Source organism: Oncorhynchus tshawytscha, linkage group LG19, assembly GCF_018296145.1.
Source record: "Oncorhynchus tshawytscha isolate Ot180627B linkage group LG19, Otsh_v2.0, whole genome shotgun sequence".
Taxonomy (NCBI): Eukaryota; Metazoa; Chordata; class Actinopteri; order Salmoniformes; family Salmonidae; genus Oncorhynchus; species Oncorhynchus tshawytscha.
This window is the reverse complement of record NC_056447.1, coordinates 57,142,028-57,286,206: the sequence shown is the minus strand read 5'-3', so window position 1 is coordinate 57,286,206 and position 144,179 is coordinate 57,142,028. Positions and strand designations below refer to the sequence as shown.

The 144,179-nt window shown below is 45.3% G+C and overlaps 3 protein-coding genes across 3 annotated transcripts in view; 2 read left to right on the top strand and 1 right to left on the bottom strand.

Annotated features, from left to right (window-relative positions):
- slc25a22a (solute carrier family 25 member 22a) overlaps positions 1-1,046 on the bottom strand; it is an 87,576-nt gene extending 86,530 nt beyond the window's left edge. The window contains exon 1 of the mRNA XM_042301980.1: positions 853-1,046. The gene's annotated coding sequence lies outside the window, so the exon portion shown is untranslated. The remainder of the gene's footprint in view (positions 1-852) is intronic.
- Positions 1,047-23,552: 22,506 nt separating this feature from the next.
- Positions 23,553-57,457, top strand: pnpla2 (patatin-like phospholipase domain containing 2). The gene is made up of 9 exons (XM_042301979.1): positions 23,553-24,154; positions 24,455-24,687; positions 29,147-29,212; positions 38,252-38,461; positions 39,360-39,420; positions 42,650-42,871; positions 46,541-46,673; positions 49,097-49,219; positions 56,577-57,457. The coding sequence occupies exons 1-9, from the start codon at positions 23,968-23,970 to the stop codon at positions 56,956-56,958; spliced, it is 1,617 nt and encodes a 538-aa protein (XP_042157913.1). The 5' UTR covers positions 23,553-23,967; the 3' UTR covers positions 56,959-57,457.
- An 8,230-nt stretch (positions 57,458-65,687) lies between these two features.
- On the top strand, positions 65,688-139,574 carry zmp:0000001167 (protein phosphatase 1 regulatory subunit 12A). Its single transcript, XM_042301201.1, has 23 exons — positions 65,688-66,122; positions 88,311-88,441; positions 89,006-89,124; positions 92,610-92,766; positions 97,624-97,768; positions 98,732-98,806; positions 99,017-99,102; positions 99,811-100,019; positions 102,545-102,552; positions 102,754-102,975; positions 104,997-105,079; positions 106,145-106,231; positions 110,480-110,587; positions 115,762-115,866; positions 117,678-117,768; positions 122,771-122,896; positions 123,386-123,568; positions 126,189-126,250; positions 127,613-127,679; positions 131,574-131,678; positions 132,771-132,821; positions 133,928-133,978; positions 135,523-139,574. The coding sequence occupies exons 1-23, from the start codon at positions 65,847-65,849 to the stop codon at positions 135,607-135,609; spliced, it is 2,634 nt and encodes an 877-aa protein (XP_042157135.1). The 5' UTR covers positions 65,688-65,846; the 3' UTR covers positions 135,610-139,574.
- The last annotated feature ends 4,605 nt before the right edge of the window (positions 139,575-144,179 follow it).

The following is a 144,179-nucleotide window of genomic DNA, read 5'->3' as shown; positions in this document are numbered from 1 at the left end:
AAATCGTGCTACAAGTCTTGAATGTAGCATAATGGATAATAAGCCAAAGGTCACAATACACACACACACACACACACACACACACACACACACACACACACACACACACACGCAATTACGGATGATCACAACTGCCGCAATTTGAGTTGCAATATCCTCTACTCACGCACTCTCCTTCTCTCCCATTCGCTGTCGCGCACACACCGGCATCTGACGTTGACTTCAGGCGGTCACGACAATCATCACGCCCGCCCTCTAACCAGACACAGCCTGCCTGCTACAGGTCTACATGGCCTGGGAGGGAAACATGAACCGCTAACCCGGGGATAAAAACACATCTGGACCCGGTCAGAGCTACCAAATCAGCATTTCCCGAGCAAATCCGTGTCCTCACGGCTAACAGCAGAGGCGTTGGATGTCAGATCGGTCGGCCCATTGTAGCCTACGTTATTTACAACCCCCAGCTATAGCATGTGGAGAAGCGGCAAAGAGTCGCAATAACCACACCGCTATTTAATTGATAGGCTACCGGTATACTGTTACTTCAACCATCCTCCATACGTCAAATCAAAGGCTATTCACGTCACATCACAATCATATCTTGGCACATAACGGGAAATGATGTGCTGTGTACTGAGAGGAAGAGATTGCCACAAAATAACAGAAATGTTACTCACTACATTTTGTAATGCAACTTTTTTGTTGTTGTGATTCTTCAAAAGTCAATATGCATCCATATTTCACAGGTAGGGTCAATTAGAGCAGGCTACTATCATTTCTCCGTTATCCATATAAAGACAATGCTGTGTCAGAAATACTTCCATTCTAATAGTTAACCCACTATTCACGTACCGTGTTGTGCAGTTTCCGTTATTTCAGATGGATAATATCTGGGGTTAAAAATAGCTTTTCCCTCTCGTGTCCTTGTAGCTTGACAGTCTGCTTCGCCAAACTGCTGGTGTGTTACTAGCGTTGGTGTCCCTTTGAGGTGAAGAGTAAGGAGAGAGAGGGGGAGCAAACGAGCAACGGAGGGAGAAGAGAAGGGCTGGTTGGTGATTATGGAAACGACTCGTAAAAAAAGGGAATAACAAGGATCTATGTCCTCTAGTGGTAGGTCCAGGGATTTGCATGTACAACCTAACGGTACATTTCCAGTGACCGCAACAGTGTGCGTGTAGCCGAGGAGAAGAGTTGGGAAAAGGGAGGACGTGAAGGCACACCGCATCATCGTGACGATTATTTTAAACCCAGTGACCTTGAGAATAAAGGATCAATCGAGAGACTTGATAGGGACGCCATGGATTACCGTTGACTGGATAGAATAGAATTGGATAGAATAGAATAGAATAGTATAGTATATAATGGGATAGGGTTGAATAGAATGGGATAGAATAGAATAGAATAGTATAGTATATAATGGGATAGGGTTGAATAGAATGGGATAGAATAGAATAGAATGGGATAGAATAGAATAGAATGGATAGGGTTGAATACAATGGGATAGGGTTGAATAGAATGGGATAGGGTTGAATAGAATGGGATAGAATAGAATAGAATGGAATAGAATAGAATGGGATAGGGTTGAATAGAATGGGATAGAATAGAATGGGATAGAATAGAATGGGATAGGGTTGAATAGAATGGGATAGGGTTGAATAGAATGGGATAGAATAGAATGGGATAGGGTTGAATAGAATGGGATAGAATAGAATGGGATCCATGGCGTCCCTATCAAGAGTCTCTCGATTGATCATTTATTCTCAAGGTCACTGGGTTTAAAATAATCGTCACGATGATGCGGTGTGCCTTCACGTCCTCCCTTTTCCCAACTCTTCTCCTCGGCTACACGCACACTGTTGCAGTCACTGGAAATGTTTAATTGCTATATTGTAATTACTTCGCCACCATGGCCTATTTATTTCCTTACTTCCCTTGTCTTACCTCATTTGCACTCACTGTATATAGACTTTTGTTTTCTTTTGTTCTACTGTATTATTGACTGTACGTTTGTTTTACTCCATGTGTAACTCTGTGTTGTTGTATGTGTCAAACTGCTTTGCTTTATCTTGGCCAGGTCACAGTTGTAAATGAGAACATGTTCTCAACTAGCCTACCTGGTTAAATAAATAAAGGTGAAATTAAATAAATATCTATTAGGCACATTATATTATCATTTAACGAGGCAAGTCAGTTAAGAACGAATTCTTATTTACAATGACAGCCTACACCGGCCAAACCCGGATAACGCTGTGCGCCGCCCTATGGGACCCCGAATCACGGCGGGTTGTGATACAGCCCAGATTCGAACCAGGGTGTCTGTAGTGACACCTCTAGAACGGAGATGCAGTGCCTTAGACCGCTGCACCACTCGGGAGCTCCACACCATTGTAGCTTACCGTCACAAATGAAGCATTTCACCCTTCATCATAGAAACAACAGAAAAGGCTTTCCCTGGTGATTTCAACATGTGCATATTGTATATCAGACAGGAATGATAACAGGACCTGACTGTAACACAAGGGTGACCAGTCCGTTAGTGGAATGATAACAGGACCTGACTGGAACACAAGGGTGACCAGTCCGTTAGTGGAATGATAACAGGACCTGACTGTAACACAAGGGTGACCAGTCCGTTAATGGAATGATAACAGGACCTGACTGGAACACAAGGGTGACCAGTCCGTTAGTGGAATGATAACAGGATCTGACTGGAACACAAGGGTGATCAGGCCGTTAATGGAATGATAACAGGACCTGACTGGAACACAAGGGTGACCAGTCCGTTAGTGTCATGATAACAGAACAAGACTGGAACACAAGGGTGACCAGGCCGTTAATGGAATGATAACAGGACCTGACTGGAACACAAGGGTGACCAGTCCGTTAGTGTCATGATAACAGAACAAGACTGGAACACAAGGGTGATCAGTCCGTTAGTGGAATGATAACAGGACCTGACTGGAACACAAGGGTGACCAGTCCGTTAATGGAATGATAACAGGACTGGAACACAAGGGTGACCAGTCCGTTAATGGAATGATAACAGGACAAGACTGGAACGCAAGGGTGGTCAGTCCGTTAATGGAATGATAACAGGACAAGACTGGACACAAGGTTGATCAGTCCGTTAATGGAATGATAACAGGACAAGACTGGAACACAAGGGTGATCAGTCTGTTAAGTATGATAACAAGACTGGAACACAAGGGTGGTCAGTCTGTTAATGGAATGATAACAGGACAAGACTGGAACACAAGGGTGATCAGCCCGTTAATGGAATCTGTCTGTTCATCAGCAAGGCAAGCACAGATTGTGCACTAGAGGTTCCCGGGAGACAGGAGCTGACAGTAACCATGAAACACCAGTCCAGGAACATATTTAGTTTTCCTTCTTCTCTGTGCTACAGCCACCATTTGAACAGCGGAAGGAGATGATAGTGGCTGGTGGGTTATAGTGGTATCCAGACCGTACTACACTTGGCGGGTGTCCAAGTTAGTCAAGTGTAAGGCAGCCATCTGTGCCTAGTGTGGGGCCACCATCTCTGCAGCTGAGCAGGGCTGGAACTACAACTGAAAGAACTGGCGGCGTCCCGAGTGGCACAGAGGTCTAAAACACTGCATCACAGTGCTAGAGGCGTCACTACAGACCCGGGTTCGATCCCTGGGCTGTGTTGCAGCCGGCAGCGACCAGAAGACCCATGAGGTGGTGCACAATTGGCCCAACGTCTTCCGGGTTAGGGGAGGGTTTGGCCCAGCGTCAAACCTACCTCATCCCCATACTGGTATTTATTTATTTATTTTGCTCCTTTGCACCCCAGTATCTCTACCTGCACATTCATCTTCTGCCGATCTACCATTCCAGTGTTTAATTGCTATATTGTAATAACTTCACCACCACGGCCTATTTATTTCCTTAACTTACCTCATTTGCACTCACTGTATATAGACTTTTGTTTTCTTTTGTTCTACTGTATTATTGACTGTATGTTTGTTTTACTCCATGTGTAACTCTGTGTTGTTGTATGTGTCGAACTGCTTTGCTTTATCTTGGCCAGGTCGCAGTTGTAAATGAGAACTTGTTCTCAACTAGCCTACCTGGTTAAATAAAGGTGTTCTCAACTAGCCTACCTGGTTAAATAAAGGTGAAATAAGTAAAGGTGAAATAAAAAATTACAAAATTAAACTGACCTGTACTAATGACCTGTACTACTGACCAGTACTACCACTACTGACCTGTACTACTGACCTGTACTACTGACCTGTACTACCACTACTGACCTGTACTACTGACCTGTACTACTGACCTGTACTACTGACCTGTACTACTGACCTGTACTACTGACCTGTACTAATGACCTGTACTAATGACCTGCACTACTGACCTGTACTACTGACCTGTACTAATGACCTGCACTACTGACCTGTACTACTGACCTGTACTAATGACCTGCACCACTACTACTGACCTGTACTACTGACCTGTACTACTGACCTGTACTACCACTACTGACCTGTACTACTGACCAGTACTACCACTACTGACCTGTACTACTGACCTGCACTACTGACCTGTACTACTGACCTGCACTACTGACCTGTACTACTGACCTGTACTAATGACCTGTACTACTGACCAGTACTACCACTACTGACCTGCACTACTGACCTGTACTACTGACCTGTACTAATGACCTGTACTACTGACCAGTACTACCACTACTGACCTGTACTACTGACCTGTACTAATGACCTGTACTACTGACCAGTACTACCACTACTGACCTGTACTACTGACCTGCACTACTGACCTGTACTACTGACCTGCACCACTACTACTGACCTGTACTACTGACCTGTACTACTGACCTGTACTACCACTACTGACCTGTACTACTGACCTGTACTACTGACCTGTACTACTGACCTGTACTTCTGACATGTACTACCACTACTGACCTGTACTACTGACCTGTACCACTGACCTGTACTACTGACCTGTACTACTACTACTGACCTGTACTACTGACCTGTTCTACTGACCTGTACTACTACTACTGACCTGTACTACTGACCTGTACTACTGACCTGTACTACTGACCTGTACTTCTGACCTGCACTACTGACCTGTACTACTGACCTGCACTACTGACCTGTACTACTGACATGTACTACCACTACTGACCTGTACTACTGACCTGTACTTCTGACATGTACTACCACTACTGACCTGTACTTCTGACATGTACTACCACTACTGACCTGCACTACTGACCTGTACTTCTGACATGTACTACCACTACTGACCTGTACTACTGACCTGTACCACTGACCTGTACTACTGACCTGTACTACTACTACTGACCTGTACTACTGACCTGTTCTACTGACCTGTACTACTACTACTGACCTGTACTACTGACCTGTACTACTGACCTGTACTACTGACCTGTACTACTGACCTGCACTACTGACCTGTACTACTGACCTGCACTACTGACCTGTACTACTGACCTGTACTAATGACCTGTACTACTGACCAGTACTACCACTACTGACCTGCACTACTGACCTGTACTACTGACCTGTACTAATGACCTGTACTACTGACCAGTACTACCACTACTGACCTGTACTACTGACCTGTACTAATGACCTGTACTACTGACCAGTACTACCACTACTGACCTGTACTACTGACCTGCACTACTGACCTGTACTACTGACCTGCACCACTACTACTGACCTGTACTACTGACCTGTACTACTGACCTGTACTACCACTACTGACCTGTACTACTGACCTGTACTACTGACCTGTACTACTGACCTGTACTTCTGACATGTACTACCACTACTGACCTGTACTACTGACCTGTACCACTGACCTGTACTACTGACCTGTACTACTACTACTGACCTGTACTACTGACCTGTTCTACTGACCTGTACTACTACTACTGACCTGTACTACTGACCTGTACTACTGACCTGTACTACTGACCTGTACTACTGACCTGTACTTCTGACATGTACTACCACTACTGACCTGTACTACTGACCTGTACCACTGACCTGTACTACTGACCTGTACTACTACTACTGACCTGTACTACTGACCTGTGCTACTGACCTGTACTACTACTACTGACCTGTACTACTGACCTGTTCTACTGACCTGTACTACTGACCTGTACCACTGACCTGCACTACTACTACTGACCTGTACTACTGACCTGTACTACCACTACTGACCTGTACTACTGACCTGTTCTGCTGACCTGTACTACTGACCTGTACTACTGACCTGCACTAATGACCTGTACTACTGACCTGCACTACTACTACTGACCTGTACTACTGACCAGTACTACCACTACTGACCTGTACTACTGACCTGTACTACCACTACTGACCTGTACTACTGACCTGTACTACTGACCTGTACTACTGACCTGTACTTCTGACATGTACTTCCACTACTGACCTGTACTACTGACCTGTACTACTGACCTGTACTACCACTACTGACCTGTACTACTGACCTGTACTACTGACCTGTACTACCACTACTGACCTGTACAACTGACCTGTACTTCTGACATGTACTTCCACTACTGACCTGTACTACTGACCTGTACTACTGACCTGTACTACCACTACTGACCTGTACTACTGACCTGTACTACTGACCTGTACTACCACTACTGACCTGTACTACTGACCTGTACTACTGACCTGTACTACCACTACTAACCTGTACTACTGACCTGTACTACTGACCTGTACTACCACTACTGACCTGTACTACTGACCTGTACTACTGACCTGTACTACTGACCAGTACTACCACTACTGACCTGTACTACTGACCTGTACTACTGACCAGTACTACCACTACTGACCTGTACTACTGACCTGTACTACTGACCTGTACTACCACTACTGACCTGTACTACTGACCTGAACTGCTAACCTGTACTACTGACCTGTACTACTACTACTGACCTGTACTACTGACCTGTTCTACTGACCTGTACTACTACTACTGACCTGTACTACTGACCTGTTCTACTGACCTGTACTACTGACCTGTACTACTGACCTGTTCTACTGACCTGTTCTACTGACCTGTACTACTGACCTGTACTTCTGACCTGTTCTACTGACCTGTTCTACTGACCTGTACTACTGACCAGTACTACCACTACTGACCTGTACTACTGACCTGCACTACTGACCTGTACTACTGACCTGCACCACTACTACTGACCTGTACTACTGACCTGTACTACTGACCTGTACTACCACTACTGACCTGTACTACTGACCTGTACTACTGACCTGTACTACCACTACTGACCTGTACTACTGACCTGTACTACTGACCTGTACTACCACTACTGACCTGTACTACTGACCTGTACTACTGACCTGTACTACCACTACTGACCTGTACTACTGACCTGTACTACTGACCTGTACTACTGACCTGTACTACCACTACTGACCTGTACTACTGACCTGTACTACTGACCTGTACTACTGACCTGTACTACCACTACTGACCTGTACTACTGACCTGTACTACTGACCTGTACTACCACTACTGACCTGTACTACTGACCTGTACTACTGACCAGTACTACCACTACTGACCTGTACTACTGACCTGTACTACTGACCTGTACTACCACTACTGACCTGTACTACTGACCTGTACTACTGACCTGCACTACTACTACTGACCTGTACTACTGACCAGTACTACCACTACTGACCTGTTCTACTGACCTGTACTACTACTACTGACCTGTACTACTGACCTGTTCTACTGACCTGTACTACTGACCTGTACTACTGACCTGTTCTACTGACCTGTTCTACTGACCTGTACTACTGACCTGTACTTCTGGCCTGTTCTCCTGACCTGTTCTACTGACCTGTACTACTGACCTGTGCTACTGACCTGTTCTACTGACCTGTTCTACTGACCTGTACTACTGACCTGCACTCCTACTACTGACCTGTATTACTGACCAGTACTACCACTACTGACCTGTACTACCACTACTGACCTGTACTACTGACCTGTACTACTGACCTGTACTACTGACCTGTACTTCTGACATGTACTACCACTACTGACCTGTACTACTGACCTGTACTACTGACCTGTACTACTGACCTGTACTACTACTACTGACCTGTACTACTGACCTGTTCTACTGACCTGTACTACTACTACTGACCTGTACTACTGACCTGTACTACTGACCTGTACTACTGACCTGTACTTCTGACCTGTTCTACTGACCTGTACTACTGACCTGTACTACTGACCTGTTCTACTGACCTGTACTACTGACCTGTACCACTGACCTGCACTACTACTACTGACCTGTACTACTGACCTGTACTACTGACCTGTACTACCACTACTGACCTGTACTACTGACCTGTACTACTGACCTGTACTACCACTACTGGCCTGTACTACTGACCTGTTCTACCACTACTGACCTGTACTACTGACCTGTACTACTGACCTGTACTACCACTACTGACCTGTACTACCACTACTGACCTGTACAACTGACCTGTACTACTGACCTGTACTACTGACCTGTACTACTGACCTGTACTAATGACCTGTACTACCACTACGGACCTGTACTACTGACCTGTACTGCTGACCTGTACTAATGACCTGTACTACCACTACTGACCTGTACTACTGACCTGTACTACTGACCTGTACTACTGACCTGCACTACTGACCTGTACTACCACTACTGACCTGTACTACTGACCTGTACTACCACTACTGACCTGCACTACTGACCTGTACTACCACTACTGACCTGTACTACCACTACTGACCTGTACTACCACTACTGACCTGCACTACTACTACTGACCTGTACTACCACTACTGACCTGCACTACTGACCTGTACTACCACTACTGACCTGCACTACTACTACTGACCTGTACTACCACTACTGACCTGTACTACTGACCTGTACTACCACTACTGACCTGTACTACTGACCTGTACTACCACTACTGACCTGTACTACTGACCTGTACTACTACTACTGACCTGTACTACCACTACTGACCTGTACTACTACTACTGACCTGTACTACCACTACTGACCTGCACTACTGACCTGTACTACCACTACTGACCTGATTCCTTTCCACGCTCACATGTGTCATAGCGAGCAATGGGCGGAGAGAGAGGGGCACAGTATAGACAGGTCAGCCACCAGTCAGAACCGTGCACTTAGCCAATCAGAAGACGTATTTCTCTATTTGTTGGTTTGCAGTATCTGGTAATGTCAGTAAAGCAGGGTTTGGAAATGATGCAGACAATTACATTGATGGAAGTAACAATCTCCCTGCAATATTAAAGCTGCTACCCCCCTGTTTTAAACACATGATGTTGGTGTTTCCATTATTTTGGCAGTTACCTGCATGTAATGTGCAGCTGTGACATATGACCGTCACATATGTTCGTATCCCTCCCCGTTTCACTTTGTTTTCTTCCGTTTGGTGCCTAATGAACACGCCCCCTGTTTCATCATTAAAGAAGACTTGATAAAGAGTAACTGTTGGGTTCTAGAGGATAGAACATTGTCACGGTGCCCATCTAGAGTTAGAGCGTTGGACTAGTAACCGGAAGGTTGCAAGTTCAAACCCCGAGCTGACAAGGTACGAATCTGTCGTTCTGCCCCTGAACAGGCAGTTAACCCACTGTTCCTAGGCCGTCATTGAAAATAAGAATTTGTTCTTAACTGACTTGCCTAGTTAAATAAAGGTAAAATAAAATAAAATAAAATCTCTATGGGTTATGAATGTGTTATGAGGTTCTTATGTAGGTGCCCATCTCTATGGGTTATGAATGTGTTATGAGGTTCTTATGTAGGTACCCACCTCTATGGGTTATGAATGTGTTATGAGGTTCTTATGTAGGTGCCCATCTCTATGGGTTATGAATGTGTTATGAGGTTCTTATGTAGGTGCCCATCTCTATGGGTTATGAATGTGTTATGAGGTTCTTATGTAGGTGCCCATCTCTATGGGTTATGAATGTGTGGTTGTCTATAGTGGGGTTGTCTATCGTTTCTATAGTGGTGTTGTCTATAGTGGTGTTGTCTATAGTGTGGTTGTCTATAGTGGTGTTGTCTATAGTGTGGTTGTCTATAGTGGGGTTGTCTATAATGTGGTTGTCTATAGTGCCGACTCTCCTTCACTGTAGCCGACGTGAGTAAAACATTTAAACGTGTTAACCCTCGCAAGGCTGCAGGCCCAGACGGCATCCCCAGCCACGCCCTCAGAACATGCGCAGACCAGCTGGCTGGTGTGTTTACAGACATATTCAATCAACCCTTATCCCAGTCTGATATTCCTACATGCTTCAAGAGGGCCACCTTTGTTCCTGTTCCCAAGAAAGCTAAGGTAACTGAGCTAAACTTCCGTCATCATGAAGTGCTTTGAGAGACTCGTCAAGGACCATATCACCTCCACCCTACCTGACACCCTAGACCCACTCCAATTTGCTTACCGCCCAAATAGGTCCACAGACGACGCAATCGCAACCACACTGCACACTGCCCTATCCCATCTGGGCAAGGGGAATACCTATGCGAGAATGCTGTTCATCGACTACAGCTCAGCATTTAACACCATAGTACCCTCCAAACTCATCATCAAGCTCGAGACCCTGGGTCTTGACCCCGCCCTGTGCAACTGGGTACTGGACTTCCCGACGGGCCGCCCCCAGGTGGTGAGGGTAGGTAACAACATCTCCACCCCGCTGATCCTCAACACTGGGGCCCCACAAGGGGTGCGTTCTGAGCCCTCTCCTGTACTCCCTGTTCACCCACGACTGCGTGGCCACGCACGCCTCCAACTCAATCATCAAGTTTGCAGACGACACTACAGTAGTAGACTTGATTACCAATAACGACGAGACGGCCTACAGGGAGGAGGTGAGGGCCCTCGGAGTGTGGTGTTAGGAAAATAACCTCACACTCAACGTCAACAAAACAAATGAGATGATCGTGGACTTCAGGAAACAGCAGAGGGAGCAGCCCCCCCATCCACGTTGACGGGACAGCAGTGGAGAAGGTGGTAAGTTTTAAGTTCCTCGGCGTACACATCACGGACAAACTGAATTGGTCCACCCACACAGACAGCGTTGTGAAGAAGCGGCTTGTCACCAAAAGCACTCACAAACGTCTACAGATGCACAATCGAGAGCATCCTGTCGGGCTGTATCACCGCCTGGTACGACAACTGCTCCGCCCACAACCGTAAGGCGCTCCAGAGGGTAGTGAGGTCTGCACAACGCATCACCGGGGGCACACTACATGCCCTCCAGGACACCTACACCACCCGATGTCACAGGAAGGCCATAAAGATCATCAAGGACAACAACCACCCGAGCCAGTGCCTGTTCACCCCCCTATAATCCAGAAAGCGAGGTCAGTACAGGTGCATCAAAACAGGGATGCAGGTTTTGCTCGCCTGAGGTAGAGTATCTCATGATAAGCTGAAGACCACACTATTTATCAAGAGAGTTTTCATCTATATTTTTCATAGCTGTCTACATACCACCACAGTGAGCCTGGCACTAAGAACACCGCTATAAGCAAACAGGAAAATGCTTACTCCTACCCTGGGACTAAACACCTCCCTCTGCAACTGGATCCTTGACTTCCTGACGGGCCGCTCCCAGGTGGTAAGGGTAGGCAACAACATCTGCCACGCTGATCCTCAACACGGGGGACCCTCAGGGGTGCATGCTCAGTCCCCTCCTGTACTCCCTGTTCACTCATGACTGCATGGCCAGGCACGACTCCAACACCATCATTAAGTTTGCCGATGACACAACAATGGAAGGCCTGTTCCCCAACAACGATGAGACAGCCTTTAGGGAGGAGGTCACAGACCTGGCAGTGTGGTGCCAGAATAACAACTCCCTCAACGTGATCAAGACAAAGAAGATGATTGTGGACTACAGGAAAAAGAGGACCAGCACGCCCCCATTCTCATCAACGGGGATATAGTAGATGCTTGTTCTAGGTCCCAAGAAACAAAGAGACATTCTGTTGAATCTGACAATTAATCTTAATGGTTGTACAGTCGTCTCAAATAAAACTGTGAAGGACCTCGGCGTTACTCTGGACCCTGATCTCTCTTTTGAAGAACATATCAAGACCATTTCAAGGACATCTTTTTTCCATCTACGTAACATTGCAAAAATCAGAAACTTTCTGTCCAAAAATGATGCAGAAAAATTAATCCATGCTTTTGTCACTTCTAGGTTAGACTACTGCAATGCTCTATTTTCCGGCTACCCGGATAAAGCACTAAATAAACTTCAGTTAGTGCTAAATACGGCTGCTAGAATCCTGACTAGAACCAAAAAATTTGATCATATTACTCCAGTGCTAGCCTCTCTACACTGGCTTCCTGTCAAAGCAAGGGCTGATTTCAAGGTTTTACTGCTAACCTACAAAGCATTACATGGGCTTGCTCCTACCTATCTCTCTGATTTGGTCCTGCCGTACATACCTACACATACGCTACGGTCACAAGACGCAGGCCTCCTAATTGTCCCTAGAATTTCTAAGCAAACAGCTGGAGGCAGGGCTTTCTCCTATAGAGCTCCATTTTTATGGAACGGTCTGCCTACCCATGTCAGAGACGCAAACTCGGTCTCAACCTTTAAGTCTTTACTGAAGACTCATCTCTTCAGTGGGTCATATGATTGAGTGTAGTCTGGCCCAGGAGTGTGAAGGTGAACGGAAAGGCTCTGGAGCAACGAACCGCCCTTGCTGTCTCTGCCTGGCCGGTTCCCCTCTTTCCACTGGGATTCTCTGCCTCTAACCCTATTACAGGGGCTGGGTCACTGGCTTACTGGGGCTCTCTCATGCCGTCCCTGGAGGGGGTGCGTCACCTGAGTGGGTTGATTCACTGTTGTGGTCATCCTGTCTGGGTTGGCGCCCCCCTTGGGTTGTGCCGTGGCGGAGATCTTTGTGGGCTATACTCAGCCTTGTCTCAGGATGGTAAGTTGGTGGTTGAAGATATCCCTCTAGTGGTGTGGGGGCTGTGCTTTGGCAAAGTGGGTGGGGTTATATCCTTCCTGTTTGGCCCTGTCCGGGGTGACCTCGGATGGGGCCACAGTGTCTCCTGACCCCTCCTGTCTCAGCCTCCAGTATTTATGCTGCAGTAGTTTATGTGTCGGGGGCTGGGGTCAGTTTGTTATATCTGGAGTACTTCTCCTGTCCTATTCGGTGTCCTGTGTGAATCTAAGTGTGCGTTCTCTAATTCTCTCCTTCTCTCTTTCTTTCTCTCTCTCGGAGGACCTGAGCCCTAGGACCTGAGCTCCAGGACTACCTGACATGATGACTCCTTGCTGTCCCCAGTCCACCTGGCCATGCTGCTGTTCCAGTTTCAACTGACCTGAGCCCTAGGACCATGCCCCAGGACTACCTGACATGATGACTCCTTGCTGTCCCCAGTCCACCTGGCCATGCTGCTGCTCCAGTTTCAACTTCCACCTGACTGTGCTGCTGCTCCAGTTTCAACTGTTCTGCCTTATTATTATTCGACCATGCTGGTCATTTATGAACATTTGAACATCTTGGCCATGTTCTGTTATAATCTCCACCCGGCACAGCCAGAAGAGGACTGGCCACCCCACACAGCCTGGTTCCTCTCTAGGTTTCTTCCTAGGTTTTGGCCTTTCTAGGGAGTTTTTCCTAGCCACCGTGCTTCTACACCTGCATTGCTTGCTGTTTGGGGTTTTAGGCTGGGTTTCTGCACAGCACTTTGAGATATCAGCTGATGTACGAAGGGCTATATAAATAAATTTGATTTGATTTGATTTGATAGTGGAGCAGGTTGAGAACTTCAAGTTCCTTGGTGTCCACATCACCAACAAACAAACATGGTCCACGTCGAAACCTATTCCCCCTTAGGAGACTGAAAAGATTTGTCCTCAGGGTCCTCAGATCCTCAAAAAGTTCTACAGCTGCACCATCGAGAGCATCCTGACTGGTTGCATCACTGCCTGGTACGGCAACTGCTCGGCCTCTGACCGTAAGGCACTACAGATGGTAGTGCGAAAGGCCCAGTACATCACCGGGGCAAAGCTTCCTGCCATCCAGGACCTCTATACCAGGCGGTGTCAGAGGAAGGCACTACAAATTACCAAAGACTCCAGCCACCTTAGTCATAGACTGTTCTCTACTACCACATGGCAAGCGGTACCGGAGCGCCATTGACTCTGTACCGTTACCCTCCTGCAAATAGTCTCACTATTGTTATTTTACTGCTGCTCTTTAATTACTTGTTACTTTAATTTCTTATTCTTATGTGTACTGCATCGTTGGTTAGGGGCTCGTAAGTAAGCATTTCACTGTTGTATTCAGCATTCCACTGTAAGGTCTACTACACCTGATGTATTCGGCACATGTGACTAATACAATTTGATTTGACATTACCAACCCTAACAGATAGGCATCCTTCTTTCCATTCATCAAAGGCGGCCGGTAATTGGGGAGGACAGGCTCATAGTAGTGGCTGGAACGGCATCCAGCACTTCTAACATATGGTTCCTATGTGTCTGACACCATTCTATTCACTCGGTTCCAGCCAATTATAATGAGCCGTTCTCCCCTCAGCTACCTCCTGTGTTCAAAGGCATGGATATCATAGGTTATCAGTCCGAGGACAGGACTCAAGTCATTTCACAGCTGCAATAGAATGGTCGACCACTTGACTGGTACTGTCTCGCACCATCCTACAGTCCTGCAGTGTCTGACATGCTAGAACTGACCTGTACAACTGACATGTACTACCACTACTGACCTGTACTACTGACCTGTACTACCACTACTGACCTGTACTACTGACCTGTACTACTGACCTGTACTACTGACCTGTACTACCACTACTGACCTGTACTACTGACCTGTACTACTGACCTGTACTACTGACCTGTACTACCACTACTGACCTGTACTACTGACCTGTACTACCACTACTGACCTGTACTACTGACCTGTACTACTGACCTGTACTACAACTACTGACCTGTACTACTGACCTGTACTACCACTACTGACCTGTACTACTGACCTGTACTACTGACCTGTACTACTGACCTGTACTTCTGACCTGCACTACTGACCTGTACTACTGACCTGTACTACCACTACTGACCTGTACTACTGACCTGTACTACCACTACTGACCTGTACTACTGACCTGTACTACTGACCTGTACTACCACTACTGACCTGTACTACTGACCTGTACTACTGACCTGTACTTCCACTACTGACCTGTACTACTGACCTGTACTACTGACCTGTACTACAACTACTGACCTGCACTACTGACCTGCACTACTGACCTGTACTACTGACCTGCACAACTACTACTGACCTGTACTACTGACCTGTACTACCACTACTGACCTGCACTACTGACCTGCACTACTGACCTGTACTACTGACCTGCACAACTACTGCTGACCTGTACTACTGACCTGTACTACCACTACTGACCTGTACTACTGACCTGTACTACTGACCTGTACTACCACTACTGACCTGTACTACTGACCTGTACTACTGACCTGTACTACTGACCTGTACTGCCACTACTGACCTGTACTACTGACCTGTACTACTGACCTGTACTACCACTACTGACCTGCACTACTGACCTGCACTACTGACCTGTACTACTGACCTGCACAACTACTACTGACCTGTACTACTGACCTGTACTACCACTACTGACCTGCACTACTGACCTGCACTACTGACCTGTACTACTGACCTGCACAACTACTACTGACCTGTACTACTGACCTGTACTACCACTACTGACCTGCACTACTGACCTGCACTACTGACCTGTACTACTGACCTGTACTACCACTACTGACCTGTACTACTGACCTGTACTACCACTACTGACCTGTACTACTACTACTGACCTGTACTACCACTACTGACCTGCACTACTACTACTGACCTGTACTACCACTACTGACCTGCACTACTGACCTGTACTACCACTACTGACCTGATTCCTTTCCACGCTCACATGTGTCATAGCGAGCAATGGGCGGAGAGAGAGGGGCACAGTATAGACAGGTCAGCCACCAGTCAGAACCGTGCACTTGGCCAATCAGAAGACGTATTTCTCTATTTGTTGGTTTGCAGTATCTGGTAATGTCAGTAAAGCAGGGTTTGGAAATGATGCAGACAATTACATTGATGGAAGTAACAATCTCCCCGCAATATTAAAGCTGCTACCCCCCTGTTTTAAACACATGATGTTGGTGTTTCCTTTATTTTGGCAGTTACCTGCATGTAATGTGCAGCTGTGACATATGACCGTCACATATGTTCGTATCCCTCCCTGTTTCACTTTGTTTTCTTCCGTTTGGTGCCTAATGAACACGCCCCCTGTTTCATCATTAAAGAAGACTTGATAAAGAGTAACTGTTGGGTTCTAGAGGATAGAACATTGTCACGGTGCCCATCTCTATGGGTTATGAATGTGTTATGAGGTTCTTATGTAGGTACCCACCTCTATGGGTTATGAATGTGTTATGAGGTTCTTATCTAGGTGCCCACCTGTATTTGTACTGTATGTTGTCCAGCTCCTGGTAGCTGATTCCCAGGTTGATACCGATGGATCTACACGGAGATGGCCAGCGGGTTCGCCTCTGACAGGTACCCGCTCTCTGTGTCGCACAGGTTCCGCGGAGGGTACTGGGGCTGCTCCCAGTCCATACCAACGTTCTCTGAGTTCCTGGATAGGAGGAGAAAGAAAAGAGTGATGAGGAGAGGAGGAGGAGGAGGAGGATGAGGAGGAGGAGGAGGAGAGGAGGTTGAGGAGGAGGAGGAGCAGGAGGAGGAGGAGGAGGAGGAGGGGAGGGGAGGGGAGGAGAAGGAGAGTAGAGGAGAGGAGAAGGAGAGGAGGAAGGTGAGGAGAGGAGGAGAAGGAGAGGAGGAGAGGAGAGGAGGGGGAGGGAGAGGAGGAGGAGGAGGAGCGGAGGAGAGGAGGAAGAGGAGAGGACAAGGAGAGTTTTAGGAGAGGAGAAGGAGAGGAGGATTAGAGGAGAAGGAGAAGGAGAGGAGTAGGAGAGGAGGAGGAGGAGGAGGAGGAGGAGAGGACAAGGAGAGTTTTAGGAGAGGAGGAGAAGGAGAGGAGGATAGGAGTAGGAGAGGAGGAGAGGCGAAGGAGAGTTTTATGAGAGGAGGGGAGATTACCAGTTCTGACCACTAGGTGGTGCTACAGACGTTGATTGCCTCAGACAGTACTGGGTACGCCATTCCTGTTGCTTATCCTCCTTAAATAACTTTAATATTACTATGGGAACATCAGATTTCGGACTACAGTATTGTGTGAACAATATGTTGATACGAATTAGTAATCCCTGTGATTTCATGGTAAGGATTTAAACATGTTACTATCAGAGGCAAAAAAACAACTGACAGGAAGTTTGAGGTGTTCAGCCATTAGCTGTTGTCAATCAAATTAAATCAAATGTATTTATAAAGCCCTTCTTACATCAGCTGATATCTCAAAGTGCTGTACAGAAACCCAGCCTAAAACCCCAAACAGTAAGCAATGCAGGTGTAGAAGCACGGTGGCTAGGAAAAACTCCCTAGAAAGGCCAGAACCTAGGAAGAAACCTAGAGAGGAACCAGGCTATGTGGGGTGGCCAGTCCTCTTCTGGCTGTGCCGGGTGGAGATTATAACAGAACATGGCCGAGATGTTCAAATGTTCATAAATGACCAGCATGGTCAAATAATAATAATCACAGTGGTTGTTGAGGGTGCAGCAAGTCAGCACCTCAGGTATAAATGTCAGTTGGCTTTTCATAGCCGATCATTGAGAGTATCACTACCTCTCCTGCTGTCTCTAGAGAGTTGGAAACAGCAGGTCTGGGACAGGTAGCACGTCTGGTGAACTGTTCAGGGTTCCATAGCTGCAGGCAGAACAGTTGAAACTAGAGCAGCAGCACGGCCAGGTGGACTGGGGACAGCAAAGTCATCATGTCAGGTAGTCCTGAGGCATGGTCCTACAGCTCAGGTCCTCCGAGAGAGAGAAAGAAAGAGAGAAAGAGAATTAGAGAGAGCACACTTAAATTCACACAGGACACCGGATAAGACAGGAGAAATACTCGGATAAGACCAGAGAAAGACTGACCCTAGCCCCGCGACAAATAAACTACTGCAGCAGAGGGGAACCTCCCCTCTGGTAGGTCAATGGGAACCTCCCCTCTGGTAGGTCAGTGGGAACCTCCCCTCTGGTAGGTCAATGGGAACCTCCCCTCTGGTAGGTCAATGGGAACCTCCCCTCTGGTAGGTCAGTGGGAACCTCCCCTCTGGTAGGTCAGTGGGAATCTCCCCTCTGGTAGGTCAATGGGAACCTCCCCTCTGGTAGGTCAATGGGAACCTCCCCTCTGGTAGGTCAATGGGAACCTCCCCTCTGGTAGGTAAATGGGAACCTCCCCTCTGGTAGGTAAATGGGAACCTCCCCTCTGGAGAAGAGCGATAAGAGTTCTCCTCTGACCCGAAGACTCTTTAGATTTAGAATAGTATTTTTTTCTAACGTTATGTATTTTAAATCCCTACTTCCTATATCGTCACATTTCCAGCATTTCTAAACATTTCTAAGTATTATAAGCATTCAAAACTATCAGCATTAGAAACCTTTATGATAATATATAAAGCACTTATAACCATTTATGATAATATATAAAGCACTTATAACCATTTATGATCATATATAAAGCACTTAGAACAATTTATGATAATATATAAAGCACTTATAACCATTTATGAAAGCTTATTCCAAACATTACAATATCTTCTGCGCTCTCTGTCAGTTGTCCCGACCCTCTAGTCTCTCATCTGCCCCCGGGAAGGGCCCCTGCTGTCTCTGCGTAAGACATACGTAGTCTCTCCCCTGCTTTCTTGGATATGTTATGAGTGGTGTGGTCGGTAGGGTGTGTGAGTGGGGTGGTCTGTCGACCATGAAATATGCCAGGGATATATGTATACTGTAGCTAAGAAAGTAATACTAAGTGTATGTTGTGTAGTAAGATGTTAGTAGCCCATGTGCCTCACCCTAATAATTTGGTCTATTTTCACCTCTTAATTTCACCGACTGTTCTGACTTGGTGGTGCACAAATAGCCTATAACCTGTTTTAGAGAAATGTAATCATTGAATATTGTAAGAGCTTTCATTATCTGCTTATATGCCCCTTTATTTATCATACGGTTTTGACTTGGTGTACAGGGAGAATACTGTAAGAACGGCCCATGTTATGAATTCTGTCGCTATACATTTCAAAACTGCTTAACAAATAGTTATATTGACTACGTCCGTCCTAGCTTGTTCATAAATGTCTTAATCGAAATTACGGATTGTCTCTTATCCGCTTGTCCTCCCCTCATGCCATAGTTTGTACGTCTCAATTGTCAGTAGAAACCACATTTGTTTAAGCAAGTCAGCCATATCAGCTATGTCTTTTTAAAAGGCAGTAAATGAGGCTGAATGAACTGTTTTACTGCCAGACAAGGCTCTGCTGATAGTCAGGTGTAGCAGTGGTAAGGATTCACTTGGTGCTGAAAACAAAGCTCTGTTGTTGGGACAGCTTTATGTAGGACCCAACAGTTTGTGGGCACCGTTTGTCACCGTTATAGTGCAATGAATGTATTGTTAAGGGTTGTATAGGGTAGTGGCTTTGCTGGCCCCATCAAGATTTACATGCTAAAATTGGCACTGATCTCTTCAGTGTTTTAATTTCCTGAATGTATATCGAGGTCAATATTTACACGAAAGTGGTTATCAGCTTCTCACATCAGTTATATGGATGTGGTCAACGGCTTACTGTAGATCAGGTCTTTCTAGAGACCATAAAACAGGGCTATTCAAATCCTACCCTGGAGGTCCAGAATTTTCCATTCTACCTGAAAATTAATTGCACCCACCTGGTGTCCCAGGTCTAAATCAGTCCCTGATTATAGGGAAATCATACACCTGGTGTCCCTGGTCTAAATCAGTCCCTGATTAGAGGGGAATCACCCACCTGGTGTCCCTGGTCTAAATCAGTCCCTGATTAGAGGGGAATCACCCACCTGGTGTCCCAGGTCTAAATCAGGCCCTGATTAGAGGGGAATCACCCACCTGGTGTCCCAGGTCTAAATCAGTCCCTGATTAGAGGGCAACAATGAAAATAAGGAGTAGAGCTGGCTTCCAGGTCCAGAGTTGAATTTGAGGACCATAGAAAAAAAGTATCTCTCTCCTTTGCGTAATCACTGTCTCGGATGAACCTTTGACAGAGTTAAAAACCAACAACAGAGAGATATTTATTATGAGTCTCTCGTGAAAGACGAAAACATTTATATGTGTGTGCCAAACGTAAGATTTGGTTCTAGTTTTTCAAGATTAGGATTATGGACACTCAAATTTCTATTTCTATACTGAACAAAAATATAAATGCAACATGCAATTTCTAAGATTTTACTGAGTTACAGTTCATATAAGGAAATCAGTCAATTGAAATCAATGCATTAGGCCCTAATCTATAGATTTCACATGACTGGGAGTACAGATATGCATCTGTTGGTCACACATATCTTAACAAAAAGGGTAGGGGTGTGGATCAGAAAACCAGCCAGTATCTGGTGTGACCACCATTTACCTCATGCAGTGTGACACATCTCCTTCACATAGAGCTGATCACGCTGTTGATTGTGGGATGCTGTTCCTCTTCAATGGCTGTGTGAAGTTGCTGGATATTGGCGGGAACTGCAACACGTACACATCGATCCAGAGCACCCCAAACATGCTCAATGGGTGACATGTCTGGTGAGTATGCAGGCCATGGAAGAACTGGGACATTTTCAGCTTCCAGGAATTGTGTACAGATCCTTGCGACATGGGGCCGTGCATTATGATGCTGAAACATGAGATGATGGCAGAGGATGAATGGCATGACAATGGGCCTCAGGATTAAGCAAACCCACAGTTTCATCAGCTGTCTGGGTGGCTGGTCTGAGACGATCCCTCAGGTGAAGAAGCCGGATGTGGAGGTCCTGGGCTGGCCTGGTTACACGTGGTCTGCAATTGTGAGGCTGGTTGGACGTACTGCCAAATTCTCTATAACAATGTTGGAAGTGGCTTATGGTAGAGAAATAAACCTTAAATTCTCTGGCAACAGCTCTGGAGGATATTCCTACAGTCAGCATATCAATTGCACACTCCCTCAAAACTTGAGACATCTGTGGCATTGTGTTGTGTGACAAAACTGCACATTTTAAAGTGGCCTTTTATTGACCCCAGCACAAGGTGCACCTGTGTAATGATCACGCTGTTTAATCAGCTTCTTGATATGCCACACTGTTAACTAGGGATGTAAACAGACTTCAGAGGAATAAGCTTTTTTAGTCCATATAGAACATTTCTGGGGTCTTTAATTTCAGCTCATGAAACATGGGACCAACACTTAACATGTTTCGTTTTATATTTTGGTTCTGTGCATTTACATGTACAGGGACATAAAATAAGAAACATTTTAAAGCAACTCAAATGACTTTGTCTGACGGTATTCCTATTGATGATTATGATGATTGACAATCCCTAACAGCAACATTAGTCATTGGCTATTTAAGGATTCAGATTAGAACTGTTTATGGTAATTGGGAAATACTGTATGTGTGTGTGTCACGCCCTGACCTTAGAGATCCTTATTATTCTCTATGTTTGTTTAGGTCAGGGTGTGACTCGGGAGGGAATGTTTTCCATTTCCATTTCTTTGTTTTGCTGAGTTCCTAATCAGAGGCAGCTGTCTATTGTTGTCTCTGATTGGGGATCATATATAAGTTGTCCTTTTCCTTTTGGGTCTTGTTCTCTGTTTAGTGTCTGTATCTGACAGAACTGTGCGCTTTCCTTTTCACGTTTGTTATTTTGTTTGAGTGTTTTTTGAATGTTAAAATCATGAACACTTTCCACGCTGCGCCTTGGTCCACTATTCATTCTACAAACGAGAGCCGTTACAGAGTGTGTGTGTGTGTGTGTGTGTGTGTGTGTGTGTGTGTGTGTGTGTGTGTGTGTGTGTGTGTGTGTGTGTGTGTGTGTGTGTGTGTGTGTGTGTGTCACAGAAGTTTGGTTTCATAATATGATATATTCATAGTGTATACATATGATATCATTATAGAACATATTGATATTCTACTACTACACACACACTCACACGCACGCACACACGCACACACACACACACACACACACACACACACACACACACACACACACACACTTAAACAAATACATATGCCAGTCTGGGAGATGGTTAATAAGGAGAAACAAACAGATGTTATGATATAATATGTTGTTATTCTTGGCAGCAATGTATTCTGTGAATGTCCTAAAATTATCCATTGGAGAATTGCAGCCACGTTACTTCATGATGTGGTAATGTTTTTCCAGGGTTTTTGACAGTTGTTCACAATTGTTTCACAAGATACAAATATCTTCCCTACACTCTGTTCTTTCCATGCTGTAAACAACACTTAAAATATGGAGAGAAAAAGGGATATGTACTGATAAATAAATCATGCAAATTGAGTTACCTAGACCCATATATAACAGATGTTATCGCACTGTAAGTGAAAGTGAAGTGAAACGTAAGTGAAACACAATGCCATTGTGGATTCTGGCGCAGGTGTCGTAGAGGAACGTTGAAATCAAACAGTCTTTCTGGTCTGTTGTTTATTTCATGTTTTGCTAGTGCCATGTGGTAGCAGACACTCTACACTGTATTGTTCATTGTTGTTTGGAAGTAATAGAAAAAAACGAAATGTAAACCAAAGGAAGCACAAAATAAGTGTATTATTTGCTTGATAAACACACAGTCCCATCAAAAGAACACTTGTTTTTATGTGGGCCAATGGCTATAAACAACAATATTATTGTCAATTGGGTCTTTAAACTATGTAAACACATTCCTACTGAGGTGGAATATTTTTTTTTTGTCCCCAGAGGTCTTTGTTGACAATGTTTTTAAAAAAAAGTTTTTTAATAAATAATTTAACCTTTATTTATCTAGGCAAGTCAGTTAAAGAACACATTGTTATTTACAATGACGGTCTAGTCTATAACAGACAGTTTATTAGCTACACAGCAATTAGATTCCTGAGTATGACGAGAGTATGAACTTATTATTGTCTCAAGTTAAAATAAAATTATGTAAGTAATCTGTTGACCAATTTCATTCAAGAGTAAGAGAAGATATAGTCAAAATGCGACAGGGACAGGTGACAAACGGGGACACTGAAAAGCCCCTCTCAGAAAATCCAAGATATTCTGAGTGACGGCAGATAGGGGGTCAGGAGACCGTCACATGGAACTCAGCCACTGATAGGACGGGTGTTTCAGGGATACAGATTCTGATTGGACATTGCGATAAAACATCACGCCCTTCCTCCTCGCTGTGTACACAAATGCGACAGAGAAGAACGAAAGTGCCAGAGAGGGGACACAACTTTCAATGACAGATGTTGAACAGTTTTCACCTGGATAAAGTGATTGTTTTTTGGACAAATACGTTACTATCGAACAACAGGCAATTGTCTTACAAAAAGAATAAACGTGTGAGGAAGGGAATGGTGAAGATGTCTTCAAGAACAGAAAGACAATCAACTTGTTGACAGTCAGTCAAGTGTTGAACTATATGAAAACAGACAGATCGCTCAGGGAACGACAAGGGGACAACAACTACCAATAGCTGAAATTTTACACACATTGTGAACATTCAAAGACTGTGGTATTACCAGCACTTTAGATAACTAGTTGTGAACTTTTGCAGAGCTTTCTGTCTTTTCAGTCGACTGTCTCTCAGATAGTGGCTAGCTATGTTTCCTCTAGATTCTACGTGGAACATTTCCTTTGCAGGTTGTGGTTTCTTGGGGATCTATCATATTGGTGTAGCGAGTTGTCTACTGGAACAGTGTCCTTTTCTAGTCCACAACGCCCGCCACATATACGGGGCATCGGCAGGGGCGCTCACCGCATCTGCGCTGGTCACCGGAGCGTGTTTAGGTAGGCAGTGCTGAACTTTACTCTAATTATTACATCACAATTTGACTGTGAGTCAGTTTCGTGCTTGTCTTTGCTGTCCGCCCCGTCTTTGCATGTTGATTGGCTACTGTTACCCACCCTGTTTTGCTTGATGGCAACCTTGTGAAAATGAAAACACATTCAGGTTTTTCCAGTTGTGCCAACAATAGAAACGCCCATTATGACGTCACGACATAACGTTACCATACACACGCAGGTCTAATGATTTGTGACATACTGTATAATAACAATATTCTGTCATCTTCCTGAATTCCTCATCAGGTGAGGCAGGTGCCAACATCATTGATGTGGCTAAGGATGCCCGGAAACGTTTCCTGGGTCCTATGCATCCGTCCTTCAACCTGGTAAAGATCATGCGTAACATGCTGTATAAAACCCTGCCACCCGATTCCCACCACAGAGCCACAGGGAGGCTGGGCATATCACTGACCAGGGTGACCGACGGAGAGAATGTCTTGGTGTCCCACTTCAACAGCAAGGAGGAGCTGGTGCAGGTGAGGGTCCAAAAAACATGTTCTGATCGGAATAAATTACCATTGAGACACATAGGACTGGTTTCCCAGACACAGATTAAGCCTGATCCTGGACTAAAAAAAAACCATTCTCCATGGAGATTCTATTCTATTGAAATAATCTCAGGTTAACCCAGAACAAACATTTTGCGTAATTTGTCAGGTGGTTGATTAAGTTCTGGGTCCAGAAGAGATTGGAACCGGAACAAGGGAGCTCCACCCTCTCTCTTTGCAAGTCTAAATGTCCCCTCCCCTTCCAAAAATCTAAAGAAGCTAACAGTTGCAAAATCGTGATTTTTCCAAAGCACCTGAACTAATGCTGCTTGTTATCTGACACATCCCGTTGTATCATGACTAGGGCTGTTGTGGTGACCGTATTACCGCCACACTGGCGGTCACGAATCATGAAGGCAGTCAAGTTCCACGTTCACCTGTTTAGTCACTTTAATTAGGCTTCTTCAAGCTCTGATGCTGCTGCTGGTCATTAGTATCCTGCCAAACTGGCTAACTGCCTGGTACTCAGCACTCTGTTGTCCCTCTAATCACTCTGACATCACTGCAAATGTAATCGTAAATCTAATCGAACATTTCATGAGAACTCATGAGCTCATGTTGCACAACATTTCTATAGGCTATGCAATTGCATGAGAAAACATGAGAAAAAGAGTGATGGCCTCTAATAAAAAGAGGAGGATCCCAACAGATACATGTTCTATATTTATTTCTCAACATTACTAATATGAAGCACATTGCTTCTCTTTACAACAGGAATATAGCCTACCTGGCTGGCATAAAAATGAACAATGGGAAAGCGTCCTCCATTCTCTATGTACAGTGGGGCAAAAAAGTATTTAGTCAGCCACCAATTGTGCAAGTTTTCCCACTTAAAAAGCTGAGAGAGGCCTGTAATTTTCATCATAGGTACACTTCAACTATGACAGACAAAATTGGAAAAAAATCCAGAAAATCACATTGTAGGATTTTTAATGAATTTATTTGCAAATTATGGTGGAAAATAAGTATTTGGTCAATAACAATCTCAGAACAACAGCAAAGGACCTTGTGAAGATGAGGGAGGCCACAGGTACAAAAGTATCGATATCCACAGTAAAACGAGTCCTATATCTACATAACCTGAAAGGCCGCTCAGCAAGGAAGAAGCCACTGCTGTTTGGCCATATTGACCATCGTTATGTTTGGAGGAAAAAGGGGGAGGCTTGCAAGCCGAAGGACACCATCCCAACCGTGAAGCACAGGGGTGGCAGCATCATGTTGTGGGGGTGTTTTGCTGCAGGAGGGACTGGTGCACTTCACAAAATAGATGGCATCATGAGGTAGGAAAATGATGTGGATATATTGAAGCAACATCTCAAGACATCAGTCAGGAATGCTACCAAATACTATTTGAGTGTATGTAAACTTCTGACCCACTGGGCATGAGATGAAAGAAATAAAAGCTGAAATAAATAATTCTCTCTACTATTATTCTGACATTTAACATGATTAAAATAAATAAAGGGAATCCTAACTGACCTATGAGAGACAGGGAATTTTTACTAGGATTAAATGTCAGGAATTGTGGAAAAAATTAGTTGAAATATATTTTGCTTAAACTGTATACTATTTAGTATATGTAAAGACAAGATTAAATCAAGAATAGTCTGATGGGTGACAATATTAGCCTATCACTTGTGAATGATATATTATCACTTGTGAAGGATGCCCAGCAAAAGAAACAATGCCTTTTTTTGTTGCTACTTGTTCAAATCATAGTCGCACACCTCATGAAGCCTAACCCATAGGCCTATACGTTTTAATAAGGTTAGTATCACACCTCATGAAGCCTAACCCATAGGCCTATACGTTTTAATAAGGTTAGTATCACACCTCATGAAGCCTAACCCACAGACCTATATGTTTTAATAAGGTTAGTATCACACCTAAAGTAGCCAAATAACTTATTACATTTAAGAACAATAATCTGCTTTACAACGGAGTGTAGAGCCTAATTTGGCAAACATTTTATTTATTTTAATTTTTAATTTAAACTTTTTAAATATTGTTTCACGTTTAGGGGAAGATAATGTGGGGTCAATCGCATCCCACCACTGTCCCAGAATATGTTTGGAATATTTATTTCTCGCACAGAATTGAATAGGTCGACTTTTGTCCCATGGGTGATAGTAGATTGACATAGACTAGTGCTTTTGCTGTTCGTTAGGACTTACTCATCTTGTTGGCTGACACATCTTCCATATGTGCTACGGAATCGGATAAGGACGCGCGCAGTTGTAGCCTGTCAGAAAGACCCAATCACATGATGGAGAGCCGCGTTACTGACGCTTCGGATTGCAAAACACTCAAATGGAGAAGGCCACAACACAGCTCTCCAGGCCACAAAAGGCATGGTTTTTTAGGGGGCATTGCGGCCACAAAGGGGATGGTTTTTTAAGGGGCATTGCGGCACAAAGGGGATGGTTTTTAGGGGCATTGCGGCCACAAAGGGGATGGTTTTTATGGGGGCATTGCGGCCACAAAGGGGATGGTTTTTTAGGGGGCATTGCGGCCACAAAGGCATGGTTTTTTAGGGGGCATTGCGGCCACAAAGGGGATGCCACCGTGATATTCGACACATTATCAAGGGTTTGTCAAATTGTGAATGAGTGACTATTGGAGTGTGTACAGCCTGTGTAAAAAAAAAAACTAAGCAGAGCTCATGCCTTTCAAGTGACTTTTTTTTCTAACTCTCATTAGAGTCTCATCGTGCAGCCTTACAATGTATTAAACATCAAAACATATAGGCCAACGTTTGTAGAACAACTAAAGTTACATTAATAACTTTAAATGAAGCATAGGACCTATTTCTCTCCTAACCGCTCCAACACAGAATAGCCCCAGCTGCACAATCCCTCAAATCGTTTGGAGAAAATATTAAGATTTTATTCAGCTTTGTTCAATTGTATTCTTCATAATATAAAATAATGTTCAAAATAATGCCATGGAATTCTAAGCAAATCTTGTCTGCTAAATGAACTGGTGCCCACAGCCATGTGGCATAGCCAGATCAGGACCTAACAAACAGACAACTCAGAGTATGTTATTATGTTCTGTTAGACGACATTTTCTATTATCATGCTTCTTTAGACCGGTCTAAAATAAATAATGGGTTTATTGTGAAGGTTTAGGCTATATTACATGGATTTATTAGACTTTTTAAAGTGGCTTTTAGTCTATGTCTGTCTGTGGAGTCCAGGAGATGCTAAATGTGTTTATGTTAATTAACTACCGTGACACTGACCAGTTATTTGCTTGACAATCACCGGCTGATGAAATTTCGTGACCGCCACTAGTCAGGACAGTTCTATGGTAACTTCTTTGTCAGTCTGTCTGAGAGATTACTATTGGAAGGGATTTTTTTTAGTCCAGACTAGCTTTAACTTCTGTTTGGGAAAGCGGCCAATAGAGAGCTCGTTTTGAGACTGACACGAAACATCTCATATTCATAATGCTAAGTGCAGGTGAGAGTTTTAAAACATTGACTTGCTGTATAAAATGATCTTGTGAATTGAAGCTGATTTGCATTAAATACTGAGAAATGTAGGTATAGGCTAACTGTTATTGAGACAGACACAGATCATTAAACATCTCATAGCCATATAACCCAGATATCGATACTCCCACTGACTCATTGACCTAATGCATGTGAGTGTCCCAAGGACTCACCTAGAGCCAAAGTATCTTCTGAACTGAAACCAGCAGGCAGTAAATACTGAGACGTTCCATTACGATGTCACCGATCGAGACATTGACACGCAAGACCAGGAAATTGTGCCACAAGTACACAAACAACACACACACACACACACACACACACACACACACAGTACACACAAACACACACACACACACACACACACACACACACACACACATGTTCTCATTTGTGTTGTGATGTTGTCTAACAATAATAATGTGTGTGTGTGTGTGTGTGTGTGCGTGCCTGCGTGTGTGTGTCCTAGACTCATAATAACATGTTGTGTTCTGACCTAGGCCTGTGTCTGTGTCCTAGACTCATAATAATGTGTTGTGTTCTGATCTAGGCCTGTGTCTGTTCTGCTCTAGGCCTGTGTCTGTGTCCTAGACTCATAATAACATGTTGTGTTCTGATCTAGGCCTGTGTCTGTGTCCTAGACTCATAATAATGTGTCTGTTCTGCTCTAGGCCTGTGTCTGTTCTGCTCTAAGCCTGTGTCTGTGTCCTAGACTCATAATAATGTGTTGTGTTCTGATCCAGGCCTGTGTCTGTTCTGATCTGATCAGGCCTGTGTCTGTGTCCTAGACTCATAATAATGTGTTGTGTTCTGCTCTAGGCCTGTGTCTGTTCTGATCCAGGCCTGTGTCTGTGTCCTAGACTCATAATAACATGTTGTGTTCTGATCTAGGCCTGTGTCTGCAGTGCCTACATCCCTGTGTACTGTGGACTGATCCCCCCGACACTGCAGGGTGTGGTGAGTACAACTCCCTTCTTATTGGTTGTCACTATCTGGCCAATGTGCAAGCCCGAAGTTTTACAATTTCTCTTCATAGAATCTGATGTTTAAACCCTAACCACACTGCGAACCTTATGCCTACATTTTAACCTTTAAATTAAGACCAGAAAAGTGTATTGAATTTTTTGATGTTTATAATATAGCCCATTCTGGTTTTCCATCTTGGCCATATAGTGGGAACTCTTGTTATCATTTATCAAGTGGATTCTACACAACACAAACATACGGAGCACCATTTCAAAAGAGATATTTTTCTGTCTCCAAACAAACGTATGGTGCAAAACATGAGTTTTGAGAAAGACCAGCTGATGTCAGTAGTGACCGTTTTAGAACAGATGTGATCGTTTTCAAAATTAATTGTTGGCTCTCCCCTCTCCTTGACTCTTATTGGTCAAGCTCTCCCTTTTCCTCACTGTGATTGGTCAAGCTCAAAGTTCGTCCAGCCTATTGACCTTTAATCCCGTTCCCTGACTATGGTTTCCTTGTATTGTTGTTGTCCTTCTTCCTTGGCTCAGGGAGAGACAGTTCTCTACTCCTGCTCTCGCTGAACCCTCCCTGTCTGTCTCTTCTCCTCCTCTACCCTCCCTCTCCTGTCTGTCTCTACCCTCCTGCTCTCGCTGAACCCTCCCTGTCTGTCTCTTCTCCTCCTCTATCCTCTCCTGTCTGTCTCTTCTCCTCCTCTACCCTCTCCTGTCTGTCTCTTCTCCTCCTCTACCCTCCCTCTCCTGTCTGTCTCTTCTCCTCCTCTATCCTCTCCTGTCTGTCTCTTCTCCTCCTCTACCCTCTCCTGTCTGTCTCTTCTCCTCCTCTACCCTCTCCTGTCTGTCTCTTCTCCTCCTCTAACCCTCCCTGTCTGTCTCTTCTCCTCCTCTACCCTCCCTCTCCTGTCTGTCTCTTCTCCTCCTCTACCCCTCCTGTCTGTCTCTTCTCCTCCTCTACCCTCCCTCTCCTGTCTGTCTCTTCTCCTCCTCTACCCTCTCCTGTCTGTCTCTTCTTCTCCTCTACCCTCTCCTGTCTGTCTCTTCTCTCCTCTACCCTCTCCTGTCTGTCTCTACCCTCCTCTACCCTCTCCTGTCTGTCTCTTCTCCTCCTCTACCCTCTCCTGTCTGTCTCTTCTCTTCCTCTACCCTCTCCTGTCTGTCTCTTCTCCTCCTCTACCCTCTCCTGTCTGTCTCTTCTCTTCCTCTACCCTCTCCTGTCTGTCTCTTCTCCTCCTCTACCCTCCCTCTCCTGTCTGTCTCTTCTCCTCCTCTATCCTCTCCTGTCTGTCTCTTCTCCTCCTCTATCCTCTCCTGTCTGTCTCTTCTCCTCCTCTACCCTCTCCTGTCTGTCTCTTCTCCTCCTCTACCCTCTCCTGTCTGTCTCTTCTCCTCCTCTATCCTCTCCTGTCTGTCTCTTCTCCTCCTCTACCCTCTCCTGTCTGTCTCTTCTCCTCCTCTACCCTCCCTCTCCTGTCTGTCTCTTCTCCTCCTCTACCCTCCCTCTCCTGTCTGTCTCTTCTCTTCCTCTACCCTCTCCTGTCTGTCTCTTCTCCTCCTCTATCCTCTCCTGTCTGTCTCTTCTCCTCCTCTATCCTCTCCTGTCTGTCTCTTCTCCTCCTCTACCCTCCCTCTCCTGTCTGTCTCTTCTCCTCCTCTATCCTCTCCTGTCTGTCTCTTCTCCTCCTCTACTCTCTCCTGTCTGTCTCTTCTCCTCCTCTACCCTCCCTCTCCTGTCTGTCTCTTCTCCTCCTCTATCCTCTCCTGTCTGTCTCTTCTCCTCCTCTACCCTCTCCTGTCTGTCTCTTCTCCTCCTCTACCCTCCCTCTCCTGTCTGTCTCTTCTCCTCCTCTATCCTCTCCTGTCTGTCTCTTCTCCTCCTCTATCCTCTCCTGTCTGTCTCTTCTCCTCCTCTACCCTCTCCTGTCTGTCTCTTCTCCTCCTCTACCCTCTCCTGTCTGTCTCTTCTCCTCCTCTACCCTCCCTCTCCTGTCTGTCTCTTCTCCTCCTCTACCCTCCCTCTCCTGTCTGTCTCTTCTCCTCCTCTACCCTCTCCTGTCTGTCTCTTCTCCTCCTCTACCCTCCCTCTCCTGTCTGTCTCTTCTCTCCTCTACCCCTCCTGTCTCTATTCTTCTCCTCTACCCTCTCCTGTCTGTCTCTTCTCCTCCTCTACCCTCTCCTGTCTGTCTCTACCCTCCTCTACCCTCTCCTGTCTGTCTCTTCTCCTCCTCTACCCTCTCCTGTCTGTCTCTTCTCTTCCTCTACCCTCTCCTGTCTGTCTCTTCTCCTCCTCTACCCTCTCCTGTCTGTCTCTTCTCCTCCTCTACCCTCTCCTGTCTGTCTCTTCTCCTCCTCTACCCTCCCTCTCCTGTCTGTCTCTTCTCCTCCTCTACCCTCTCCTGTCTGTCTCTTCTCCTCCTCTATCCCTCTCCTGTCTGTCTCTTCTCCTCCTCTACCCTCTCCTGTCTGTCTCTTCTCCTCCTCTACCCTCTCCTGTCTGTCTCTTCTCCTCCTCTACCCTCTCCTGTCTGTCTCTTCTCCTCCTCTACCCTCTCCTGTCTGTCTCTTCTCCTCCTCTACCCTCCCTCTCCTGTCTGTCTCTTCTCCTCCTCTACCCTCCCTCTCCTGTCTGTCTCTTCTCTTCCTCTACCCTCTCCTGTCTGTCTCTTCTCCTCCTCTATCCTCTCCTGTCTGTCTCTTCTCCTCCTCTACCCTCTCCTGTCTGTCTCTTCTCCTCCTCTACCCTCCCTCTCCTGTCTGTCTCTTCTCCTCCTCTATCCTCTCCTGTCTGTCTCTTCTCCTCCTCTACCCTCTCCTGTCTGTCTCTTCTCCTCCCTACCCTCCCTCTCCTGTCTGTCTCTTCTCTTCCTCTACCCTCTCCTGTCTGTCTCCTCCTCTATCCTCTCTTGTCTCTTCTCCTCCTCTACCCTCTCCTGTCTGTCTCTTCTCCTCCTCTACCCTCCCTCTCCTGTCTGTCTCTTCTCCTCCTCTACCCTCTCCTGTCTGTCTCTTCTCCTCCTCTATCCTCTCCTGTCTGTCTGTCTCTTCTCCTCCTCTACCCTCCCTCTCCTGTCTGTCTCTTCTCCTCCTCTACCCTCTCCTGTCTGTCTCTTCTCCTCCTCTACCCTCTCCTGTCTGTCTCTTCTCCTCCTCTACCCTCCCTCTCCTGTCTGTCTCTTCTCCTCCTCTACCCTCTCCTGTCTGTCTCTTCTCCTCCTCTACCCTCTCCTGTCTGTCTCTTCTCCTCCTCTATCCTCTCCTGTCTGTCTCTTCTCCTCCTCTACCCTCCCTCTCCTGTCTGTCTCTTCTCCTCCTCTACCCTCTCCTGTCTGTTTCTTCTCCTCCTCTACCCTCCCTCTCCTGTCTGTCTCTTCTCCTCCTCTATCCTCTCCTGTCTGTCTCTTCTCCTCCTCTACCCTCTCCTGTCTGTCTCTTCTCCTCCTCTATCCTCTCCTGTCTGTCTCTTCTCCTCCTCTATCCTCTCCTGTCTGTCTCTTCTCCTCCTCTATCCTCTCCTGTCTGTCTCTTCTCCTCCTCTATCCTCTCCTGTCTGTCTCCTGTCTGTCTCTTCTCCTCCTCTATCCTCTCCTGTCTGTCTCTTCTCCTCCTCTATCCTCTCCTGTCTGTCTCTTCTCCTCCTCTATCCTCTCCTGTCTGTCTCTTCTTCTCCTCTACCCTCTCCTGTCTGTCTCTTCTCCTCCTCTACCCTCCCTCTCCTGTCTGTCTCTTCTCCTCCTCTACCCTCTCCTGTCTGTCTCTTCTCCTCCTCTACCCTCCCTCTCCTGTCTGTCTCTTCTCCTCCTCTACCCTCTCCTGTCTGTCTCTTCTCCTCCTCTATCCTCTCCTGTCTGTCTCTTCTCCTCCTCTACCCTCCCTCTCCTGTCTGTCTCTTCTCCTCCTCTACCCTCCCTCTCCTGTCTGTCTCTTCTCCTCCTCTACCCTCTCCTGTCTGTCTCTTCTCCTCCTTTATCCTCTCCTGTCTGTCTCTTCTCTCCTCTACCCTCTCCTGTCTGTCTCTTCTCCTCCTCTACCCTCCCTCTCCTGTCTGTCTCTTCTCCTCCTCTACCCTCCCTCTCCTGTCTGTCTCTTCTCCTCCTCTACCCCTCTCCTGTCTGTCTCTTCTCCTCCTCTACCCTCCCTCCTGTCTGTCTCTTCTCCTCCTCTACCCTCCCTCTCCTGTCTGTCTCTTCTCCTCCTCTACCCTCTCCTGTCTGTCTCTTCTCCTCCTCTATCCTCTCCTGTCTGTCTCTTCTCCTCCTCTACCCTCTCCTGTCTGTCTCTTCTCCTCCTCTACCCTCTCCTGTCTGTCTCTTCTCCTCCTCTACCCTCCCTCTCCTGTCTGTCTCTTCTCCTCCTCTACCCTCCCTCTCCTGTCTCTTCTCCTCCTCATCCTCTCCTGTCTGTCTCTTCTCCTCCTCCCTCTCCTGTCTGTCTCTTCTCCTCCTCTATCCTCTCCTGTCTGTCTCTTCTCCTCCTCTACCCTCTCCTGTCTGTCTCTTCTCCTCCTCTATCCTCTCCTGTCTCTTCTCCTCCCTACCCTCTCCTGTCTGTCTCTTCTCCTCCTCTACCCTCTCCTGTCTGTCTCTTCTCCTCCTCTACCCTCTCCTGTCTGTCTCTTCTCCTCCTCTACCCTCTCCTGTCTGTCTCTTCTCCTCCTCTACCCTCTCCTGTCTGTCTCTTCTCATCCTCTCTCTCCTGTCTGTCTCTTCTCCTCCTCTACCCTCCCTCTCCTGTCTGTCTCTTCTCCTCCTCTACCCTCTCCTGTCTCTTCTCCTCCTCTATCCTCTCCTGTCTCTTCTCCTCCTCTATCCTCTCCTGTCTCTTCTCCTCCTCTACCCTCTCCTGTCTGTCTCTTCTCCTCCTCTACCCTCCCTCTCCTGTCTGTCTCTTCTCCTCCTCTATCCTCTCCTGTCTGTCTCTTCTTCTCCTCTATCCTCTCCTGTCTGTCTCTTCTCCTCCTCTACCCTCTCCTGTCTGTCTCTTCTCTCCTTACCCTCTCCTGTCTGTCTCTTCTCCTCCTCTACCCTCTCCTGTCTGTCTCTTCTCCTCCTCTACCCTCCCTCTCCTGTCTGTCTCTTCTCCTCCTCTACCCTCCCTCTCCTGTCTGTCTCTTCTCCTCCCTACCCTCCCTCTCCTGTCTGTCTCTTTTACCTCCCTCTCCTGTCTGTCTCTTCTCCTCCTCTGGCAGAGGTCCTGTCTGTCTCTTCTCCTCCTCTACCCTCCCTCTCCTGTCTGTCTCTTCTCCTCCTCTACCCTCCCTCTCCTGTCTGTCTCTTCTCCTCCTCTACCCTCCCTCTCCTGTCTGTCTCTTGGTGCCTCTTGCTCTATTTCTGTAATGTTAGGTTTCTTTCCATCTGTTCTGACTCTTGAATGACGTGACATGTGATTTGGCTTTGACTATACAGCTCAATCATTGTCAATTTAGACTAAAGTCATAAAGGCACAGTTCCACACAGTAATGTTTTGGCCAGAAACCTAGCTAACTTTCTAACAAGGATTAGATTACATTTGACATCAGTGTTTCTCTTTGGCCTTTGGGAAGTGCTAGTGTGTTGTGTGTGTGTGTGTGTGTGTGTGTGTGTGTGTGTGTGTGTGTGTGTGTGTGTGTGTGTGTGTATGAACTCCGGGCCTGAGCACCAATGTGACAGTGCCAGATTTATGACTGTGTTGGCAGAGGTCTCAAGGTTGTCCTCTGCTGGCCTCGTGCTGGCGGGACACTGGGCCCGACGTCACTATAGACACTATCAATTGACATCACATCACATGCCTCCCACAAGCACTTTTACCATATACACTCTAGTGTGTTGTTACCATATACACTCTAGTGTGTTGTTACCATATACAGTGCCTTGCGAAAGTATTCGGCCCCCTTGAACTTTGCGACCTTTTGCCACATTTCAGGTTTCAAACATAAAGATATAAAACTGTATTTTTTTGTGAAGAATCAACAACAAGTGGGACACAATCATGAAGTGGAACGACATTTATTGGATATTTCAAACTTTTTTAACAAATCAAAAACTGAAAAATTGGGCGTACAAAATTATTCAGCCCCCTTAAGTTAATACTTTGTAGCGCCACCTTTTGCTGCGATTACAGCTGTAAGTCGCTTGGGGTATGTCTCTATCAGTTTTGCACATCGAGAGACTGACATTTTTTCCCATTCCTCCTTGCAAAACAGCTCGAGCTCAGTGAGGTTGGATGGAGAGCATTTGTGAACAGCAGTTTTCAGTTCTTTCCACAGATTCTCGATTGGATTCAGGTCTGGACTTTGACTTGGCCATTCTAACACCTGGATATGTTTATTTTTGAACCATTCCATTGTAGATTTTGCTTTATGTTTTGGATCATTGTCTTGTTGGAAGACAAATCTCCGTCCCAGTCTCAGGTCTTTTGCAGACTCCATCAGGTTTTCTTCCAGAATGGTCCTTTATTTGGCTCCATCCATCTTCCCATCAATTTTAACCATCTTCCCTGTCCCTGCTGAAGAAAAGCAGGCCCAAACCATGATGCTGCCACCACCATGTTTGACAGTGGGGATAGTGTGTTCAGGGTGATGAGCTGTGTTGCTTTTACGCCAAACATAACGTTTTGCATTGTTGCCAAAAAGTTCAATTTTGGTTTCATCTGACCAGAGCACCTTCTTCCACATGTTTGATGTGTCTCCCAGGTGGCTTGTGGCAAACTTTAAACAACACTTTTTATGGATATCTTTAAGAAATGGCTTTCTTCTTGCCACTCTTCCATAAAGGCCAGATTTGTGCAATATACGACTGATTGTTGTCCTATGGACAGAGTCTCCCACCTCAGCTGTAGATCTCTGCAGTTCATCCAGAGTGATCATGGGCCTCTTGGCTGCATCTCTGATCAGTCTTCTCCTTGTATGAGCTGAAAGTTTAGAGGGACGGCCAGGTCTTGGTAGATTTGCAGTGGTCTGATACTCCTTCCATTTCAATATTATCGCTTGCACAGTGCTCCTTGGGATGTTTAACGCTTGGGAAATCTTTTTGTATCCAAATCCGGCTTTAAACTTCTTCACAACAGTATCTCGGACCTGCCTGGTGTGTTCCTTGTTCTTCATGATGCTCTCTGCGCTTTTAACGGACCTCTGAGACTATCACAGTGCAGGTGCATTTATACGGAGACTTGATTACACACAGGTGGATTGTATTTATCATCATTAGTCATTTAGGTCAACATTTGATCATTCAGAGATCCTCACTGAACTTCTGGAGAGAGTTTGCTGCACTGAAAGTAAAGGGGCTGAATAATTCTGCACGCCCAATTTTTCAGTTTTTGATTTGTTAAAAAAGTTTGAAATATCCAATAAATGTTGTTCCACTTCATGATTGTGTCCCACTTGTTGTTGATTCTTCACAAAAAAATACAGTTTTATATCTTTATGTTTGAAGCCTGAAATGTGGCAAAAGGTCGCAAAGTTCAAGGGGGCCGAATACTTTCGCAAGGCACTGTACACTCTAGTGTGTTGTTACCATATACACTCTAGTGTGTTGTTACCATATACACTCTAGTGTGTTGTTACCATATACACTCTAGTGTGTTGTTACCATGTACACCCAAGAATGTGAAATGTCAGAATAATAGTAGAGAGAAGGATTTATTTCAGCTTTTATTTCTTTAATCACATTCCCAGGGGGTCAGAAGTCTACATACACTCAATTAGTATTTGGTAGCATTGCCTTTAAATTGTTTAACTTGGGTCAATTGTTTCGGGTAGCCTTCCACAAGCTTCCCACAATAAGTTGGTTGAATTTTGGCCCATTCCTCCAGATAGAGCTGGTGTAACAGAGTCAGGTTTGTAGGCCTCCTTGCTCGCACACGCTTTTTCAGTTCTGCCCACAAATTTTCATTAGGATTGAGGTCAAGGCTTTGTGATGGCCACTCCAATACATTGACTTTGTTGTCCTTAAGCCATTTTGCCACAACTTTGGAAGTATGTTTGGGGTCATTGTCCATTTGGAAGACCCAATTGCGACCAAGCTTTAACTTCCTGACTGATGTCTTGAGATGTTGCTTCAAAATGTCCAGATCATTTCCCTCCCTCATGATGCCATCTATTTTAAGTGCACCAGTCCCTCCTGCAGCAAATCACCCCCACAACATCATGCTGCCACCCCCGTGCTTCACGGTTGGGATGGTGTTCTTCGGCTTGCAAGCCGCTATGTTTTCCTCCAAACATAACGATGGTCATTATGGCCAAACAGTTCTATTTTTGTTTCATCAGACCAGAGGACATTTCTCCAAAAAGTATGATCTTTGTCCCCATGTGCAAACCATAGTCTGGCTTTTTTATGGTGGTTTTGGAGCAGTTGCTTCTTCCTTGCTGAGTGGCCTTTCAGGTTATGTCGATATAGGACTTGTTTTACTGTGGATATAGATACTTTTGTACCTGTTTCCTCCAGCATCTTCACAAGGTCCTTTGCTGTTGTTCTGGGATTGATTTGCACTTTTCTCACCAAAGTACGTTCATATCTAGGAGACAGAACTCGTCTCCTTCCTGAGCGGTATGACGGCTGCTTGGTCCCATGGTGTTTATACTTGCGTACTATTGTTTGTACAGATGAACGTGGTACCTTCAGGTGTTTGGAAATTGCTCCCAAAGATGAACCAGACTTGTGGAGGTCTACAATTTTTTTCCTGAGTTCTTGGCTGATTTCTTTTGATTTTCCCATGATGTCAAGCAAAGAGGCACTGAGTTTGAAGGTAGGCCTTGAAATACATCCACAGGTACACCTCCAATTGACTCAAATGATGTCAATTAGCCTATAAGAAGCTTCTAAAGCCATTACATCATTTTCTGGAATTTTCTGAGCTGTTTAAAGGCACAGTCAACTTAGTGTATGTAAACCTCTGACCCACTGGAATTACAGAGTGTCCCTCCATGTAGCAATGTTTTAACTGACTCAAAATGGTTTCTACTTTAGTTTAGTATCTCTTTTCCTGACTCTCTCTCTCTCTCTCTCTCTCTCTCTCTCTCTCCCTCCCTCCCTCCCTCCAGCGTTACGTGGACGGTGGTATCAGTGATAATCTGCCTCAGTATGAGCTGAAGAATACCATCACTGTGTCTCCGTTCTCTGGAGAGAGTGACATCTGCCCTAGAGACCGATCCACCAACATGCATGAACTACGATTCACCAACACCTCCATCCAGTTTACACTCACCAACCTCTACAGAGTGTCCAGAGCTCTGTTTCCCCCTGAGCCACAGGTACACACACACACACACACACACATAGACACACACACCTCTACAGAGTGTCCAGAGCTCTGTTTCCCCCTGAGCCACAGGTACACACACACACACACACACACACACACACACACACACACACACACACACACACACACACACACACACACACACACACACACACACTCTACAGAGTGTCCAGAGCTCTGTTTCCCCCTGAGCCACAGGTACACACACACACACACACACACACACACACACACACACACACATACACACACACACACACACCTCTACAGAGTGTCCAGAACTCTGTTTCTCCCTGAGCCACAGGTACTGTTGTAACTTACATTTATTCATATATACATGCATTTACATAATGTACTAATACTATGATAATACATTAATTTACATAATGTGCTAATGGTATGATAATATATGTATTCACATAATGTACTAATGATACGATAATATATGTATTCACATAATGTACTAATGATATGATAATATATGTATTTACATAATGTAATAGTAATAATATAATATGCTAATTTACATAATGTAATACTACTACTACTAATAATATGATACTATTTTCATTTACATAATGTGCTAATGGTATGATAATATATGTATTTACATAATGTAATAATATGCTAATTTACATAATGTAAATATGATAATATATGCCATTCATCGGCCATTTTTATCCGAAGCGACAGTACATTGTGTGTTTGTTTTAGTATGTGTGGTGTGATCCGAGCGAATTGAAACCACGAGCTTGGCATTGCTACCACCACACATTCTTACCAACCCGAGCCACACAGGACATTACGTACTGTTATTTACAAGGTGTCCTACGGAGACAGACTCTCTGAATGAGGATATTTACTGTGTCTGTGTTTCTTTGTTTCAGGTTATGAAGACCATGTGTAAACAGGGATATAAAGATGCCCTTCACTTCCTGAAGAAGAACGGTAAGAGACCTTTCTTAGGCTTTGTATTTAATGCTTTAGTATAGACTGATGACCAACCAGACAGACTGATGACCAACCAGACGGACTGATGACCAACCAGACAGACTGATGACCAACCAGACGGACTGATGACCAACCAGACAGACTGATGACCAACCAGACAGACTGATGACCAACCAGACGGACTGATGACCAACCAGACAGACTGATGACCAACCAGACGGACTGACCAACCAGACAGACTGACCAACCAGACGGACTGATGACCAACCAGACAGACTGATGACCAACCAGACAGACTGATGACCAACCAGACAGACTGATGACCAACCAGACAGACTGATGACCAACCAGACAGACTGATGACCAACCAGACAGACTGATGACCAACCAGACAGACTGATGACCAACCAGACAGACTGATGACCAACCAGACTGATGACCAACCAGACAGACTGATGACCCACCAGACAGACTGATGACCAACCAGACAGACCGATGACCAACCAGACAGACTGATGACCAACCAGATGGACTGATGACCAACCAGACAGACTGATGACCAACCAGACGGACTGAGACCAGACAGACCGATGACCAACCAGACAGACTGATGACCAACCAGACGGACTGATGACCAACCAGACAGACTGGACCAACCAGACAGACTGATGACCAACCAGACAGACTGATGACCAACCAGACAGACTGATGACCAACCAGACAGACTGATGACCAACCAGACAGACTGATGACCAACGGACTGATGACCAACCAGACTGATGACCAACCAGACGGACTGATGACCAACCAGACGGACTGATGACCAACCAGACAGACTGATGAACCACCAGACAGACCGATGACCCACCAGACAGACTGATGACCAGACGGACTGATGACCAACCAGACGGACTGATGACCAACCAGACGGACTGATGACCAACCAGACAGACTGATGACCAACCAGACGGACTGATGACCAACCAGACGGACTGATGACCAACCAGACAGACTGATGACCAACCAGACAGACTGATGACCAGACAGACCGATGACCCACCAGACAGACTGATGACCAACGGACAGACGGACTGATGACCAACCAGACGGACTGATGACCAACCAGACAGACTAAAAACCAACCAGACAGACTGATGACCAACCAGACAGACTGATGACCAACCAGACAGACTGATGACCAACCAGACAGACTGATGACCAACCAGACAGACTGATGACCAACCAGACAGACTGATGACCAACCAGACGGACTGATGACCAACCAGACGGACTGATGACCTAAAAACCAGACAGACTGATGACCAACCAGACAGACTGATGACCAACCAGACAGACGGATGACCAACCAGACAGACTGATGACCAACCAGACAGACCAGACCAACCAGACAGATGACCAACCAGACAGATGACCAACCAGACAGACTGATGACCAACCAGACAGACTGATGACCAACCAGACAGACTGATGACCAACCAGACAGACTGATGACCAACCAGACAGACTGATGACCAACCAGATGACCAACCAGACAGACCGATGACCAACCAGACAGACTGACTGACGACCAAACAGACAGACTGATGACCAACCAGACAGACTGATGACCAACCAGACAGACCGATGACCAACCAGACGATTGATGACCAACCAGACAGACCGATGACCCACCAGACAGACTGATGACCAACCAGACAGACCGATGACCAACCAGACAGACCGACGACCAACCAGACAGACCCACGACCAACCAGACAGACCGACGACCAACCAGACAGATGACCAACCAGACAGACTGATGACCAGACCAGACCAACCAGACAGACTGATGACCAACCAGACAGACTGATGACCAACAGACAGACCGATGACTGATGACCAACCCAGACCAGACAGACTGATGACCAACCAGACAGACTGATGACCAACCAGACAGACTGATGACCAACCAGACAGACTGATGACCAACCAGACAGACTGATGACCAACCAGAGAGACCGATGACCAACCAGAGACCGATGACCAACCAGACACACTGATGACCAACCAGACAGACTGATGACCAACCAGACAGACTGATGACCAACCAGACAGACTGATGACCAACCAGACAGACTGATGACCAACCAGACAGACTGATGACCAACCAGACAGACTGATGACCAACCAGACAGACTGATGACCAACCAGAGTGGCTGATGACCAACCAGACAGACTGATGACCAACCATGACAGACAGACTGATGACCAACCAGACAGACCGATGACCAACCAGAGAGACTGATGACCAACCAGACAGACCGATGACCAACCAGACAGACTGATGACCAGACAGACAGACAGACAGACTGATGACCAACCAGACAGACTGATGACCAACCAGACAGACCGAGACCAACCAGACAGACTGACGACCAACCAGACAGACTGATGACCAACCAGACAGACTGATGACCAACCAGACAGACTGATGACCAACCAGACAGACCGACGACCAACCAGACAGACCGAGACCAACCAGACAGACCGACGACAACCAGACAGACTGATGACCAACCAGACAGACTGATGACCAACCAGACAGACTGATGACCAACCAGACAGACCGATGACCAACCAGAGAACCGATGACCAGACAGATGACCAACCAGACAGACCGACGACCAACCAACCAGACAGACAGACTGATGACCAACCAGACAGACTGATGACCAACCAGACAGACTGATGACCAACCAGACAGACTGACGACCAACCAGACAGACTGATGACCAACCAGACAGACCGATGACCAACCAGACAGACTGATGACCAACCAGACAGACCGATTGATGACCAACCAGACAGACCGATGACCAACCAGACAGACTGATGACCAACCAGACAGAACCAACCAGACAGACCAACCAGACAGAGACAAACCAGACAGACTGATGACCAACCAGACAGACTGATGACCAACCAGACAGACTGATGACCAACCAGACAGACCGACGACCAACCAGACAGACCGACGACCCAGACAGACCGACGACCAACCAGACAGACCGACGACCAACCAGACAGACCGACGACCAACCAGACAGACCGACGACCAACCAGACAGACCGACGACCAACCAGACAGACTGATGACCAACCAGACAGACCGATGACCAACCAGAGAGACTGCAGGTTCTTAACTGTGTTGTTTGTTGATGTTTCAGGACTACTGAATCAACCAGGACCCCACAGACCTCTGATAGCTGACGGTGAGGATGACGAAGATGACATCATGAATGAGGATGATGATGAGGAAGAGCATGAGGAGCATCATGTAGAGAACGAGATCAGACCCAGCGAGGATGGGGTCGTGGTAAACCCCTCCCAATCCAAATCCACCATTGAGGATCACATCTTTGAACATCTGCCACCCAGACTACACAAAGGTAAGACTAAAGGACAGCAAGTTCATCCCAGTGAGCAGAATTGGTTGAAAAGATGTCTTTTCAAATAAAAATACATATTTTCAACATCTATTAAATGTATTTTAAACATCTTTTACTTGCTAAATAAGGGGTATGCATCGTTGCCCACACATTTAGAAGCATTTTAGAGGCCTACCTCAAGACCCATCTCCAGAACATAGTCTCAGAAAGGCACGAGACAACTGACATGTATCCAATCAACGAGACTGGACTTGAGAAAGGCCTTGTAAGTAAGCCTCGTCTGAGCCAGAACGGCCCATAGGACACTAGTCTATCTCCTGGTTCTGTAGTGGGACAGCTTGATGTACCAGTACACCCCCTGGACAGGACACTAGTCTATCTCCTGGTTCTGTAGTGAGACAGCTTGATGTACCAGGACTCTAGTCTATCTCCTGTTACTCTAGTGAGACAGCTTGATGTACCAGGACACCCCCTGGACAGGACACTAGTCTATCTCCTGGTTCTGTAGTGAGACAGCTTGATGTACCAGGACACCCCCTGGACAGGACACTAGTCTATCTCCTGGTTCTGTAGTGAGACAGCTTGATGTACCAGGACACCCCCTGGTCAGGACACTAGTCTATCTCCTGTTTCTGTAGTGAGACAGCTTGATGTACCAGGACAGGACACTAGTCTATCTCCTGGTTCTGTAGTGAGACAGCTTGATGTACCAGGACACCCCCTGGGCAGGACACTAGTCTGTCGCCTGTTTCTGTAGTGAGACAGCTTGATGTACCAGGACACCCCCTGGGCAGGACACTAGTCTGTCGCCTGTTTCTGTAGTGAGACAGCTTGATGTACCAGGACAGGACACTAGTCTATCGCCTGTTTCTGTAGTGAGACAGCTTGATGTACCAGGACACCCCCTGGACAAGACTGTAGTGAGACAGCTTGATGTACCAGGACACCCCTGGACAGGACACTAGTCTATCGCCTGTTTCTGTAGTGAGACAGCTTGATGTACCAGGACACCCCCTGGACAGGACACTAGTCTATCTCCTGTTTCTGTAGTGAGACAGCTTGATGTACCAGGACACCCCCTGGACAGGACACTAGTCTATCTCCTGGTTCTGTAGTGAGACAGCTTGATGTACCAGGACACCCCCTGGTCAGGACACTAGTCTATCTCCTGTTTCTGTAGTGAGACAGCTTGATGTACCAGGACACCCCTGGTCAGGACACTAGTTTCTATCTTGATGTACCAGGACCTGTTTCTGTAGTGAGACAGCTTGATGTACCAGGACACCCCCTGGGCAGGACACTAGTCTGTCGCCTGTTTCTGTAGTGAGACAGCTTGATGTACCAGGACACCCCCTGGGCAGGACACTAGTCTGTCTCCTGTTTCTGTAGTGAGACAGCAGATGTTTCAGTAGAAAGGCCTTGTGCTGAACAACTATATCCCCATGTAGCTCCAACGGATCCAGTGTGTAGTGCTGCTGACCTTTGGTACAGTGTGTTCTGCCCTGTATTCAGGAAATGTTTGAGTGAGGGAGTGTCTCTCTTCTCTCTGCTGCTCTCTGTAGGCAGAGTAAAGAACAGCATCTGCTAAATAAAAGCTATGTATTGTTCCCCATGCCTCCCACTGTATCTCTCTCAGTATCTCCCCCTGTCACTCTCTCTTCTTCTCAGTATCTCTCTCTGTCACTCTCTATTCTTCTCTCAGTATCTCTCTCTGTCACTCTCTATTCTTCTCTCAGTATCTCTCTCTGTCACTCTCTATTCTTCTCAGTATCTCCCTCTGTCACTCTCTCTTCTTCTCTTGTAGCTCTCTCTGTCACTCTCTCTTCTTCTCTCAGTATCTCTCTCTGTCACTCTCTATTCTTCTCTCAGTATCTCTCTCTGTCACTCTCTATTCTTCTCAGTATCTCTCTCTGTCACTCTCTCTTCTTCTCAGTATCTCCCTCTGTCACTCTCTCTTCTTCTCTCTGTATCTCTCTCTGTCACTCTCTCTTCTTCTCTCAGTATCTCCTCTGTCACTCTCTCTTCTTCTTCTCTTGTCAGCTCTCTCTGTCTCTCTCTCTTCTTCTCTCAGTATCTCTCTCTGTCACTCTCTTCTTCTCAGTATCTCTCTCTGTCACTCTCTATTCTTCTCTCAGTATCTCTCTCTGTCACTCTCTCTTCTTCTCAGTATCTCCTCTGTCACTCTCTCTTCTTCTCAGTATCTCCCTCTGTCACTCTTTCTTCTTCTCAGTATCTCCTCTGTCACTCTCTCTTCTTCTCAGTATCTCCCTCTGTCACTCTCTCTTCTTCTCAGTATCTCCCTCTGTCACTCTCTATTCTTTTCAGTTCTCTCTGTCATCTATTCTCTCTGTCTCTGTCTCTATTCTTCTCTCAGTATCTCTCTCTGTCACTCTCTATTCTTCTCTCAGTATCTCTCTCTGTCACTCTCTCTTCTTCTCAGTATCTCCCTCTGTCACTCTCTCTTCTTCTCAGTATCTCCCTCTGTCACTCTCTATTCTTCTCTCAGTATCTCTCTCTGTCACTCTCTCTTCTTCTCAGTATCTCCCTCTGTCACTCTCTCTTCTTCTCAGTATCTCCCTCTGTCACTCTCTATTCTTCTCTCAGTATCTCTCTCTGTAGCTCTCTCTTCTTCTCAGTATCTCTCTCTGTCACTCTCTATTCTTCTCAGTATCTCCCTCTGTCACTCTCTCTTCTTCTCAGTATCTCCCTCTGTCACTCTCTATTCTGTCTCAGTCTCTCTTCTTCTCTCTGTAGTTCTCTCAGTTCTCTCTCTGTCAGTCTCTCTTCTCTCAGTATCTCTCTGTCACTCTCTCTTCTTCTCTCAGTATCTCTCTCTGTCTTCTATTCTCTGTCAGTTCTCTCTCTTCTCTCTATTCTTCTCTCAGTATCTCTCTCTGTCTCTGTATTCTTCTCAGTTCTTCTCTCTGTAGTTCTCTCTTCTTGTCTCTGTAGTTCTCTCTTCTTCTCTCTGTAGTTCTCTCTTCTTCTCTCTGTAGTTCTCTCTTCTCTCTGTAGTTCTCTCTTCTTCTCTCTGTAGTCTTCTCTCTGTAGTTCTCTCTTCTTCTCTCTGTAGTTCTCTTCTTCTCTCTGTAGTTCTCTTCTTGTCTCTGTAGTTCTCTCTTCTTCTCTCTGTAGTTCTCTCTTCTTCTCTCTGTAGTTCTCTCTTCTTGTCTCTGTAGTTCTCTCTTCTTCTCTCTGTAGTTCTCTCTTCTTCTCTCTGTAGTTCTCTCTTCTTGTCTCTGTAGTTCTCTCTTCTTGTCTCTGTAGTTCTCTCTTCTTCTCTCTGTTCTTGTCTCTGTAGCTCTCTCTTCTTCTCTCTGTAGCTCTCTCTTCTTGTCTCTGTAGCTCTCTCTTCTCTCTGTAGCTCTCTCTTCTTCTCTCTGTAGTTCTCTCTTCTCTCTGTAGTTCTCTCTTCTTCTCTCTGTAGTTCTCTCTTCTTCTCTCTGTAGCTCTCTCTTCTTGTCTCTGTAGTTCTCTCTTCTTCTCTCTGTAACTCTCTCTTCTCTCTGTAGCTCTCTCTTCTTCTCTCTGTAGTTCTCTAATCTTCTCTCTGTAACTCTCATATATTTAGGTCATGTATTTAGTCAGTGATGTGTTCTCTCTGTCACTCTCTCTCTGTCACTCTCTCTGTCACTCTCTCGCTCTCACTCTCTCTGTCTCTCTCTGTAGCTCTGGTTGAAGCCTGCAAGGAGAGATACAGTCTGGTCCAGTCGCTAAGCAACCTGCTGCCAGTCAGGATGGTGACGGCTATGATGCTTCCCTATACCCTTCCCCTGGAGTCTGCTCTGTCCATGACTGTTAGGTAGGACTAGACCCTATACCCTGGAGTCTGCTCTGTCTATGACTGTTAGGTAGGACTAGACCCTATACCCTGGAGCCTGCTCTGTCTATGACTGTTAGGTAGGACTAGACCCTATACCCTGGAGTCTGCTCTGTCTATGACTGTTAGGTAGGACTAGACCCTATACCCTGGAGTCTGCTCTGTCTATGACTGTTAGGTAGGACTAGACCCTATACCCTCCCCTGGAGTCTGCTCTGTCCATGACTGTTAGGTAGGACTAGACCCTATACCCTGGAGTCTGCTCTGTCCATGACTGTTAGGTAGGACTAGACCCTATACCCTGGAGTCTGCTCTGTCCATGACTGTTAGGTAGGACTAGACCCTATACCCTGGAGTCTGCTCTGTCCATGACTGTTAGGTAGGACTAGACCCTATACCCTGGAGTCTGCTCTGTCTATGACTGTTAGGTAGGACTAGACCCTATACCCTGGAGTCTGCTCTGTCTATGACTGTTAGGTAGGACTAGACCCTATACCCTGGAGTCTGCTCTGTCTATGACTGTTAGGTAGGACTAGACCCTATACCCTGGAGTCTGCTCTGTCCATGACTGTTAGGTAGGACTAGACCCTATACCCTGGAGTCTGCTCTGTCTATGACTGTTAGGTAGGACTAGACCCTATACCCTCCCCTGGAGTCTGCTCTGTCCATGACTGTTAGGTAGGACTAGACCCTATACCCTTCCCCTGGAGTCTGCTCTGTCCATGACTGTTAGGTAGGACTAGACCCTATACCCTCCCCATGGAGTCTGCTCTGTCCATGACTGTTAGGTACCCTGGACTAGACCCTATACCCTCCCCTGGAGTCTGCTCTGTCCATGACTGTTAGGTAGGACTAGACCCTATACCCTTCCCCTGGAGTCTGCTCTGTCCATGACTGTTAGGTAGGACTAGATCCTATACCCTTCCCCTGGAGTCTGCTCTGTCCATGACTGTTAGGTAGGACTAGACCCTATACCCTCCCCTTGGAGTCTGCTCTGTCCATGACTGTTAGGTAGGACTAGACCCTATACCCTCCCCTTGGAGTCTGTTCTGTCTATGACTGTTAGGTAGGACTAGACCCTATACCCTCCCCTGGAGTCTGCTCTGTCCATGACTGTTAGATAGGACTAGATCCTATACCCTTCCCCTGGAGTCTGCTCTGTCCATGACTGTTAGGTAGGACTAGACCCTATACCCTCCCCTTGGAGTCTGCTCTGTCCATGACTGTTAGGTAGGACTAGACCCTATACCCTCCCCTTGGAGTCTGTTCTGTCTATGACTGTTAGGTAGGACTAGACCCTATACCCTCCCCTGGAGTCTGTTCTGTCTATGACTGTTAGGTAGGACTAGACCCTATACCCTCCCCTGGAGTCTGCTCTGTCCATGACTGTTAGGTAGGACTAGACCCTATACCTTCCCCTGGAGTCTGCTCTGTCCATGACTGTTAGGTAAGACAAAGCTCTCTGCTCGTGTCGTTACAAACACACATGACTACAAACACACTGGACTACAAACACACTGGACTACAAACACACTGGACTACAAACACACTGGACTACAAACACACTGGACTACAAACACACTGGACTACAAACACACTGGACTACAAACACACTGGACTACAAACACACTGGACTACAAACACACTGGACTACAAACACACTGGACTCTATCTAGGCCTGTGTAGCAAGATAACTCTGTTTCAAATCTTCTGGACTTCCCCCTTTCCCCTCAAAGATAAATATTCCATTGACTGGGTCAGGTTTATCATGTGACCAGTGACTGGGTCAAGTTCATCATGTGACCAGTGACTGGGTCAAGTTCATCATGTGACCTGTGACTGGGTCAGGTTCATCATGTGACCTGTGACTGGGTCAGGTTCATCATGTGACCAGTGACTGGGTCAGGTTCATCATGTGACCAGTGACTGGGTCAGGTTCATCATGTGACCAGTGACTGGGTCAGGTTCATCATGTGACCAGTGACTGGGTCAGGTTCATCATGTGACCAGTGAATGGGTCAGGTTCATCATGTGACCAGTGAATGGGTCAGGTTCATCATGTGACCAGTGAATGGGTCAGGTTCATCATGTGACCAGTGAATGGGTCAGGTTCATCATGTGACCAGTGACTGGGTCAGGTTCATCATGTGACCAGTGACTGGGTCAGGTTCATCATGTGACCTGTGACTGGATCAGGTTCATCATGTGACCAGTGTTAGGACAGCCAATATCAAACCATTGCAAAAAGTGTTGCTATATGTTTTTCTACAGTGTGCAGTAATGAATACCACCCTGACCATGCAGTGTTATTGACTATCATGACTATTGACATGTTGTTCTGTCTTCCTCTCCTAAACTGTTAGAGTAACAATAATATATTACTAATGTCCCGTCTCTCCTCCCAGACTGTTAGAATGGCTGCCTGATGTGCAGGAGGACGTGGGATGGATCGGAGAACAAACGATTAAGATGCTACAGTGTGCTGTGACACGGGCCACCAAGACTGTGTCCAACAGGGTCTCTGCAAAGTGAGATGCCAACCGCACGCACGCACACACACCACACACACACACACACTCTGACAGACCGACAGACCGACTCACAGTTTGTTCAAGTTAGTTTATTAGTCATATACACCTAATGTAGGTGGCGTACACAGTGCAGTGAAATGCTTCCTTGTAGGTTAACCTCGCGACAACATAGCAACAATAGAACAAGTCAGTAGCTAAGTGAACGTAGCAACAATAGATCAAGTCAGTAGCTAAGTGAATGTAGCAACAATAGATCAAGTCAGTAGCTAAGTGAATGTAGCAACAATAGATCAAGTCAGTAGCTAAGTGAATGTAGCAACAATAGATCAAGTCAGTAGCTAAGTGAATGTAGCAACAATAGATCAAGTCAGTAGCTAAGTGAATGCAGCAACAATAGGAAAGTAATTAAGTGGATGAAATGGTACAAAGAAAATAAAAGCTCAATTAATAAAATGTGACATTTTGAGCAAACAAATTAACAGCTAAAACTATAATACACCAAAACAAGCGAAGAGGAGTGGAGTGGAGTGGGATGAGGTGGGGTGGAGTGGGGTGGGGTGGGGTGGGGTGGGTGGGGTGGGGTGGGTGGGGTGGGGTGGGGTGAGGTGGGGTGGGATGGAGTGGGGTGGGGTGGGTGGGGTGGAGTGGGTGGGGTGGGGTGGGTGGGGTGGGGTGAGGTGGAGGTGGGGTGGAGTGGGTGGGGTGGGGTGGGTGGGGTGGGGTGGAGTGGGGTGGGGTGGGGTGGGTGGGGTGGGGTGGGTGGGGTGGGGTGGGGTGGGGTGGGATGGGTGGGGTGGGTGGAGTGGGGTGGGGTGGGTGGGGTGGGTGGAGTGGGGTGGGGTGGAGTGGGGTGGAGTGGGGTGAGGTGGGGTGGGTGGAGTGGGGTGGGGTGGGGTGGGATGGAGTGGGGTGGGTGGGGTGGGGTGGAGTGGGGTGGGGTGGAGTGGGGGGGTGGAGTGGGGTGGGGTGGGGTGGGATGGAGTGGGGTGGGGTGGGGTGGGGTGGGGTGGGTGGGGTGGGTGGGGTGGGGTGGAGTGGGTGGGGTGGGGTGGGTGGGGTGGGTGGGGTGGAGGTGGGGTGGGTGGAGTGGGGTGAGTGGGGTGGGGTGGGGTGAGGTGGGGTGGGATGGGGTGGGGTGGGGTGGGTGGGGGGGTGGGGTGGGTGGAGTGGGGTGGGTGGGGTGGGTGGGGTGGGTGGGGTGGGGGGGAGGTGGGGTGAGGTGGGGTGGGGTGGGGTGGAGTGGGGTGGGTGGGGTGGGGTGGGTGGGGTGGGGTGGGTGGGGTGGGTGGGGTGGAGTGGGGTGGGGTGGGGTGGGGGGGTGGGGTGGGGTGGGTGGGGTGGGTGGGGTGGGGTGGAGTGGGTGGGTGGGGTGGAGTGGGGTGGGATGGGTGGGATGGAGTGGGGTGGGATGGAGTGGGATGGGGTGGGGTGGGATGGAGTGGAGTGGGGTGGGGTGGGATGGAGTGGAGTGGGGTGGGAAAAACTAACTTTCTGTATGTCCTCAAAATACTCTTCCGTGTCCCTCGTATCTCTCTAGGTTTTCCTACAGACACTTTATAATCCTCCATCAATCTAATGTATTTACATCACCTGATGTCACAAAGTGCTGTACAGAAACCCAGCCTAAACCCCCAAACAGCAAGCAATGCAGGTGTAGAAGCACGGTGGCTAGGAAAAGCTCCCTAGAAAGGCCAGAACCTAGGAAGAAACCTAGAGAGGAACCAGGCTATGAGGGGTGGCCAGTCCTCTTCTAGCTGTGCCGGGTGGAGATTATAACAGAACATGGACAAGATGTTCAAATGTTCATAAATGACTAGCAAGGTCAGATAATAATAATCACGGTAGTTGACGAGGGTGCAACAGGTTGGCTTTTCATAGCCGATCATTCGGAGTATCTCTACCACTCCTGCTGTCTCTAGAGAGTTGAAAACAGCAGGTCTGGGACAGGTAGCACGTCCGGTGAACAGGTCAGGGTTCCATAGCCGCAGGCAGAACAGTTGAAGCTGGAGCAGCAGCACGACCAGGTGGACTGGGGACAGCAAGGAGTCATCAGGCCAGGTAGTCTTGAGGCATGGTCCTAGGGCTCAGGTCCTCCGAGAGAGAGAAAGAAAGAGAGAGAGAATTAGAGAGAGCATACTTAAAAATTCACACAGGACACTGGATAAGACAGGAGAAATACGCCAGATATAACAGACTGACTCTAGCCCCCCGACACATAAACTACTGCAGCATAAATACAGGAGGGGTCGGGAGACACTGTGGCCCCGTCCGACGATACCCCCGGACAGGGCCAAACAGGCAGGATATAACCCCACCCACTTTACCAAAGCACAGCCCCCACACCACTCGAGGGATATCTTCAACCACCAACTTACCATCCTGAGAGCGGGGCCGAGTATAGCCCACGAAGAGCTCCCCCACGGCACAAACCCGGGGGGGGGTGCCAAACCGGACAGGAAGATCAAGTCAGTGACTCAACCGCTCAAGTGATGTACCCCTCCTAGGGACAGTATGAAAGAGCCCTAGTAAGCCAATGACTCAGCCCCTGTAATAGGGTTAGAAGCAGAGAATCCCAGTGGAAAGAGGGGAACCGGCCAGGCAAAGACAGCAAGGGCGGTTCGTTGCTCCAGTGACTTTCCGTTCACCTTCACACTCCTGGGCCAGACTACACTCAATCATAGGACCTACTGAAGAGATGAGTCTTCAATAAAGACTTAAAGGTTGAGACCGAGTCTACGTCTCTCACATGGGTAGGCAGACCATTCTATAGAAATGGAGCTCTATAGGAGAAAGCCCTGCCTCCAGCTGTTTGCTTAGAAATTCTATGGACAGTAAGGAGGCCTGCGTCTTGTGTCCGTAGCGTACGTGCCACAATCCCAAAACCTACGAAAACCCCCAATACACAAACACACCACAAAATAAACCCATGTCACACCCTGGCCTGACCAAATAAATAAAGAAAACACAAAATACTAAGACCAGGGTGTGACAGGATAGCCGGAAAGTAGAGCATTGCAGTAGTCTAACCTAGAAGTAACAAAAGCATGGCTACATGTTTCTGCATAATTTTTGGAGAGAAAGCTTCAGATTTTTGCAATGTTACGTAGATGGAAAAAAGCTGTCCTTGAAACAGTCTTGATTGTTCGTCAAAAGAGAGATCAGGGTCCAGAGTAACGCCGAGGTCCTTCACAGTTGTATTTGAGACGACTGTACAACCATCAAGATTAATTGTCAGACCCAACAGAAGATCTCTTTGTGTCTTGGGACCTAGCATCTCTGTTTTGTCAGAGTTTAAAAGTTTGCCGCCATCCACTTCCTTATGTCTGAAACACAGGCTTCTAGCAAGGGCAACTTTGGGGCTTCACCATGTTTCATTGAAATGTACAGCTGTGTGTCATCCGCATAGCAGAGAAAGTTAACATTATGTTTCCGAATGACATCACCAAGAGGTAAAATGTATAGTGAAGACAAGTGGTCCTAAAACAGAGCCTTGAGGAACACCGAAATGTACAGTTGATTTGTCAGACGACAAACCATCCACAGAGACAAACTGATATCTTTCCGACAGATAAGATCTAAACCAAGCCAGAACTTGTCCGTGTAGACCAATTTGGGTTTCCAATCTCTCCAAAAGAATGTGGTGATCGATGGTATCAAAAGCAGCACTAAGGTCTAGGAACACGAGGACAAATGCAGAGCCTCGGTCCGATGCCATTAAAATGTCATTTACCAGCTTCACAAGTGCCGTCTCAGTGCTATGATGGGGTCTAAAACCAGACTGAAGCATTTCGTATACATTGTTTGTCTTCAGGAAGGCAGTAAGTTGCTGCGCAACAGCCTTTTCTAAAATTTTTGAGAGGAATGGAAGATTTGATAAAAGCCGATCGTTTTTAAAATATTTTATGGGTCAAGGTTTGGCTTTTTTAAGAGAGGCTTTATTACTGCCACTTTTAGTGAGTTTGGTACACATCCGGTGGATAGAGAGCCATTTATTATGTTCAACATAGGAGGGCCAAGCACAGGAAGCAGCTCTTTCAGTAGTTTAGTTGGAATAGGGTCCAGTATGCAGCTTGAAGGTTTAGAGGCCATGATTATTTTCATCAATGTGTCAAGAGATATAGTACTAAAACACTTGAGTGTCTCTCTTGATCCTAGGTCCTGGCAGTTCTGTGCAGACTCAGGACAACTGAGCTTTGGAGAAATATGCATATTTAAAGTGGAGTCCGTAATTTGCTTTCTAATTATCATGAGCTTTTCGTCAAAGAAGTTCACGAATTTATCACTGCTGACGTGAAAGCCATCCTCTCAATACTGCTTTTTAGTTAGCTTTGCGACAGTATCAAAAATATTCCGCTCAATTAAGTTGGAAAAATAGGATGATCGAGCAGCAGTGAGGGCTCTTCAATACTGCACGGTACTGTCTTTCCAAGCTAGTAGGAAGACTTCCAGTTTGGTGTGGCGCCATTTCCGTTCCAATTTTCTGGAAGCTTGCTTCAGGGCTCGGGTATTTTCTGTATACCAGGGGCAGGGTCTACAGTCAATCACGGACTACAGGAAGAAACCCAGCCCAGTCACGGACCAGGATGTCTTGCTCCCAGGCAGACTAAATAACTTTTTGCCCGCTTTGAGGACAATACAGTGCCACTGACACGGCCTGCAACGAAAACATGCGGTCTCTCCTTCACTGCAGCCGAAGTGAGTAAGACATTTAAACGTGTTAACCCTCGCAAGGCTGCAGGCCCAGACGGCATCCCCAGCCGCGCCCTCAGAGCATGCGCAGACCAGCTGGCCGGTGTGTTTACGGACATATTCAATCAATCCCTATACCAGTCTGCTGTTCCCACATGCTTCAAGAGGGCCACCATTGTTCCTGTTCCCAAGAAAGCTAAGGTAACTGAGCTAAACGACTACCGCCCGTAGCACTCACATCCGTCATCATGAAGTGCTTTGAGAGACTAGTCAAGGACCACATCACCTCCACCCTACCTGACACCCTTGACCCACTCCAATTTGCTTACCGCCCAAATAGGTCCACAGACGATGCAATCTCAACCACACTGCACACTGCCCTAACCCATCTGGACAAGAGGAATACCTATGTGAGAATGCTGTTCATCGACTACAGCTCGGCATTCAACACCATAGTACCCTCCAAGCTCGTCATCAAGCTCGAGACCCTGGGTCTCGACCCCGCCCTGTGCAACTGGGTACTGGACTTCCTGACGGGCCGCCCCCAGGTGGTGAGGGTAGGCAACAACATCTCCTCCCCGCTGATCCTCAACACTGGGGCCCCACAAGGGTGCGTTCTGAGCCCTCTCCTGTACTCCCTGTTCACCCACGACTGCGTGGCCATGCACGCCTCCAACTCAATCATCAAGTTTGCGGACGACACAACAGTGGTAGGCTTGATTACCAACAACGACGAGACGGCCTACAGGGAGGAGGTGAGGGCCCTCGGAGTGTGGTGTCAGGAAAATAACCTCACACTCAACGTCAACAAAACTAAGGAGATGATTGTGGACTTCAGGAAACAGCAGAGGGAACACCCCCATCCACATCGATGGAACAGTAGTGGAGAGGGTAGCAAGTTTTAAGTTCCTCGGCATACACATCACAGACAAACTGAATTGGTCCACTCACACAGACAGCATCGTGAGGAAGGCGCAGCAGCGCCTCTTCAACCTCAGGAGGCTGAAGAAATTCGGCTTGTCACCAAAAGCACTCACAAACTTCTACAGATGCACAATCGAGAGCATCCTGGCGGGCTGTATCACCACCTGGTATGGCAACTGCACCGCCCTCAACCGTAAGGCTCTCCAGAGGGTAGTGAGGTCTGCACAACGCATCACCGGGGGCAAACTACCTGCCCTCCAGGACACCTACACCACCCGATGCTACAGGAAGGCCATAAAGATCATCAAGGACATCAACCACCCGAGCCACTGCCTGTTCACCCCGCTGTCATCCAGAAGGCGAGGTCAGTACAGGTGCATCAAAGCTGGGACCGAGAGACTGAAAAACAGCTTCTATCTCAAGGCCATCAGACTGTTAAACAGCCACCACTAACACTGAGTGGCTACTGCCAACACACTGTCAATGACACTGACTCTACTCCAGCCACTTTAATCATGGGAAATGATGGGAAATGATGTAAAGATATCACTAGCCACTTTAAACAATGCTACCTTATATAATGTTACTTACCCTACATTATTCATCTCATATGCATACGTTGATACTGTACTCTATATCATCGACTGCATCCTTATGTAATACATGTATCACTAGCCACTTTAACTATGCCACTTGGTTTACATACTTATCTCATATGTATATACTGTACTCGATATCATCTACTGTATCTTGCCTATGCTGCTCTGTACCATCACTCATTCATATATCCTTATGTACATATTCTTTATCCCCTTACACTGTGTTATAAGACAGTAGTTTTTTTGGAATTGTTAGTTAGATTACTTGTTCGTTATTACTGCATTGTCGGAACTAGAAGCACAAGCATTTCGCTACACTCGCATTAACATCTGCTAACCATGTGTATGTGACAAATAAAATTTGATTTGATTTGATTTACCAGGGAGCTAGTTTCTTATGACAAATGTTTTTAGGGGTGCGATTATATCTTGAGTATTGCTATGGTTACATGAAATTCCACAGTTAGCTGGTTAACTGATTTTTGTCCTCTGATGTCCTTGGGTAGGTGGAGGGAGTCTGGAAGGGCATCAAGGAATCTTTGGGTTGTCTGAGAATTTATAGCACGGCATTTGATGATCCTTGGTTGGGGTCTGAGCAGATTATTTGTTGCGATTGCACACGTAATAAAATGGTGGTCCGATAGTCCAGGATTATGAGAAAAAACATTAAGATCCCCAACATTTATTCCACCGGAGAAGTCTCGGTCCAGAGTATGACTGTGACAGTGAGTAGGTCCGGAGACATGTTGGACAAAACCCACTGAGTCGATGATGGCTCCGAACGCCTTTTGGAGTGGGTCTGTGGACTTTTCCATGTGAATATTAGTCACCAAAAATTTTAATATTATCTGCTATGACTACAAAGTCCGATAGGAATTCAGGGAACTCAATGAGGAACTATGTATATGGCCCAGGAGGCCTGGTAACAGTAGCTATAAACAGTGATTGAGTAGGCTGCATAGATTTCATGACTAGAAGCTCAAAAGACAAAAACACAGTCTTTTTTTGTTTTTGTAAATTGAAATTTGGTATCGTAAATGTTATGTCCCTCGTATCCCTCTAGATCTTCCTATAGACACTTTTCCACACTCTCACTTTAAGCCCATATGCCCTCATAATGTATTGAGTCTCTCTCTCTCTAGGTTTTCCTACCAGTTGGAGCTGCGTCACTGCCAGTCCCTGCCTGCCCAGCTCATCCCTGCCAGCCTGCTCCCAAGATGGGTGAGTGGAGGCAGCTCCTCTATCCTGGATGTTATCAGTCGTTTGGACCAGTACCAGAGGCAGCTGCTGCCGGGCTTCTTCTGTGTCAACCTGGACCTCCAGGGTTCCTTCTACACCAGGGGTCCCACAGGAGGGAGCCCAGTCCCAGGAGGGTCCACCAGAGCTGGGGAAGGAGGACCAGGACCAGCCTTGTCTCTTACATCTCCCATCATAAACCCAGAGGAGGTAGAGGGGATGGGGCTGATGATGAGGAGGCTCAGTGAAAACCACAACTCTACTGCGGCTCTTCCAGCCTCACTATAGTAATATAATGTATGCCATTCAGGAGACACTGAGGGCCCCCTGGGGGGGGTGACCATTTAGTATTACAGACAGATTCTAATAACAAGCCAGGTAGACAGGTAGAACAGGTATAACAGCCAGGTAGACACCTTGAAATTAAAGGGACAGTACACCAACGTGTGTTATCTCATCATCGATGACACAGTGCCTGATTCACTCACCTGCCCATTGGGATGCCGAGGATACCCAGGAACCTACAAGGAACCGCTGATCTGCATCGTGTCAATGTGACTTTTATAAAACATGACAAAATATATTAAAGTCATTAAGATAATAAACAGTAAAAAGTCTTTACTGTTGACTGTTGATACCAAACATGTTCAAGGACTAGGGATGTTACCGATGAACCGTTTAGCCGGTTAGCCCGACCGAAAATACATTTCACCCGGTTCATGCTTATCGGTCTATAGGTTCATTTGAACAATTTTGTGGAATTAAAATTGCCATGTGTGTATTTCCATTAGTAATCATGGATTTTATTTGCACATGCGCACAGCACACAGAGACTAGTTAGAGGAGATGAATACTACCTGTCAGACAGCGACAGAGTAGCTCCTGTAGGCTACTGTAGTGAAGCCTGCTGTTGGAAGCCCAGTCATTGGTCATCCCAGTCATTGGTCAGCCCAGTCATTGGTCAGCCCAGTCATTGGTCAGCCCAGTCATTGGTCAGCCCAGTCATTGGTCAGCCCAGTCATTGGTCAGCCCAGTCATTGGTCAGCCCAGTCATTGGTCAGCCCAGTCATCGGTCAGCCCAGTCATTGGTCAGCCCAGTCATTGGTCAGCCCAGTCATTGGTCAGCCCAGTCATCGGTCAGCCCAGTCATCGGTCAGCCCAGTCATTGGTCAGCCCAGTCATTGGTCAGCCCAGTCATTGCCCAGTCATTGGTCAGCCCAGTCATCGGTCAGCCCAGCATTGGTCAACAAAGTCATCGGTCAGCCCAGTCATTGGTCAGCCCAGTCATTGGTCAGCCCAGTCATTGGTCAGCCCAGTCATTGGTCAGCCCAGTCATTGCACAACAAATAACAATTCTAAATGCAACCGCTTGTTAAAAACTTGTGGCTATGATTAAAAAGGAGTTATTTTTATTTCTCAATCTCAACTTATAAAGCGCCTCCCATTCGCCCTTCAGATGCATAGGCTATAGTCTGCCTACCAGCTGGAGACAGTATAATGTAATGTGAGCTGGAGACAGTATAATGTAATGTGGAGACAGTATAATGTAATGTGGAGACAGTATAATGTAATGTGGAGACAGTATAATGTAATGTGGAGACAGTATAATGTAACGTGAGCTGGAGACAGTATAATGTAATGAGGAGACAGTATAATGTAATGTGGAGACAGTGGAGATTATACTGTAATGTGGAGACAGTATAATGTAATGTGGAGACAGTATAATGTAATGTGGAGACAGTATAATGTAATGAGGAGACAGTATAATGTAATGAGGAGACAGTATAATGTAATGTGGAGACAGTGGAGATTATAATGTAATGTGGAGACAGTATAATGTAATGAGGAGACAGTATAATGTAATGAGGAGACAGTATAATGTAATGAGGAGACAGTATAATGTAATGTGGAGACAGTATAATGTAATGAGGAGACAGTATAATGTAATGAGGAGACAGTATAATGTAATGAGGAGACAGTATAATGTAATGAGGAGACAGTATAATGTAATGAGGAGACAGTATAATGTAATGTGGAGACAGTATAATGTAACGTGAGGAGACAGTATAATGTAATGAGGAGACAGTATAATGTAATGAGGAGACAGTATAATGTAATGTGGAGACAGTATAATGTAATGAGGAGACAGTATAATGTAATGAGGAGACAGTATAATGTAATGAGGAGACAGTATAATGTAATGAGGAGACAGTATAATGTAATGTGGAGACAGTATAATGTAATGTGGAGACAGTGGAGATTATACTGTAATGTGGAGACAGTATAATGTAATGTGGAGACAGTATAATGTAACGTGAGCTGGAGACAGTATAATGTAATGTGGAGACAGTATAATGTAATGAGGAGACAGTATAATGTAATGAGGAGACAGTATAATGTAATGTGGAGACAGTATAATTGTTTGAAACCTGAACGTGTTACTTTAATACAAATAATGAGATGTGTCTTACCTTGCGTCTAAGTAGCCTTGCCAAAAATCCATCCGTAGCAACATGGAATCAATTATTATATAAAGACTTCCTCATGCCGTTAACCAGCATTTCTCTCCTGTTCTATTGGTTTTCATATCAACTTTCCAGAAGCCAAAGGCACAATCCTGGTCATAATAACAACCCATCCTGGTCATAATAACAACCCATCCTGGTTATATTATCAACCCATCCTGGTTATATTATCAACCCATCCTGGTTATATTATCAACCCATCCTGGTCATATTATCAACCCATCCTGGTCTTAATAACAACCCATCCTGGTCATATAATTAACCCATCCTGGTCATATTATCAACCCATCCTGGTCATCTTATCAACCCATCCTGGTCATAATAACAACCCATCCTGGTCATAATAACAACCCATATTATCAACCCATCCTTGTCATATTAACAACCCATCCTGGTCATGTTATCAACCCATCCTGGTTATATTATCAACCCATCCTGGTCATATTATCAACCCATCCTGGTCATAATAACAACCCATCCTGGTCATAATAACAACCCATCCTGGTCATGTTATCAACCCATATTATCAACCCATCCTGGTCATAGTATCAACCCATCCTGGTCATATTATCAACCCATCCTGGTCATATTATCAACCCATCCTGGTTGTTGCTATTAGATTCCTCCTCTTTCTAAGTTACTAATGAAGATGTTCATGTCTGTCGCATCTGGAATCTCTCGCGTCAGGTTCTATTGGTTCTATTAATTGTGGTTCCCCAGTGAATTGCATTCTGGTAAATTAGGGTTTTATTATCTGTTTCATTCCAGGAGTTGTCCATTCAATATAGCCTTTTGACTGTAAGACGATAAGCATCTGGTCATGTATATACAGATATCTGATAGTGTTTGCTGTTGATCACCTCATTTTACTGTTTGGAAAGTGTGTCAGTCCTTAAATGAGGGTCAGTGAGTCGGCAGCAAAATCTGATCTCATCTGATCTGATCTCTTCTGATCTGATCTATTTTCCACCGTGTCTTATATTGACATGTACTACTTATTATTATTATTATTATTATTATTATTATTATTATTAGAGTGGCAGGTAGACTAGTGGTCATAATAACAAGCCTAGTGGTTAATAACAACCCATCCTAGTGGTTATTATCAAGCCTAGTGGTTAGAGCAGGTAGCCTAGTGGTCATATTATCAACCCATCCTGGTTAATAGGCAGGTAGTCAGTGGTTATATGGCAGGTAGCCTAGTGGTTAGATTGGCAAGCCTAGTGGTCATCTTAGGTTGCCTAGTGGTTAAGTAACAGGTAGCCTAGTGGTTAAGCAGGTAGCCTAGTGGTTCAACCCAGCCTAGTGGTTAACAACCCTAGTGGTTAGAGGAGGTAGCCTAGTGGTTATAGGAGGCAGGTAGTCTAGTGGTTAGAGTGGCAGGTAGCCTAGTGGTTTAGAGTGGCAGGTAGCCTAGTGGTTACAACCCATCCTGGTCATTATAGTGGCAACCCAGCCTAGTGGTTAGAGCAGGTCAGCCTAGTGGTTAGAGGAGGTAGCCCATCCTGGTTAGAGCAGGTAGCCTAGTGGTTCAACCCAGGTAGCCTAGTGGTTGTTGGTAGTTAGAGTGGCTCCTCTTTCTAAGTTAGCCTAGTGGTTAGAAGATGGCAGGTTGCCTAGTGCATCTGGAATCTGTGGTTAGAGCAGGTAGCCAGTGGTTTCTATTGGTTCTATTAGCCTTGTGGTTCCCCAGTGAGGTGCATAGTGGTTAAATTAGGGTTTTTTATCTGTTTCATTCCAGGAGTTGTCCATTCAATATAGCCTTTTGACTGTAAGACGATAGCATCTGGTCATGTATATACAGATATCTGAGTGGTTTTGCTGTTGATCACCTCATTTTACTGTTTGGAAAGCAGGTTGCCTAAGTGGTTAGGTCAGGTAGCCTAGTGGTTAGAGCAGGTAGCCTAGTGGTTAGTGGTTAGAGGAGGTAGCCTAGTGAGTAGGCAGGTAGCCTAGTGGTTAGAGGAGGTAGCCTAGTGGTTAGAGGAGGTAGCCTAGTGGTTTCCAGGTGTCCTAGTGGTTGACAGGTACTAGTGGTTATTATTAGTGGTTAGAGTGGCAGGTAGCCTAGTGGTTTAGCCTAGTGGTTAGGCAGGTAGCCTAGTGGTTAGAGCAGGTAGCCTAGTGGTTAGAGGAGGTAGCCTAGTGGTTAGAGGAGGCAGGTAGCCTAGTGGTTAGAGTGGCAGGTAGCCTAGTGGTTAGAGTGGCAGGTAGCCTAGTGGTTAGAGTGGCAGGTAGCCTAGTGGTTAGAGTGGCAGGTAGCCTAGTGGTTAGAGCAGGTAGCCTAGTGGTTAGAGGAGGTAGCCTAGTGGTTAGAGCAGGTAGCCTAGTGGTTAGAGGAGGTAGCCTAGTGGTTAGAGTGGCAGGTAGCCTAGTGGTTAGAGTGGCAGGTAGCCTAGTGGTTAGAGCAGGTAGCCTAGTGGTTAGAGGAGGTAGCCTAGTGGTTAGAGCAGGTAGCCTAGTGGTTAGAGTGGCAGGTAGCCTAGTGGTTAGAGTGGCAGGTAGCCTAGTGGTTAGAGCAGGTAGCCTAGTGGTTAGAGCAGGTAGCCTAGTGGTTAGAGTGGCAGGTAGCCTAGTGGTTAGAGTGGCAGGTAGCCTAGTGGTTAGAGTGGCAGGTAGCCTAGTGGTTAGAGCAGGTAGCCTAGTGGTTAGAGGAGGTAGCCTAGTGGTTAGAGGCAGGTAGCCTAGTGGTTAGAGGAGGCAGGTAGCCTAGTGGTTAGAGGAGGCAGGTAGCCTAGTGGTTAGAGGAGGCAGGTAGCCTAGTGGTTAGAGGAGGCAGGTAGCCTAGTGGTTAGAAGAGGCAGGTAGCCTAGTGGTTAGAAGAGGCAGGTAGCCTAGTGGTTAGAGGAGGCAGGTAGCCTAGTGGTTAGAGGAGGCAGGTAGCCTAGTGGTTAGAGGAGGCAGGTAGCCTAGTGGTTAGAGGAGGCAGGTAGCCTAGTGGTTAGAGGAGGCAGGTAGCCTAGTGGTTAGAGGAGGCAGGTAGCCTAGTGGTTAGAGGAGGCAGGTAGCCTAGTGGTTAGAGGAGGCAGGTAGCCTAGTGGTTAGAGGAGGCAGGTAGCCTAGTGGTTAGAGGAGGCAGGTAGCATAGTGGTTAGAGGAGGCCGGTAGCCTAGTGGTTAGAGTGTTGGACTTGTAACCAAAAGGTTGCAAGATCAAATCCCCAAGCTGACAAGGTACAAATCTGTTGTTCTGCCCCTGTTCCTCAGCCATCATTGTAAAAAGGAATTTATTCTTAACTGACTTGCCTAGTTTATATGATCTAAAGTCAATAAGATGACAAAGGAGGGATATCTGTCTTACTTATTTCTATTGAGTCATGATGATGACCACATCACCTGTTTAAGCCCTCTGCCTTTACTTGGAGCTGAAAATAAATGGGCCAGTCACGAAGATGACCCTACTTTGATGTGACTCAAACTGAACGTTCTAGATTAGAACAGGAGTTATGCTTTGTGGTTATATTGCATTACTTCTATGGCCAGTTTCCCAGACACAGATTTATTTAGCCCGGAACTTAATATATATATAAAAATTTTTTTTAAAGTATTTCAATTGAGATTAGTTAGTCCAGAACTCACGTTACATTACTAAATCTAACTGAGGAACCAACCCGACTGTTTCTACTATTGCTAAATTAAAATAAATTAAAAATATATATATATATATTCTTCAAATCAAATTTTATTTATATAGCCCTTTGTACATCAGCTGATATCTCAAAGTGCTGTACAGAAACCCAGCCTAAAACCCCAAACAGCAAGCAATGCAGGTGTAGAAGCACGGTGGCTTGGAAAAACTCCCTAGAAAGGCCAGAACCTAGGAAGGAACCTAGAGAGGAACCAGGCTATGTGGGGTGGCCAGTCCTCTTCTGGCTGTGCCGGGTGGAGATTATAACAGAACATGGCCAAGATGTTCAAATGTTCATAAATGACCAGCATGGTCAAATAATAATAATCACAGTGGTTGTTGAGGGTGCAGCAAGTCAGCACCTCAGGTATAAATGTCAGTTGGCTTTTCATAGCCGATCATTAAGAGTATCTCTACCACTCCTGCTGTCTCTAGAGAGTTGGAAACAGGCGGTCTGGGACAGGTAGCACGTCCTTCTTTCCCGTCTAAACCATTTAAGAGAAACAAACTGTATTTTAAGCTAGAATCGTACAGTGTGACAGGGCCACAGATACAGAAGGGTTGTGCTCATCAGAGGGAATCTTCCTGTTAGTTTATTCATTATTTACAGTAAACCATATCATGTTTGAGAAAAATCTTGAATATAAATAATATAATGAAAAACAGATGTGTCAATACCACTTTCAGAAGCATGTTAATTGAAGCAGGCTAATAATTCATGATTCATTTATTAGAGGTGTCTTTTCTGATTATGTAGGCCTAAACAATCAACCATGAACACACACACACACACACACACACACAGGCTGAACACAGGAACACACACACAGGCTGAACACAGGAACACACACACACACACACAGGCTGAACACAGGAACACACACAACACACACACACACACACACACACACACACAGGCTGAACACAGGAACACACACACACACACAGGCTGAACACAGGAACACACACACACACACACACACAGGCTGAACACAGGAACACACACACACACACAGGCTGAACACAGGAACACACACACACACACACACACAGGCTGAACACAGGAACACAAACACAGGCTGAACACAGGCTGAACACGGTCTCTACTCAAACACAGAACTGTGTTCAGCAGGGCACACCGACGCAAAACTGTTTCCAAACGGACAACGAAAACAAACAAGCATGTCATATTGGACATTCCACTCTGTTTCAGAGTGTTATCTAATGTTAGGTGCCAAGTGAACTGACCCAGCAGCACCAACAGACCTGAGAAAAGACCAAGAACATAGTAAGGGAAAAGAGCTCGGTATGACTAATGACTATAACGGACTCTCTATTAGAGCTCTGTATGACTAATGACTATAAGGGACTCTATGTAGTACCTGGCTCTCTGTATGACTAATGACTATAAGGGACTCTATGTAGTACCTGGCTCTCTGTATGACTAATGACTATAAGGGACTCTCTATTAGAGCTCTGTATGACTAATGACTATAAGGGACTCTCTATTAGAGCTCTGTATGACTAATGACTATAAGGGACTCTATGTAGTACCTGGCTCTCTGTATGACTAATGACTATAAGGGACTCTATGTAGTACCTGGCTCTCTGTATGACTAATGACTATAAGGGACTCTCTATTAGAGCTCTGTATGACTAATGACTATAAGGGACTCTATGTAGTACCTGGCTCTCTGTATGACTAATGACTATAAGGGACTCTATGTAGTACCTGGCTCTCTGTATGACTAATGACTATAAGGGACTCTATTAGAGCTCTGTATGACTAATGACTATAAGGGACTCTCTATTAGAGCTCTGTATGACTAATGACTATAAGGGACTCTATGCAATGCATGTGCCAACCAATGCAGTATTCATTTTGAACCAATTGTACTGTTTCTTTGTGCCACTTTCTATAGGTCAACTTGTTTTGCTAATATTTATTAATAACCTGACAATACCTTGCTATTACAGTATTTAAAAATGTACCACGGACACATGATTCTGTCTTACCAACAAACAATCAGCATGACTCTGAAATATCCAATGAGATCCACCGGGAATACATGTTAATAATAATACGAAATAACAGACTCCCCATGAATGAACACGTGGGATAAATATTGAAAATAGACATGTGTTTTGTTGTTAGTTTAGTATGAATGTTGTTTTTCATTTTTTTTTATTACACACATTGGTTTAATACTGAATGGAAATGCCAGTGAATGATATGGATGGTTCACTGCATACAGTATATCCTTTAACTGTAGATGAAATTAAATAAATTATGGGTTCTGGATTTAAAATAAATATAAACGCTTACAATGTTTACTTAATTTAGGATTTTTTTGTTGTCTTTAATTACTTTCAATAAAATGTTAATTCAGGTTGGACTTTTGATTTTGTATTTATTTATTTTTTTAAATATATATATATATTGCAGAGAATCATGTGTTTGTCATAGGAAATTATTTAAAAAGTTTAACTTTCCATGACCTCTCAAATAATATTCTCCAATTATAGGTTCTCAAGGGCCAACTGTTGACGTCCCAGTTCATGTTCTGTGCAGGCTACAGTCTGTTTCTGTTTTGCCTAGGCTAATGGTGAAGCTTTATAATATTTGCGTTACACACAGGACAGCTTATCCATGTTGGGGTAAAAGCCTGCGTGGGAGTTCTGCAACGCAATAGTCATACCTGGGGTCTATTCATTACGCAGATTCTATTGCAAAAAACGTTTCTTAAACGGAAGCAAACTGAACGAAACGGGAATAAGCTAAATGAATATGTTCAATAGTAACACGTTTAGCATTGTTAACTTCCGTTTGGTTGTTAAACGGTAAACGGTTTCCGTAATGAATACACCTCTGGAGAATGTCCAGTCCTTTCTGAAGTTGGGTTGGTTTCCTACGGTCGTGTTGCTACGGCCAGGGGGCGTAGTCTCTCCGAGAGGAGCTGCTGCTGCTCCACTTTGGCTCTCCCCGCGACATCAACTGACTCTACCCGGGACAGACCGAAGAAGATGGCGGCCACGGACCGTTCCCGGTCTGAAGCTGCAAAGCAGCGACGGCAGGATCAGTTACAGCGATGGCTGGGCTCGGAAACCGATCAGACGGGACCGGGGACGCGGGACGGGTCGACGGGAACCGGGACGCGGCGGGCCCGGGTTCGGTTCGCTCAGGGAGCCGTGTTTATGGCAGCCTGTTCGGCCGGGGACAGAGAGGAGGTAGCGGCGCTCCTACGACAGGGCGCTGACATCAACCACGCCAATATAGACGGACTGACAGCGCTTCACCAGGTATTTAACTCGTTAGAAAGTAGTCCCATTGTTGCAGGCTGACGTTTGGGGAACCTTTGGGGAACCTAGTGGTAATGGCGGGTTGAAACTATGTAACGATCTGTGTTGTATCCTACCGCCAAACAAACATGTCCACATAGCTACTGTAACAAAGTAACCCTTTGGTCAAATTAAACATCGACAAGTAACATTAACTCAACTTTTAATCATGCTCAAATCAGTGGTTTGAATGTTTATAAAACTACACAACTTGTTTATCGTGATGTTGGAACATTGTCATGATAATTCCGATGTGTGTGTGTGTGCGCTAAAGTAGATTGGTTCATTGGAACTGTTGCCTTCCAAGTGTGTGTGTTCTCTCTCTCTCGGATGAACTGACACAAGACTGGAAAAGGCGGCTGCTAGTCAGATGACTCCTACCCTGCCATTAGGCTTGTTTACACTGAGCTGCACTGGGGTCGGAACGCAATCATGGTTATATTAAGACGCCACAGAACAGGGATAGGAGTAGGAACACTTACCTCATTGCAAGGATAGAATCAGGGCCATGAAGGCTTTTCTGCATGCTTCCTATCCAAAAACAGTTCAGAATAGTAGGCGCATATATTATGTCATTGCGACATTTTTATTTTGGAAATTGTTTTTTTGAAGTTCATTTACTGCATTTCTATACAACAACAACAAAAATGCTATTTGGAGAGTAGCAAAACATATCCCCAGCCAGTATCACCGTTGAAGGTTCCTTCACCTCAGTCCACCTATAAACATATAGTCTATTAGCTATACAATTGTAAAGTTATATCCCTGAAAGGGGGGGAAATTATTGACACGTAGCATCAGCAACTGTTCAGTCAGTCGTAATGATGAGAGCTCTTCTTTGTCGACACCCATTCAGCATCGTTCACACCCTCTTTAAGCTTTAGCTCCACCCATCTCTTTAAGGATTTACATGTGAGGCAACAAAAGCCTCCTTCACTCATACTGCCAAACTTACCCTCGTAAAACGGACTATCCTACCGATCCTTGACTTTGGCGATGTCATTTACAAAATAGCCTCCAATACCCTACTCAGCAAACTGGATGTAGTCTATCACAGTGCCATCCATTTCACCAAAGCCCCATATACCACCCACCACTGCGACCTGTATGCTCTCGTTGGCTGGTCCTCGCTACATATTCGTCGCCAAACCCACTGGCTCCAGGTCATCTATAAGTCTTTGCTAGGTAAAGCTCCGCCTTATCTCAGCTCACTGGTCACGATAACAACAACACCCACCCGTAGCACGCGCTCCAGCAGGTATATCTCACTGGTCATCCCCAAAGCCTACTTTGGCCGCCTTTCCTTCCAATTCTCTGCTGCCAATGAGTGGAAGAAATTGCAAAAATCACTGAAGTTGGAGACTTATATCTCCCTCGCTAACTTTAAGTGTCAGCTGTCAGAGCAGCTAACCGATTGCTGCAGCTGTACATAGCCCATCTGTAAATAGCCCATCCAACCAACTACCTACCTCATCCCATATTTGTTTTTGTTTTTCTGCTCTTTTGCACACCAGTATTTCTACTTGAACATCCGCATCTGCATATCTATCTCGCCAGTGTAAATTGCCAAATTGTAATTACTTCGCTACTATCGGCCTATTTATTGTCTTACCTCCTCATGCCGTTTGCACACACTGTATATAGACTTTCTTTTTTTCCTATTGTGTTGACTGTACGCTTGTTTATTCCATGTGTAACTCTGTTGTTGTTGTTTCTGTCGCACTGCTTTGCTTTATCTTGGCCAGGTCGCAATTGTAAACGAGAACTTGTTCTCAACTAGCCTACCTGGTTAAATAAAGGTGAAATAAACATTTTAAAAAGACTATTGTATTTTAGTCAATGCCACTCCGACATAGCTCAATCTAATATTTATATATTTTTTCTTAATAGCAATTTGTTTTACTTGTAGGACAGTGGCATATGCGGTTAATGCATTGAATTGTGGAAATTCCTCTCCGTCCAAGTTGTCTGACTGACATCATTACTGAGAAAAAATAAACAAGTGACGCTTTTAATCAGCATGTTATCTCGGCAGGAGTTTTATTTGAAATGAAAGGTGCTTTAATTGACTCTGGTCAGCCAGTTGACTGCCTGCCCTTTCTTCGATCTCTAGTTGACTGCCTGCCCTTTCTTCGATCTCCAGTTGACTGCCTGCCCTTTCTTCGATCTCTAATTGACTGCCTGCCCTTTCTTCGATCTCTAATTGACTGCCTGCCCTTTCTTCGATCTCCAGTTGACTGCCTGCCCTTTCTTCGATCTCTAGTTGACTGCCTGCCCTTTCTTCGATCTCCAGTTGACTGCCTGCCCTTTCTTGATCTCTAGTTGACTGCCTGCCCTTTCTTCGATCTCTAGTTGACTGCCTGCCCTTTCTTCAATCTCTAGTTGACTGCCTGCCCTTTCTTCGATCTCCAGTTGACTGCCTGCCCTTTCTTCGATCTCTAGTTGACTGCCTGCCCTTTCTTCGATCTCCAGTTGACTGCCTGCCCTTTCTTCGATCTCTAGTTGACTGCCTGCCCTTTCTTCGATCTCTAGTTGACTGCCTGCCCTTTCTTCGATCTCCAGTTGACTGCCTGCCCTTTCTTCGATCTCTAGTTGACTGCCTGCCCTTTCTTCAATCTCTAGTTGACTGCCTGCCCTTTCTTCAATCTCTAGTTGACTGCCTGCCCTTTCTTCAATCTCTAGTTGACTGCCTGCCCTTTCTTCAATCTCTAGTTGACTGCCTGCCCTTTCTTCAATCTCTAGTTGACTGCCTGCCCTTTCTTCAATCTCTAGTTGACTGCCTGCCCTTTCTTCAATCTCTAGTTGACTGCCTGCCCTTTCTTCAATCTCTAGTTGACTGCCTGCCCTTTCTTCAATCTCTAGTTGACTGCCTGCCCTTTCTTCAATCTCTAGTTGACTGCCTGCCCTTTCTTCAATCTCTAGTTGACTGCCTGCCCTTTCTTCAATCTCTAGTTGACTGCCTGCCCTTTCTTCAATCTCTAGTTGACTGCCTGCCCTTTCTTCAATCTCTAGTTGACTGCCTGCCCTTTCTTCAATCTCTAGTTGACTGCCTGCCCTTTCTTCAATCTCTAGTTGACTGCCTGCCCTTTCTTCAATCTCTAGTTGACTGCCTGCCCTTTCTTCAATCTCTAGTTGACTGCCTGCCCTTTCTTCGAGTCTCTAGTTGACTGCCTGCCCTTTCTTCGATCTCCAGTTGACTGCCTGCCCTTTCTTCAATCTCTAGTTGACTGCCTGCCCTTTCTTCGAGTCTCTAGTTGACTGCCTGCCCTTTCTTCGATCTCCAGTTGACTGCCTGCCCTTTCTTCGAGTCTCTAGTTGACTGCCTGCCCTTTCTTCGATCTCCAGTTGACTGCCTGCCCTTTCTTCAATCTCTAGTTGACTGCCTGCCCTTTCTTCGAGTCTCTAGTTGACTGCCTGCCCTTTCTTCGATCTCCAGTTGACTGCCTGCCCTTTCTTCGAGTCTCTAGTTGACTGCCTGCCCTTTCTTCGATCTCCAGTTGACTGCCTGCCCTTTCTTCGATCTCCAGTTGACTGCCTGCCCTTTCTTCGAGTCTCTAGTTGACTGCCTGCCCTTTCTTCGATCTCCAGTTGACTGCCTGCCCTTTCTTCGAGTCTCTAGTTGACTGCCTGCCCTTTCTTCGATCTCCAGTTGACTGCCTGCCCTTTCTTCAATCTCTAGTTGACTGCCTGCCCTTTCTTCGATCTCCAGTTGACTGCCTGCCCTTTCTTCAATCTCTAGTTGACTGCCTGCCCTTTCTTCGATCTCTAGTTGACTGCCTGCCCTTTCTTCGATCTCTAGTTGACTGCCTGCCCTTTCTTCGATCTCTAGTTGACTGCCTGCCCTTTCTTCGAGTCTCTAGTTGACTGCCTGCCCTTTCTTCGATCTCTAGTTCTGCCTGCCCTTTCTTCAATCTCTAGTTGACTGCCTGCCCTTTCTTCGAGTCTCTAGTTGACTGCCTGCCCTTTCTTCGATCTCTAGTTGACTGCCTGCCCTTTTTCGAGTCTCTAGTTGACTGCCTGCCCTTTCTTCGAGTCTCTAGTTGACTGCCTGCCCTTTCTTCGAGTCTCTAGTTGACTGCCTGCCCTTTCTTCGAGTCTCTAGTTGACTGCCTGCCCTTTCTTCGAGTCTCTAGTTGACTGCCTGCCCTTTCTTCGATCTCCAGTTGACTGCCTGCCCTTTCTTCGAGTCTCTAGTTGACTGCCAGCCCTTTCTTCGAGTCTCTAGTTGACTGCCTGCCCTTTCTTCGATCTCTAGTTGACTGCCTGCCCTTTCTTCGATCTCTAGTTGACTGCCTGCCCTTTCTTCAATCTCTAGTTGACTGCCTGCCCTTTCTTCAATCTCTAGTTGACTGCCTACCCTTTCTTCGATCTCTAGTTGACTGCCTGCCCTTTCTTCGATCTCTAGTTGACTGCCTGCCCTTTCTTCGAGTCTCTAGTTGACATGATGGAAGATCCCTCAACTTCTAGTGAATCATTTCTTTTCATTTCAACAACTTTCTTCTTGTGATGCGCAAGAGTTTTTTTTACATCAATCTACTAGAGCTGACTTACTTGATCCTGGTCCTCTGCAGCATCTTTCAAGGCCATGATTCTATACATTCTATCCACTGGATATTATTTTAATGAGATCTGCCCCCATGTCTATGTTTCACAAGTTAAGACATCAAAGTGCAGTAGAGCATAATACAGTACATTTAAAAAAAAATGTCCCTTTATATTACTAGGCAAGTCAGTTAAGAACAAATTCTTATTTTCAATGACAGCCTAGGAACACTGGGTTAACTGCCTGTTCAGGGGGCAGAACGACAGATTTGTACCTTGTCAGCTCAGGGATTTGAACTTGCAACCTTCCGGTTACTAGTCCAACGCTCTAACCACTAGGCTACCCTGCCACCCCGTTATAGTATACTCGACTCTAGTGTGTGCTACTGTGTACTTTACTGAACAATAGTCTACTTTTCTTTTCTGCTGTGCTGAACTTTACTTTTCTGTACAATCTTGTGAACCCAACTGTGGTTTGTGACTACTATGATTTTTTTTATTGCGTCACCAATTCCGTTAACAATTTTCTGTTACCAAGACTTACTAATTAATACCTTACTACCTTACTAATACCTTACTATCGTACTAATACCTTACTACCTTGCTAATACCTTACTACCTTGCTAATACCTTACTACCGTACTAATACCTTACTACCTTGCTAATACCTTACTACCTTACTAATACCTTACTACCTTACTAATACCTTACTACCTTGCTAATACCTTACTACCTTACTAATACCTTACTAATACCTTACTACCTTACTAATACCTTACTACCTTACTAATTAATACCTTACTACCTTACTAATACCTTACTACCTTACTAATTAATACCTTACTACCTTACTAATACCTTACTACCTTACTAATACCTTACTACCTTACTAATACCTTACCACCTTACTAATACCTTACTACCTTACTAATACCTTACTACCTTACTACCTTACTAATACCTTACCACCTTACTAATACCTTACTACCTTGCTAATACCTTACTACCTTGCTAATACCTTACTACCTTACTACCTTACTAATACCTTACCACCTTACTAATACCTTACTACCTTGCTAATACCTTACTACCTTGCTAATACCTTACTACCTTGCTAATACCTTACTACCTTACTAATACCTTACTACCTTACTAATACCTTACTACCTTACTACCTTACTACCTTACTAATACCTTACTACCATACTAATACCTTACTACCTTACTAATTAATACCTTACTACCTTACTAATACCTTACTACCTTACTACCTTACTAATACCTTACTACCTTACTACCTTACTACCTTACTAATACCTTACTACCATACTAATACCTTACTAATTAATACCTTACTACCTTACTAATACCTTACTACCTTACTAATACCTTACTACCTTACTACCTTACTACCTTACTAATACCTTACTACCATACTAATACCTTACTACCTTACTAATTAATACCTTACTACCTTGCTAATACCTTACTACCTTGCTAATACCTTACTACCTTACTAATACCTTACTACCTTACTAATACCTTACTACCAAACTAATACCTTACTACCTTACTAATTAATACCTTACTACCTTACTAATACCTTACTACCTTACTAATACCTTACTACCTTACTACCTTACTAATACCTTACTACCTTACTAATACCTTACCACCTTACTAATACCTTACCACCTTACTAATACCTTACTAATACCTTACCACCTTACTAATACCTTACTACCTTGCTAATACCTTACTACCTTGCTAATACCTTACTACCTTGCTAATACCTTACTACCTTACTAATACCTTACTACCTTACTACCTTACTAATACCTTACTACCTTACTAATACCTTGCTACTACCTTACTAATACCTTACTACCTTACTAATACCTTACTACCTTACTAATACCTTACTACCTTACTAATACCTTACTACCTTACTAATACCTTACTACCTTACTAATACCTTACTACCTTACTACCTTACTAATACCTTACTACCTTACTAATACCTTACTACCTTGCTAATACCTTACTAATACCTTACTACCTTACTAATACCTTACTACCTTACTAATTAATACCTTACTACCTTACTAATACCTTACTACCTTACTAATACCTTACTACCTTACTAATACCTTACTACCTTACTAATACCTTACTACCTTACTAATACCTTACTACCTTACTAATACCTTACTACCTTACTACCTTACTACCTTACTAATACCTTACCACCTTACTAATACCTTACCACCTTACTAATACCTTACTACCTTGCTAATACCTTACTACCTTGCTAATACCTTACTACCTTACTAATACCTTACCACCTTACTAATACCTTACTACCTTGCTAATACCTTACTACCTTGCTAATACCTTACTACCTTGCTAATACCTTACTACCGTACTAATACCTTACTACCTTGAATACCTTACTACCTTGCTAATACCTTACTACCTTGCTAATACCTTACTACCTTGCTAATACCTTACTACCTTACTAATACCTTACTACCTTACTACCTTACTAATACCTTACTACCTTACTAATACCTTACTACCTTACTAATTAATACCTTACTACCTTACTAATACCTTACTAATACCTTACTACCTTACTAATACCTTACCACCTTACTAATACCTTACCACCTTACTAATACCTTACCACCTTACTAATACCTTACTACCTTACTACCTTACTAATACCTTACTACCTTACTAATACCTTACTAATACCTTACCACCTTGCTAATACCTTACTACCTTGCTAATACCTTACTACCTTGCTAATACCTTACTACCTTGCTAATACCTTACTACCTTACTAATACCTTACTACCTTGCTAATACCTTACTAATACCTTACTACCTTACTAATACCTTACTACCTTACTAATACCTTACTACCTTACTAATACCTTACAAACTTACTAATACCTTACTACCTTACTAATACCTTACTACCTTGCTAATACCTTACTACCTTGCTAATACCTTACTACCTTACTACCTTACTAATACCTTACCACCTTACTAATACCTTACTACCTTGCTAATACCTTACTACCTTGCTAATACCTTACTACCTTACTAATACCTTACTACCGTACTAATACCTTACTACCTTGCTAATACCTTACTACCTTGCTAATACCTTACTACCTTACTAATACCTTACTACCTTACTAATACCTTACTACCTTACTACCTTACTAATACCTTACTACCTTACTAATACCTTACTACCTTACTAATTAATACCTTACTAACTACCTTACTACCTTACTAATACCTTACTACCTTACTAATACCTTACTACCTTACTAATACCATACTAATACCTTACCACCTTACTAATACATTACTACCTTACTAATACCTTACTACCTTACTAATACCTTACCTTACTACCTTACTAATACCTTACTACCTTACTTACCTTACTACCTTACTAATACCTTACTACCTTACTACCTTACTAATACCTTACTACCTTACTAATACCTTACCACCTTACTAATACCTTACTACCTTACTACCTTACTACCTTACTAATACCTTACTACCTTACTACCTTACTAATACCTTACTACCTTACTAATACCTTACCACCTTACTAATACCTTACCACCTTACTAATACCTTACTACCTTACTACCTTACTACCTTACTAATACCTTACTACCTTACTAATACCATACTAATACCTTACCACCTTACTAATACCTTACTACCTTGCTAATACCTTACTACCTTACTAATACCTTACTAATACCTTACTAATACCTTACTAATACCTTACTACTTTACTAATACCTTACTCATACCTTACTACCTTACTCATACCTTACTACCTTACTAATACCTTACTGCCTTACTACCTTACTAATACCTTACTACCTTACTAATACCTTACTACCTTACTACCTTACTAATACCTTACCACCTTACTAATACCTTACTACCTTACTAATACCTTACTACCTTACTAATACCTTACTGCCTTACTACCTTACTAATACCTTACTACCTTACTAATACCTTACTACCTTACTAATACCTTACTGCCTTACTACCTTACTAATACCTTACTACCTTACTACCTTACTAATACCTTACTACCTTACTACCTTACTAATACCTTACCACCTTACTAATACCTTACTACCTTACTAATACCTTACTAATACCTTACTAATACCTTACTACCTTACTAATACCTTACTACCTTACCAATACCTTACTCATACCTTACTACCTTACTCATACCTTACTAATACCTTACTAATACCTTACTACCTTACTAATACCTTACTACCTTACTAATACCTTACTACCTTACTAATACCTTACCACCTTACTAATACCTTACTACCTTACTAATAACTTACCTTACTACCTTACTAATACCTTACTAATACCTTACTACCTTACTAATACCTTACCACCTTACTAATACCTTACTACCTTACTAATACCTTACTACCTTACTACCTTACTAATACCTTACTACCTTACTAATACCTTACTAATACCTTACTACCTTACTAATACCTTACTACCTTACTGCCTTACTAATACCTTACTACCTTACTAATACCTTACTAATACCTTACTACCTTACTAATACCTTACTAATACCTTACTACCTTACTAATACCTTACTACCTTACTGCCTTACTAATACCTTAATACCTTACTAATACCTTACTACCTTACTAATACCTTACTAATACCTTACTACCTTACTAATACCTTACTAATACCTTACTACCTTACTAATACCTTACTAATTAATACCTTACTACCTTACTAATTAATACGTGTTACTTCTGTGGAGTTTCTTTTTCCTCCCTCCTCATGAAAATATGTGGGTTTTTGTAACGGAATTTCAAGACACAGGACAATGTTTATTTTTATACATTTTATTTTATGATATTTAAAAAAAAAAACAATTTGGTGATTACGATCTTGTCTCATCGCTTCAACTCCCCATCGGGCTCAGGAGAGGCGAAGGTCGAGTCATGCATCCTCAGAAACACGACCCCCAAGCTGAGTTTCTTACCACCCACTCACTTAACCCGGAAGCCAGCTGCATCAATGTCCCCGAGGAAACAACGTTCATCAAGCGGAGTAAAACAAGGTTGTCCATTATCGGCATATCTATTTATTATGGCCATTGAAATGTTAGCTATTAAATTCATATCCAACAATAATATCAAGGGCCCAGAAATCCGTGGCTTAAAAACAAAGGTGCCACTGTACGCTGATGATTCCTGTTTTCTTTTAAATCCACAATTAGAATCCCTCCACAGCCTCATAGAGGATCTATATACTTTTTCTAACCTCTCTGGATTACAAGCAAATGATGATACAGTTGAAGTCGGAAGTTTATATACACCGTAGCCAAATACATTTAGACTCAGTTTTTCACAATTCCTGACATTTAATCCTAGTAAAAATTCCCTGCCTTAGGTCAGTTAGGATCACCACTTTATTTTAAGAATGTCAGTATTTGGTAGCATTGCCTTTAAATTGTTTAACTTGAGTCAAATGTTTCGGGTAGCCTTCCACAATAAGTTGGGTGAATTTTGGCCCATTCCTCCTGACAGAGCTGGTCAGGTTTGTAGGCCTCCTTGTTCGCACACACTTTTTCAGTTCTGCTCACAAATTTTCTATAGGATTGAGGTCAGGGCTTTGTGATGGCCACTCCAATACCTTGACTTTGTTGTCTGTAAGCCATTTTGCCACAACTTTGGAAGTATGCTTGGGGTCATTGTCCATTTGGAAGACCCATTTGCGACCAAGCTTTAACTTCCTGACTGATGTCTTGTTGCTTCAATAGATCCACATAATTTTCATTGCGTTAGTGGTCACCTGATGGCTCCCAGGGTGACTCTCGCATAAAATACAGAGGTAGCCATTACTCCAATCGGTCCGACTGAAAAACGAATTGTCCCGACGGATATATTATCGAATAGATAGATATTTGAAAAACACCTTGAGGGTTGATTATAAACAACGTTTGCCATGTTTCTGTCGATATTATGGAGCTAATTTTGAATATTTTTCGCCGTTTTCGTGACAGCAATTTCCGGGCGATTTCTCAGCCTAACGTGAAGAACAAACGGAGCTATTTCGCCTACAAAAATAATATTTTGGGGAAAAATGAACTTTGGCTATCTACCTGGGAGTCTCGTGAGTGAAAACATCCGAAGTTCATCAAAGGTAAACGATTTAATTTGATTGCTTTTCTGATTTGTGACAAGGTTGCCTGCTGCTAGCAAGGCATAATGCTATGCTAGGCTATCAATAAACTTACACAAATGCTTGTCTTGCTTTGGCTGTAAAGCATATTTTGAAAATCTGAGATGACAGGGTGATTAACAAAAGGCTAAGCTGTGTTCCAATATATTTCACCTGTGATTTTCATGAATAGGAAGATTTTCTAGGAAGATTTATGTCCGTTGCGTTATGCTAATTAGTGTCAGTCGATGATTACGCTCTCGGACCCGGGATGGGGAGTCACAAGAAGTTTTAAAGGCACAGTCAACTTATTGTATGTAAACTTCTGACCCACTGGAATTGTGATACAGTGAATTATAAGTGAAATAATCCGTCTGTAAACAATTGTTGGAAAAATGACTTGTGTCGTTGCACAAAGTAGATGTCCTAACCGACTTGCCAAAACTATAGTTTGTTAACAAGAAATTTGTGGAGTGATTGAAAAACTGGTTTTATACTATTCAATTTAATCCACAAGACAAAAACTGAGCAAATAATACAACAAATATTGTGGTATAATCTTTATGAATTATATCATAAATTCGACTGGTGGAGTTATGTCATACAGGTAACTAAAACATATGTAAATTACAACCAACTTATTGCGGCATTTCTGCAAAAGTGGAAGTGGAAAAAGTAAGGAACCTTTCTGTCAGCTCTGCATTAAAGACCATTAAAGAAAATGTTGATAAATAAAAAAGTATACCAGTTTCATTTAAGGACTAAAACATATACAGCTGTGCCATATAGATTGCAAAATAGTTGGGAATAGATTTTCCTGTGTACTTTGGATGGTGCCCTCATTGATTTGTGTCCTTGTTTAAAAATATCTGGGCATCTGGATTGGCGAAAATCTATCTTTCAAAAAGCGTGTTGATGAGTTAGTTTACAAATTATTATTATTATTTTTTAAATAGTCTTCTATAGGAAAAGGTTCTGTCTTTCATTAAAAAGCTGAAAACAACTAATTCAACATGCATATCGTCTGTGCGACTATGGGGATATCGTCTGTGCGACCATGGGGATATCGTCTGTGCGACTATGGGGATATCGTCTGTGCGACTATGGGGATATCGTCTGTGCGACTATGGGGATATCGTCTGTGCGACTATGGGGATATCGTCTGTGCGACTATGGGGATATCGTCTGTGCGACCATGGGGATATCGTCTGTGCGACCATGGGGATATCGTCTGTGCGACTATGGGGATATCGTCTGTGCGACCATGGGGATATCGTCTGTTTTATTATGGGGATAGGTTCTGTACGACATCACTGGGGATTCTCTGTCAGAATGGGGGCTGTGCGACTATGGGGATATCGTCTGTAGACTATGGGGATTTCCTCCTTGTCAATACAGCCCTGGGGATAACTTCCTCCACACCTATGGGGATATCGTCTGTTAACCTATGGGGATATCGTTTTTATTATGGCTAGGTTCTGTAGATCACTAACATTCTCTATCAGAATGTGGGTGGATCTGCTTTTGGTTTTTGCACCTCGTAGATCAATGCATTTTCCCTCCTTGTCAATACAGCCCTCTTGCATAAACTTCCTCCACACCTTACCTCGTTGTTAACCTATAGATGTACGGGCCAGAGATATGGCTAACTCTGGAGATCCCTAACATCTCTACAAGAGTTGGGTGGATCTGCTTTTTGGTTTTTGCACCTTACGTGTGGAGTGATCTCCAATGCACTTTAATATTGGAGGAATGTTTTTTTATGATCGCGTTGGGCCTATGACGACCCCCCCCAGTCCAGTGAGAGGATGGGCCTATGACGACCCCCTCAGTCCAGTGAGAGGATGGGCCTATGACGACCCCCCCAGTCCAGTGAGAGGATGGGCCTATGACGACCCCCCTCAGTCCAGTGAGAGGATGGGCCTATGACGACCCCCCAGTCCAGTGAGAGGATGGGCCTATGACGACCCCCTCAGTCCAGTGAGAGGATGGGCCTATGACGACCCCCCTCAGTCCAGTGAGAGGATGGGCCTATGACGACCCCCCTCAGTCCAGTGAGAGGATGGGCCTATGACGACCCCCCCCCCAGTCCAGTGAGAGGATGGGCCTATGACGATCCCCCCTCAGTCCAGTGAGAGGATGGACCTATGACGCGACCCCCCCAGTCCAGTGAGAGGATGGGCCTATGACGACCCCCCCCCCTCAGTCCAGTGAGAGGATGGGCCTATGACGACCCCCCTCAGTCCAGTGAGAGGATGGGCCTATGACGAAACCCCCCAGTCCAGTGAGAGGATGGGCCTATGACGACCCCCCCCAGTCCAGTGAGAGGATGGGCCTGTGACGACCCCCCAGTCCAGTGAGAGGATGGGCCTATGACGACCCTCCCCCCCCAGTCCAGTGAGAGGATGGGCCTGTGACGACCCCCTCAGTCCAGTGAGAGGATGGGCCTGTGACGAAACCCCTCCCCCCAGTCCAGTGAGAGGATGGGCCTGTGACGACCCCCTCCCCCAGTCCAGTGAGAGGATGGGCCTGTGACGAACCCCCCCCCAGTCCAGTGAGAGGATGGGCCTGTGACGACCCCCCCTCCCCAGTCCAGTGAGAGTTTGGGCCTGTGACGACCCCCCTCCCCAGTCCAGTGAGAGGATGGGCCTGTGTCTAGAAAAAATGGTTGGTAGTCACACATCTCATCTATGCTGGTCTAATGAATATAGAGGAAGACTAAGGTCTGGACATTCACGCTCCTTAAACCATCTACTGAAAACTATCAGTCTGGAGCAATCGCACCATTTTATTTCAAACGTCTTCTGACATTGTTTCTGTATCGGCTATGCTACTTGACCCCCCCATCCATGACACAATCACTATCATCATGATCAATTATAGTAGAATTCTCTTGTCCTTTCACAGCAATGTGGGTTTACCATCCGAAACCAGACTATTTCATCTCCACTTTCCTGTGGCCTGTTGTTCTAGTGATGAGAACGTGTCTGTGTGAGATGTGAGGTTGCGGTCTTTTGCACGTGTCCTTGCAACTGCTCTCTTCTCTAGATGTACGTACCAAATGGCGCCATGTTCCCTACGTAGTACACTTCTTTTGAAGGGAACAGGGTGTTCGTTGGGAAGCAGACTATACTTCGGTCTGGTCCTGCTGTCACCCAGTGCCATCCATCCCTTTCTCCTTTGTTGCTCACTAGTTGCATGGCAACGATAATTAAATATAGGCCCTCACTCCAAACTTTCCACCCACTTTCCATCTAAAGCCTCTGTCTTCTCTCTCCTCTGCCCCCTCGTTTCCCTCTTCCCTCCCTCTGTCTCTCTCTCCCCCTTCCTCCTCTCTTCGCTCTCTCTCTCCCCCTTCCTCCCCTCTTCTCTCTCTCTCTCTCTCTCTCTCTCTCTCTCTCTCTCTCTCCCCCCTTCCTCCCCTCTTCTCTCTCTCTCTCTCTCTCTCTGTCTCTCTCCCCCTTCCTCCCCTCTTCTCTCTCTCTCTCTCTCTCCCTCAATCTCCCTCTGTATCTCCCTTTCCAATCCCGATGGTGGGGACTTCTGTCTCTCTCTCCCCCTTCCTCCCCTCTTCTCTCTCTCTCCCTCAGTCTTCCTCTGTTTCTCCCTTTCCAATCCCGATGGTGGGGACTTCTCTCTCTCTGTCTCTCTCTCCCCCTTCCTCCCCTCTTCTCTCTCTCTCTCTCTCTCCCCCTTCCTCCCCTCTTCTCTCTCTCTCTCTGTCTCTCTCTCCCCCTTCCTCCCCTCTTCTCTCTCTCTCCCTCAGTCTTCCTCTGTTTCTCCCTTTCCAATCCCGATGGTGGGGACTTCTGTCTCTCTCTCCCCCTTCCTCCCCTCTTCTCTCTCTCTCCCTCAGTCTTCCTCTGTTTCTCCCTTTCCAATCCCGATGGTGGGGACTTCTCTCTCTCTGTCTCTCTCTCCCCCTTCCTCCCCTCATCCTCTCTCTCTCTCTCTCCCTCAGTCTTCCTCTGTTTCTCCCTTTCCAATCCCGATGGTGGGGACTTCTCTCTCTCTGTCTCTCTCTCCCCCTTCCTCCCCTCTTCTCTCTCTCCCTCAGTCTTCCTCTGTTTCTCCCTTTCCAATCCCGATGGACTTTGGGAATTTCAGATGAAGAAATGGAAAACATTCTCCCTCTAACAGCTGCTGCTGCTCCATTTCCACAATGACCGAGTTACTTGATGACCCAGTGAAGGAACCGTTGAACCACTGGTAGAAAACTGCACAGCCACATTCACAACAAGGAGAAAGAGAAGGACAACAACAAGGAGAAAGAGACGAGAAATATCCTCTTGTTCATTCAGCTAGTTGGCCCGTGGAGGGGAGTAGGCTGAGTCCCAAATAGAACCCTATTCCCTATATAGTGCACTACTTTAGACCAGAGCCCTATAGAACCCTATTCCCTATATAGTGCACTACTTTAGACCAGGGCCCTATAGAACCCTATTCCCTATATAGTACACTACTTTAGCCCAGGGCCCTATAGAACCCTATTCCCTATATAGTGCACTACTTTAGACCAGAGCCCTATAGAACCCTATTCCCTATATAGTGCACTACTTTAGACCAGGGCCCTATAGAACCCTATTCCCTATATAGTACACTACTTTAGCCCAGGGCCCTATAGAACCCTATTCCCTATATAGTGCACTACTTTAGACCAGGGCCCTATAGAACCCTATTCCCTATATAGTACACTACTTTAGCCCAGAGCCCTATAGAACCCTATTCCCTATATAGTGCACTACTTTAGCCCAGGGCCCTATAGAACCCTATTCCCTATATAGTACACTACTTTAGACCAGAGCCCTATAGAACCCTATTCCCTAAATAGTACACTACTTTAGACCGGAGCCCTATAGAACCCTATTCCCTATATAGTGCACTACTTTAGACCAGGCCCCTATGGGGAATAGGTACTTGGACTATGTTGCGGTGAGAGGAGTATAGTATTAGCCTGGAGGGGCTCTCCCTGTTCCTCTCTCTCTCTCGCTACAGTAAATTAGCTCTAGGTTTTACAAAGCTCTAAGTCTATGTAATGTGGTGTAGGGTAAGTTTATTTTTATTGTTCCAGTCAACCAATGATCTCACTTTATGAACGAGGAAGTGGACTTAAAATAGCTTTGTAATTGGTTGATTTGAAAAGGAAAGCCTCTTAGAGAATGGCTTATTGACGGTTGGCCTTCCCAGTCCAAGTAAATGGCAGAGCGGGGATCTCACACTGGAAACTGGAGTAAGTGGTTCAGCGTGAGGTCTGGAGTCATTTATTAGTTCAGCGTGAGGTCTGGAGTCGTTTATTAGTTCAGCGTGAGGTCTGGAGTCGTTTATTAGTTCAGCGTGAGGTCTGGAGTCGTTTATTAGTTCAGCGTGAGGTCTGGAGTCGTTTATTAGTTCAGCGTGAGGTCTGGAGTCGTTTATTAGTTCAGCGTGAGGTCTGGAGTCGTTTATTAGTTCAGCGTGAGGTCTGGAGTCGTTTATTAGTTCAGCGTGAGGTCTGGAGTCGTTTATTAGTTCAGCGTGAGGTCTGGAGTCGTTTATTGGTTCAGCGTGAGGTCTGGAGTCGTTTATTAGTTCAGCGTGAGGTCTGGAGTCGTTTATTAGTTCAGCGTGAGGTCTGGAGTCGTTTATTAGTTCAGCGTGAGGTCTGGACTCGTTTATTAGTTCAGCGTGAGGTCTGGACTCGTTTATTAGTTCAGCGTGAGGTCTGGACTCGTTTATTAGTTCAGCGTGAGGTCTGGAGTCGTTTATTAGTTCAGCGTGAGGTCTGGAGTCGTTTATTAGTTCAGCGTGAGGTCTGGAGTCGTTTATTAGTTCAGCGTGAGGTCTGGAGTCGTTTATTAGTTCAGCGTGAGGTCTGGACTCGTTTATTAGTTCAGCGTGAGGTCTGGACTCGTTTATTAGTTCAGCGTGAGGTCTGGAGTCGTTTATTAGTTCAGCGTGAGGTCTGGAGTCGTTTATTAGTTCAGTGTGAGGTCTGGACTCGTTTATTGGTTCAGCGTGAGGTCTGGACTCGTTTAGTGGTTCAGCGTGAGGTCTGGACTTGTTTATTGGTTCAGCGTGAGGTCTGGAGTCGTTTATTAGTTCAGCGTGAGGTCTGGACTCGTTTATTAGTTCAGCCTGAGGTCTGGAGTCGTTTATTGGTTCAGCGTGAGGTCTGGAGTCGTTTAGTGGTTCAGCGTGAGGTCTGGAGTCGTTTATTAGTTCAGCGTGAGGTCTGGAGTCGTTTATTAGTTCAGCCTGAGGTCTGGAGTCGTTTATTAGTTCAGCGTGAGGTCTGGAGTCGTTTATTAGTTCAGCGTGAGGTCTGGAGTCAAATCCGAACCTAGTACCCTGCAACCCCAAATTAAATCCTAACCTACTACCCATGCAACATCAAATCCTAACCTGGTACCTTCTTCTTCTATTTTGTCTCCCTTCCCATCGCAGACCCTTTAGAGACAGATAGACACTCCAGGCCCTTTAGAGACAGACAGACACTCCAGGCCCTTTAGAGACAGACAGACACTCCAGGCCCTTTAGAGACAGACAGACAGACAGACACTCCAGGCCCTTTAGAGACAGACAGACACTCCAGGCCCTTTAGAGACAGACAGACAGACAGACAGATAGACACTCCAGGCCCTTTAGAGACAGACAGACACTCCAGGCCCTTTAGAGACAGACAGACACTCCAGGCCCTTTAGAGACAGACAGACAGACACTCCAGGCCCTTTAGAGACAGACAGACAGACAGACAGACAGACAGACAGACAGACAGACAGACAGACAGACACAGACCAGGCCCTTTAGAGACAGACAGACAGACACTCCAGGCCCTTTAGAGACAGACAGACAGACACTCCAGGCCCTTTAAAGACAGACAGACAGACACTCCAGGCCCTTTAGAGACAGACAGACAGACACTCCAGGCCCTTTAGAGACAGACAGACAGACACTCCAGGACAGACAGACAGACAGACACTCCAGGCCCTTTAGAGACAGACAAACACTCCAGGCCCTTTAGAGACAGACAGACAGACACTCCAGGCCCTTTAGAGACAGACAGACAGACACTCCAGGCCCTTTAGAGACAGACAGACACTCCAGGCCCTTTAAAGACAGACAGACAGACACTCCAGGCCCTTTAGAGACAGACAGACAGACACTCCAGGCCCTTTAGAGACAGACAGACAGACACTCCAGGCCCTTTAGAGACAGACAGACAGACACTCCAGGCCCTTTAGAGACAGACAGACAGACACTCCAGGCCCTTTAGAGACAGACAGACAGACACTCCAGGCCCTTTAGAGACAGACAAACACTCCAGGCCCTTTAGAGACAGACAGACAGACACTCCAGGCCCTTTAGAGACAGACAGACAGACACTCCAGGCCCTTTAGAGACAGACAGACAGACACTCCAGGCCCTTTAAAGACAGACAGACAGACACTCCAGGCCCTTTAGAGACAGACAGACACTCCAGGCTCTTTAGAGACAGACAGACACTCCAGGCCCTTTAGAGACAGACAGACAGACTCCAGGCCCTTTAGAGACAGACAGACACTCCAGGCCCTTTAGAGACAGACAGACAGACTCCAGGCCCTTTAGAGACAGACAGACAGACTCCAGGCCCTTTAGAGACTAGTTAGTTATCCAGGAGCCACTAATCAAGTGGGCAGAATTGAGTTGGAAATGAAACATAAACACCTCTTATTGTCTTACATAGTCCAAAGTTGTCCAGAATAAGAAATATGGTTATTTTAGCAGATGCTTTTATGTGATGGGACAGAAATGTCAACATTGACAGAGACTGTATTTATTCAATGGCCCATCTGGGAATTAAACCCAAAACCCCGGTGTTGCTAGCACCATGCACTAATCCATTTAGCCATTGAAACCACAATCTCATCTCTAACAAGTCTCTGTTCCCCCTCTCTAGGTCGAGGAAAAATGTTTTAATCAATGTGTAAAGATTTAGCGTTTGATCGTGTATTGTCTGATGAAGGCCTCATTAGACCCACAACTCACAGTATGCTTTTAAAACCTGGTTTCTAATCAAGGTCACTTACATCTCTCACCTTCCAATGTGTTTCCTGTCCTCTCTCCTCTCACCTTCCAATGTGTTTCCTGTCCTCTCTCCTCTCACCTTCCAATGTGTTTCCTGTCCTCTCTCCTCTCACCTTCCAATGTGTTTCCTGTCCTCTCTCCTCTCACCTTCCAATGTGTTTCCTGTCCTCTCTCCTCTCACCTTCCAATGTGTTTCCTGTCCTCTCTCCTCTCACCTTCCAATGTGTTTCCTGTCCTCTCACCTTCCAATGTGTTTCCTGTCCTCTCTCCTCTCACCTTCCAATGTGTTTCCTGTCCTCTCTCCTCTCACCTTCCAATGTGTTTCCTGTCCTCTCTCCTCTCACCTTCCAATGTGTTTCCTGTCCTCTCTCCTCTCACCTTCCAATGTGTTTCCTGTCCTCTCTCCTCTCACCTTCCAATGTGTTTCCTGTCCTCTCTCCTCTCACCTTCCAATGTGTTTCCTGTCCTCTCTCCTCTCACCTTCCAATGTGTTTCCTGTCCCTCTCCTCTCACCTTCCAATGTGTTTCCTGTCCTCTCACCTTCCAATGTGTTTCCTGTCCCTCTCCTCTCACCTTCCAATGTGTTTCCTGTCCTCTCTCCTCTCACCTTCCAATGTGTTTCCTGTCCTCTCTCCTCTCACCTTCCAATATGTTTCCTGTCCTCTCTCCTCTCACCTTCCAATGTGTTTCCTGTCCTCTCTCCTCTCACCTTCCAATGTGTTTCCTGTCCCCTCCTCTCACCTTCCAATGTGTTTCCTGTCCTCTCTCCTCTCACCTTCCAATGTGTTTCCTGTCCTCTCACCTTCCAATGTGTTTCCTGTCCTCTCACCTTCCAATGTGTTTCCTGTCCTCTCACCTTCCAATGTGTTTCCTGTCCTCTCTCCTCTCACCTTCCAATGTGTTTCCTGTCCTCTCTCCTCACCTTCCAATGTGTTTCCTGTCCTCTCTCCTCTCACCTTCCAATGTGTTTCCTGTCCTCTCTCCTCTCACCTTCCAATGTGTTTCCTGTCCTCTCTCCTCTCACCTTCCAATGTGTTTCCTGTCCTCTCTCCTCTCACCTTCCAATGTGTTTCCTGTCCTCTCTCCTCTCACCTTCCAATGTGTTTCCTGTCCTCTCTCCTCTCACCTTCCAATGTGTTTCCTGTCCTCTCACCTTCCAATGTGTTTCCCCTCTCTCCTTCACCTTCCAATGTGTTTCCTGTCCCTCTCCTCTCACCTTCCAATGTGTTTCCTGTCCTCCTCCTCTCACCTTCCAATATGTTTCCTGTCCTCTCTCCTCTCACCTTCCAATGTGTTTCCTGTCCTCTCTCCTCTCACCTTCCAATGTGTTTCCTGTCCTCTCTCCTCTCACCTTCCAATGTGCCCTGTCCTCTCTCCTCTCACCTTCCAATGTGTTTCCTGTCCTCTCACCTTCCAATGTGTTTCCTGTCCTCTCACCTTCCAATGTGTTTCCTGTCCTCTCACCTTCCAATGTGTTTCCTGTCCTCTCTCCTCTCACCTTCCAATGTGTTTCCTGTCCTCTCTCCTCTCACCTTCCAATGTGTTTCCTGTCCTCTTCCTCTCACCTTCCAATGTGTTTCCTGTCCTCTCTCCTCTCACCTTCCAATGTGTTTCCTGTCCTCTCACCTTCCAATGTGTTTCCTGTCCTCTCACCTTCCAATGTGTTTCCTGTCCTCTCACCTTCCAATGTGTTTCCTGTCCTCTCACCTTCCAATGTGTTTCCTGTCCTCTCTCCTCTCACCTTCCAATGTGTTTCCTGTCCTCTCTCCTCTCACCTTCCAATGTGTTTCCTGTCCTCTCTCCTCTCACCTTCCAATGTGTTTCCTGTCCTCTCTCCTCTCACCTTCCAATGTGTTTCCTGTCCTCTCTCCTCTCACCTTCCAATGTGTTTCCTGTCCTCTCTCCTCTCACCTTCCAATGTGTTTCCTGTCCTCTCTCCTCTCACCTTCCAATGTGTTTCCTGTCCTCTCTCCTCTCACCTTCCAATGTGTTTCCTGTCCTCTCTCCTCTCACCTTCCAATGTGTTTCCTGTCCTCTCACCTTCCAATGTGTTTCCTGTCCTCTCTCCTCTCACCTTCCAATGTGTTTCCTGTCCTCTCACCTTCCAATGTGTTTCCTGTCCCTCTCCTCTCACCTTCCAATGTGTTTCCTGTCCTCTCACCTTCCAATGTGTTTCCTGTCCTCTCACCTTCCAATGTGTTTCCTGTCCTCTCTCCTCTCACCTTCCAATGTGTTTCCTGTCCTCTCTCCTCTCACCTTCCAATGTGTTTCCTGTTTTCACCTTCCAATGTGTTTCCTGTCCTCTCTCCTCTCACCTTCCAATGTGTTTCCTGTCCTCTCTCCTCTCACCTTCCAATGTGTTTCCTGTCTCTCTCCTCTCATCTTCCAATGTGTTTCTAATCAAGGTTTCCTGTCCTCTCACCTTCCAATGTGTTTCCTGTCCTCTCACCTTCCAATGTGTTTCCTGTCCTCTCTCCTCTCACCTTCCAATGTGTTTCCTGTCCTCTCTCCTCTCACCTTCCAATGTGTTTCCTGTCCTCTCTCCTCTCACCTTCCAATGTGTTTCCTGTCCTCTCACCTTCCAATGTGTTTCCTGTCCTCTCTCCTCTCACCTTCCAATGTGTTTCCTGTCCTCTCACCTTCCAATGTGTTTCCTGTCCTCTCACCTTCCAATGTGTTTCCTGTCCTCTCTCCTCTCACCTTCCAATGTGTTTCCTGTCCTCTCTCCTCTCACCTTCCAATGTGTTTCCTGTCCTCTCTCCTCTCACCTTCCAATGTGTTTCCTGTCCTCTCTCCTCTCACCTTCCAATGTGTTTCCTGTCCTCTCTCCTCTCACCTTCCAATGTGTTTCCTGTCCTCTCTCCTCTCACCTTCCAATGTGTTTCCTGTCCTCTCTCCTCTCACCTTCCAATGTGTTTCCTTCCTCTCTCCTCTCACCTTCCAATGTGTTTCCTGTCCTCTCACCTTCCAATGTGTTTCCTGTCCTCTCACCTTCCAATGTGTTTCCTGTCCTCTCTCCTCTCACCTTCCAATGTGTTTCCTGTCCTCTCACCTTCCAATGTGTTTCCTGTCCTCTCACCTTCCAATGTGTTTCCTGTCCTCTCTCCTCTCACCTTCCAATGTGTTTCCTGTCCTCTCTCCTCTCACCTTCCAATGTGTTTCCTGTCCTCTCACCTTCCAATGTGTTTCCTGTCCTCTCTCCTCTCACCTTCCAATGTGTTTCCTGTCCTCTCTCCTCTCACCTTCCAATGTGTTTCCTGTCCTCTCACCTTCCAATGTGTTTCCTGTCCTCTCCAGGCGTGTATAGATGAGAATGCAGAGATGGTCCAGTTCCTGGTGGAGAGTGGGAGTGATGTGAATCGGGGGGACAACGAGGGGTGGACTCCCCTCCACGCTGCTGCCTCCTGTGGGTTCATACAGATCACCAAGTGGGTGTCTATTTAATATTACACCGTTCCACTATACTACTGGTTCTACATCCTGGTCCAGAGGACCCCAAAGGGGGTTGCACACCTGACTCAACTAATCATCATCAAACCTTTGATCAGTGGAATCAGGTGTGTAGTGTTAAATATGCACCCCTTGGGACCAGGATGAAGAACCACTGCACTGTGCAATACATTGATATTGATGTGGTGTTGTTTGTAGGAACTATTATGTTGTGAGTAGGAACATTATGTTGTGAGTAGGAACCATTATGTTGTGAGTAGGAACCATTATGTTGTGAGTAGGAACCATTATGTTGTGAGTAGGAACCATTATGTTGTGAGTAGGAACCATTATGTTGTGAGTAGGAACCATTATGTTGTGAGTAGGAACCATTATGTTGTGAGTAGGAACCATTATGTTGTGAGTAGGAACCATTATGTTGTGTATAGGAACCATTATGTTGTGTGTAGGAACCATTATGTTGTGTGTAGGAACCATTATGTTGTGTGTAGGAACCATTATGTTGTGTGTAGGAACCATTATGTTGTGTGTCTATGTTGCAGGTACCTGATAGAGCACGGTGCACGTGTGGGGGCGGTGAACAGTGAAGGAGAGCTTCCTCTGGATGTGGTCACTGAGGATGCTATGGAGAGACTGTTGAAGGGGGAGATCAAGAAACAAGGTAGGGTGTTAACACAATGACCCATATTAACATAGTCATTACCCCCCTGACGATGCTATAGGGAGAGACCTAGAAGCAGGGTAACTAGGGATTATTATGTAGTCTGGGTGTTCTATAATACTAGAGGCAGGGTAACTAGGGATTATTATGTAGTCTTGTTGTTCTAGAAGCAGGGTAACTAGGGATTATTATGTAGTCTGGGTGTTCTATAATACTAGATGCAGGGTAACTAGGGATTATTATGTAGTCTGGGTGTTCTAGATGCAGGGTAACTTTACTTCCGGCGCCGACAGAGATGGCCGCCTCGCTTCGCGTTCCTAGGAAACTATGCAGTTTTTTGTTTTTTTACGTGTTTTTTCTTACACTAGTACCCCAGGTCATCTTAGGTTTCATTACATACAGCCGAGAAGAACTACTGAATATTAGTTGTTGTTACTACTTGTTGTCATTGTTACTCTAACTTCCGCGACGCATATAAGGCCCTGCCCCGCCCCCCTTTCGGAAAAGCTGACCACGACTCCATTTTGTTGATCCCTGCCTACAGACAGAAACTAAAACAAGAAGCTCCCACGCTGAGGTCTGTCCAACGCTGGTCTGACCAAGCTGATTCCACACTCCAAGACTGCTTCCATCACGTGGACTGGGAGATGTTTCGTATTGCGTCAGACAACAACATTGACGAATACGCTGATTCGGTGTGCGAGTTCATTAGAACGTGCGTTGAAGATGTCGTTCCCATAGCAACGATTAAAACATTCCCTAACCAGAAACCGTGGATTGATGGCAGCATTCGTGTGAAACTGAAGGCGTGAACCACTGCTTTTAATCAGGGCAAGGTGTCTGGTAACATGACTGAATACAAACAGTGCAGCTATTCCCTCCGCAAGGCTATCAAACAAGCTAAGCGCCAGTACAGAGACAAAGTAGAATCTCAATTCAACGGCTCAGACACAAGAGGCATGTGGCAGGGTCTACAGTCAATCACGGACTACAGGAAGAAACCCAGCCCAGTCACGGACCAGGATGTCTTGCTCCCAGGCAGACTAAATAACTTTTTTGCCCGCTTTGAGGACAATACAGTGCCACTGACACGGCCTGCAATGAAAACATGCGGTCTCTCCTTCACTGCAGCCGAAGTGAGTAAGACATTTAAACGTGTTAACCCTCGCAAGGCTGGAGGCCCAGACGGCATCCCCAGCCGCGCCCTCAGAGCATGCGCAGACCAGCTGGCCGGTGTGTTTACGGACATATTCAATCAATCCCTACACCAGTCTGCTGTTCCCACATGCTTCAAGAGGGCCACCATTGTTCCTGTTCCCAAGAAAGCTAAGGTAACTGAGCTAAACGACTACCGCCCCGTAGCACTCACATCCGTCATCATGAAGTGCTTTGAGAGACTAGTCAAGGACCATATCACCTCCACCCTACCTGACACCCTAGACCCACTCCAATTTGCTTACCGCCCAAATAGGTCCACAGACGATGCAATCTCAACCACACTGCACACTGCCCTAACCCATCTGGACAAGAGGAATACCTATGTGAGAATGCTGTTCATCGACTACAGCTCGGCATTCAACACCATAGTACCCTCCAAGCTCGTCATCAAGCTCGAGACCCTGGGTCTCGACCCCGCCCTGTGCAACTGGGTACTGGACTTCCTGACGGGCCGCCCCAGGTGGTGAGGGTAGGCAACAACATCTCCTCCCCGCTGATCCTCAACACTGGGGCCCCACAAGGGTGCGTTCTGAGCCCTCTCCTGTACTCCCTGTTCACCCACGACTGCGTGGCCACGCACGCCTCCAACTCAATCATCAAGTTTGCGGACGACACAACAGTGGTAGGCTCGATTACCAACAACGACGAGACAGCCTACAGGGAGGAGGTGAGGGCCCTCGGAGTGTGGTGTCAGGAAAATAACCTCACACTCAACGTCAACAAAACTAAGGAGATGATTGTGGACTTCAGGAAACAGCAGAGGGAACACCCCCCCATCCACATCGATGGAACAGTAGTGGAGAGGGTAGCAAGTTTTAAGTTCCTCGGCATACACATCACAGACAAACTGAATTGGTCCACTCACACAGACAGCATCGTGAGGAAGGCGCAGCAGCGCCTCTTCAACCTCAGGAGGCTGAAGAAATTCGGCTTGTCACCAAAAGCACTCACAAACTTCTACAGATGCACAATCGAGAGCATCCTGGCGGGCTGTATCACCGCCTGGTATGGCAACTGCACCGCCCTCAACCGTAAGGCTCTCCAGAGGGTAGTGAGGTCTGCACAACGCATCACCGGGGGCAAACTACCTGCCCTCCAGGACACCTACACCACCCGATGCTACAGGAAGGCCATAAAGATCATCAAGGACATCAACCACCCGAGCCACTGCCTGTTCACCCCGCTGTCATCCAGAAGGCGAGGTCAGTACAGGTGCATCAAAGCTGGGACCGAGAGACTGAAAAACAGCTTCTATCTCAAGGCCATCAGACTGTTAAACAGCCACCACTAACATTGAGTGGCTACTGCCAACACACTGTCAATGACACTGACTCTACTCCAGCCACTTTAATAATGGGAATTGATGGGAAATGATGTAAATATATCACTAGCCACTTTAAACAATGCTACCTTATATAATGTTACTTACCCTACATTATTCATCTCATATGCATACGTAGATACTGTACTCTATATCATCGACTGCATCCTTATGTAATACATGTATCACTAGCCACTTTAACTATGACACTTGGTTTACATACTCATCTCATATGTATATACTGTACTCGATATCATCTACTGTATCTTGCCTATGCTGCTCTGTACCATCACTCATTCATATATCCTTATGTACATATTCTTTATCCCCTTACACTGTGTATAAAACAGTAGTTTTTTGGAATTGTTAGTTAGATTACTTGTTCGTTATTACTGCATTGTCGGAACTAGAAGCACAAGCATTTCGCTACACTCGCATTAACATCTGCTAACCATGTGTATGTGACAAATAAAATTTGATTTGATTTGATTTTTGATTTGATTTAACTAGGGATTATTATGTAGTCTGGGTGTTCTAGATGCAGGGTAACTAGGGATTATTATGTAGTCTGGGTGTTCTAGATGCAGGGTAACTAGGGATTATTATGTAGTCTGGGTGTTCTATAATACTAGAAGCAGGGTAACTAGGGATTATTATGTAGTCTGGGTGGTCTAGATGCAGGGTAAATTAGGGATTATTATGTAGTCTGGGTGTTCTATAATACTAGAAGCAGGGTAACTAGGGATTATTATGTAGTCTGGGTGTTCTATAATACTAGAAGCAGGGTAACTAGGGATTATTATGTAGTCTGGGTGTTCTATAATACTAGAAGCAGGGTAACTAGGGATTATGATGTAGTCTGGGTGTTCTAGATGCAGGTCAACTAGGGATTATTATGTAGTCTGGGTCCCTATCTGTTGCATGTGTCCCTCTTCCTCTCTCTTAGGGGTTGACGTGGACATGGCACGTCGGGAAGAGGAGCGGGTGATGCTGGCGGATGCCAACGCGGTGCTGGCAGGAAGTGGCGTGCTGACACCTCATCCTAACACCAAGGCCACAGCGCTGCACGTGGCCGCTGCCAAGGGCTACATAGAGGTCATGAAGTGAGTGGGTCAGGTGCTCGTCAGTGGGTCAGGTGCTCGTCAGGTGCTAGTCAGTGGGTCAGGTGCTCGTCAGGTGCTAGTCAGTGGGTCAGGTGCTCGTCAGGTGCTAATCAGTGGGTTAGGTGCTAGTCAGTGGGTTGGGTGCTCGTCAGGTGCTAGTCAGTGGGTCGGGTGCTAGTCAGTGGGTTGGGTGCTCGTCAGGTGCTAGTCAGTGGGTCGGGTGCTAGTCAGTGGGTCAGGTGCTAGTCAGTGGGCCAGGTGCTAGTCAGTGGGCCAGGTGCTAGTCAGTGAGCCAGGTGCTAGTCAGTGGGTCAGGTGCTAGTCAGTGGGTCAGGTGCTAGTCAGTGGGCCGGGTGCAGGTGGGCCAGGTGCTAGTCAGTGGGTCAGGTGCTCGTTAGGTGTTAGTCAGTGGGTCAGGTGCTAGTCAGGTGCGTCGGGTGCTAGTCAGTGGGCCAGGTGCTCGTCAGGTGTTCGTCAGTGGGTCAGGTGTGTCAGTGGGTCAGGTGCTAGTCAGTGGGCCAGGTGCTCGTCAGGTGTTCGTCAGTGGGTCAGGTGCTAGTCAGTGGGCCGGGTGCTAGTCAGTGGGCCGGGTGCTAGTCAGTGGGCCGGGTGCTAGTCAGTGGGCCGGATGCTAGTCAGTGGGCCGGGTGCTAGTCAGTGGGCCGGGTGCTAGTCAGTGGGCCGGGTGCTAGTCAGTGGGCCGGGTGCTAGTCAGTGGGTCAGGTGCTAGTCAGTGGGTCAGGTGCTAGTCAGTGGGTCGGGTGCTCGTTAGGTGTTCGTCAGTGGGTCAGGTGCTAGTCAGGTGGGTCGGGTGCTAGTCAGTGGGCCAGGTGCTGGGTCAGGTGTTCGTCAGTGGGTCAGGTGCTAGTCAGTGGGTCAGGTGCTAGTCAGTGGGCCAGGTGCTCGTCAGGTGTTCGTCAGTGGGTCAGGTGCTAGTCAGTGGGTCAGGTGCTAGTCAGTGGGCCGGGTGCTAGTCAGTGGGCCGGGTGCTAGTCAGTGGGCCGGGTGCTAGTCAGTGGGCCGGGTGCTTGTCAGGTGTTCGTCAGTGGGTCAGGTGCTAGTCAGGTGAGCGTCGGGTGCTAGTCAGTGGGCCAGGTGCTTGTCAGGTGTTCGTCAGTGGGTCAGGTGCTAGTCAGTGGGTCAGGTGCTAGTCAGTGGGCCAGGTGCTTGTCAGGTGTTCGTCAGTGGGTCAGGTGCTAGTCAGTGGGCCAGGTACTAGTCAGTGGGCCAGGTGCTTGTCAGGTGTTCGTCAGTGGGTCAGGTGCTAGTCAGTGGGCCAGGTGCTAGTCAGTGGGCCAGGTGCTTGTCAGGTGTTCGTCAGTGGGTCAGGTGCTAGTCAGTGGGTCGGGTGCCCCTCAGTGGGTCGGGTACTAGTCACCCGACCCACTGTAAACAGTAAACATGCTAAACATGCTACGCATACCAAACATACTAAACATGCTATGCATACTAAACATGCTACACATACTAAATATACTACGCGTACTAAACATACTAAACATGCTACGTATACTAAACATGCTACACATACTAAACATGCTACGCATACTAAACATGCTACGCGTACTAAACATGCTAAACATGCTACGCATACTAAACATGCTACGCATACTAAACATGCTAAACATGCTACACATACTATTCATGCTACGCATACTAAACATGCTACGCATACTAAACATGCTACGCATACTAAACATGCTACGCGTACTAAACATGCTAAACATGCTACGCATACTAAACATGCTACGCATACTAAACATGCTACGCATACTAAACATGCTACGTATACTAAACATGCTACGCATACTAAACATGCTACGCATACTAAACATGCTACGCATACTAAACATGCTACGCATACTAAACATGCTACACATACTAAACATGCTACGCATACTAAACATACTAAACATACTACACATACCAAACATGCTACGCATACTAAACATACTACACATACTAAACATGCTAACATACTAAACATACTACACATACTAAACATGCTACGCATACTAAACATACTAAACATACTACACATGCTAAACATGCTAAACATACTAAACATATACTAAACATGCTACACATACTAAACATGCTACGCATACTAAACATGCTACACATACTAAACATGCTACGCATACCAAACATGCTACACATACTAAACATGCTACGCATACTAAACATACTACGCATACTAAACATACTAAACATGCTACGCATACTAAACATGCTACACATACTAAACATGCTACGCGTACTAAACATGCTACACATACTAAACATGCTACGCGTACTAAACATGCTAAACATGCTACGCATACTAAACATGCTACGCATGCTAAACATGCTAAACATACTAAACATACTACGTATACCAAACATGCTACGCATACTAAACATGCTACGCATACTAAACATGCTACGCATACTAAACATGCTACGCATACTAAACATGCTATACATACTAAACATACTACGTATACCCAACATGCTACGCATACTAAACATACTAAACCTGCTAAACGCATACTAAACATGCTACGCATACTAAACATGCTACGCATACTAAACATACTAAACATGCTACGTATACTAAACATGCTACGCATACTAAACATGCTACGCATACTAAACATACTACGTATACCCAACATGCTACGCGTACTAAACATACTAAACATGCTACGCATACTAAACATGCTACACATACTAAACATGCTAAACATGCTACGCATACTAAACATGCTAAACATGCTACGCATACTAAACATGCTAAACATGCTACACATACTAAACATGCTAAACATGCTACACATACTAAACATGCTAAACATGCTACGCATACTAAACATGCTAAACATGCTACGCATACTAAACATGCTACGCATACTAAACATACTAAACATGCTACGCATACTAAACATACTAAACATGCTACGTATACTAAACATACTACGCATACTAAACATGCTACGCATACTAAACATACTACATATACCCAACATGCTACGCATACTAAACATGCTACGCATACTAAACATGCTAAACATACTAACTAAACATGCTACGCATACTAAACATGCTACGCATACTAAACATGCTACGCATACTAAACATGCTACGCATACAAAACATACTAAACATACTAAACATGCTACGCATACTAAACATGCTACACATACTAAACATGCTACGCATACTAAACATACTACACATACTAAACATGCTACGCATACTAAACATGCTACACATACTAAACATGCTACGCATACTAAACATGAAACATACTAAACATACTAAACATGCTACGCATACTAAACATGCTACACATACTAAAAACATGCTAAACGCATACTAAACATGCTAAACATGCTACGCATACTAAACATGCTACGCATACTAAACATACTAAACATGCTACATGCATACTAAACATGCTACGCATACTAAACATGCTAAACATGCTACGCATACTAAACATGCTATGCATACTAAACATACTAAACATGCTACGCATACTAAACATGCTACATACTAAACATACTAAACATGCTAAACATGCTACGCATACTAAACATGCTATGCATACTAAACATACTAAACATGCTAAACATACTAAACATGCTACGCATACTAAACATACTAAACATGCTACACATACATACTAAACATGCTATGCATACTAAACATGCTAAACATGCTACACATACTAAACATGCTATGCATACTAAACATGCTAAACATGCTAAACGTACTAAACATACTAAACATGCTACGCATACTAAACATGCTACGCATACTAAACATGCTACGCATACTAAACATGCTAAACATGCTACACATACTAAACATGCTAAACATGCTACACATACTAAACATGCTAAACATGCTACGCATACTAAACATGCTACGCATACTAAACATGCTACGCATACTAAACATGCTACGCATACTAAACATGCTAAACATGCTACGCATACTAAACATGCTACGCATACTAAACATGCTACGCATACTAAACATGCTACGCATACTAAACATGCTACGCATACTAAACATACTAAACATACTAAACATGCTACGCATACTAAACATGCTACGCATACTAAACATGCTACGCATACTAAACATGCTACGCATACTAAACATGCTACGCATACTAAACATGCTACGCATACTAAACATGCTACGCATACTAAACATGCTACGCATACTAAACATGCTACGCATACTAAACATACTAAACATGCTACGCATACTAAACATGCTACGCGTACTAAACATACTAAACATGCTACGCATACTAAACATGCTACGCATACTAAACATGCTAAACATGCTACGCATACTAAACATGCTACGCATACTAAACATGCTAAACATGCTACGCATTCTAAACATGCTAAACATGCTATGCATACTAAACATGCTACGCATACTAAACATACTAAACATGCTAAACATGCTACGCATACTAAACATACTAAACATACTAAACATGCTACGCATACTAAACATGCTAAACATACTACACATACTAAACTTGCTACGCATACTAAACATACTAAACATACTAAACATGCTACGCATACTAAACATGCTAAACATACTACACATACTAAACTTGCTACGCGTGCTAAACATGCTACGCATACTAAACATGCTACGCGTACTAAACATGCTATCACCCTGTTCATCTCTCTCTCTCCCCTTCCTCTCTCTCTCTCCCTCACCCTGTTCATCTCTCTCTCTATCTCTCTCTCTCCATCTCTCTCTCTCTCCCCTTCCCCTCTCTCTCTCTCTCTCTCTCTCTCTCTCCCTCACCCTGTTCATCTCTCCCCCCCGCCCCCACAGGGTCCTGCTCCAGTGTGGTCTGGATTTGGACAGTGGTGATGTGGATGGCTGGACAGCCCTGCATGCTGCTGCTCACTGGGGACAGCAGGAGGTGTGTTCTCTGCTGGCTGACAACATGTGTGAGATGGCTGCTCTCAACAACGTGGTGAGTGGGAGAGATACACGCATTCTCTGAATGTACAAAACATTAAGTACACCCCCGCATGCTAATTAGCATGTTCCAATCTGAGAGTAAATACAGCTGCATTTTATTGATAAAAGTCACCTTGTCCGAGAGAGATTTACACGGTTATCGAAAAGTCACACCTACAGGTTTTCCCCTATAAGGAAAATGAATGGTGGAAAAAAGATTGGAAGCATTTCCCTGTTTGACCGCTAGGTTTTATGGGTATTATGACACCTCCAGTCTGGGGTGTATTAGTCTCCCTATGTGCCCAGACACGGAGCATCTCAATCACACTGAGTATGTAACGGCTCATGCAATGTAATCACATCTATACAACATGCTGACTCAGCAGTATTGTTACACAAATGGAACCCTATTCCCTATATAGTGCACTACTTTAGACCAGAGCCCTATAGAACCCTATTCCCTATATAGTGCACTACTTTAGACCAGAGCCCTATAGAACCCTATTCCCTATATATAGTGCACTAATTTAGATCAGAACCCTATTCCCTATATAGTGCACTACTTTAGACCAGAGCCCTATAGAACCCTATTCCCTATATAATACACTACTTTAGACCAGAGCCCTATAGAACCCTATTCCCTATATATAGTGCACTACTTTGCCCAGACCAGAGCCCTATAGAACCCTATTCCCTATATAGTGCACTACTTTAGACCAGAGCCCTATAGAACCCTATTCCCTATATAGTGCACTACTTTAGACCAGAGCCCTATAGAACCCTATTCCCTATATATAGTGCACTAATTTAGATCAGAACCCTATTCCCTATATAGTGCACTACTTTAGACCAGGGCCCTATGGAACCCTATTCCCTATATAGCGCACTACTAAAGTAGTGTATTATCCAGGGAATAGGGTGCCATTTTGAACACTCATAATGTCAATGCACTAAATGATATGTGTCCTTGTTCCAGGGACAGACTCCTCTAGAGGTAGCAGATGACACCCTAGTGGACACTCTGGAGGAGCTGACAAAGAAACAAAATTCTGTAAGTCTCTGTCGCCATCCTAATGACATCATACGCCCTATAAAGTGCACTACTATTAATATAAAATATATTTTTGATTTATTTAACAATTTTTTGGGGGGGTTACTACATGATTCCATGTGTGTTATTTTATAAAATAGTAAAACTAAAGAAAAAGTAGGCGTCCAAACTTTTCACTGGTACTATATGTCTTCCTGTATATCTCTCTAGCTGCGTACAGAAAAAGCCAAGCTGTCCCAGCCTCCTGTCATCGAGACCAGCCCTCCTATCAATATGGCATCGGTTCGACCACGCAAGTCAGTGCCCCAGCATGTCTGTTGTCTGTGCCAGTCTGTTACCCACCTAGGAATCACTGATACAGAACCACAGATGTAGCTTAGTGTGTTACTGATATGAGCCAAGAGAATCAGACACTGTCTTTTACCCACCTGACACCTCTCTACCAATAGAATCACACTGTCTGTTACCCACCTGACACCTCTCTACCAATAGAATCACACTGTCTGTTACCCACCTGACACCTCTCTACCAATAGAATCACACTGTCTGTTACCCACCTGACACCTCTCTACCAATAGAATCACACTGTCTGTTACCCACCTGACACCTCTCTACCAATAGAATCAGACGCGGTCTACCCACCTGACACCTCTCTACCAATAGAATCACACTGTCTGTTACCCACCTGACACCTCTCTACCAATAGAATCACACTGTCTGTTACCCACCTGACACCTCTCTACCAATAGTATCACACTGTCTGTTACCCACCTGACACCTCTCTACCAATAGAATCAGACACCATTGTTATTTACAGTGATGGCCTGGTCATCCAATAGTATTCATATATTTAAGCTGTCCCTCAGTCTCCCACACAGGATCCAGTTACAGTCCAAATCCTGGTTTTGTTTGTTTTTGTTTACACACACGGATTGTCTTCGCCCTTAGTGATCTCCGTCACTGATTGGTTCCTCCATGCCTACCTGTCATCCTCTCCCCTGCAGGACCTCAATCTCTCGTATGAGCAGCCGGGAGAAGATCTGCCTCCACGAGAGAGAGAAGCACCCTCCCCCTGCCCTGACCAGCAGCCCTGCTGAGGATGAGGATGAGGAGGGGGTACAGACTCAGCATGGGACACAGGGACAGGCCCAAGCCTCCAGCAGCTCCAGTTCAGAAGAAGAGGAGGACGAGTCTGAGAGCGATGCAGAATCAGGTGAGAGACTCAGACAAAATGAAGTTTCCCTGGTGTCAAAGTCCATTTCAGTCTAGTCCATTCATGAAGTAACATTTGAGTTTACTGAGTTGAAATGGAATGGACCTAAACCCTGTCATGACGGATGCCTTAAAGACTGAAACCCAATGTGGACTTCTCAATTCAACGGCTCAGACACAAGAGGCATGTGGCAGGGTCTACAGTCAATCACGGACTACAGGAAGAAACCCAGCCCAGTCACGGACCAGGATGTCTTGCTCCCAGGCAGACTAAATAACTTTTTTGCCCGCTTTGAGGACAATACAGTGCCACTGACACGGCCTGCAACGAAAACATGCGGTCTCTCCTTCACTGCAGCCGAAGTGAGTAAGACATTTAAACGTGTTAACCCTCGCAAGGCTGCAGGCCCAGACGGCATCCCCAGCCGCGCCCTCAGAGCATGCGCAGACCAGCTGGCCGGTGTGTTTACGGACATATTCAACCAATCCCTATACCAGTCTGCTGTTCCCACATGCTTCAAGAGGGCCACCATTGTTCCTGTTCCCAAGAAAGCTAAGGTAACTGAGCTAAACGACTACCGCCCCGTAGCACTCACATCCGTCATCATGAAGTGCTTTGAGAGACTAGTCAAGGACCATATCACCTCCACCCTACCTGACACCCTAGACCCACTCCAATTTGCTTACCGCCCAAATAGGTCCACAGACGATGCAATCTCAACCACACTGCACACTGCCCTAACCCATCTGGACAAGAGGAATACCTATGTGAGAATGCTGTTCATCGACTACAGCTCGGCATTCAACACCATAGTACCCTCCAAGCTCGTCATCAAGCTCGAGACCCTGGGTCTCGACCCCGCCCTGTGCAACTGGGTACTGGACTTCCTGACGGGCCGCCCCCAGGTGGTGAGGGTAGGCAACAACATCTCCCCCGCTGATCCTCAACACTGGGGCCCCACAAGGGTGCGTTCTGAGCCCTCTCCTGTACTCCCTGTTCACCCACGACTGCGTGGCCACGCACGCCTCCAACTCAATCATCAAGTTTGCGGACGACACAACAGTGGTAGGCTTGATTACCAACAACGACGAGACGGCCTACAGGGAGGAGGTGAGGGCCCTCGGAGTGTGGTGTCAGGAAAATAACCTCACACTCAACGTCAACAAAACTAAGGAGATGATTGTGGACTTCAGGAAACAGCAGAGGGAACACCCCCATCCACATCGATGGAACAGTAGTGGAGAGGGTAGCAAGTTTTAAGTTCCTCGGCATACACATCACAGACAAACTGAATTGGTCCACTCACACAGACAGCATCGTGAGGAAGGCGCAGCAGCGCCTCTTCAACCTCAGGAGGCTGAAGAAATTTGGCTTGTCACCAAAAGCACTCACAAACTTCTACAGATGCACAATCGAGAGCATCCTGGCGGGCTGTATCACCGCCTGGTATGGCAACTGCACCGCCCTCAACCGTAAGGCTCTCCAGAGGGTAGTGAGGTCTGCACAACGCATCACCGGGGGCAAACTACCTGACCTCCAGGACACCTACACCACCCGATGCTACAGGAAGGCCATAAAGATCATCAAGGACATCAACCACCCGAGCCACTGCCTGTTCACCCCGCTGTCATCCAGAAGGCGAGGTCAGTACAGGTGCATCAAAGCTGGGACCGAGAGACTGAAAAACAGCTTCTATCTCAAGGCCATCAGACTGTTAAACAGCCACCACTAACATTGAGTGGCTACTGCCAACACACTGTCAATGACACTGACTCAACTCCAGCCACTTTAATAATGGGAATTGATGGGAAATGATGTAAATATATCACTAGCCACTTTAAACAATGCTACCTTATATAATGTTACTTACCCTACATTATTCATCTCATATGCATACGTAGATACTGTACTCTATATCATCGACTGCATCCTTATGTAATACATGTATCATAGCCACTTTAACTATGCCACTTGGTTTACATACTCATCTCATATGTATATACTGTACTCGATATCATCTACTGTATCTTGCCTATGCTGCTCTGTACCATCACTCATTCATATATCCTTATGTACATATTCTTTATCCCCTTACACTGTGTATAAGACAGTAGTTTTTTTGGAATTGTTAGTGAACTAGATTATTTCGCTACACTCGCATTAACATTGCTAACCATGTGTATGTGACAAATAAAATTGATTTGATTTGATTTCTATTGAAGAATCATGTCATTTGGCTGATGGTGATTGTTTAACATCTGTCATTAACTGGCTTATGGTGATTGTTGAGAAATAAAACTGGCTTATTGATTGTTTAGAGAATTTGATTTCTTATGGTGATTGTTGTAGAGAATCATGTCATTAACTGGCTTATGGTGATTGTTGCAGAGAAAGCCAAAACCGAGAGATCATCAACAACTTGAACAACAAACGCAACAGCTCCTCCCCCACGCTACCTCCATGGCAACCAGCACTTCAGGAAACACCGTTACAAAGGTATGTTTCTGTTGGTGTTTGAACGCCAGAATGCTGGGTAGGGCAGCTATGACTTGGTATCTCCCTGGTGACGGAGTCAGCTACGGCCTGGGGGGGGGACTCAGATGAACAACCTGTGCACTCTGCTATTGACTATTTAAAGTGATTTGGTAAATTGTCTTTTATTACCTCTGTTGGCAGGTCATTAATCTAAGTTGATTTGATCAGTGAATCGTAAAATCTCTCTCTCCTTCTGCAGCAGGACCCAGGGAAGCCCCCAGCCCCAGAGGCAGCACCTAGCTCAGCCCCTGGCTCCTGGAGGACCTCTCTTCGTAAAGCAGGCAGCTCCGTAACCCTGGGGCCTTCAGGTACCACCGACCCAAGTCAGGAGTCAACCCGCAGGGCGCCTGAGTCGAGCCTGGGTATGATCCACTCTGCCTCCAGCCCACGCCTCAGCTCTGACACCAGTACAGACACCAAGGTACTGGAACCAGACCACATTGATGGTAAAAACACACCTTTAAAAGGTACCGGAGCATCACAGGCTGAGAATTATTTGTGACAACTGTTGATTCTTTACGGATACAGTACAGGAGCATCACAGGGTGAATTTGAGTTGTATTCCCTTGATTCCTCTCCTCATTGTATTCCCTTGATTTGTCTCCTCATTGTATTCCCTTGATTCCTCTCCTCATTGTATTCCCTTGATTCGTCTCCTCATTGTATTCCCTTGATTCGTCTCCTCATTGTATTCCCTTGATTCCTCTCCTCATTGTATTCCCTTGATTCCTCTCATTGTATTTCTTTGATTCCTCTCATTGTATTTCTTTGATTCCTCTCCTCATTTCCTTCACGAAACAACCTCCAATCTATTTAGAGAAGTAAGCAAGGAGAGAGGACACAAGGAATCAAGGAAATACAACTACATCTTAGACTGGACCAACTACATCACTACCTCTAATACACTACTGTCCTCTTAGACTGGAGCAACTACATCACTACTGTCCTCTTAGACTGGACCAACTACATCACTACTGTCCTCTTAGACTGGACCATCTACATCACTACTGGCCTCTTAGACTGGACCAACTACATCACTACTGTCCTCTTAGACTGGACCAACTACATCACTACTGTCCTCTTAGACTGGACCAACTACATCACTACTGTCCTCTTAGACTGGACCATCTACATCACTACTGTCCTCTTAGACTGGACCAACTACATCACTACTGTCCTCTTAGACTGGACCAACTACATCACTACTGTCCTCTTAGACTGGACCAACTACATCACTACTGTCCTCTTAGACTGGACCATCTACATCAGCACCTCTAATACACTACTGACCTCTTAGACTGGACCATCTGCATCACTACTGTCCTCTTAGACTGGACCATCTACATCAGCACCTCTAATACACTACTGATCTCTTAGACTGGACCAACTACATCACTACTGTCCTCTTAGACTGGACCAACTACATCACTACTGTCCTCTTAGACTGGACCAACTACATCACTACTGTCCTCTTAGACTGGACCATCTACATCACTACTGTCCTCTTAGACTGGACCATCTACATCACTACTGTCCTCTTAGACTGGACCAACTACATCACTACTGTCCTCTTAGACTGGACCAACTACATCACCACCTCTAATACACTACTGACCTCTTAGACTGGACCAACGACATCACTACTGTCCTCTTAGACTGTACCAACTACATCACCACCTCTAATACACTACTGACCTCTTAGACTGGACCATCTACATCACTACTGTCCTCTTAGACTGGACCATCTACATCACTACTGTCCTCTTAGACTGGACCATCTACATCACTACTGTCCTCTTAGACTGGACCAACTACATCACTACTGTCCTCTTAGACTGGACCAACTACATCACTACTGTCCTCTTAGACTGGACCAACTACATCACCACCTCTAATACACTACTGACCTCTTAGACTGGACCAACGACATCACTACTGTCCTCTTAGACTGGACCAACTACATCACCACCTCTAATACACTACTGACCTCTTAGACTGGACCAACTACATCACTACTGACCTCTTAGACTGGACCATCTACATCACTACTGTCCTCTTAGACTGGACCATCTACATCACTACTGTCCTCTTAGACTGGACCATCTACATCACTACTGTCCTCTTAGACTGGACCATCTACATCACTACTGTCCTCTTAGACTGGACCAACTACATCACTACTGTCCTCTTAGACTGGACCATCTACATCACTACTGTCCTCTTAGACTGGACTATCTACATCACTACTGTCCTCTTAGACTGGACCATCTACATCACTACTGTCCTCTTAGACTGGACCATCTACATCACTACTGTCCTCTTAGACTGGACCAACTACATCCCTACTGTCCTCTTAGACTGGACCATCTAGTTAGTAGTGATATGTTTGAAACTATTCATAGCTAGATATTGATAGATCATCAAACGTCCTTGTACTTTCAGGAACCCAGGACTGCCAGAGTGAACCCCAGTCCAACCAGACGTCTCTTCAGTATACCAGACAGCAACCCAGACAGCACTAGCAGGTTTGTGAACCCCAGTCCAACCAGACGTCTCTTCAGTATACCAGACACCAACCCAGACAGCACTAGCAGGTTTGTGAACCCCAGTCCAACCAGACGTCTCTTCAGTATACCAGACACCAACCCAGACAGCACTAGCAGGTTTGTGAACCCCATTCCAACCAGACGTCTCTTCAGTATACCAGACACCAACCCAGACAGCACTAGCAGGTTTGTGAACCCCAGTCCAACCAGACGTCTCTTCAGTATACCAGACACCAACCCAGACAGCACTAGCAGGTTTGTGAACCCCATTCCAACCAGACGTCTCTTCAGTATACCAGACACCAACCCAGACAGCACTAGCAGGTTTGTGAACCCCATTCCAACCAGACGTCTCTTCAGTACCAGACACCAACCCAGACACACCAGGTTTGTGAACCCCATTCCAACCAGACACTTCAACCCAGACACCAACCCAGACAGCACTAGCAGGTTTGTGAACCCCATTCCAACCAGACGTCTCTTCAGTATACCAGACACCAACCCAGACACCAACCCAGACACCAACCCAGACAGCAACCCAGACAGCACTAGCAGGTTTGTGAACCCCAGTCCAACCAGACGTCTCTTCAGTATACCAGACACCAACCCAGACACCAACCCAGACAGCAACCCAGACAGCACTAGCAGGTGGGCTCAGCTTGCCTCACATGATGCTGTCACGTACCACAGTATGGAATGGAAGTGAAAGGCTGCTCATCGGCTTCACTGTGTGTGTGTGGCTGAGTGCGTTTGTGAGAATAGCAGATTTTGAGCTTCACTGCATCACCCCCCTTTCCATCTTTCTCTTTCACTATCTCTCTCTCTCCACCCTCTCTCTCTCCCCCTCCTTATCACTCTCTCTCTCGCCCTCTTTCTCTCTCTCACCCTCTTTCTCTCTCTCACCCTCTTTCTCTCTCTCCCCCCTCTATCTCTTTCACATCCCCACCCATCCCCTCTATCTCTTACACCCCCCTCCTCTCCCTCTCTCTCAGCTGGCTGAGTCGTAGCGCCTCTTACACCCCTCCTCCTCTCTCCCTCTCTCAGCTGGCTGAGTCGCAGCGCCTCTTACACCCGCCGCCTCAATAGCACAGGATGTGATCTCAGTAGCTCCACCCCCTCCTTGCCTCTCAGGTATGTCCTACAGCCTTGGCTCCATCCGTCGGTGTGTCTTCCCACTCTTGGGGCTTCTGGTTGAAGTGTGAATTTCCCGTTCTGTGGTGTTTGTGTGTTCAGTATTGTCGCTGGATGTCTCCTGAATATTATGTTCATTCAGCCTTTCTTTAACCAGGTTCAGACACTCCACTTGGTTGGTTCAACCATTTGTTAGATAAGATTGAAATCCACGCAGTACGTTAGAACGTGGCCTGCAGACTCTGCTCTCTCGCTGACAGAACATGCATCGTGTTAAGATGATAGTAAATCCAGCCAGAGAACAAGGTACTCTGTACCAACTTCCTGCAGGATGGAAAACCAGAACCTAAGAGGAAGGTGGCAAAGCAGAAAACAGACATGTATGTTAGAGCAATACAGGATACACCAGGACACACCAGGATACACCAGGGACATAGCCAGGATACACCAGGACATAGCCAGGATACACCAGGGACATAGCCAGGATACACCAGGATACACCAGGATACACCAGGACATAGCCAGGATACACCAGGACATAGCCAGGATACACCAGGACATAGCCAGGATACACCAGGACATAGCCAGGATACACCAGGACATAGCCAGGATACACCAGGATACACCAGGACATAGCCAGGATACACCAGGATACACCAGGACATAGCCAGGATACACCAGGGACATAGCCAGGATACACCAGGGACATAGCCAGGATACACCAGGACATAGCCAGGATACACCAGGGACATAGCCAGGATACACCAGGACATAGCCAGGATACACCAGGATACACCAGGACATAGCCAGGATACACCAGGACATAGCCAGGATACACCAGGACATAGCCAGGATACACCAGGACATAGCCAGGATACACCAGGATACACCAGGACATAGCCAGGATACACCAGGACATAGCCAGGATACACCAGGGACATAGCCAGGATACACCAGGGACATAGCCAGGATACACCAGGACATAGCCAGGATACACCAGGACATAGCCAGGATACACCAGGGACATAGCCAGGATACACCAGGACATAGCCAGGATACACCAGGACATAGCCAGGATACACCAGGGACATAGCCAGGATACACCAGGACACACCAGGATACACCAGGACATAGCCAGGATACACCAGGACACACCAGGATACACCAGGACATAGCCAGGATACACCAGGACATAGCCAGGATACACCAGGACATAGCCAGGATACACCAGGACATAGCCAGGATACACCAGGACACACCAGGATACACCAGGGACATAGCCAGGATACACCAGGACATAGCCAGGATACACCAGGATACACCAGGGACATAGCCAGGATACACCAGGACATAGCCAGGATACACCAGGACATAGCCAGGATACACCAGGACACACCAGGATACACCAGGATACACCAGGATACACCAGGATACACCAGGGACATAGCCAGGATACACCAGGACATAGCCAGGATACACCAGGACACACCAGGATACACCAGGACACACCAGGATACACCAGGGACACACCAGGATACACCAGGACATAGCCAGGATACACCAGGGACATAGCCAGGATACACCAGGACATAGCCAGGATACACCAGGACATAGCCAGGATACACCAGGACATAGCCAGGATACACCAGGGACATAGCCAGGATACACCAGGGACATAGCCAGGATACACCAGGGACATAGCCAGGATACACCAGGGACATAGCCAGGATACACCAGGACATAGCCAGGATACACCAGGACATAGCCAGGATACACCAGGACATAGCCAGGATACACCAGGATACACCAGGACATAGCCAGGATACACCAGGACATAGCCAGGATACACCAGGACATAGCCAGGATACACCAGGACATAGCCAGGATACACCAGGATACACCAGGACATAGCCAGGATACACCAGGACATAGCCAGGATACACCAGGGACATAGCCAGGATACACCAGGACATAGCCAGGATACACCAGGATACACCAGGACATAGCCAGGATACACCAGGGACATAGCCAGGATACACCAGGATACACCAGGACATAGCCAGGATACACCAGGACATAGCCAGGATACACCAGGGACATAGCCAGGATACACCAGGGACATAGCCAGGATACACCAGGACATAGCCAGGATACACCAGGGACATAGCCAGGATACACCAGGACATAGCCAGGATACACCAGGATACACCAGGACATAGCCAGGATACACCAGGACATAGCCAGGATACACCAGGGACATAGCCAGGATACACCAGGACATAGCCAGGATACACCAGGACATAGCCAGGATACACCAGGGACATAGCCAGGATACACCAGGACATAGCCAGGATACACCAGGGACATAGCCAGGATACACCAGGACATAGCCAGGATACACCAGGGACATAGCCAGGATACACCAGGACATAGCCAGGATACACCAGGACATAGCCAGGATACACCAGGATAGCCAGGATACACCAGGACATAGCCAGGATACACCAGGACATAGCCAGGATACACCAGGATACACCAGGACATAGCCAGGATACACCAGGGACATAGCCAGGATACACCAGGACATAGCCAGGATACACCAGGGACATAGCCAGGATACACCAGGACATAGCCAGGATACACCAGGATACACCAGGACATAGCCAGGATACACCAGGGACATAGCCAGGATACACCAGGACATAGCCAGGATACACCAGGACATAGCCAGGATACACCAGGATACACCAGGACATAGCCAGGATACACCAGGACATAGCCAGGATACACCAGGACATAGCCAGGATACACCAGGGACATAGCCAGGATACACCAGGACATAGCCAGGATACACCAGGACATAGCCAGGATACACCAGGGACATAGCCAGGATACACCAGGGACATAGCCAGGATACACCAGGACATAGCCAGGATACACCAGGGACATAGCCAGGATACACCAGGACATAGCCAGGATACACCAGGACATAGCCAGGATACACCAGGACATAGCTGAGGATACACCAGGGACATAGCCAGGATACACCAGGACATAGCCAGGATACACCAGGGACATAGCCAGGATACACCAGGGACATAGCCAGGATACACCAGGGACATAGCCAGGATACACCAGGATACACCAGGGACATAGTCAGGATACACCAGGATACACCAGGGACATAGCCAGGATACACCAGGGACATAGCCAGGATACACCAGGGACATAGCCAGGATACACCAGTGTGTAGGACATAGCCAGGATTCACCATGGGAATATTCAGGATACACCAGGACATAGCCAGTCATTCACCAAGGGAATGATTCAATAGTGGTAGTTTGATAGTGTAGCAGTCATTCACCATGGGAGTGATTCAATACCAGGTAGTTTGATAGGATACACCAGGGACATGATTCAATAGTGTGTAGTTTGATAGTGAGCATAGCCAGGATGATTCAATAGGGACATAGTCAGGATACACCAGGGACATAGCCAGGATACACCAGTGTGTAGTTTGATAGTGTAGCTAGTCATTCACCATGGGAATGATTCAATAGTGTGTAGTTTGATAGTGTAGCTAGTCATTCACCATGGGAATGATTCAATAGTGTGTAGTTTGATAGTGTAGCTAGTCATTCACCATGGGAGTGATTCAATAGTGTGTAGTTTGATAGTGTAGCTAGTCATTCACCATGGGAATGATTCAATAGTGTGTAGTTTGATAGTGTAGCTAGTCATTCACCATGGGAATGATTCAATAGTGTGTAGTTTGATAGTGTAGCTAGTCATTCACCATGGGAGTGATTCAATAGTGTGTAGTTTGATAGTGTAGCTAGTCATTCACCATGGGAGTGATTCAATAGTGTGTAGTTTGATAGTGTAGCTAGTCATTCACCATGGGAGTGATTCAATAGTGTGTAGTTTGATAGTGTAGCTAGTCATTCACCATGGGAGTGATTCAATAGTGTGTAGTTTGATAGTGTAGCTAGTCATTCACCATGGGAGTGATTCAATAGTGTGTAGTTTCATTTTCATGTAGATGTTTTAAGTAAATCACATTTACATTCCTTTGCGATACAAAGAAGATATTATAATATGTTTTTAGTGTTTATATGTATATCTTTTGGGGGCGGGGGGTTTCAAATTCTCCCACGACCCCATTTTCATAGCAGTCACGACCCCTGGTTTGGGAACCACTGCTGTAGGGAAGATGCTGTATTTATTATTGTCTGGTTGTATTCCCAGCTCATCCTGTGGACGCAGACTGGATGACCCCACAGTGACCTCAACAACAGGAACTGGAAGTAGCTTCTCTGCTGGACTCAGTCGTCTCAACATCCTAGTGGCCCAGAGGTGGGTGCTCTTTCTCACGTCTTTCATTGATCTGAAAGAACTGACCAGGTGAACGCTAAGCCTGATGACCAGCTTCTATCATGTACAGGGCTAAGCCTGATGACCAGCTTCTATCATGTTACAGGGCCTTCAGAAAGTATTCCCGCCCCTTTAACTTTTTCCACATTTTGTTGTTACAGCCTGAACATAAACATAGTAACCTAAATGACAGAGTGAAAAGACGGAAGACTGTACAGAATAAAAACATTCCAAAACATCCTGTTTGCAACACGGCACTAAAGGCATTCTAAAACAACAACAAAAAAGGCAACATACAAAGCTGATGTTCGGGGAAAATCCAACACAACACATTATTGAGTACAACTCTTCACATTTTCAAGCTGCATCATGTTATGGCTATGCTTGTCATCAGCAAGGAATAAGGAGTTTTTTTAGGATAAAAATAAACGGAATAGTGCTAAGCACAGGCAAAATCCTAGAGGAAGACTTGGTTCAGTCTGCTTTCCAACAGACACTGGGAGACAAATTCACCTTTCATTTAAAAAAATGATTTATTTTATTTATTACAAATGTACCTTTCTTTTTTGCTTTTCTTTTTTTTCACCTTTATTTAACCAGTGAGGCCAGTTGAGAACACGTTCTCATTTACAACTGCGACTTAGCCAAGAATAAAGCAAAGCAGTGCGACACAAACAACAACAGAGTTACACATGGGATAAACAAACGTACAGTCAATAACACAATAGAAAATGTGTGTGCAAATGGAGTGAGGAGGTAAGGCAATAAATAGGCCACAGTGGCGAAGTAATTACAATTTAGCAGATTAACACTGGAGTGATAGATGAGCAGATGAGGATGTGCAAGTAGAGATACTGGTGTGCAAAAAAGTAAATAAAAACAACATGGGATGAGGTCGTTGGATGGGCTATTTACAGATTGGCTGTGTACAGCTGCAGCGATCGGTTAGCTGCTCTGACAGCTGATGCTTAAAGTTAGTGAGGGAGATATAAGACTCCAGCTTCAGGGATTTTGCAATTTGTTCCAGTCATTGGCAGCAGAGAACTGGAAGGAAAGGCGGCCAAAGGGGGTGTTGGCTTTGGGGATGACCAGGGAGATACACCTGCTGGAACGCGTGCTACGGGTGAGTGTTGCTATGGTGACCAATGAGCTGAGATAAGGCGGGCTTTACCTAGCAAAGACTTGTAGATGACCTGGAACCAGTGGGTTTGGCGACGGATGTGTAGTGAGGGCCAGCTAATGAGAGCGTACAGGTCGCAGTGGTGGGTAGTATATGGGGCTTTGGTGACAAAACGGATGGCACTGTGATAGACTGCTTCCAATTTGTTGAGTAGAGTGTTGGAGACTATTTTGTAAATGACATCGCCGAAGTCGAGGATCGGTAGGATAGTCAGTTTTACGAGGGTATGTTTGGCAGCGTGAGTGAAGGAGGCTTTGATGCGAAATAGGAATCCGATTCTAGATTTAATTTAGGATTGGAGATGTGAGTCTGGAAGGAGAATTGACAGTCTAGCCAGACACCTACAGTCGAAGTCTGAAGTTTACATACACCTTAGCCAAACACATTTAAACTCAGTTTTTCACAATTCCTGACATTTAATCCAAGTAAAAAGTCCCTGTCTTAGGTCAGTTAGGAGCACCACTTTATTTTGAGAATGTGAAATGTCAGAATAATAGTAGAGAATTATTTATTTCAGCTTTTATTTCTTTCATCACATTCCCAGCGGGTCAGAAGTTTACATACACTCAATTAGTATTTGGTAGCATTGCCTTTTAAATTGTTTAACTTGGGTCACATGTTTCGGGTAGCCTTCCACAAGCTTTCCACAATAAGTTGGGTGAATTTTGGCCCATTCCTCCTGACAGAGCTGGTGTAACTGAGTCAGGTTTGTAGGCCTCTTTGCTCACACATGCTTTTTCAGTTCTGCTCACAAATTTTCTATAGGATTGAGATCAGGGCTTTGTGATGGCCACTCCAATACCTTGACTTTGTTGTCCTTAAGCTATTTTGCCACAACTTTGGAAGTATGCTTGGGGTCATTGTCCATTTGGAAGACCCATTTGCGACCAAGCATTAACTTCCTGACTGATGTCTTGAGATGTTGCTTTAATATATCCACATATTTTTCCTGTCTCATGATGCCATCTATTTTGTGAAGTGCACCAGTCCCTTCTGCAGCAAAGCACACCCAAAGCACAGATACTTTTGTACCTGTTTCCTCCAGCATCTTCACAAGGTCCTTTGCTGTTGTTCTGGGATTTATTTGCACTTTTTGCACCAAAGTACGTTCATCTCTAGGAGACAGAACACGCCCTCCTTCCTGAGTGGTATGACGGCTGTGTGGTCCCATGGTGTTTATACTGACTCAAATGATGGCAATTAGCCTATCAGAAGCTTCTAAAGCCATGACATCATTTTCTGGAATTTTCCAAGCTGTTTAAAGGCACAGTCAACTTAGTGTATGTAAACGTCTGACCCACTGGGATTGTGTTACAGTGAAATAATCTGTGTGTAAACAATTGTTGGAAAAATTACTTGTCATGCACAAAGTAGATGTCCTAACCGACCTGCCAAAACTATAGTTTGTTAACAGTAAATTTGTGGAGTGGTTGAAAAATGAGTTTTAATGACTTCAACCTCAGTGTATGTAAGTTTCTGACTTCAACTGTGGGTATTTGTAGTTGTCCACATATTCTAAGTCAGAACCGTCCAGAGTAGTGATGCTGGCGGGGAGGTGCGGGCAGCGATCAGTTGAAGAGCATGCATTTAGTTTTACTAGTGTTTAAGAGCAGTTGGAGGCCACGGAAGGAGAGTTGTAATGGCATTGAAGCTCGTCTGGAGGTTCGTTAACACATTTTACAATGTCTGTGGAACTTGTTCCAATTGTCTCAGTTGTTGAAATATTTACACACGGTAAGTTTTGCTAAAAATGAACGCAGTTGACAGTGAGAGGACGGTTCTTTTTTTATATTTATTTATTTAACATTTTTCTTCTCCTTGTGTAGACAAAAAATGACAATGAACCATTTTAAATTCAAGCTGTAACACAACAAAATGTGTTAAAAGTCAAGGAGTGTGAAAACTCTCTGAAGACTCTGTGTACTTCACCTCAAGTCTTTTCCAATTAATGCTGATGGAGGGAAGTAGACGAGGAGAGGGGAGGAGAGGACAGGGGAGGACGCGAGGACAGGGGAAGAGAGGACAGGGTAGGAGGAGAGGACAGGGGAGGAGATGGGGCAGAGGCGAGGACAGGGAGGGGGTGGGGCAGAGGCGAGGACAGGTGAGGAGGAGAGGACAGGCAAGGACAGGGGAGGAGATGGGGCAGAGGCGAGGACAGGGGAGGAGATGGGGCAGAGGCGAGGACAGGGGAGGAGGGGATTACAGGGGAGGAGAGGGGAGGAGATGGGGCAGAGGCGAGGACAGGGAGGGTGGGGCAGAGGCGAGGATAGGTGAGGAGGAGAGAGGACAGGGAGGAGGAGATTACAGGCGAGGAGAGGGGGAGATGGGGCGGAGGCGAGGACAGGTGAGGAGGAGATTACAGGCGAGGACAGGGGAGGAGATGGGGCAGAGGCGAGGACAGGGGAGGAGGAGATTACAGGCGAGAAGAGGGGGAGATGGGGCGGAGGCGAGGACAGGGGAGGAGGAGAGGACAGGCAAGGACAGGGGAGGAGATGGGGCAGAGGCGAGGACAGGGGAGGACAGGGGAGGAGGGAGGACAGGGGGGAGGAGATGGGGCAGAGGGGGAGGACAGGGGTGGGGCAGAGGCGAGGACAGGTGAGGAGGAGATGGGACAGGCAAGGACAGGGGGGGAGACAGGGGGGGGGAGAGGGGGCGGAGGCGAGGACATGAGGAGGAGATTACAGGCGAGGACAGGGGAGGAGATGGGGCAGGCGAGGACAGGGGGGAGGAGGAGATTACAGGCGAGAAGAGGTGGGAGATGGGGCGGAGGCGAGGACAGGGGAGGAGGAGAGGACAGGCAAGGACAGGGGAGGAGATGGGGCAGAGGCGAGGACAGGGGAGGAGGAGATTACAGGCGAGGACAGGGGGGGATGGGGGGAGGAGGCGAGGACAGGGGAGGAGATAGGACGGAGGCGAGGACAGGGGAGGAGATGGGGCGGAGGCGAGGACAGGGGAGGAGGAGAGGACAGGCAAGGACAGGGGAGGAGGAGAGGACAGGCGAGGACAGGGGAGGAGGAGAGGACAGGCGAGGACAGGGGAGGAGGAGAGGACAGGCGAGGACAGGGGAGGAGATGGGGCGGAAGAGAGGACAGGGGAGGAGGAGAGGACAGGCAAGGACAGGGGAGGAGGAGAGGACAGGCAAGGACAGGGGAGGAGGAGAGGACAGGCTAGGACAGGGGAGGAGGAGAGGACAGGCAAGGACAGGGTAGGAGGAGAGGACAGGTAAGAACGGGAGGAGAGGGAGGGCACAGGGAAGGAGGAGGAGGGGAAGAGGAGGCGAGGACAGGGGAGGAGTGGGAGGGCACAGGGGAGGAGGAGATTACAGGCAAGGACAGGGGAGGAGAGGGAGGGCACAGGGGAGGAGGAGGGGAAGAGGAGGGAGGCGAGGACAGGGGAGGAGGAGAGGACAGGCAAGGACAGGGGAGGAGATGGGGGCGGAGGAGAGGACAGGGGAGGAGATGGGGCAGAGGCGGACAGGGGAGGAGGAGGAGGACAGGGGAGGAGATGGGGCAGAGGCAAGGACAGGGGAGGAGGAGAGGACAGGTAAGAACAGGGGAGGAGAGGGAGGGCACAGGGGAGGAGGAGGAGGGGAAGAGGAGGCGAGGACAGGGGAGGAGTGGGAGGGAACAGGGGAGGAGGAGATTACAGGCAAGGACAGGGGAGGAGAGGGAGGGCACAGGGGAGGAGGAGGGGAAGAGGAGGCGAGGACAGGGGAGGAGTGGGAGGGCACAGGGGGGAGGGGGGAGGAGGGGAAGAGGAGGTGAGGACAGGGAGGAGTGGGAGGGCACAGGGGAGGAGGAGGAGGAGGGGAAAAGGAGGCGAGGAGGGGGAGGGCACAGGGGAGGAGGAGTGGAGGACAGGAAAGGAGACGCAGAGGGGTGGAGACGGGGAGAGGACAGACTTTTGTAGTGTCTGTTTAAAAACGTATCAAAACCATTTATCTGCCATGCAACCCTAAGCCCTTTATCTCCCTCAGACTGGCTCAGGAGCAGGCAGAGAAGAAGAAGGAGCAGTGTTCTGTCACCTCCAACTCTGTCACCACAACGACCGGCGGTGACTTGGAGACAAAGCAGAGGCGCAAGTGAGTCTGTTTGCCATGACGACAGCGATACAGAGGCAGTCTGTTTAATGGATGTTTGACCTCTTAACCACTGGCGTGCTGGGAGTGTTTGCCTGCAGTTTTAGTTGAGTGTTGGTGAATGGTTTATAGTTGAGGTCATCTGCAGTGCCAATGTCTGGTGTAACAGTGGAGACTGCCAACTCTGGGCCATGCCTGGTGACTGGGGTTAGGGGGTTCAAATCGCTGATCTGCAAGTTTTCAATTTTGTCCATTTCTGTTTCCCACTTACCTTTCTGTCTAAATAAAACCCACTTACCTTTCTGTCTAAATAAATAAAACCCACTTACCTTTCTGTCTAAATAAATAAAACCCTCTTACCTTTCTGTCTGAATAAATAAAACCCTCTTACCTTTCTGTCTAAATAAATAAAGCCCTCTTACCTTTCTGTCTAAATAAAACCCTCTTACCTTTCTGTCTAAATAAATAAAACCCTCTTACCTTTCTGTCTGAATAAATAAAACCCTCTTACCTTTCTGTCTGAATAAATAAAACCCTCTTACCTTTCTGTCTAAATAAAACCCTCTTACCTTTCTGTCTGAATAAATAAAACCCTCTTACCTTTCTGTCTAAATAAAACCCTCTTACCTTTCTGTCTGAATAAATAAAACCCACTTACCTTTCTGTCTAAATAAATAAAACCCTCTTACCTTTCTGTCTGAATAAATAAAACCCTCTTACCTTTCTGTCTGAATAAATAAAACCCTCTTACCTTTCTGTCTAAATAAAAATAAATAAAACCCTTACCTTTCTGTCTTAAAACCTTTCTGTCTAAATAAATAAAAAATAAATAAAACCCACTTACCTTTCTGTCTAAATAAAACCCTCTTACCTTTCTGTCTAAATAAAACCCTCTTACCTTTCTGTCTGAATAAATAAAACCCTCTTACCTTTCTGTCTGAATAAATAAAACCCTCTTACCTTTCTGTCTGAATAAATAAAACCCACTTACCTTTCTGTCTAAATAAAACCCACTTACCTTTCTGTCTAAATAAAACCCTCTTACCTTTCTGTCTAAATAAAACCCTCTTACCTTTCTGTCTGAATAAAACCCACTTACCTTTCTGTCTAAATAAAACCCTCTTACCTTTGTCTGAATAAAACCCTCTTACCTTTCTGTCTGATTAAATGTAGATTTATAAATGTAGATTAATGTAGATATATATTTATAAATATTGTCTTATATTTATGAATTTAGTTAAATGTAGATGAATGTAGTCCTTATTATAAATGTAGTCATAGATTTATAAATGTAGTTAAATGTAAGATGAATGTCTTTACATAATTATAGTGTAATTAAATGAAGATGAATGTAGTCATAGATATATAAATGTAGATGAATGAAGTTAAATGTAGTTATGTTCTGTGTTCCCCTCAGCTCCTATCTGTAGTCATAGATTTATAAATGTAGATGAATGTAGTCATATAGATTATAAATGTAGATGCATGTAGTCATATAGATTTATAAATGTAGATGAATGTAGTCATATAGATTTATGAATGTAGATGCATGTAGTCATATAGATTTATAAATGTAGATAAATGTAGTCATATAGATTATAAATGTAGAAATGTAGTCATATAGATTTATAAATGTAGATCATGTAGTCATAGATTTATAAATGTAGATGAATGTAGTCATATAGATTTATAAATGTAGATGAATGTAGTCATATAGATTTATGAATGTAGTTATGTTCTCCCATCTGATCCCGATGTGTGATGTCTAAATGGTGTGGTGTGTTATGGGTAATGTTCTGTGTTCCCCGGTCCAGATCCTACTTGACCCCGGTTCGTGATGAGGAGGCGGAGGCTCAGAGGAAGGCTCGATCCAGACACGCCAGACAGTCACGACGATCCACTCAGGTAGGCCCACCTGCCGAGACATTTACATTTAAGGCTCGCCAGACAGATTTATTTATTTTTATTTCACCTTTATTTAACCAGGTAGGCCAGTTGAGAACAAGTTCTCATTTACAACCCGCGACCTGGCCAAGATAAAGCAAAGCAGTGCGACAAAAACAACAACACAGAGTTACACATAAACAAATGTACAGTCAATAACACAATAGAAAAATCTGTATACAGTGTGTGCAAATGCAGAAGAGTAGGGAGGTAGGCAATAAATAGGCCATAGAGGCCATAATTACAATTTAGCATTAATACTGGAGTGATAGATGTGCAGATGATGATGTGCAAGTAGAGATACTGGGGTGCAAAAGAGCAAGAGGGTAAGTAATAATATGGGGATGAGGTAGTTGGGTGGGCTATTTACAGATGGGCTGTGTACAGGTACAGTGATCGGTAAGCTGCTTAAAGTTAGAGAGGGAGATATACAGTTGAAGTCAGAAGTTTACATACACTTAGGTTGGAGTCATTAAAACTCGTTTTTCAACCACTCCACAAATTTCTTGTTAACAAACTATAGTTTTGGCAAGTTGGTTAGGACATCTACTTTGTGCATGACACAAGTCATTTTTCCAACAATTGTTTACAAGACAGATTATTTCACTTATAATTCACTGTATCACAATTCCAGCGGGTCAGAAGTTTACATACACTAAGTTGACTGTGCCTTTAAACAGCTTGGAAAATTCCAGAAAATTATGTCATGGCTTTAGAAGCTTCTGATAGGCTAATTGACATCATTTGAGTCAATTGGAGGTGTATCTGTGGATGTATTTCAAGGCCTACCTTCAAACTCAGTACATCTTTGGGAAAATCAAAAGAAATCAGCCAAGACCTCAGAAAATAATTGTAGACCTCCACAAGTCTGGTTCATCCTTGGGAGCAATTTCCAAACGCCTGAAGGTACCACGTTCATCTGTACAAACAATAGTGCGCAAGTATAAACACCATGGGACCACGCAGCCGTCATACCGCTCAGGAAGGAGATGTGTTCTGTCTCCTAGAGATGAATGTACTTTGGTGCGAAAAGTGCAAATCAATCCCAGAACAACAGCAAAGGACCTTGTGAAGATGCTGGAGGAAACAGGTACAGAAGTATCTATATCCACAGTAAAACGAGTCCTATATCGACATAACCTGAAAGGCTGCTCAGCAAGGAAGAAGCCACTGCTCCAAAACCACCATAAAAAAGCTAGACTATGGTTTGCAACTGCACATGGGGACAAAGAGCATACTTTTTGGAGAAATGTCCTCTGGTCTGATGAAACAAAAATAGAACTGTTTGGCCATAATGACCATTGTTATGTTTGGAGGAAAAAGGGGGAGGCTTGCAAGCCGAAGAACACCATCCCAACCGTGAAGCACGGGGGTGGCAGCATCATGTTGTGGGGGTGCTTTGCTGCAGGAGGGACTGGTACACTTCACAAAATAGATGGCATCATGAGGGAGGAAAATTATGTAGATTTACAGAAGCAACATCTCAAGACCTCAGTCGGGAAGTTAAAGCTTGGTCGCAAATGGGTCTTCCAAATGGACAATGACTCTACTATTATTCTGACATTTCACATTCTTAAAATAAAGTGGTGATCCTAACTGACCTAAAACAGGGAATTTTTACTTGGATTAAATGTCAGGAATTGTGAAAAACTGAGTTTAAATGTATTTGGCGAAGGTGTATGTAAACTTCTGAATTCAACTGTAAGTCACGACGATCCACTCAGGCAGACCCACATTTATTTATTTATTTTACCTTTATTTAACTAGGCAAGTCAGTTAAGAACAAATTCGTATTGTCAATGATGGCCTAGGAACAGTGGGTTAACTGCCTGTTCAGGGGCAGAACGACAGATTTGTACCTTGTCAGCTCGGGGGTTTGAACTTTGCAACCTTCCGGTTACTAGTCCAACGCTCTAACCACGAGGCTACCCTGCCGCCCCAGTATACAGTTAACTACATTTAAGGCTGGCTCGCCAGACAGTCAGGACCATCCACTCAGGTCAAAGCTCGTTCAGGACATGTATATTGTAGATCCACGTTGAGCCAACTGACATTCCAATTCCTACTGTAATCGTACAACTGACATTCCAATTCCTACTGTAATCGTACAACTGACATTCCAAATTCCTACTGTAATCGTACAACTGACATTCCAAATTCCTACTGTAATCGTACAACTGACATTCCAATTCCTACTGTAATCGTACAACTGACATTCCAATTCCTACTGTAATCGTACAACTGACATTCCAAATTCCTACTGTAATCGTACAACTGACATTCCAATTCCTACTGTAATCGTACAACTGACATTCCAATTCCTACTGTAATCGTACAACTGACATTCCAATTCCTACTGTAATCGTACAACTGACATTCCAATTCCTACTGTAATCGTACAACTGACATTCCAATTCCTACTGTAATCGTACAACTGACATTCCAAATTCCTACTGTAATCGTACAACTGACATTCCAAATTCCTACTGTAATCGTACAACTGACATTCCAATTCCTACTGTAATCGTACAACTGACATTCCAAATTCCTACTGTAATCGTACAACTGACATTCCAAATTCCTACTGTAATCGTACAACTGACATTCCAATTCCTACTGTAATCGTACAACTGACATTCCAAATTCCTACTGTAATCGTACAACTGACATTCCAATTCCTACTGTAATCGTACAACTGACATTCCAAATTCCTACTGTAATCGTACAACTGACATTCCAATTCCTACTGTAATCGTACAACTGACATTCCAAATTCCTACTGTAATCGTACAACTGACATTCCAATTCCTACTGTAATCGTACAACTGACATTCCAAATTCCTACTGTAATCGTACAACTGACATTCCAATTCCTACTGTAATCGTACAACTGACATTCCAAATTCCTACTGTAATCGTACAACTGACATTCCAATTCCTACTGTAATCGTACAACTGACATTCCAATTCCTACTGTAATCGTACAACTGAATTGAAATGTAATTGACCCCGGGTTGCTTTAGTTGGTGAAGTAGATCAGACCGCTGCTCAATAATCATTGTTTATACTGTTCAGTAATTATGACACGTTGATCTGACATAATAAGAGGAATGGACTACATGGAATGGATTACAACACATTTACTGTAATCTGTTACTTTACCAGCAAAAATATTGTAATCGGATTACAGAGGCTTTTGATAAACTAGATGATTACTTCTGAAAGAGGAAACGTTTTTTTTGTTGACACCTCTCTGTTTTCTCAATGACATTCAAATCAGCATTGAAAACAGGTGCATATTTTTAAGTTTGTTCCGTCTGACCACTGTGATGTCAGAGACCACTGTGATGTCAGAGACCACTGTGATGTCGTGATGTCAGAGACCACTGTGATGTCAGAGACCACTGTGATGTCAGAGACCACTGTGATGTCAGAGACCACTATGATGTCACACCAAATGTGTTTGATGAATCGTGTGAAAAAAGCAGGAATAGGCGTTTGTTATCTACAGTCCAAGCTATGTCTTCCAATTTAAAACAAATGTTTTACCTTTTATTTAACTAGACAAGTCAGTTAAGAACAAATTCTTATTTTCAATGACGGCCTACCAGGGAACAGTGGGTTAAGTGCCTTGTTCAGGGGGCAGAACGACAGTTTTTACCTTGTCAGCTCTGGGGATTCGATCTTGCAACATTTCGGTTACTAGTCCAACGCTCTAACCACTAGGCCACCCTGCCGCCCCAATGGTGTGACTGCTGTCGGCATCCATAGATTAGCAGTGCCGTAGTCTACGAGCGATAAGGATATCACTTATTATTGATATCTACATATTGATGTGAATCACACGGCTGCTCTCTCATTTAGCTGTTTTATGTCTTACGAATTGAGATTGCTGTGTATTTTAACCCAATATAGATTGAATTGAGGTTGCTGTGTATTTTAACCCAATATAGATTGAATTGAGGTTGCTGTGTATTTTAACCCAATATAGATTGAATTGAGGTTGCTGTGTATTTTAACCCAATATAGATTGAATTGAGGTTGCTGTGTATTTTAACTGTTTTATAGATTGAATTGAGATTGCTGTGTATTTTAACCCAATATAGATTGAATTGAGGTTGCTGTGTATTTTAACCCAATATAGATTGAATTGAGGTTGCTGTGTATTTTAACCCAATATAGATTGAATTGAGGTTGCTGTGTATTTTAACCCAATATAGATTGAATTGAGGTTGCTGTGTATTTTAACCCAATATAGATTGAATTGAGGTTGCTGTGTATTTTAACCCAATATAGATTGAATTGAGGTTGCTGTGTATTTTAACCCAATATAGATTGAATTGAGGAAGTGTAGGCTGCCTGTCAATCATTGTGCTCCATACTGTCAACAACGAAGACCAGGAAGTGGGGCTTTTATGGCTCAATCAAATTCATGCTGAATAGATAAAAGATCCATAGTCCTAATGATCAAACTCACACACTTTTTATAGACTTAAAGGGGCAATCTGTAGTTTCTACATCCATTTTTGGACATATAAATGAATGATATATATGTACCCATTGATTCTGGAAGCATTTCACTTTAAGATGCCTAATGAGCTTAGTTCAACTGTTATGAGAATCCAAAATAGAAAACAGTTTTTCAACCATTGTTTGTAAACATTGTATATGTAAACAGACATTGTATAGCCTCATAACATGGTTAAAATGGCAGTGCATCCGTAGTTATGTCAGTTCATCTGAGAGCGGTTCCATTTCTCCCTCCACTTTATTGTTGCAACTGTGGATTCACCCTTTAAACAGCTTATAGAGATGCCAACCAAACACGGAAACAACAGGACTATTGAAAATAAGAATTTGTTTTTAACTGACTTGTTCAATAAAGGTTACATTTAAACATTTTAAATAATCAAAAAGTTACTGAGTTAACATGAGCAGCACCTTCTATCTGTTGTCCAATCAGGGCGTGACGCTCACAGACCTGCAGGAAGCTGACAAGACAATGAAGACAGCCCAGACGGACGAAGGGAGAGAGAAGACAAGGAAAGAGGAGGAGGAGGCGGCCAATAAGAAGAGAGCAGAAGAGGGGGTGAGAGCAGTGTTTATATATGAGGGGGTGTACAACATCATGCAAGTGACGTCACCCACCACGGGACCTACTGCTGGCCAGGGTTTGACAACAGGCGGCCCTCGGGGCCTAAACCGGCCCTCGGATGTTTTTTCTTGGCCTCCCCAAGGTTGTTGAAAAAATAACTTTAATTTAATTTAGGAAAATCTGTTCCTAAGTTTTCCCAGGAATAAAAGAGATGTGATTGTGTCTCAATATAATCCAGGTATGAAATTATTTTATTTTCGTAAACAATCTCTATTTTGGGGCTTAGTTGTGGTCATCCACTCAGATAAATATCATCCCGCGGCTGAATCTAGTTGCCTACCCTGGGATTTTCTTGGTCAGTGGTATTATGTTGGTTGTGTTGGTTGTGACTGTTGCACCTGTATGTTGGATGTGATCCTTGTTTATGTATTCTGTTATGATTGTAGTATTATTGTAGTATTATTGTAGTATTATTGTCTTCAGGAGGTAAGCTGGAGGTCCCGTATCGCCAACCTGCAGAAGTCTGACCTGCTGGGGCTGACTCAACCGGATGGTACCTCTCGCCCCCCGACCTCTAGCCAGGAGACTAGTGGAGGGGAACGTGAGAGCGACCGTATCGCCAGGGAGAGACGGAGGACCAGGAGGAGAGCTCAGAGGGCTGGAGAGGTGAGTGCATTGTAATCTGTCATAGCCATGCTTTATAACCAGGAGGGGAAAAAACTCAAATGTTCAAGGAACAGAAACGGAACCAGGAACGGAAGTGATCTATACTGTTACGGAAACAGAACTGTTATTTTAAAAGCATGGGAACCGGTTAATTACGTTATTTTAAGTTCTGGGCATTTTTTTTGTCCCACAAAAAACGCAACAAAGTGTCTATGCAAAACACCCCCTCTGTCACTCAGAAACTTGTTCCAGTGTCTGTGCTTGTTTAGGCTACCTGACGATCCCCCCCTCTGAATCCCAGGCTACTGTAGCCCCTCCCCCCTCTGAATCCCAGGCTACTGTACTGACATTACAAGCATTATTCAGAAGATAGGGAGAGAGATTTTTGGATTAACTAGTACAAATACTATAAGCTTAGTGATCACGTTTCACTTTGGATTTCTTAATTACAAAAAGGTAAGAAGTGTTTTTCATTGTTAGCTAGTTAGCTCAAAAGACATTCAAGGTTCCTCCATAGAAGCCTCTTAGGTATAATTCTGTAGACTTAATTCAGATAATGATGTCATAACAAGATGCCCAGTTCCTCAACCCTTTGTTGCTCTCTCCTCACCTGCAAAATTTCAGTTGCGTCTTGCTCCACAGACAACACTTGTTTGACCATCATGCACCTGAACAACTAGCTGACCGTCTCCATCTGCACTAATTGGTCTAAACAACTAGCTGACATCCATCTGCACTGATTGGTCTAAAAAACTAGCTGACCTCCCTCCATCTGCACTGATTGGTCTAAACAACTAGCCAACCTCCTCCATCTGCACTGATTGGTCTAAACAACTAGCTGACCTCCTCCATCTGCACTGATTGGTCTAAACAACTAGCTGACCTCCATCTGCACTGATTGGTCTAAACAACTAGCTGACCCCCTCCATCTGCACTGATTGGTGAAGTCATTTAATGAGCTAAACGTGTAAAAATAAAACTGTTAATTTCACAGGTTAAAAAAGGAACCGAAAGGAACGATATAAACCGGTACTTTTTGGGGGTTCAAACCGGTTCAGAACTTTATATTGCTGGTCAGAACAGTGAAGAGAATGGTTCTGTTCTGAACGAAAGGATTGGTAAATAATGTCGGTTCCAACCCCTGTAACCCTACTAAAACCTTGCTCATAAGGATGACATCGCCGCCATATATGGGCAGCAGGAAGCAGAGCAGTTCAGAGCTTTGGGCCAGTAACCAAAAGACGACTCGGGAAAATATCTCTCTGTTCCCTTGGGCCAGTAACCAAAAGACGACTAGGTTAAATATCTCTCTGTTCCCTTGGGCCAGTAACCAAAAGACGACTAGGTTAAATATCTCTCTGTTCCCTTGGGCCAGTAACCAAAAGACGACTAGGTTAAATATCTCTCTGTTCCCTTGGGCCAGTAACCAAAAGACGACTAGGTTAAATATCTCTCTGTTCCCTTGGGCCAGTAACCAAAAGACGACTAGGTTAAATATCTCTCTGTTCCCTTGGGCCAGTAACCAAAAGACGACTAGGTTAAATATCTCTCTGTTCCCTTGGGCCAGTAACCAAAAGACGACTAGGTTAAATATCTCTCTGTTCCCTTGGGCCAGTAACCAAAAGACGACTAGGTTAAATATCTCTCTGTTCCCTTGGGCCAGTAACCAAAAGACGACTAGGTTAAATATCTCTCTGTTCCCTTGGGCCAGTAACCAAAAGACGACTAGGTTAAATATCTCTCTGTTCCCTTGGGCCAGTAACCAAAAGACGACTAGGTTAAATATCTCTCTGTTCCCTTGAGCCAGTAACCAAAAGACGACTAGGTTAAATATCTCTCTGTTCCCTTGGGCCAGTAACCAAAAGACGACTAGGTTAAATATCTCTCTGTTCCCTTGGGCCAGTAACCAAAAGACGACTAGGGAAAATATCTCTCTGTTCCCTTGAGCCAGTAACCAAAAGACGATTAGGTTAAATATCTCTCTGTTCCCTTGAGCCAGTAACCAAAAGACGACTAGGTTAAATATCTCTCTGTTCCCTTGGGCCAGTAACCAAAAGACGACTAGGGAAAATATCTCTCTGTTCCCTTGGGCCAGTAACCAAAAGACGACTAGGGAAAATATCTCTCTGTTCCCTTGAGGCTCATAACCCTCATTTCTCCTGCAAGGTGAGTGCATGAGCTAGTCCTGGTTATAACCTTTCAACAGGGCATTATAACCTGTCATAGTCCTGTTTGTAACGGGTTACTAGGTTTATATCCTGGTATTAACCTGTCGTAATGAGGACATTGACATCCATAATGAGTGGTTATAAGGTTACTAGGTTTATATCCTGGTATTAACCTGTCGTAATGAGGACATTGACATCCATAATGAGTGGTTATAAGGTTACTAGGTTTATATCCTGGTATTAACCTGTCGTAATGAGGACATTGACATCCATAATGAGTGGTTATAAGGTTACTAGGTTTATATCCTGGTATTAACCTGTCGTAATGAGGACATTGACATCCATAATGACTGGTTATAAGGTTACTAGGTTTATATCCTGGTATTAACCTGTCGTAATGAGGACATTGACATCCATAATGTATTGACCTGCTGATGTCTGTGGTCCTGTAGACTGATGACAATGAGCCCAGTGGAGAGGAGGGGTTTGGAGGCAGTGGGCGCGCCAGCACCAGGTATGGATCTGACCTTTACACTGTCCTGTTTCCTGACTGTCATAGTAGTGAGTCATTATAATGTCTCTGTCCTGTTTCCTGACTGTCATTATAATATCTCTGTCCTGTTTCCTGACTGTCGTAGTAGTGAGTCATTATAATGTCTCTGTCCTGCTTCCTGACTGTCATAGTAGTGAGTCATTATAATATCTCTGTCCTGTTTCCTGACTGTCATTATAATATCTCTGACCTGTTTCCTGACTGTCGTTGTAATATCTCTGACCTGTTTCCTGACTGTCATTATAATGTCTCTGTCCTGTTTCCTGACTGTCATTATAATGTCTCTGTCCTGTTTCCTGACTGTCATTATAATATCTCTGACCTTTTTCCTGACTGTCAATACAATATCTCTGACCTGTTTCCTGACTGTCGTTATAATATCTCTGACCTTTTTCCTGACTGTCAATACAATATCTCTGACTGTCATGATAATGTCTCTGTCCTGTTTCCTGACTGTCATTATAATATCTCTGACCTTTTTCCTGACTGTCAATACAATATCTCTGACCTGTTTCCTGACTGTTGTTATAATATCTCTGACCTGTTTCCTGACTGTCATAGTAGTGAGTCATTATAATATCTGTCCTGTTTCCTGACTGTCATTATAATATCTCTGTCCTGTTTCCTGACTGTCATAGTAGTGAGTCATTATAATATCTCTGTCCTGCTTCCTGACTGTCATTATAATATCTCTGTCCTGCTTCCTGACTATCATAGTAGTGAGTCATTATAATATCTCTGTCCTGCTTCCTGACTGTCATTATAATATCTCTGTCCTGCTTCCTGACTGTCATTATAATATCTCTGACCTGTTTCCTGACTGTCATAGTAGTGAGTCATTATAATATCTCTGTCCTGTTTCCTGACTGTCATAGTAGTGAGTCATTATAATATCTGTCCTGTTTCCTGACTGTCATAGTAGTGAGTCATTATAATATCTCTGTCCTGCTTCCTGACTGTCATTATAATATCTCTGTCCTGCTTCCTGACTGTCATTATAATATCTCTGTCCTGCTTCCTGACTGTCATTATAATATCTCTGTCCTGTTTCCTGACTGTCATAGTAGTGAGTCATTATAATATCTCTGTCCTGCTTCCTGACTGTCATTATAATATCTCTGTCCTGCTTCCTGACTGTCATAGTAGTGAGTCATTATAATATCTCTGTCCTGCTTCCTGACTGTCATAGTAGTGAGTCATTATAATATCTCTGTCCTGCTTCCTGACTGTCATAGTAGTGAGTAATATCTGAGGAGTCATTATAATGTCTCTGTCCTGTTTCCTGACTGTCGTTATAATATCTCTGACCTGTGATTTACCCAGGTCTGACGTGTCATGTAACGACTGTATCGACAGAGGAGCAGGCTCTGAGACCAATGATTACAAGAAGGTAGGGACATGGAATAAAGTTTGAATGGTTGGAAGGGTCTAGTCAATATTTGGGAGTCTCATCCTGATTGTTTTCAGACTCTTTCTCTCTCCATGTCTCCCGCTCTCTCTCCCTCTCTGTTTCCGTTTCCTGGTCTCTATAACTCTCCCTCTCTGTTTCCGTTTCCTGCTCTCTATAACTCTCTCTCTCTGTTTCCGTTTCCCTCTCTCTATAACTCTCTCCCTCTCTGTTTCCGTTTCCCTCTCTCTATAACTCTCTCTCTCTGTTTCTGTTTCCCGCTCTCTATAACTCTCTCTCTGTTTCCGTTTCCCGCTCTCTATAACTCTCTCTCTGTTTCCGTTTCCCGCTCTCTATAACTCCCTCTCTGTTTCCGTTTCCCGCTCTCTATAACTCTGTTTCTGTTTCCTGCTCTCTATAACTCTCTCTCTCTGTTTCTGTTTCCCGCTCTCTATAACTCTCTCTCTCTGTTTCCGTTTCCCGCTCTCTATAACTCTCTCTCTCTGTTTCTGTTTCCCTCTCTCTATAACTCTCTCTCTCTGTTTCTGTTTCCCTCTCTCTATAACTCTCTCTCTGTTTCTGTTTCCCTCTCTCTATAACTCTCTATAACTCTGTTTCTGTTTCCCTCTCTCTATAACTCTCTGTCTCTGTTTCTGTTTCCCTCTCTCTATAACTCTCTGTCTCTGTTTCTGTTTCCCTCTCTCTATAACTCTCTGTCTCTGTTTCTGTTTCCCTCTCTCTATAACTCTCTATAACTCTGTTTCTGTTTCCCTCTCTCTATAACTCTCTGTCTCTGTTTCTGTTTCCCTCTCTCTATAACTCTCTCTCTCTGTTTCTGTTTCCTCTATAACTCTCTATAACTCTCTCTCTCTGTTTCTGTTTCCCTCTCTCTATAACTCTCTCTCTCTGTTTCTGTTTCCCTCTCTCTATAACTCTCTGTCTCTGTTTCTGTTTCCCTCTCTCTATAACTCTCTCTCTCTGTTTCTGTTTCCCTCTCTCTATAACTCTCTGTCTCTGTTTCTGTTTCCCTCTCTCTATAACTCTCTCTCTCTGTTTCTGTTTCCCTCTCTCTATAACTCTCTGTCTCTGTTTCTGTTTCCCTCTCTCTATAACTCTCTATAACTCTGTTTCTGTTTCCCTCTCTCTATAACTCTCTGTCTCTGTTTCTGTTTCCGCTCTCTATAACTCTGTTTCTGTTTCCCTCTCTCTATAACTCTCTGTCTCTGTTTCTGTTTCCTGCTCTCTATAACTCTCTGTCTCTGTTTCTGTTTCCCGCTCTCTATAACTCTCTGTCTCTGTCTCTGTTTCTGTTTCCCTCTCTCTATAACTCTCTGTCTCTGTCTCTGTTTCCCGCTCTCTATAACTCTCTGTCTCTGTCTCTGTTTCTGTTTCCCTCTCTCTATAACTCTCTCTCTCTGTTTCTGTTTCCTGCTCTCTATAACTCTCTGTTTCTGTTTCTGTTTCCCTCTCTCTATAACTCTCTCTCTCTGTTTCTGTTTCCCTCTCTCTATAACTCTCTGTCTCTGTTTCTGTTTCCCGCTCTCTATAACTCTCTCTCTCTGTTTCTGTTTCTGTTTCCCTCTCTCTATAACTCTCTCTCTCTGTTTCTGTTTCCCTCTCTCTATAACTCTCTGTCTCTGTTTCTGTTTCCCGCTCTCTATAACTCTCTGTCTCTGTCTCTGTTTCTGTTTCCCTCTCTCTATAACTCTCTGTCTCTGTTTCTGTTTCCCTCTCTCTATAACTCTCTGTCTCTGTTTCTGTTTCCCTCTCTCTATAACTCTCTCTCTCTGTTTCTTCTGTTTTCTCTATAACTCTCTATAACTCTCTCTCTCTGTTTCTGTTTCCCTCTCTCTATAACTCTCTCTCTCTGTTTCTGTTTCCTGCTCTCTATAACTCTCTGTCTCTGTTTCTGTTTCCCGCTCTCTATAACTCTCTGTCTCTCTGTTTCTGTTTCCCTCTCTCTATAACTCTCTCTCTCTCTCTCTGTTTCTGTTTCCCGCTCTCTATAACTCTCTCTCTCTGTTTCTGTTTCCTGCTCTCTATAACTCTCTCTCTCTGTTTCTGTTTCCCGCTCTCTATAACTCTCTCTCTCTCTGTTTCTGTTTCCTGCTCTCTATAACTCTCTCTCTCTGTTTCCGTTTCCCGCTCTCTATAACTCTCTCTCTCTGTTTCTGTTTCCTGCTCTCTATAACTCTCTCTCTCTGTTTCTGTTTCCCTCTCTCTATAACTCTCTCTCTCTCTGTTTCTGTTTCCTGCTCTCTATAACTCTCTCTCTCTGTTTCCGTTTCCTGCTCTCTATAACTCTCTCTCTCTCCGTTTCCCGCTCTCTATAACTCTCTCTCTCTCTCTCTGTTTCTGTTTCCCTCTCTCTATAACTCTCTCTCTCTGTTTCCGTTTCCCGCTCTCTATAACTCTCTGTCTCTCTGTTTCCGTTTCCTGCTCTCTATAACTCTCTCTCTGTTTCCGTTTCCCGCTCTCTATAACTCTCTCTCTCTGTTTCTGTTTCCCTCTCTCTATAACTCTGTTTCTGTTTCCCTCTCTCTATAACTCTCTCTCTCTGTTTCTGTTTCCCTCTCTCTATAACTCTCTCTCTCTGTTTCTGTTTCCCGCTCTCTATAACTCTCTCTCTCTGTTTCTGTTTCCTGCTCTCTATAACTCTCTGTCTCTCTGTTTCCCGCTCTCTATAACTCTCTCTCTGTTTCTGTTTCCTGCTCTCTATAACTCTCTCTCTCTGTTTCGTTTCCCTCTCTCTATAACTCTCTCCCTCTGTTTCTGTTTCCCGCTCTCTATAACTCTCTCTCTCTGTTTCCGTTTCCCTCTCTCTATAACTCTCTCCCTCTGTTTCTGTTTCCCTCTCTCTATAACTCTCTCTCTCTGTTTCTGTTTCCCTCTCTCTATAACTCTCTCTCTCTGTTTCTGTTTCCTGCTCTCTCTCTATAACTCTCTCTCTCTGTTTCCATTTCCCTCTCTCTATAACTCTCTCTCTCTGTTTCTGTTTCCCTCTCTCTATAACTCTCTCTCTCTGTTTCTGTTTCCCTCTCTCTATAACTCTCTCTCTCTGTTTCTGTTTCCCTCTCTCTATAACTCTCTCTCTCTGTTTCGTTTCCCTCTCTCTATAACTCTCTCCCTCTGTTTCTGTTTCCCTCTCTCTATAACTCTCTCTCTGTTTCTGTTTCCCTCTCTCTATAACTCTCTCTCTCTGTTTCTGTTTCCCTCTCTCTATAACTCTCTCTCTCTGTTTCTGTTTCCCTCTCTCTATAACTCTCTCTCTCTGTTTCTGTTTCCCTCTCTCTATAACTCTCTCTCTCTGTTTCTGTTTCCCTCTCTCTATAACTCTCTCTCTCTGTTTCTGTTTCCTGCTCTCTATAACTCTCTCTCTCTGTTTCTGTTTCCCTCTCTCTATAACTCTCTCTCTCTGTTTCTGTTTCCCTCTCTCTATAACTCTCTCTCTCTGTTTCTGTTTCCCGCTCTCTATAACTCTCTCTCTCTGTTTCTGTTTCCCTCTCTCTATAACTCTCTCTCTCTGTTTCTGTTTCCCGCTCTCTATAACTCTCTCTCTCTCTGTTTGTTTCCCTCTCTCTCTCTGTTTCTGTTTCCTGCTCTCTATAACTCTCTCCCTCTGTTTCCGTTTCCTGCTCTCTATAACTCTCTCTCTCTCTCTGTTTCTGTTTCCTGCTCTCTATAACTCTCTCTCTCTGTTTCTGTTTCCTGCTCTCTATAACTCTCCCTCTCTGTTTCCGTTTCATGCTCTCTCTCACATGGATTAGCATTGTTTTTGCTATATATATATAGTGGATGAAATTCTATTACAAACATTGCTTGTTATAGTAGAGTGGATAAAACATTAAAAAAAAAAAACATTTGTATGAATGAAAAAGTAATGTATTTCTGTCCCAGCTGTTTGAGGTGGTGTCCAGGGAGAATGGTCAACTCCAGTCTCAGCTGCAGGACACCCAGAGGACTGTCTCTCAGACTAGACTGGACCTGGACAAGGCTACCCAGGTCTGTCCCTCTCACTCATTGACTCACTCACACCCCCCCCGGAGTGGACAAGGTTACCCAGGTCTCACACACAGAGACACAGACAGTGTGGACAAGCCTAACCAGGTCTCACACACAGAGACACAGACAGTGTGGACAAGCCTAACCAGGTCTCACACACAGAGACACAGACAGTGTGGACAAGCCTAACCAGGTCTCACACACAGAGACACAGACAGACAGTGTAGACAAGCCTAACCAGGTCTCACACACAGAGACACAGACAGACAGTGTAGACAAGCCTAACCAGGTCTCACACACAGAGACACAGACAGACAGTGGGGACAAGGCTACCCAGGTCTCACACACAGAGACACAGACAGACAGTGGGGACAAGCCTAACCAGGTCTCACACACAGAGACACAGACAGACAGTGGGGACAAGCCTAACCAGGTCTCACACACAGAGACACAGACAGACAGTGGGGACAAGGCTACCCAGGTCCCACACACAGAGACACAGACAGACAGTGGGGACAAGGCTGCCCAGGTCTCACACACAGAGACACAGAGACACAGACAGACAGAGTGGACAAGCCTGCTCAGGTCTCACACACAGAGACACAGAGACACAGACAGACAGAGTGGACAAGCCTGCTCAGGTCATACGTTAAGGTTACATTGCTGTGTGTCTTCTATTGAAAATAACTGACAGGTAGTTTGGTCACCTTCGAGTCGACCTGGGTACAGGAAAGGTGTACGGATAAGTAGTTTAGGTCAAGAGACTGTATAAAATCTTCACAATGCGCTCGTTAGCATCTGGTTCACATTCTCTATTGGATTTTACATGTACTTGTTGGCATTGCTAACTTTTTTGGTGGACTGAGGCTGTGAGGTTAGAAAATAGTGCCCCTTGTGTTCAGTGGCGGTATTACAGAATATCCCGGAATGACAATGTGGAGACAGCTCAAACGTAACATACACTAACAACATTATATGTTTCATAATGACCGTGATAAACAGTCTCCTACAGCCTTTCAATTGAACTGCATACTGTATAACACATATTGACATGAACAATGTTTCTGCTGGTCTGTGTGTTGTATCCTACAGAGACAGGAGCGCTTCAGTGATTGTTCAGCAATGCTAGAGATGGAGAAGAAGGTAAGTCTCTCCTTCCTGCCGTGTGTGGCTTGTGTTATATGTACAGTAACTAGTGTCAAACACCTGATGCTGAGCCTGGCCTCACGACTGGCTACTGCTGCCTGAAACGCTTTCTTCGTTCCTCTCTCTCTCTCTGTTTCTCTCTGTCTCTCTCTCTGTTTCTCTCTGTCAATGTCTCTGTTTCTCTCTCTCTCTGTCAATGTCTCTCTCTCTCTGTCTCTCTGTCTCTCTCTCTCTCTCTCTCTCTTTCTCTCTGTCAATGTCTCTGTTTCTCTCTCTCTCTGTCAATGTCTCTCTCTCTCTGTCTCTCTCTCTGTTTCTCTCTCTCTCTGTCAATGTCTCTGTTTTTCTGTTTCTCTCTGTCTCTCTCTCTGTCAATGTCTCTGTTTCTCTCTCTCTGTCAATGTCTCTGTTTCTCTCTCTCTGTCAATGTCTCTGTTTCTCTCTCTCTGTCAATGTCTCTGTTTCTCTCTCTCTGTCAATGTCTCTGTTTCTCTCTCTCTGTCAATGTCTCTGTTTTTCTGTCTGTCAATGTCTTTGTCTCTCTCTCTGTCAATGTCTTGTTTCTCTCTCTCTGTCAATGTCTCTCTCTCTCTCTCTGTCAATGTCTCTGTTTCTCTCTGTCTCTCTCTGTCAATGTCTCTGTTTCTCTCTCTGTCTCTCTCTCTGTCAATGTCTCTGTTTCTCTCTCTCTGTCAATGTCTCTCTCTCTCTGTCTCTCTCTCTGTTTCTCTCTCTCTGTCAATGTCTCTGTTTTTCTGTTTCTCTCTGTCTCTCTCTCTGTCAATGTCTCTGTTTCTCTCTCTCTGTCAATGTCTCTCTCTCTCTCACGCTCTCTCTGTCTCTCTCTCTGTCAATGTCTCTCTCTCTCTCTCTCTCTCATGCTCTCTCTGTCTCTGTCTCTATCTCTGTCAATGTCTCGCTCTCTCTCTCTCTCTGTCAATGTCTCTCTCTCTCACGCTCTCTCTGTCTCTATCTCTGTCAATGTCTCTCTCTCTCTGTATCTCTCTCTCACGCTCTCTCTGTCTCTGTCTCTATCTCTGTCAATGTCTCTCTCTCTCTGTATCTCTCTCTCTCTCTCTCTCTCTGTCTCTGTGTCTCATCAGGAGCGTTGGATGTTGGAGCGGCGTGTGGCTGAGCTGGAGGCAGAGTTGAAGGTGAAAATATATCATCTCACCTGGGTTCAAATAGTATCCGAAATCTTTCAAATCCATTATCTGGGCTTGATTGAGATTGCCTGTTGCAATGGAACCAATAGAGAAGCCGTTTGCTAAACGCTCAAAGTATTTGAAAGATGAGCAGAAAGATGAGCAGTATTTTAAAGATGAGCAGTAAGATGAGCAGTAAGATGAGATGAGCAGAAAGATGAACAGTAAAATGAGCAGTAAGATGAGCAGTATTTGAAAGATGAGCAGTAAGATGAACAGTAAGATGAGCAGTAAGATGAGCAGAAAGATGAACAGTATTTGAAAGATGAGCAGTAAGATGAACAGTAAGATGAGATGAGATGAGCAGTAAGATGAGCAGTAAGATGAGCAGAAAGATGAACAGTAAAATGAGCAGTAAGATGAGCAGTATTTTAAAGATGAGCAGTAAGATGAGCAGAAATATGAGCAGTAAGATGAGCAGTATTTTAAAGATGAGCAGTAAGATGAGCAGAAAGATGAGATGAGCAGTAAGATGAGCAGAAAGATGAGCAGAAAGATGAACAGTAAAATGAGCAGTAAGATGAGCAGTAAGATGAGCAGTACTGATGAGAAGAAAGATGAGCAGTAAGATGAACAGAAAGATGAACAGTAAGATGAGCAGAAAGATGAGCAGTAAGATGAGCAGTAAGATGAGCAGTAAGATGAGCAGAAAGATGAACAGTATTTGAAAGATGAGCAGTAAGATGAACAGTAAGATGAGCAGTAAGATGAACAGTAAGATGAGCAGCAAGATGAGCAGTAAGATGAGCAGAAAGATGAACAGTAAGATGAGCAGAAAGATGAACAGTATTTGAAAGATGAGCAGTAAGATGAGCAGTAAGATGAACAGTAAGATGAGCAGTAAGGTGAACAGTAAGATGTTCAAAGGCACCTACTACCATACCCCTGTTCAAAGGCACCTACTACCATACCCTGTTCAAAGGCACCTACTACCATACCCCTGTTCAAAGGCACCTACTACCATACCCTGTTCAAAGGTACCTACTACCGTACCCTGTTCAAAGGTACCTACTACCGTACCCTGTTCAAAGGTACCTACTACCATACCCTGTTCAAGGGTACCTACTACCGTACCCTGTTCAAAGGCACCTACCACCGTACCCTGTTCAAAGGCACCTACTACCGTACCCTGTTCAAAGGCACCTACTACCGTACCCTGTTCAAAGGCACCTACTACCGTACCCTGTTCAAAGGCACTGAAATATCTTGTCTTGCCCATTCACCCTCTGAATGGCACAAATACACAATCCATGTCTCAATTTTCTCAAGGCTTAAAAATCCTTCTTTAACCCGTCTACTCACCTTCATCTACACTGATTGAAGTGGATTTAACAAGTGACATCAATAAGGGATCATAGCTTTCACCTGGATTCACCTGGTCAGTCTGTCATAGAAAGAGCAGGTGTTCTTAATGTTTTGTATACTCAGTGTGTAGTGTGCATTGGCTGCATCTATCGTCAGTTTCTCAGCCAATAACAACGCTGTTCCTCTAGGTGCTCGGTGACCTGAGAGCTGACAACCAGAGGCTGAAAGACGAGAACGGAGCGCTGATCAGAGTCATCAGTAAACTCTCCAAATAGACGGAGAGAACGAGATACAACAGGGATGTCCCCTTGCTTCCTCCCATCACCCCTCCGTCCATCCACTCCTCCCAGTGCCAAAGAACAAGAGGGAGAGAGAGGTGGCGGGGGGGAAACAGATGAAGAGCAGCAGGAGAATGTGGTAATCTAAACAGCTTGATGTGATTGATTATGACGTCTCTTATTCCTTAGTCCTCCTGACCGGTCGCCGTGGCTTGTCGTGTGTGTGTGTGTGTGTGTGTGTGCCTTATGCCCACGTTGAGGACAGCCATGACAACTGTGGTCATGACAACAACTCGCATAGTAGCAACGAGACGTGACAACAGCCAAATGCCCATGACGATGTGCACCAGGGGGAAAAACACCAATATGCACACAGACATATATACTTCACACACACACACACACACGACACACACCCTCCATGCACATTGGACCGGTCCAAGGCATCTTATTCCCTTTACATCGACTCCATCCATAACATGGATCTATTCCATAGAGCTATACCCTGGATCCATACCCTGGATCCATACCATAGACCATACCCTGGATCCATACCATAGACCATACCTTGGATCCATACCATAGACCATACCCTGGATCTATACCATAGACCATACCCTGGATCTATACCATAGACCATACCCTGGATCCATACCATAGACCATACCCTGGATCTATACCCTGGATCCATTCCATAGACCATACCCTGGATCTATACCATAGACCATACCCTGGATCTATACCATAGACCATTCCCTGGATCCATTCCATAGACCATACCCTGGATCCATTCCATAGACCATACCCTGGATCTATTCCATAGACTATACCCTGGATCTATTCCATAGACCATACCATTTACCATACCCTGGATCCATTCTATAGACCATACCCTGGATCCATTCCATAGACCATACCCTGGATCCATACCCTGGATCCATTCCATAGACCATACCCTGGATCTATACCCTGGATCCATTCTATAGACCATACCCTGGATCTATTCCATAGACCATACCCTGGATCCATTCCATAGACCATACCCTGGATCCATTCCATAGACCATACCCTGGATCTATTCCATACCAGACCATACCCTGGATCTATTCTATAGACCATACCCTGGATCCATTCTATAGACCATACCCTGGATCTATACCGTAGACCATACCCTGGATCTATACCGTAGACCATACCCTGGATCTATTCCATAGACCATACCCTGGATCCATACCCTGGATCCATTCCATAGACCATACCCTGGATCTATACCATAGACCATACCCTGGATCTATTCCATAGACCATACCCTGGATCTATACCATAGACCATACCCTGGATCTATTCCATAGACCATACCCTGGATCTATTCCATAGACCATACCCTGGATCTATTCCATAGACCATACCCTGGATCTATTCCATAGACCATACCCTGGATCTATTCCATAGACCATACCCTGGATCTATTCCATAGACCATACCCTGGATCTATTCCATAGACCATACCCTGGATCTATTCCATAGACCATACCCTGGATTATTTCCATAGACCATACCCTGGATTATTTCCATAGACCATACCCTGGATCTATACCATAGACCATACCCTGGATCTATTCCATAGACCATACCCTGGATCTATACCATAGACCATACCCTGGAGCTATACCATAGACCATTCCCTGGATCTATTCCATAGACCATACCCTGGATCTATTCCATAGACCATACCCTGGATCTATTCCATAGACCATACCCTGGATCTATTCCATAGACCATACCCTGGATCTATTCCATAGACCATACCCTGGAACTATTCCATAGACCATACCCTGGATCTATACCCTGGATCCATTCCATAGACCATACCCTGGATCTATACCATAGACCATACCCTGGATCTACACCCTGGATCCATTCCATAGACCATACCCTGGATCCATACCCTGGATCTATACCATAGACCATCCCTGGATCCATACCCTGGATCCATTCCATAGACCATACCCTGGATCTACACCCTGGATCCATTCCATAGACCATACCCTGGATCCATTCCATAGACCATACCCTGGATCTATTCCATAGACCATACCCTGGATCCATTCCATAGACCATACCCTGGATCCATTCCATAGACCATACCCTGGATCTATTCCGTAGACCATACCCTGGATCTATTCCGTAGACCATACCCTGGGTCTATTCCGTAGACCATACCCTGGATCTATTCCGTAGACCATACCCTGGATCTATACCGTAGACCATACCCTGGATCTATTCCATAGACCATACCCTGGATCCATACCCTGGATCCATTCCATAGACCATACCCTGGATCTATACCATAGACCATACCCTGGATCTATACCATAGACCATACCCTGGATCAATTCCATAGACCATACCCTGGATCTATTCCATAGACCATACCCTGGATCTATTCCATAGACCATACCCTGGATCTATTCCATAGACCATACCCTGGATCCATACCCTGGATCCATTCCATAGACCATACCCTGGATCTATTCCATAGACCATACCCTGGATTATTTCCATAGACCATACCCTGGATTATTTCCATAGACCATACCCTGGATTATTTCCATAGACCATACCCTGGATCTATACCATAGACCATACCCTGGATCTATTCCATAGACCATACCCTGGATCTATTCCATAGACCATACCCTGGATCTATACCATAGACCATCCCTGGATCCATACCCTGGATCCATTCCATAGACCATACCCTGGATCCATTCCATAGACCATACCCTGGATCTATTCCATAGACCATACCCTGGATCTATTCCATAGACCATACCCTGGATCCATTCCATAGACCATACCCTGGATCTATTCCATAGACCATTCCCTGGATCCATTCCATAGACCATACCCTGGATCTACACCCTGGATCCATTCCATAGACCATACCCTGGATCTACACCCTGGATCCATACCTCTTAATCTGGTAGTGTCTTTCATCAATGTGTTTTGAACCCACCCTTCCTCCTCCTCACACACTACTAAAGTCCACATCCCAAATAGCACCCTATCCAATATGTAGTGGATTACTTTAGGGCTCTTGTCAAAAGTAGTGCACTAAATAGGGAATAGGGTGCCTTTTGAGGACGTTTCCAGACCACAGACACACTCCATGCTCCTTTAAATGACCACAGACAGAGCAGTCTGTTGACCACTGCACTTTACTTACAATCAGGCAGGAAAGCTAAGCGATCACAGATCAGTGCAGCACCAGGCAAAGCTAAGCGATCACAGATCAGTGCAGAACCAGGCAAAGCTAAGCGATCACAGATCAGTGCAGCACCAGGCAAAGCTAAGCGATCACAGATCAGTGCAGCACCAGGCAAAGCTAAGCGATCACAGATCAGTGAGGCTTCGCCACCATCCTGAGTCATACTATACAAAACAGCTCGTCTTCTACACGAATCTGCATCCCAATAATCTCTCCTATCTCCTGACGTGTGCACTCCATCACAAATGTAAAAGTATTGGATAGGTGCAGGCCTGGGCTTCAAGGGGGTTTCACCATGTTCTTTGTACCGGGATGCATAGGACACCCTCCTCAGGTTTCTATTGGCTAGGAAGGAGGGGGGAGAGCTAGTTTACCACCTCAGACCTGATGATAGAGACTTGCTGTTCTGGAAAACCCTATATGCTATGCATTGTTTTTCATTATTATTATTATTATCATCATGATAAAATATTATTGTCATATTTTTTACATTTATCTGATGTCAATCTCTCCCGCTTTGAAAGGGAGGCAAATTATTGGTTATCTATATGATATTACACATGTATAAATAAATAATATTAGTCATTAATGAATAATAACAACCTTCAGAAGTGAATTCCATGTGTCCCCCCCATGTTGGTCTAATATATTAAATGATGACGGAACCTAATAAACGATTTGTGTGTCTGCATCCAGTGTTTGATTTCATTCTCTGTCTGTCTCCAGGGGTTGACTGTTAATCTGTCTCCAGGGGTTGACTGTTAATCTGTATCCAGGGGTTGTCTGTCTCCAGGGGTTGTCTGTCTCCAGGGGTTGTCTGTCTCCAGGGGTTGTCTGTCTCCAGGGGTTGACTGTTAATCTGTCTCCAGGGGTTGACTGTTAATCTGTATCCAGGGGTTGACTGTCTCCAGGGGTTGACTGTTAATCTGTCTCCAGGGATTGATTGTCTCCAGGGGATGACTGTCTCCAGGGGTTGACTGTTAACCTGTCTCCAGGGGTTGATTGTCTCCAGGGGGTGACTGTTAATCTGTCTCCAGGGGTTGACTGACTCCAGGGGTTGTCTGTCTCCGGGGTTGACTGTTAATCTGTATCCAGGGGTTGACTGTCTCCAGGGGTTGACTGTCTCCAGGGGTTGACTGTTAATCTGTCTCCAGGGGTTGACTGTTAATCTGTATCCAGGGGTTGACTGTTAATCTGTATCCAGGGGTTGACTGTTAATCTGTATCCAGGGGTTGACTGTATCCAGGGGTTGACTGTGTGACTGTATCCAGGGGTTGACTGTGTGTCTGTCTCCAGGGGTTGACTGTGTGTCTGTATCCAGGGGTTGACTGTGTGTCTGTATCTAGGGGTTGACTGTGTGTCTGTATCTAGGGGTTGACTGTGTCTGTATTCAGGGGTTGACTGTATCTAGGGGTTGACTGTGTGACTGTATCCAGGGGTTGACTGTGTGTCTGTATCTAGGGGTTGACTGTGTGTCTGTATCTAGGGGTTGACTGTGTGTCTGTATCTAGGGGTTGACTGTGTGTGTATCTAGGAGTTGACTGTGTGTCTGTATCCAGGGGTTGACTGTATCTAGGGGTTGACTGTGTGACTGTATCTAGGGGTTGACTGTGTGTCTGTATCTAGGGGTTGACTGTGTGTCTGTATTCAGGGGTTGACTGTATCTAGGGGTTGACTGTGTGTCTGTATCTAGGGGTTGACTGTGTCTGTATCTAGGGGTTGACTGTGTGTCTGTATCTAGGGGTTGACTGTGTGTCTGTATCCAGGGGTTGACTGTATCCAGGGGTTGACTGTATCTAGGGGTTGACTGTGTGACTGTATCCAGGGCTTGACTGTGTGTCTGTATCCAGGGGTTGACTGTGTGTCTGTATCCAGGGGTTCACTGTGTGTCTGTATCCAGGGGTTGACTATCTAGGGGTTGATAGGTAGGTACTTTTGTAGTAGGTACATTTGAACGGGGTATGGTAGTAGGTACCTTTGAACAGGGTATGGTAGTAGGTGCCTTTGAACAGGGTATGGTAGTAGGTGCCTTTGAACAGGGTACGGTAGTAGGTGCCTTTGAACAGGGTACGGTAGTAGGTGCCTTTGAACAGGGTATGGTAGTAGGTGCCTTTGAACAGGGTATGGTAGTAGGTGCCTTTGAACAGGGTATGGTAGTAGGTGCCTTTGAACAGGGTATGGTAGTAGGTACCTTTGAACAGGGTATGGTAGTAGGTGCCTTTGAACAGGGTAGTGTGCCTTTATCTAGGTGCCTTTGAACAGGGTACGGTAGTAGGTGCCTTTGAACAGGGTTGTAGTAGGTGCCTTTGAACGGGGTATGGTAGTAGGTACCTTTGAACAGGGTATGGTAGTAGGTGCCTTTGAACAGGGTACGGTAGTAGGTACCTTTGAACAGGGTACGGTAGTAGGTGCCTTTGAACAGGGTATGGTAGTAGGTGCCTTTGAACAGGGTATGGTAGTAGGTGCCTTTGAACAGGGTACGGTAGTAGGTGCCTTTGAACAGGGTACGGTAGTAGGTGCCTTTGAACAGGGTACGGTAGTAGGTGCCTTTGAACAGGGTACGGTAGTAGGTGCCTTTGAACAGGGTATGGTAGTAGGTACCTTTGAACGGGGTACGGTAGTAGGTACCTTTGAGCGGGGTACGGTAGTAGGTACCTTTGAACGGGGTACGGTAGTAGGTACCTTTGAACGGGGTACGGTAGTAGGTACCTTTGAACGGGGTACGGTAGTAGGTACCTTTGAACGGGGTACGGTAGTAGGTGTCAGTCCTGTCCTTGAACCCAGACTGACAGCAGGTGAGTTGTGTTTGTTGTTGAGCATTTGTAATATTTTTATTGCTTGAGGAAAATGTCTTCCATTTTGAGTAGTTTTGTTCAAGCTCCTTCAGAGGTAGCCTTAGAGTTGTGTACTAAGGAGCAGTTAATTGAAATTGCTGAACATTATCAGATTGAGATTGTTGATAAAACAATTAAAGAGACTGTTAACTAGATTAAAGCAGGGTCTTAGAGAAATGGGTGTTTTTTGGGGTCAGTCTGCTAGTAGTGAGGGTGCAGGTTTTCAGTCTAGCCCTTCATTAACTTTTGAGCAGCAAAGGGAGCTGTTGCAAATACAGTTAGAGATAGAGCGATTGAGAAATGCTAATAGACCAGAAGGACTACCACAGTTTGATGGTTCACAGAATCTTCGTTTGTTGCCTAAATTTGATGAGTCAGATCCAGACACATACTTTGCATATTGCGGAAGCTAGAGCTTGGTCAGATTTGGACATGACTATGTTGTTGCAATGTGTACTTACAGGTAAAGCACGTGAGGCTTTTACAGCACTGAGTGTAGCTGACAGTAAAGTTTTTGCTAAGGTTAAATCAGCAGTTCTGAAGGTCTACGAGCCAGAGGCATATCGGCAACGTTTTCGTTACAGGAACAAGTTAGATTCACAAACCTATTCTGAGTTTGTTCGTGATTTGACTTCTGCATTTAATCGTTGGTGTACAGCTTCTGAAGTTAGTACTTTTGAGGGTCTGTCTAATTTGATTGTGTTAGAACAGTTCAAAAATTCTGTGTCTGACCAGGTTGCTACATACATGAATGAACGTGAAGTTAATAAGTCTCCAAGTGATGCAGCAGTCCTTGCAGATGAGGCATACACACGTACAGTAAAAGCCATTTTGAGTCAGTGACATGTACCATAAAAATAACTTTACTCCTAGGAATAGTAGGTCACCTTTTTCTGGGGCTTCTTTCCAAAGGCCTCAGCAGAGGTCTGGGTCTGGAAAGCACCGGTTAATACTAATACCTGTCGCTGCTGTTTAGTTGAAGGACATTGGAAGAAAGATTGTCCTCTGCTTAAATCAAAAAAAGTCAGGTCAAGTTAAACCTGCTGTGATGGCAAGTCCTGTTGCAGCCTCTGACCACCAGGGTGAGCTTTTTCAGCCACTCGTTGAGTTTGATTCTCAGTCTTCCCACTGTGATTTTTCAGCCTTTATTCCAGATGGTGTAGTGTCCCTGGTAGATGGCAACCAAAATGTTTCAATCAAGATCTTAAGAGAAACTGGAGCTTTAGATGATTTTATTCTGGAATCTGTTTTGCCGTTCTCTAAAGAGTCTGATTCTGGCAGTTGTGTAATGGTATGTGGTATGGGTTTAGTTCCATTCTCTTGTCCTTTACATGAAGTTACCCTAAAATGTGGTCTGGTAGAGGGTGATGTAGATGTTGGGGTTAGACCCCATTTGCCAGTAGAGGGAGTCCACATGATTTTGGGGAATGACTTGGCAGGTAGTAAGGTGTGGGCAGATGGCAAACTAAACATCTGTAAGCAACCTTCAGTGTCACCTGCAAGGGAATCGCCGGATAAAAACTGTATGTCTCCTGAGGTATTTCCAGTTTGTGCGGTTACCTGTGCGGCCTCTCGTAAGGAGATTGAGAATAAGCCAGAAAGTCTTGAGTTGCCAGTCAAACTCCAGACAGAACAGTTGACTAGTTCTAGAGATTCATTGATGGCTGAGCAAAAGGCCGATACTACCTTGGCTGATCTGTTTGATAAAGTTGTTCCTGATTCAGTGGTGAGGAATAGTGCTCAGTGTTATTTTCTTCTTGATGGGCTGTTGGTCAGGAAATGGGTTCCACACTATGATCGGGGTCTAGGAGAACCAGTCTTTGAAATAGTTGTACCTACTACTTTGCGAAATAAAGTGTTGCAAACTTCACATGGTGATGTGGCAGGTCATATAGGTGTTCGTAAAACTTATGATCGCATACTTCGTCATTTTTTCTGGCCACGTTTAAAGCAGGTTGTATCTCAGTTTATTACAACTTGTGATACGTGTCAGCGCACAAGCAAGCCAAACCAGGTTGTAAAGCCAGCACCTTTGTATCCAATACCAGCCATAGGGCAACCTTTTGAGCATCTTATTATCGATTGTGTTGGGCCTTTACAAAGTCAGGTCATAGCTACTAATTAACTGTTATGTGTCAAGCAACCAGATATCAGGCAGCTTTTTCCTTGCGTACCATAACGCTTTAACTACTGATTTTGAAGTTAACTCAATTTATTGCAACATTTGGGATTCCAAAAATCATCCAGTCAGATCAGGGGTCTAACTTCACCTCCCATTTATTTGCTCAGGTTCTCAAACAGCTTAAAGTTAAACACAACAAGTCTACTGCGTTCCATGCACAGAGCCAGGGAGCTTTGGAACGTTTTCATCAAACTTTAAAATCCTTGCTTTGTGCATACTGTACAGAACTGTCTGCAGATTGGGAGGAGGGGTTACCGTGGCTGTTACTAGCTGCTTGTGA

Excerpts from the sequence above, each read along its gene's own strand:
- pnpla2 (XM_042301979.1), top strand. The coding sequence starts at position 23,968 with ATGTTTCCTCTAGATTCTACGTGGAACATTTCCTTTGCAGGTTGTGGT. Across the intron at positions 24,688-29,146 it reads GCAAGGAGGAGCTGGTGCAG|GCCTGTGTCTGCAGTGCCTA; the intron begins GTGAGGGTCCAA and ends GTTCTGATCTAG. Across the intron at positions 46,674-49,096 it reads GCTCTGTCCATGACTGTTAG|ACTGTTAGAATGGCTGCCTG; the intron begins GTAGGACTAGAC and ends CTCTCCTCCCAG.
- zmp:0000001167 (XM_042301201.1), top strand. The coding sequence starts at position 65,847 with ATGGCGGCCACGGACCGTTCCCGGTCTGAAGCTGCAAAGCAGCGACGG. Across the intron at positions 98,807-99,016 it reads TGACAAAGAAACAAAATTCT|CTGCGTACAGAAAAAGCCAA; the intron begins GTAAGTCTCTGT and ends ATATCTCTCTAG. Across the intron at positions 117,769-122,770 it reads AGTCACGACGATCCACTCAG|GGCGTGACGCTCACAGACCT; the intron begins GTAGGCCCACCT and ends TTGTCCAATCAG.